The 144,179-nt window shown below is 35.0% G+C and overlaps 4 protein-coding genes and 2 non-coding genes across 7 annotated transcripts; 2 read left to right on the top strand and 4 right to left on the bottom strand.

Moving 5' to 3' along the window:
* Window positions 1–39,114: 39,114 nt before the first annotated feature.
* On the top strand, window positions 39,115–39,219 carry LOC141687966 (small nucleolar RNA R71). The gene has a single exon (XR_012561440.1). It is a non-coding gene; the product is annotated as a small nucleolar RNA R71 (small nucleolar RNA).
* An 18,361-nt stretch (window positions 39,220–57,580) lies between these two features.
* Window positions 57,581–61,356, top strand: LOC141683707 (ethylene receptor 2-like). Its single transcript, XM_074488460.1, has 3 exons — window positions 57,581–58,070; window positions 58,498–60,327; window positions 60,739–61,356. Exons 2-3 carry the CDS (start codon window positions 58,594–58,596, stop codon window positions 61,282–61,284), a joined length of 2,280 nt encoding a protein of 759 aa, XP_074344561.1. The 5' UTR covers window positions 57,581–58,070; window positions 58,498–58,593; the 3' UTR covers window positions 61,285–61,356.
* A 9,822-nt stretch (window positions 61,357–71,178) lies between these two features.
* On the bottom strand, window positions 71,179–71,959 carry LOC141683210 (uncharacterized). Its single transcript, XM_074487905.1, has 2 exons — window positions 71,849–71,959; window positions 71,179–71,767 (listed from the first exon to the last, which is right to left on the bottom strand). Exons 1-2 carry the CDS (start codon window positions 71,870–71,872, stop codon window positions 71,216–71,218), a joined length of 576 nt encoding a protein of 191 aa, XP_074344006.1. The 5' UTR covers window positions 71,873–71,959; the 3' UTR covers window positions 71,179–71,215.
* A 12,091-nt stretch (window positions 71,960–84,050) lies between these two features.
* LOC141687223 (bet1-like SNARE 1-2) lies at window positions 84,051–89,586 on the bottom strand. Of its 2 annotated transcripts, none has more exons than XM_074492426.1 (6): window positions 89,394–89,586; window positions 87,585–87,741; window positions 86,199–86,248; window positions 86,048–86,126; window positions 85,874–85,959; window positions 84,051–84,447 (listed from the first exon to the last, which is right to left on the bottom strand). In XM_074492426.1, exons 1-6 carry the CDS (start codon window positions 89,405–89,407, stop codon window positions 84,420–84,422), a joined length of 414 nt encoding a protein of 137 aa, XP_074348527.1. In that variant the 5' UTR covers window positions 89,408–89,586; the 3' UTR covers window positions 84,051–84,419. The 2 variants fall into 2 exon arrangements, with proteins under 2 accessions (XP_074348527.1, XP_074348528.1); XM_074492427.1 differs by having other exon boundaries at window positions 86,048–86,107; window positions 86,199–86,255; window positions 89,394–89,577.
* Window positions 89,587–91,147: 1,561 nt separating this feature from the next.
* On the bottom strand, window positions 91,148–93,602 carry LOC141684815 (uncharacterized). The gene has a single exon (XM_074489942.1). The coding sequence runs from the start codon at window positions 93,146–93,148 to the stop codon at window positions 91,379–91,381; it is 1,770 nt and encodes a 589-aa protein (XP_074346043.1). The 5' UTR covers window positions 93,149–93,602; the 3' UTR covers window positions 91,148–91,378.
* Window positions 93,603–127,785: 34,183 nt separating this feature from the next.
* On the bottom strand, window positions 127,786–127,891 carry LOC141688109 (small nucleolar RNA R71). Its single transcript, XR_012561573.1, has one exon. It is a non-coding gene; the product is annotated as a small nucleolar RNA R71 (small nucleolar RNA).
* Window positions 127,892–144,179: the final 16,288 nt, after the last annotated feature.

Raw genomic sequence — 144,179 nt, 5'->3', positions numbered from 1 at the left:
GCCTACAGTTCTAGTAGACATAAATAGGGGGAGATTGTTAGGAATATGTGTATTAGTTTGATGATAAGTTAAACAAAACACTTAAGTAGAAATCTAGTATTTGTAGCCTCAACGGATAAGACCATCTTGGCTATCCGTTGAAGGAGTAGCTTTACTTAGCAATAAGTTTAGTATTGTAGCACATTTCATTCTCTGGATTCAAGTTGTAATTCTTAGATGTTGTAGGAAATTATCGGTCATGTTGACTACTAGTGGATATGCAAATAGGAGGGCTAATTGTAAATATTTCATGCCTTGTAATTTTGTATAAGTGAAGAAGTATCAACGGATATTGAAGACCTTCAACGGATAAGAAACAAAGCTTCAACGGATGTCTCTAATGCTTCAACGGATAATATCCATCAACGGATAAGTGCTTCAATGGATAAAGACTTCAACTGATAATGCATCAACGGATAAAGCTTCAACGGATAAAGCCTCAACGGATAAGGCATCAACGGATGAAAGCTTCAACGGATCCTTAGTTCATTAGCAGTTGATAGTGACAACTCACAAGCTGACAGAGGCACATGGGTTGACAGAGACAAACTGAAATGTGGAAGCCTCTAGGAGGAATCAAGAAAATGCAGCATTTCCATTCTGATGCAAACAAGGAAGTATTCAAAGATCTACAGCCAAGCCTAAATTGCATTTGATAGAGAAATGAAGAAGAAACATATGAAGAATCTTTTTAATTGTATTTTACAATTTTGTCTTCACTTGTAAACTTGGTGATATATAAACCAAGTTGCAGCTAGTAATTAGACATGAATTTTCCAGAGCTGTTTAGAAAAATCCAGAGAGAAAATCATCTAGTTTGTACTAGGAAGCAGCTGTGATTTAATTCTTTGAATCATAAATTTTCTGAAATAACACATCTCTGGTGGAACAACAAATCCACCAGAAAAGTTTTTAAGTTCTTTGTGTTCTTTACATTTGTGTTTGAATATATATCTGTCTGTATTAGCTTCAAGCCATTCACACACATTTGCTCACTAAAACACTTAGCCTTAGAAACTACTCAAAACTTGAAAAAAATTTGAGATTTACATTCAACCCCCTTCTGTAAATCTCATTGTTAGTCCACTGGGAATAACAGACATCATCGTCGAAAAGAAGGTTAGGGAATACAACTTAGAGGAAGAAGCCATAATGAATATAGCCGCAAAGGCAGAAATGGTTCTCACAAGTGCACTTGCAGAAAAAGAATATGAAGAGTAAATAATTGCAAGTCGGCACAAGAGATGTGGAACAAATTAATGGTAACCTATGAAGGAACCACTGATATAAAAGATTCTCGAATGGATACATTGATCCAAGAATACGAGAACTTTAAACTCCAAGAAGGAGAAAATATCATCGATATGGAAATAAGATTTACTCATATTAACGATGAGTTATCTCAACTTGGAAAGAATTATACTCAAAATGAAAAGAATAGAAGAGTGCTCAAATCTCTACCTCCTAGTTGGAAGGTTAAAGTCACCACTATAAAAGAGATGCACAACTTAAATAAGTATAAGATTGATAACCTATTCGGAAATCTTCGTGCTTACGAAGAAGATAATGTTCCGGAAAAGGTTGCTCCAAAGGTGGAGGATAAAAAGAAAAATATGGCTCTAAAGGCCATATTAATTGATGAATATGAAAATAACGAAGAGTTAAACGAGGAACTCCAAAATCTCTATGAGATTGAAATTTCTTTACTCACGAGACAACTTCGTCGTGTGCTTCAAAGCAAAGCTCAGAGATACGGAAAAGGCTTTCTAAAATCAAATAATCAACAAAGAGTTTTTAACTCTAACGGAAGGCCAAATTACTCTCAAAATTATTCTTCCAGCTATAAGAGTAATTATTCGTCAACAAGCTACAACAAAGGAAAAGGCAGTCAAAATATAAATAGCTATAGTAATGCCAAAGCTTCTACAAACCATCCTGTTTACACTCCTCCAAAACCTAAAGATCCATCTCCGGAAGAAACACAAGATGTGTGTTTCGAGTGTAAACAACCCGGTCATTATAAAAGAGAATGCCCTAAACTTTCAAAGGGATGAAGTCTCGTGGCTGAAAATGGTTGGGATTTGAGTGAAGATGAAGAAGCTCCGGAAGCTAGTGAAGAAGTGGTAAATCTATGCTTGATGGCTCTCGGAGAAGAAACTACATCTAGGGAAGTCTCCTCTACAAATGAAGAGGTAACATCTAACTACATCTCAATTAAATCATTATTGGATGAATCTAATTTATCGCTTATGGACATGAATAATCATGATTTAATTAGACTTGTGGTAGAATATAAAAGTAAATACAAAGATGTTGATCAAAGGCTTCACTTAGTATGGTCCGAGAAAATGAAAATAGAAGAAATACATCATACTCAAAATAAAGAGTATACTCGGATGATGGACTCAAGAGTCCAAGATGAAAAAGAGATTACATCTCTAAAAGATCAAAACCATCTCATCAAGGTTGAAGTAAATAAACTTCAAGAAAATATAATCAACCTTGAAACAGAGAATATATCATTAATCCTCAAAGAGGAAGAGATGGTACGTGAAAAGGTTCAATTGAATGAAAATATATGTGAACTCCACGTTGATCTATTGAACCAAAAGATTCAAATGGAATCAAGTGTTAAAAATAAAGAAACATCTTCTAAAGACAATCTTGATAAAGAAAATGAGCTAATAAAGATCAACGAGCTTACCATTGAAGCTCAAAATTTTAAAGAAGAAAATTATAAGCTCATAGCTCAAGTTAAGGATCAAGAAATAATCCTTAACAACAAGATTGAAGCCTTACAAAAATATAATGAAAGTCTTGAAAATGTTCTTCAAAGATTTACAAAAGGCAATAAGATGTTGGATCAAATGGTGCATACAAAAACCTCATACAATCATGAGGTTTAGGATATAATAAGAATTCTCCTCCTAAAAATAATATTCGGAGATTTGTATCACCAACTAAGACTTCACCTGAATCACCATCTTATAAATGTTCTTATTGCAATAAAATTGGACATACCATTCAATAATGCAAATTCAAGAATGATGAAATTAAGGGGAAGCATGTATGGATTCGTAAGGAATTATACAAGAAAGATGATAAACGTGTGCCTCACAAAAATATGGAACATAAGGATCCAAGGAAACAAAGGTCTCATCAACCAACTATGTTTCAAAATAGAAACGCACAATATCATATAAATGGTAATGCATTTAGAAGGCAACAAACTCTTAGTAGAAATGCTTATGCTACTTACCATGCTAATAATAGATATAATGTTTATCATGCTCCATCAAGATTTCATGATAGCTCTAGGTATTATCAACCTCAAACTAGGCCTTATGCATCTAGAAATATTTATATGTCTAATGATAATTATACCATGCCTAGATTATTTCATAAATCAAATGTTATATATGATGTACTAACCCCAGGACCCTCAAGACAAAGGGGTACCTATAAATTTAACTAGTCATATATGTAGGTTTGTCTTGCCGCGAAACAAGACATATGGTACCTTGATAGTAGATGTTCAAGACATATGACCGGTAATAAGTCACTCTTGAACAACATTAAAAGGGTTACCGCTGGGAGCGTAACATTTGGTGATAGTAGTAAAGGAAACATTGTCGGCATAGGAGATATCGGAAATGGGAAAGTTAAAATTTCCAACGTCCAATTGGTCACCGGGTTAAGGTACAATCTTCTCTCAATTAGTCAATTATGCGACAATGACTATAAGGTAATTTTCTACACTACTCATTGTTCTATATTAGATAAATTTGGAAAGTTGGTTCTCACTTGCCCTAGAAATAAAAATGTTTATACATGTGACATGAGCAAGCAAGTGAACGTGTGCCTAATCACTATATATGATGATCCATGGCTATGGCATCGAAGATTAGGACATGCCAACATGAAGTTGATAAATAATGTATCAACTAAAGACCATGTTCGAGGTATACCAAAACTAAACTATCATAAAGATCATAATTGTGAAGCTTGTGAAGTTGGTAAACAAATTCGAGCTTCTCACAAAGCAAAGTTTATGGTATCTACCTCGAGACCTCTCGAGCTACTACATATGGTTCTTATTGGTCCGGTTCCAATACAAAGTCTCGGAGGTTGCTCATATACGTTGGTAGTTGTGGATGATTATTCACGACTCACATGGACTGAATTTCTCAAAGCCAAAAGTGATGCTTTTGAATCCTTCCAATCCTTATGTAAAAGGATTCAAATCAACAAAATAAAACCATAGTCTATATAAGGACTGATCATGGTAAAGAATTTAAAAATTCAAGTTTCACCAACTTTTGTGATAAACATGGCATCACACATAATTTTTCCGCTCCATACACTCCTCAATCCAACGGAGTAGTTGAACGGAAAAATAGAACACTCCAAGAAATGGCTAGCACAATGCTAAATGAATATCATCGACCTAAATATTTTTGGGCCGAGGCCATGTCAACCGCTTGCCATATTCTTAATCGGGTTTTGCTACGACCTATAAAACAAAAGACTCCTTACGAGTTATATTTTGGCAAAACTCCAAAACTAAGCTACTTTCGAGTATTCGGAAGCAAGTGCTTCATATTAAATTCAAAAGAGTACCTTACGAAGTTTGATCCTAAATAAAATGAAGGTATATTTCTTGGATACTCGAGCAATAGTAAAGCTTACCGAGTGTTTAACCTCAAATCGCTTGTGGTGGAAGAATCTATGAATGTCGCTTTCGATGAAAGTAAACCACCGGCGAAATATAAAGATCTTGTTGACCAAGAAAATGTTGAACAAGATGATATTGAAAATGTTATTCGATAATTCGAAAATATGGGTCTCGGGACTCCCGTACATAAAAATCCATTAGAATTAGATGAAATGGAAGATGAACTTCCTCAAGAAATTCCCACTATAAAAAGTCATTTATTAGATAATGTGCTTGGAGACTTAAGGAAGGTAGTGCAAAAGCGGTCACACGTTCAAAATGTTGTGAATCATCTTAGTTTTCTATCTCAAATAGAACCTAAGACCGCAAAAGAGGCTTTATTAGACGAGGATTGGATTTCTGCTATACAAGATGAATTGCTCCAATTTACTCGTAGTAAAGTGTGGGAACTTGTCCCTAAGCCTCATGAAACTTCCATAATTGGTACAAAATGGGTATTTCGAAATAAATTAGACAAGAATGGAATGGTAGTTCGAAATAAAGCAAGATTAGTTGCACAAGGATATACCCAAATGAAAGGAATAGACTTTGATGAAACATATGCACTGGTAGCAAGAATTGAATCAATTCGAATGCTATTGGCTTATGCTTGCCATAAAAATTTCAAAGTCTATCAAATGGATGTGAAATATGCATTCCTAAATGGGATCTTGGAAGAGGAAGTATATGTGAAATAACCTCCCAGGTTTGAAGATGCAACACATCCCGAGTATGTCTATAAATTATATAAAGCTCTATATGGCTTAAAACAAGCCCCAAGAGCATGGTACGAAAGGTTGAGCAAGTTACTTCTAGAAAATAAATTTAAGATGGGAACGGCCGATAAAACCTTATTTACGAGGCAAGAAAAAGATGATATATTGCTCGTACAAATATACGTAGATGACATCATATTTGGCTCAACAAATGATGCACTATGTAAAGAATTCTCTGAAAATATGAGTAAAGAATTCGAGATGAGTATGATGGGAGAATTAAACTTCTTTTTGGGATTGCAAATAAGGCAATCTGATGAAGGCATCGATATCTCTCAATCCAAGTATTGTAAAGAGATGTTGAAAAAATTCGAAATGGATAATGCCAAACCCATCTCTACTCCTATGTCTACATCCGATAAATTAACGGAAGATCCAAAAGGAATTCCCGTAGACACAAAAAAATATCGAGGAATGATCGGTAGCTTGCTTTATATAACTACAAGTCGTCCCGATATTCAATATAATGTTTGTAAGTGTGCTAGGTTTCATATAGCACCGAAAGAATATCATTTATCTGCGGTAAAAAGAATATTGAGATATCTTAAAGGAACCACTGATGATGGTCTTTGGTATCCAAAAGGAATACCATTTGACTTAGTATGTTTTTCTGATTCGGACTATGCCGGGCATTTAGTCGACAAAAAAAGTACTAGTGGTACTTGTCAGTTTCTCGGTGGATGTTTAGTTTCTTGGTTTTCAAAGAAACAAAATTTTGTATCCATCTCAACAACCGAGGCTGAATATATAGCAGTTGCAAAGTGTTGTGCTCAAATACTGTGGATGAAGCAAACACTAACTGACTATAATATAAAATTTGATGTGATCTCAATCTTATGTGATAATACGAGTGCTATTGATCTTAGCAAAAATCCCGTATTACATTCAAGATCTAAACATATAGATGTGAGACATCATTTTTTACGTGATCATGTCAATAAAGGCGATATAAAAATGACTCATATTGATACTGAGATCAATCTCGCTAACATATTCACAAAACCATTAAATTCCGAAAGATTCACTAAACTCCGCTTGGATTTAGGAATGTTGGAATCTGTGAAATAATGGTTTATAAAAAGAGAGTTATAAAGAAATCTCAATGATAATGATACTTTCCCGATCAAGTTATTAAGTTTATCTAAAACTCAGATTCATCAATAAAGAAATTCATTTATCGGGTTAAGATAACTTAAATAGCCCAGATTAACCGGGAAAATAAAATTAATCGAATGAATATTTATTATTCCATGAGATTTATAAATATTTAAGAAGTCTCTCTCAAATAAAGTGTTATTATATTTATTTTCAGTTTATATAAATATATATATATACATATATATATATATATCTATTTTTTGATCTTAAATATATATAATTATTTACTTACAGATAAATACATAAATATATGTTATTTTTGGTTTCCAAAAGTGTGTATATATATATATCAAATTTCTATAATATGTAAATAATTCTCTTGAAAAATATTTTGACAAAATATATAAGGATATTAATCCAACTATTTTTGAAAATAAATATATATTTTCTAAATTATTTCTTCACTATTTAGCCCAAACAAAAATTATTCGGCCCAAATCTTTTTATAAGCCCAGTTATAAAACCAAGCCCAAACCATTTGTAGCCCAAATTTATCAAACCCTAGCATCTGGATCGTTGATCATTTGATGATTAAATTTTAGCCATTAATTTACTAAAATATATAAACCTATTTATGTGTCTACAGTGTCATTTGACACGGTTCAGTTGAAACCCTAATCTCTAAACACTCTCTCGTCTCTCTTCTTCTCTCCGCCTCTTTCGAAGAACCCTAGATCTATTTCTTTGTTTTTCTCTTCGATTCTCGATGAAATTCATCAGATATTATACTTATATTTTATTATTCGTAGATAGGAACATACGATTAATGTATAATCATGGTTGGGTTGGTAAAATCAAATCGATTTTCGGTGATAAAAATCGACGATTTGCATATAAATCGAACGAGAATCATCAAATCGAACATTAGATTAAATGATTTTAATACTTTGATGCTCTTATTTGGTTGATGGATTTGAAAAACCCTAACGTTTTATTTAGATTAATGGCAGGAGAAGAGTGATTACTCGATTATCTTCTTGGAAAAGAAGTTACGATGGCTACATGCGACGGAGAAGAGCAAATTGGAAGTTGACTCAGTCCGCAACTTAGTCAACCAGGTAAGACCTATGAGTCAGGCCAGACTCTAGGCTCAGGTGATTTCTTTTATTTATTTCAGTCTTATTCGAGTGAATTTGTGGTAAAGGGAACTTGACTAGAGTTGAATCGAATTTTATCTGATTAATTCGTATCTTTGTGAGATGAATGCTCTGTGATATGTGTTTGATGAAGCTGTGATTTGATTCTATTCTATGGATGATCGAATTAAAAGTATGAAGTTCGGATTATTGTTGAAGAAGTTGTTATCTGTTGATTTGTGACTGTTGGATTCATTGTTATCTGTTGGATTCATGATTATCTGTTACACTTATGATTGAATGTTGGGTTAATAATTACTTATTTCAGTCAAGAAAGTTTGTTGATTAATTTGGATAATATTTCAATGGTTGCTTAAAATGATCACTTGGTTAAGTTAAGAACAATCTTTATCAGTCTTTGAAGTTTAATTGGACTATAAATATATGTGTAAAATGTAAACTTGATGAGAACATGCTTGACTGAGGTTAAAATCTGTGAATCTGTTGTTTTAAAATCTCTGTGAAATTGTTTCAAATAAGGTCTTTTTGGTTGATAAATTATGGAGTTCTGGTATAAAATAACAAATTGTCTTTTGATAAGTTTAAGTCCAGGAAAGTCAGTATCCTAGTTGTTTTGACTTTAAAGTTCCTTAATAACTCATTATACTTCATGATTTCTTATTTAAAGATGGAGTTACCTAGGTATAAATCCTGTTGGATTGAGTTTTTAACACTGCTATTTATATTTATGATTTAATTATCTGATTAGGCTTTGCAAAACAAAAATTATATGAATCTGTGCTCTAATTACCTAATTAATCCTTGCAGAACTATAAGTTTATGTGATTATGATCTAAGTTATTAAAGTATATTACTTAAGTTATTAACACAGCTAATATACATTACTATTCAATGGTACTTCAATTATGATTTGTCTTGGTTAATTAATCAGTTATGTCTTAACAGTTTACTACTAGTACTTTCCTTTAACAAGAAAACAAACTCTTGTCTTCATTATCTGTCAAGAACAATATATAATCAAGAATAAACTTAAAACTAGTCTGTTATTTTTTTTGTGATAAAATCTGTTTGAACTGGACCCTGAATATGCTATCACTTGTTTTCCTGGGTTACTTGGTTGAACTGAACTCTGACATTAATAACTATAATTGTCTTTGATAATATCTTGGTTGTTTAGCATTAGTATGTTCAAACTCTACCAAATTGATCTAAGATTACTGAGATATAAAGTCTGTATAAGTGTGTGTCCAAATGTATTTGCAAGTTGTCCTGATTGATGTCTTAAGCTGAATTCATTGAATCTGGACAAGAAATGTCTTATTACTTCCAATATCTACTTGCCTACTTGAAAGGTGTATTGAGTCTGTGCATCATGCCTATATAATCTGTGTATTTAAGTGCAACATTGTTTACTATTCTATGCATTTCTTTTGCTTATACAGCCATAAGAACTCAAATAAGGTATAATCAAGACTGGTTTGTGTAATCTCAGATTAATAAAAATTAAATAATACACTCACACACCAGCCCTCACAGTAAGACCTGGTAGGGGAGCCTTTAGCATCCCTGTATCTGGATCACTGTTGTGATTAATTACCACTTAGAAAATTTAGGTGACATTTTATTCTAAATTATTGCATTTAAAGTGTTATATCTGATATAAATTATCCGAGTGTTGTATTGCCTTGAATGCTATTTGAATTAAATGAAAACTGATTGTGTATTAATATAGATGCATTGTTATGTGTTAAATGTATCTAACATTCTATTGGTTGCATTTCATTAAGAACAACATGTCTTGAGAAATAAATGTTACATTCCTTTTTTACATTCAAAATTTTCAGAAAATGAATTTCAGTCCAAAAAGTAACAATCTGTCTGCATTAATCTTTTCTCAAATCTGAACATCCTTAAATGCTTTGCTTGTCACTTGCTAGAGTCTATGTGGTAGAGTGAGCTGCTTTTCACCTTTATGTCACACATTCTCCCAAATCTGTGTACTTTTTGTACTTCTAACAGTACTAAAACAGTATTTCCTAATACTAGTTGCTTATGTCATCTCTCAAAATTCATACCCTAGTTGCATTATACACATATTTGGGATCTGAAATTATGTGAACCATGCCTTTGCACATCAACTCCTTGTCAACTGCATTTAGTGAAAATCACTGTTCATGAACAGTGAAAGTTACTTTCCTAAAAATTATATTTCTAACTTAAATTGAATTATGTGCTATGTGCATGGATATATACTTGTTTAAACTTGCTGCATTGATACACAAACACAGTTCACTTTGTATTACTCCAATTCACTTACAACATGAACCCAAATGCTAACCCTTTTTACCCTAAACCCAGACCACTGATTGAGAACCCATATCTTCTTGAAGATATGGAGAAAAATCAGTTTCACCATCACAAAACATCAGCCTTTAAAACTGTTCAATCTTCATATCTTAAACACTATCATAAAAGACATTTTCCAACTAAACAACTCAGAAAGGGATACAAAAATCACACCATTCCTTTCTACCAAAGCAGAAAATTTCAGAACCCTCATTCCCCTAATCCTAGACCAACTAAGCCTTTCCAACCACAAGTCTATACCAGGAAAGCCAATCTCAGACAAGAACCAAACCCTAGCCCAAACATGAACAAACCATGTTGTGTATATGTTATGAACTTGATGATTTCATTAACAAAACACCTTGGTAGATTTTACTTAGTGAAAAATGTAGCACTCGACGGATAAGGATTATAGTCCCGACGGATGACTCAATATAGTCCCGACGGATGATGATTTATTATCCATCGAGTGAGTAGCTTATGTAACAATAAGTCTGTAGCACATTTCTGTATACACATTGTTTAGATTCTGTAAGTAGTACTCAAGTCATGTTGACTTTAACTAGATATGCAGAATCGGTTGATTAATTGTACATAGATGATGTCTTGTAATCCTGCATAAATGAAATGAAGTCAAGTGTCAGATTGCTACCCGACGGATAAACAACAATGCCATTCGACGGATGATCAACTAGACAACCCGACGGACGATCATGAACCCAACGGATAAAGAATTCAAACATCTATTGACAGTGACAACACAGTCACATGCGTCGAGTGTATGCAAATGGAATATGGTAGCCTATTCAACTGGGTTTTCGAGAACAAAGAAGCATTGCCATTTCCATGCTATTATGAAGATATTCAAAGATGCTGGAATAGAGTAATGAAGTAGCATAGTATTAGACTTGATAGTTTTTGTTTTATTATCTTGTCTTATTGCTTTATAATCTTGGTGATATATAAACCAAGAAGCAGCAAATAATATAATAACAAACACTAAGCAACCAAGGAGAGAAACATTTGTAAGCCGAATTTTTAGCATTTCTCTGTATTCTTAGTTGTTCATTTGTAAGCAGCTGTGAGCTAATTGCTATACAGAGTTCTCTTGATATATTATATATCTTTGGTGGATACATTCAAATCCACCAGAAAGTTTTTAAAGACCTGTGTTTTTAATTACTTGTGTTTTGATTCACTTCAAGTTATTATTCCGCACTCTGCAAATCAACTCACACTGATATATATACATATTTAAGTTAGAACAATTTTATTTGTGAAAAAGTTTTAAGAATTCCATTCAACCCCCCTTCTGTAATTCTTGTTGCATTGTTAAGGGACTAACAAACCAAAACCTCCACCACCAAAACTACCTAACCCATCAAACTCCAAAAAGTTTCTTGAACTCATAAAAAATGTCCAACCTGGCACTTGTGTGGATGTTAAAGATGAAGTGGAGTTCATCATTAGAAGGGATAAATGGGATGGTTTAATGTACAATCTAGGAAAACAGTATTTCACTCATCTCATGGGGGAATTTTATTGCAACATGAACATAATTAAAGGGGTAGAGGGCATCTTGCATTTCACTACTATAGTGAATAGGAAAGTTATCTATGTAGATAACAAGAGCATAAATAGAGCACTTCATTTACCTCTTCATCTATGTGAGTTGCCATGTGAGGACATATTATCTCTGTTTGTGTTTAATAAGTCTGAATTTGAACTTATAGTAGGAATGTTTTGTAAGTCTGATGTTCCTGATGGTCTCTGTGATGTCAACTGTGGTATTCACTTTAAACATTTCACTAGCACTTTCCAGAACCTTGCTCTCATTATTAGGTCTAATGTTATGCCTAATCCTAATCAGAGCAAATATTTTGACTTCTTTGATACGAAAATCATGCATCTGCTTGCTAATAACAAAATCAATTTCAGTATCTCCTATGTCATTCTCTTGAACATGATAAATGCTCATCTTGTTGATTATATGCCATATCATATGTTAATTACTTCTCTCTTTTCAATCTGCAACATTCCAATGCCTGAAATCTTTACAAATCTGGCTGATTCACAAATCACCAATGACCATTTTAGGCCACAAGTGCCCCTGATGCACTATGAACCTCAAGAGGTCACTCCTGTTGTCATTCCTCAATTCATCAGAGAGGAAGATGTCTTTCTCTCAAAATTTGAGTCTGTCAAGGCCATGTTTAATGAACTAAAAATGGAACTTAAGAGAGTAAAAACTGAAAAAATTGAGGTTAAGGAAAAGTTAGGAGAACTAAAGGGCATCACTACATCTTGTAAACATAGGATTGCATATTTAGAAAACCTAGATGCATCTACACTAGGAACAAATTGCATATCTGATCAAGAAATTGTCAATTCATATCAAGTCCCTTTGAGTAAGAACACTGCAATAATTCATGAGTTAGAAGAAGTAGGTGTGGGAGCTAGAGGTCAATTGATTGATAATCTGCCTGACTTAATCCATGTCTGTGATGCTGATGGTAATGTTATTGGATGATCTGTGTTGATGTTCTTGCTAATGAGTGCTTATGTACCTTGTCGTGTTGCTGCTTCTGCACCCCTTTTGCTGATCTATTACTGATCTGTTGAATTTCTGTTGGTGTAATTTGAATTAAACCTTTGTATTTCTGATTTGATGTTTGTAACTTGACAATAGCCAGCAAAGTCGATTTGACCAAATAGTATGTATTAGATCTCAGACTTTGTAACTTGAACATTGATTGTATTGGTGGCAGTTTTTGTAAATTGTGATTGAAAATTATGTATGTTAGACTGTTAGTCATTAAGGAAGTGTTTGCATGAATCATGTTACTTTACAGATTGAAACAAAAATAAAATTGGTTTAAATACAATTTGTCTAAAGTTACATGCAATTTGTCAAAACTGAAATGAACTTGCTAAAACTAAAATGACTGATCATTGATATAAAGTACAGTTCAATCAGACAGCTACAAACAGATATAATCAAGATTGGATCTTAAAAATTATATCCTATCTTTTCAGTCAAACCATGCACGCATAAACATTTCTTCTTTTTTTTGCTAAACTACATGGATTATATCTCAAAAGCACTGCCTTGACTGTTTTTCTTTCAATACATACAAAAACAAATCAAACTTACCATGCATATCATTTTGGATTAATTTCTACATGCTCAAAATACATGTATTTGACTAGAACTATTAATCACAATGCCATGTTTTCTAAGATTAATGTTTTTTGATAAAACTCTACATATTCTTTTCGGCATGTACCAAACAAAAGGGGAAGAGAAATTGGACCCTTAAAGTTCAATATTTTTCAAAATTTTTGAAAATTGTTATACAAGGATCTATATGTGCTTATATTTGTCTATGATAAATCTAACAAATCATTTTGCAGGATTTTTAAGAAAGGAGCTTTAAATGTTTTATGTGCAAAATACTTTTCAAAAATCATGCATACACCAAGGGGAAGCACACACTATTAATTTTATGTTTGTTTGGAAAATACCAAAAAGGGGAAGATTAAAAGGATATCTTCGATATATTATTTATTTTGGTATTTGTACGATTAAACATAAAATTAAGAATACGTAGATCCTCTCCATTAGGACATGAATTTAATTGATCCAAATCATAGTCAAAAAGTCAAAACTAGCAAAATCTTGTCTTTTAAACAAGATAAAAGAGATATTCCATTCTTGCAAAATACCAAAACTATATCTTTATGTGATATATCTCTAAGGCAATATGATCAAAGAAGAAATATCAAGATATGATATTTCTTAAGATCTGTGTTGCAACAAGAATATGGCAACAAGCTCCAATAAGTAATATTGCAGAAATACTCTTTAGAGATCTCGTGCTATATCAAAAATATTTAACTCTTCGCTCCAAAATATATCTCTACATATATCAAAAAAGTTTTCATTTAAAATTTATTAATATTCAAGGTTGGAATATTAATATCCAGTTCTGCAACTCATTTATGAATATTTACAGTAACTTTCTCCCGTTTCGTAAAATCGGCATTTCTCGAAGAAAATTATTTAAAAATACTCAAACACATTTCTCATCATTATATATTAGGAAATATATTTTAAGTATTTATACAAGTCAAAAATTTGGTCAAAAGATCCATCTTCTTTATTTCAAGACCAACGATATTTTTATTCGGAAGAAAGGCTGACAGTACAGTTTCATTTTTAGATAAAATACTTCCATATTCTAGAATGACTTGAAATTTGGCATGGATCATTTAAATGTTATTTTCTAAATATGGTAAAAATTTCATAGCATTCAGAGAATTTTTGTCTAGGCACAAAAATCGAGGCAGTTGGTCCCACAGTTGACCACGTTTGACCTAGTTACCATTGGCTAAAGTTGACCAAAACTTTCAGGACATCATTTTATAATATTTAGGTAATTATCATATTTTTTATGATATTTATTTAAGAGTTTTTGGGGTGGTCATAATTAATTGTGCTTAATCCTTAATTAAAGTAATTAAAGAATGATTAAAAGAAAAGGAAAATATATATTTAATATATATATCAGCTGAGATTTGAATGAATACTAGCTTGTTCTTCCTTCTCACTTGCAAAGAAACACAACCTACTTGCCATGTCATCAATCCATGTGATACACTCCATCCACCATTCATTCCTTCTCAAATCTCAACCATTCAATCCACCCAACTTCTCATATAAATAAACCCCCACCCCAAACCATTTTCTTTAAGATAAAGAGCCACAAAGTTTCTGGGATTCTTTTTCAAGAAGTTCTTCTCTTCATCTCTTTCAAATTCTATACACACACTTCTTCTCAAAAACCTTCTCTCTCTTCTATATACTTACATATATACAAGGTTTTTGAAACCCAAGCTTAGCTTCACCCAACCAAGCTTTATCCCACCAAGTGAGCTCATCCACTACCACTTCCCGGCCTCCCAAAGGGCTGCCCAAGTTTGACCAAAGTGCCAAAATCCGGCCGAACCTCCGGCGAATTTTTTCGGCGAACTTTTCGACCGTTTTTCAAAAGTGGTTAGTTTTCCTTTCTTATTTGAGTTCTTTGTATTTAAGCTTTGTACTTAACTTCTCTATTTCATCTTAATCTCTAATACAAGCTCTCTTATAAAGGAAGTTCTCGGGGAGAACTTAGATTCAAACTCGGAATTCGAATAAGTACTTGATCTTCATTAAAATCATTCCAACTAGAAGATCTAAAAAGAAAAGTACTTTATCTCCAAGGGGAGATTATATTTGACACAAGTACGAGTTAGCCAATTATTTCTTGCACTTTAATTGGATCTTGGCTAACACTCATTCGTGCTCATAAAATAATTACGAAGTTTAAGTGTAATCCCTTCTAGCATCTTTAGTGCTCTCCGGGGGATTATTACTTGTCTCATATAAACACTTCGTAATTTGTCAAATGTTAAAACGGATCGTACGAGTTAGACAATTACTTAACGCTCTTTAATTGGATCTTGTCTAACTAATAACGTACATATAAAATATTACGAAGTAAAAGTGTAATCCCTTCTAACATCTTTATTGTTTCGGGGATTATAGCTTGTTTCATATAAACTACTTCGTAATCATCCGTTATTTAAAGAAAAATCAAATCCACGAGTTAGCCAATTACTTTCACGCTCTTTAATTGGATCATGGCTAACACTTATAGTTTATATAAACAATTACGAGACATATCGTATAAGCCCCTTCTAACATCTTTCAGTGTTCCGTGGGGTTATTATTCGATATATATAAATTACTCGTAATTATTCGTCTAAACTTCAAAAGAACGATCTTACGCCAATTACTTGAACTTCTATTATTTGGATCTTGGCTAAGAATCATAAAACTTATACAAGTGCTTGAAGTTAAAAGTATACTTTGACCACATAAGTGTCAAAACATAAGTATACTAAAATCTTTAAGCCTACGAGCGTAAAGGATAAGTTACAATTCTGAGATTGTAATTAAGTATTCATCGATTTATAAATACGTAATCGAAAGAAGAAGAATACTAAATAAGTCATAAGCTATAAGTGCTTTATATAAAAGACTTCTCATATTACTCCACAACTTCATTAAATATATAAAGGAGTAACTATAAAAATACTTGGACTACCATTTATTATCTTAAGTCAAGTATTCTTATTCAGTTTTAGTACTCTTATTTGAATATTATATTATTTGTGAGCTAGTACATTAACATACTAGTTCAAACCATATTTTCTGTACTTGGTTTGTTTCGTGGATTGTCTTGTTAGTTTTGTAGTGAGGTGAAGTGACGTGAGGTGATTCTCGTTCTAAGACCCAAGTCCTAGACGTACTAACGAGGAGTTAGTAGTCTTCGCACCGTGAAGAAGAGGAAAGACCCAAGACCGGATCACTAAGATCCAAGACCGACAAAAGCTAAGGAAGCCAAGTCCACACAAAGGCTCTACAACAACTTTGAAGAAATAGCGGGGAGTTATTGTCTAAGATAAGTTGTGTAGGTAAAATATTTATTTTGAGGTGGTGACTCGTGTGTTATACACCAAGACAAATACTTGTAAAGGGTATAAAGGCTTCTCCGCCTACTAAAGGAGTGAGTTTATTATAAGGGAAAATCCTGAGTCCGGGAGAGGAGCTCGGGGACTGGAGTAGGGGTGAGCGAATCTATTAGAGGTTGCGCCATCGCGAAACGGGATAAAATCACCGTGTGGTATTTTCTTTCCGTGCACTTTATCTTCCGCATATATAAACTGCATAACCACTCGGTAAAGTTTTAAAAAGGGATAAAATATTTTTAAAATGCCACAATAATTTTTAAATTGGTAATTAAGCTATTCAACCCCCCCCCTCTAGCTTAAAATAGCCCTCTTACGGGACCTTACAGGTGTTTTCCAGTTTTTCCTCTGTTTAACCCTGTTATATTATTGTACCTATTTCCAGAACTTGTGTTAATCAGACTTTTTATCGATGTACCTTTGGCTTGTTGAATCAAATATATATCTTGTTTCCAATTGTGCATCCTGGAAATCTTTATAAACTGTTTTGTATACCATGTTTTCATACAACCGTGTTGAATCACCAAGAAGAAGAAATCCAAACCCATGACCCAGAAATGAATCCAGAAACCACCATGATGAGCAGACTTGCTCAGCTTTTGCAACAACCCGTAGCCCCTAAAGTTGGAAATTTCAAACACTTTCAATTTGTTCATCCCCCAGAGTTTTTAGGTTTGCCAGACCCGATAAAACCTCAGTCATGGTTAAGAGAAATGGAGAAAGCGTTCGAGTTAGCAGAAGTTAAGGATAAAAAGAAAGCTCAGTATGCAAGTTATTACCTTAAAGACGAGGCGAGTTTTTGGTGGGAATCTTCTAAGGCTTTGCTTGAAGGAAAGTATTTGTCGTGGGAGAAGTTAACTGAAATGTTTCTGGAGATGTATTTTCCAAGTTATATGCAAGACCGGTTGGAGATGAAATTTTTGGACCTTAGACAAGAAGATATGTCTGTAGCGGAATATGAAGTGAAATTTTCAGAGTTGTCTAGATTTGTACCTGAGTACGTGAATACGGAGACGAAGAAGGCCAAAAGGTTCCAACAGGGACTTAGGCCATGGATTAGAAGTCAAGTGGCGTTGTTGGAGATCAAGAATTATGCCGCCTTGGTGCAGAAGGCAATGATAGTGGAAGGAGGGCGTGAAGCTGCAAAAAGAGAAAATGAAGGTAGGAAAAGGAAGTTTAAGAGCTCGGAGCAAGAGCAAGGAAGTTCAAAGTTCAGAGGAAAGTTTGGTAAAAATGGTGGAGGACAGAACCAAAAGTTTCAAAAGTTTAAACCCGGTAACGGAGCCCAGAAGAACCGTTTTCAGAAGGCAGGACAACCGGGAAAGGATAGTCGACCTCAAATGCAAGAATGTAAAGTTTGTGGGAAGAAACATCCGGGGAGATTTAACAAGTTGGATGTGACCTGTTTCAAGTGTAACCAGAAAGGGCATTACTCATCAGAGTGCCCAAATGGAGCAAAAAAGCCTGATTTAGCTTGTTTCAAATATGGAAAGGTGGGCCATATGGCCAGGAACTGCAAGGAGCCTGTTCAGAAGGCCAATGTTCTTAGGATTGCTGGACCACCGCCTCTCCCAGCACCGACAGCCCAACCCAGAGCTAGAACCTTCAATATGACAATGAAAGATGTGGTGCAAGATGTGGATGTGGTGGTAGGTATGCTCGTTATAAACTCAAAAGAAGTAAAAGTATTGATGGATTCTGGAGCAACTAGATCTTTTAATTCTGAAAGTATTTTTGATAGACTAAAATGTTTTGCGTACCCTATGGAATCTAACTTGATTATAGAGGTAGCAAATCAAGAGAAAGTCATTGTTAATAAGGTTTGTCCCGACTGTGTTGTGGTTATAGAAGGTCGGAACTTTTCTGTTGACTTAATTCCTTTTAAGTTAGGAGAATTCGAAGTTATATTAGGAATGGATTGGTTGTCAAACCACGAGGCGCAAATAGAGTGTAAAAGTAAAAAGGTAAATTTAAGGCGATGAAGTGATATTCAAGGGGAAAAGACAAGAGAAGGAATTTCTAACGGCCATGGAGACGAGGAGATTGTTACGCCAAGAATGCGAAGCTTATTTGGCTCATGTCAAGAACGTGGAGAAAGAATCCGTAAGGATTGAAGATATTCCGGTAGTAAGAGATTTTCCCGATGTATTTCCAGATGAATTACCTGGACTACCTCCGGATAGAGAGATCAAGTTTATGATTGATTTAGCTCCTGGAACGGAACCAGTATCGAAGGCTCCCTATCATATGGCGCCAGTCGAGATGAAGGAATTGGCAACGCAGTTGCAAGAATTATTTGATAAAGGAGTGATTCGCCCGAGTGTATCCCCGTGGGGTGCACCTGTGTTATTCGTAAAGAAGAAAGATGGAAGTATGAGGTTGTGCATTGATTATCGTGAATTGAATAAATTGATGATTAAGAATAAGTACTCTTTACTGCAAATCGATGACTTGTTTGATCAGTTGAAAGGAGCTTTGTGTTTCTCCAAGATTGATTTAAGATCTGGGTATCATCAGCTAAAGATTAAAGCGAAGGATATTCCCAAGACGGCGTTTCGAACAAGATATGGACACTATGAGTTTTTGATAATGGCATTTGGTTTGACGAACGCGCCAGCCGCATTTATGGATCTTATAAACAGAGTATTCAAGCAATATTTGGATAAGTTTGTTATAGTATTTATAGATAATATATTGATTTATTCCAAGACGGAAGAAGAGCATAAGGAGCATTTGAGGATTTCCTTGGAAATTTTGAGAAAAGAAAGGTTGTACGCCAAGTTTTCAAAGTGTGAGTTTTGGTTAAAGGAAGTACAATTTCTTGGTCATGTAGTCAATAAAGAAGGGATCAAAGTAGGTCCAGCCAAGATAGAAGTTGTGATGAACTGGGAAAGACCCAAGACTCCTACAGAGGTCAGAAGTTTTCTGGGATTAGCCGGATACTATAGAAGGTTTGTGCAAGATTTCTCTAAGATTGTTGTTCCATTGACTAAGTTGACAAGAAAGAACGAGAAATTTGTGTGGACGGATAAGTATGAGGAAAGCTTTCAAGAATTGAAGAAGAGAATGGTAACTGCCCCAGTGTTGGTGTTACCAGATGAGAAAGGAGAATTTGTGATCTTTAGCGATGCTTTGTATAAAGGACTTGGATGTGTATTAATGCAACACGGGAAAGTAATAGCGTATGCGTCAAGTCAAATAAAGCCGCATGAACAGAAGTATCCCACACATGATTTGGAATTGGCAGCAATTGTGTTTGCCCTTAAAATTTGGAGGCATTATTTGTACGGTGAAAAGTGTGAGATCTATACAGATCATAAGAGTTTAAAGTATATCTTCACTCAAAAGGAATTGAATATGAGGCAAAGAAGATGGTTAGAATTGATCAAAGATTATGACTGTGCAATAAATAATCATCCTAGAAAGGCAAATATGGTAGCAGATGCTTTAAGTTGCAAGGAAAGATTGAATATGTTAACTTCGTCGGAGGAATTGATCAGGGATTTTGAAAAGATGGAAATAGAGGTGCAAACTCCAGAATTGGAAGTGAAGCAATGTATGCGATATCATTTCAACCTGAAATTTTGGAAAAGATTCGATGTTGTCAAGAGCAAGTGATGAACTGTGAGAAAGATAAGTTATCAGGAGAGGAAATCAAAGCTCAAAAGGATGGAAAAGGAATATATTGTGTTAACTCATGTATCTGGATACCTAACATTGAGGAACTAAAGCACGAGATTTTGCATGAAGTGCATAACTCGAGATTCTCAATTCACCCTGGAAGTACGAAAATATACAAGGATTTAAAAGAGAATTATTGGTGGCCAAACATAAAAAAGGAGATCGCGGAATGGATAAATAAGTGTTATACATGTCAAAGAGTAAAAGCGGAACATTCGAGACCAAGTGGATTGCTTTAACCACTGGACATACCAGAATGGAAATGGTAACATATCACGATGGATTTTATGGTAGGATTACCAAAGACCAAGTCTAATCATGATGGGATTTGGATAGTAATCGATCGATTGATGAAATCAGCGCATTTCTTGCCGATAAATGAAAGGTTTTCGTTAGAAAAGTTGGTCAAATTGTATTTGAACGAGATTGTGATGCGTCATGGAGTTCCAGTATCTATCGTGTCTGATAGAGACCCGAGGTTTAACTCCAGATTTTGGCGACAATTTCTTGATCATTTGGGAATTAAGCTGAAAATGAGTATGGCATATCATCTGCAGACTGACGGACAAAGTGAAAGGATAATTCAAATGATCGAGGATATATTGCGAACATGTGCAATAGATTTCAAAGGAAATTGGGACGATCATTTGCCATTGATTGAGTTTTCCTACAACAACAGTTATCACGCAAGTATTGGCATGCCGCCTTATGAACCGTTGTACGAAAGAAAGTGTAGATCCCCTACATATTGGGATGAACTTGGTGAGCGCAAGTTAATTGGCCCAGAGCTAGTTCAACAAACGAAAGAAAAAGTGGAAATGATTCAAAAAAGATTAATTGATGCTCAAGATCGACAAACGAAGTACGTGAATCGAGAACGAAAAGATGTGCAATTCGAACATGGAGACAAAGTTTTTTTAAAGATATCTCCTTGGAAAGGTTTAACCAGATTTGGAAAGAAAGGAAAGTTGAGTCCTAGGTATATTGGACCATTCGAAATACTATGACAAGTTGGAAATGTGGCTTATGAATTAGCGCTACCTCCGCGAATGCAATATCTTCACAATATATTCCATGTATCTCTTCTAAAGAAGTATAATGCTGATACGAGTCATGTGATCGAATTGGAACCAGTGGAAATTCAACCAGATCTGTCTTATGTGGAACAACCGGTTCGAATCTTAGATCGAAAAGAGAGGACACTTAGAAATTAAGTTGTACCTCTAATTAGAGTGTTGTGGAGAAATCCATTAGTGGAACAGTCAACTTGGGAATTAGAAAGTGAAATGCAAGAAAAGTACCCCCATCTATTTGCTTAGACTAGATTCCGGGGACAGAATCCTTTTAAGGGGGTAGATTGTAACGACTGGGAATTTCGTGATGTAATTAAGTGAATAAAGTATGATTTCAGTGGTGTGATTATAAATTATATGACTAAGTGATGGCTAATTATCTTTATTGTATAATAGTATCTGGGAGTGTAGATAGATACGTTCCAATTTAAAGAGTCAACTAAGGGGTTAAGATGTGTTGTCGGGCCGTCAGGTAGAACGGAACCTGTTTTAAAAAGGGATTAAAGTGTTTAAATGTGAAATATGTGTTGATATGTGAAATGGAATGTTTAAGTGAGAATTATGTTCTAGTGATGTGTCAGTTAGTAAAAATAATTGATTGTAAAGCGTAATTGAAACGCTGAGCGTCGGGCCGTCAAACAGAACGTGACCCGATACGCGAAAAAAGAGAATGTTAATAAAACGGGAAAATTTTGTGAACAAGTATGAGTTGTGATATGTGAATATATGTGTTCGCTTTTCTGTATGCATGATTACGTGATTCGAATGATTTTAAATGATTTTAAGGTATTTATTTGATTTAAAATAAGGTTTATTGAACCTTTAAATATTTTTATAAAATTATTCGAGAATGGTCAAGGAGTGAAATTAATTTTGTTATCTTCAAAATAGTCCAAAAGACTTTCTAAAAATGATAGACGAATTTATTTCGTGATCGTTGCTCTTTAAAATGATTTTATGGAGTTAAAATGCTATTTTCAGCATAATCTTATAAAATCCATATTAAATCAACCGTTCGCTAAAAACTTATTCTGAAAATATGGTTTGAAAGCTAATTTCGAGATCTATGCTCTAAAATTTTTATTCGTTTCATTCTCATCTTTTCTGAAAGAGCTATTTCTTGAATCTATCCATTTTTAGATTGAAAATAAGAGAAAAGAGAAAAAAAAAGAAAATTTAAAAGTATGGTACAATGACCATACTACTTTTCCTAGCTAATATATATACTCCCTTCCCTCCCCCTTTTTCTTTCTCTTCACCCATTCTCTCTCTCTTTTTCTCTCTCACTCTCGAAGCTCTCTCTCTACCTATCTCTCGGTATATAGTCTCTCTCCCTCTCTATTTCTTTGAAATCCCACATGAAACCTCATCCTTGTTCCATATATGAGCATCGATTCACTTGCATTTGTGTATTTGTACTTGCATGCGAGTGTGTGTGTGTGTGTTTGGGTTCGGTTTTGCCGAGTTCTTGCTTTATAAACTCGAGATGATGTGATTTTATGATGATTATGTCTTGCATGTATTTGTTGCTGTGATTTTTGGAAAGAAATTGGAGGTTCAAGGTTGGAAACCCCCGAATGGGGGCACCACCGTGAAACCATCACCACCGGTGATGAACTCCGGTGAACCGGTGGTTAGTCATGATGTGTAAATTGAACTCTACTAATCATAAAACTTATTTTCGGTGTTTGCATGTGTTGTTTCTTTACAAAGTCGAATGGCTTTTGATTTTGAGAAGATTAAGTTGATTTTGATGGTTGTGGATGTTTATTCTATGATAATATTGAGAAATTAGAATAAATAGTGATTCAAGGATTTGGAACAATGTTTGCATGTGTTGATTTCCTAAAAACCTGAATGGGTCCTTGATTTTGAGAAAATAAATTTGATTGTTTGATGAAAATGACTTGTTAATGTATATTCTTAGAAGTAATTGAGAAATTTGATTAGTTGATGATTTAAAGAATCGAAATAAAAGTTGCATGTGTTGTTTTCCTTAAAAACCGAGTGGTTCTTGTTTATTAAGTTGATATTTATGATGAAAATGATTTGCTGTTGATTGATTGTAGAGATTCTTGAATAGGTAGATTGAGATGTGGTTTAAGAACTCCAAATGATGCATGCATGTCCTGATTGTTGGAAATATCGGGTGTTGTTGATTAACCTTAAGGGATTAAAGTTGATTTATGTGTTGAAATGCATTATAAATGTGATTTTGATTTGGTTCCAGTAGGTGCATGTCAAGATAAAGTATTGCATGTAAGTGTTTAGGCTAAAAGATTATATAAAGGAATGAGTAGTGAATTGATCTCAAGTTTTTATGCAATTGTGATGCATGTGTGATAATGTTTGATTTTCTGATTGTGTTTTTGTGGTTATAGCCGAATGGAATATAGATAAAAAAAAGTGATTAATTTGATGCTAAGTGAATGCATGTGTAATTTCTAAGAGATATGTGATTTGTTTGATTGTTTTGGTTCGAATTAAGTGTTAAAAAAGGAAGGATTAAGTCATCTAGTTACAAGGGTATATAATTGATATGATAACTCAAGTATAGAGTTGAAAATGCAAGGATTAAATGTTATATGACGTATCTGCATCGTAATGTGTGATTCGAAGTCTATTTAGTTAAAGTATACGAGTTATGGTATAGACGTGTTGTGTGTTTATAATTGAGTATATAAATACTCTTAGGGTATTGCGATTAAGGAAATATTAAGCGTTCTGGGACCGTCAAGTGGGAACCTAATTAAGGTTTTGGTTTTTGGATTGCAGATTTGGAGCGTGAGGGCATTCAGGCTAGTAGTTCAACCTTTGTGAAACAGGAAAGTGAATTCAGGCAAGTAACTCTACTTACTTGTGCAATTGTTATAGAGAGGATATTGTTCATGCCATGTAGAGTATTGAACTATTATAGTGATATACCCCTGTTATTGATTCTTGAGATGCCCTGTCATTGCCCTTGTGAACCTTTTTATTGATAAGATTATTGTTCATACCTTTTTAAGTAACCTTTTCTTATCTTGATCACTTGTTAATACCATGAACTATTGTAAACCCTATAAGAACCTTTGCGAACCCCTTATGTAATAATCCTTTATTCCTTTGTTTACCTTATTCCCTAATGATCCTTGAAATGGTTTTGATTCCCTAACTTGAGTACCTTGTTATCATTTGATCTAGATCCCTAGAATTGACTTTGCTTATCCTTGATTCATTTCCTTATCTTTGAATTCTTGAAATTTGAACTTAAGAATGAGTTTCGACTTGAAAGAGTCTGAATGATTTCATATTCTTGGTAATGATAAAATGAAATTAGTAAAACCTTTTTTTTCCAACACAAGGTTTTCCAAACGAATTCCTGATGGATTGGATTGAGACGTAAGAGACTAGTGGGACTAGTCCAGCTATATTAAGAGGCCTTTCATAGCCCGAAAGATAGAAATTTGCCACTTAGAAATGTTAAAGTAGAATGCCCTGAAAACAGAAATGGTATATTGTGGATTCATATCGTAGAACTGTTATATAGTTACTTGCTGAGTTTTATACTCATATGTTTTGCTTTGATCTAACCATGGCATGTAAGCAAGAGGATATCCAGGCTTAGGCGCACTGCTCGTAAGAGCATACCTGGTGGTCCCTACCGTGTTGAGGGCTTCCGGTTTCCTGAGCAGGTAGTACAGGTTTTGAGTGAGCAAGCGCTTAGCCGAAAGGTTGTTAAGATACAATGGGTTATCTGTCGATTCCAAGTCGGGATCGACTATGTAAATTGGGTTTAATTTTTGGTTGTAAATTATATTCTATGGTTGGTAGTATAATCTTGTCTCATACTTTATCCTGTTTGATCTTATTAGTAGCTAATCGGGGTTTATGCTTATTTAATGCTTAGTTTAAAGGTGTGTGGGTCCTCATTTCCTAACCCCAAGATTGAGGGCATCACATGTAGTTTACATTGCAATTTGCACCTGGATAAAATATCTCCAACAATTTGTGATTTTAAACAAAAATAAGCTCAATAGTACCATTTTCAGCATGTTCTATAATGAAATGGTACATTACTTCTATTTGCTTAGTTCTAGAGTTATTAACAAGATTATCAACAGTAGATATGGAATTAGTATTTTCACAAATAATAAAAATTTTATGTAACATTAGGCCATAGTCCATTAACTGATTTCTAATCCAAAGCACTTGAACACAACAACTTCCAGCAGCTATGTATTCATCTTCAGTTGTGGAAGTTGACACAGATTGTTATTTCTTACTGTACCAAGATACAAGTCTTTGACCAAAGAATTGACAGTTTCCACTTGTACTCTTTCTGTCTGCCCTGCAACGAGCAAAATCTGCATCTATGTATCCAACAGCTTCAAAACTAGTTCCCTTAGGATACCATAATCCCAAGTTTGTTATTCCCTTCAAATATCTGAAAATCCTCTTGACAACCATCGAATGTGATTCTTTAGGATTTTCTTAAAATTTAGCACACAGACATGTTGCAAACATGATGTCTAGTCTACTAGTAGTTAAATATAGCAAAGATCCAATCATGCCTCTATAACATGAAATATCTCCACTTTTCCTTTCTTATCTTCATCCAACTTGGTAGATGTAAATATAGGTGTTGATGCAGGTGAGCAGTCAACCATTCCAAATTACTTCAACGGATCTTTGACATACTTGGTTTGACTGATAAAGATGCCATCATTTCTTTGACTAACTTGCAGGTCAAGGAAATAACTCAGCTTTCCCATCATGCTCATCACATATTCACTTTGCATGAGTCTTGAGAATCTTTTACATAGCTTTTTATTGGTAGAACCAAAAATGGTATCATCCACATAAATTTGAACTAGCATAATGTTATCACCGTGGTGCTTGTAGAATAGAGTTTTATCAATTGTCTCTCTAGTGAATCCATGTTTGGGTAGAAATTCTGACAGTGTATTATACCATGCTCTAGGTGCTTGCTTCAATCAATAAAGAGCCTTTAACAATTTATAAACAAAGTTTGGAAATTTTGGATCTTCAAAGCCAGGTGGTTGTTGCACATAGACTTCTTCTTCTAATTCACCATTAAGGAATGTACTTTTCACATCCATTTGATACACCTTGAAATTTGATTGTGCAGCAAATGCAAGAATTTTTTTTATTGTTTCAAGTCTTGTAACTGGAGAAAAAGTTTTATCATAGTCAATTTCTTCTTCTTGTGAGTAGCCTTTGGCAACCGGTCTTTCTTTGTTCTTTGTCACAATTCCATTTTCATATATTTTGTTCATATACACTGTTAGGATGAAAACACGCGCTAATATTCACGCAAGTATACGCGATCGCAAGTAATATAGAATTATTTCTAGTTCGTTCCCACAGAGACTGGTTTAGGTTAATTTCAATCAATGTACTTATGCAATAATGGTATGGTTATTATTCAATGCTAAGACGGTCATAAATTGATATTGTTTATAACTACGATTAAATAAGAGATTATACTAAAGAACATTAACTAAAAGATTAAGAAGGATTGTTTTACTATATGACACAAACATGGGATTCTAACTTCATTACTACTTCATTCAATAGCCTTTTTGTTCTTAACCTTAGCATGCAATGGTGATGACACTAATCAGATAACACGAAACTAGTAAATGCCAACTTTCATTGTACGATTACCCTACTATTAGACATCCACAAAAGAGATAGAAGCTGGATAGACACCAATTATATTGAGACCCTATATGTCTATAGAATTTAACAACATAATGGTTTAATGCACAAGTTATCTATCATGATTATATAGGGCAAGTAAGATGATTAAAATTACCTACGAATCATGCATATCAAATACATGAACCTATGCTAGCATGGCAAGTTCTAAACCCCTAAATTCATTTTTGCTTCATTAGAGATTAACACGTTATCTTATAAGTTCGCAACGCTCATAAGACGAATAAGTACAACCAATATTAGGATATCATACAATCACCACACACTAAGTTACCAAAACATATTAACTAAAGAAATCCATAAGTAAATCCGCTAGAACCCCACGATAACGATTAGCCCATAATCGGACTCATCATCAACGTGGGTTCCGATAAAAGCATGGTATAATAAACGTAGTCTTTATACTGAATAAATAAAACCAAGTACGAAATAAGAGTATAGGTTCACAAGCAAGAAAACTAGCATCCAAAGTTAAAACTTAAAACAAAGAATCACAAGAATAAACTAGATCCTCTTCGCCTTGGTTGAATTGTGCTATATGGTCTTCTTACGCATTCTCCTTAAGATCGGGTACGTCTTGTTACCAAAAACGATCATAAGTTATGTTTGTATAGTAGCACATGCAGAGTAGAAGCCCAACAATCAGAATCACAAGAGAATCGGGATTTTTTCATCCCGACCTGGCGCGGCCGCGCAGTTCATCAGCGCGGGCGCACTTCATCAGCGCGGGCGCGCTGCAAATATGTATCTCGGCGCGGCCGCACGCTAATACAACGCAGGCGCGCTGACCTTCTGGAAAAACTTCTACTTTTTATTATCTTGCTGGTTTGAGTTGGTCTTTTCATGAGCAATCTTCTTGACACCATCCTAACACCAAATTAGTATCAAATCAATACAAATTCACCTAAGTTCCTGATATAAGCCTGAAATGCAAAAAAAACTACAAAACACATAAATAACACAAATAACTTGAGTACAAAATGCCAATCCAAGCCTTTATAGAGCATTCTAAGTGAACATAAATGCCACCTAACATGCCCCCAAACTTGAACCGATGCTTGTTCTCAAGCATAAACAGACTCAAAGAACAAGAAATAAAAATGCATGAATGCAAACTATATGAATGCAACGATCCCCATAGAATAACTTAACCAACTGACAAGCAATATCTTAACAAATGTAGTTATTCGCACAAAGATCAATCAAATCCCACAAATTAACTCACAAACCAGAAGCGTGCGTGTGTGTAAATGCTTACAGATATACTATCGCAACTAGATCAATAATCATGACTCACTACTCATCAAGACAATCACAAGGTTATAAATAGAATAAAAAGCTAAACTCAAAATGATTTACAACACTTCAATTCTTATATCGGAGTTATGCATGGATTCATGCTTTTATTGCTAACACATAAACAACACAAATATACTTATTTGACTGTGCAATGAGTGAGGTCCACAAAAGATTATACAATAATACCCATGTAGCGAGCGTTAGATTAGCGGATCCCAGACTATAAAAACCTTGGGTCACTAGGCACAAAGTCCCATAAGAACTTAATAACTCGAGTATTAAAGAGCCCACTCGTGATCAATTATGCATAACACATATTTTTTTTCTTTTTTTCTTTTTTTCTTTTTTTCTTCTATTTTTCTTTTTTTTTCTTTTTCACAAATTTCTGAACAAGTGCATTTCACTCCATCTCGTTCAACCCTAGATTACTCATATAAAATGAGCCGGCTACTAGCCATTTGACACCTAGCCATAACAACTAGCAATGAAATCCCAATTTTTACTATAATTTTTAAATATCCATATTATAATACCATTAAGAGAATATCATATATTCTAAATGTAAACAAGTGATTAAACCTCGACAAACAAATAAACCATGATCATGAACCAGCACGCAAGCAACCTATAATGTAATAACCCCAATTTTTGGAAATTTTTGAATCCCTTATGAATAGTGTTTTTGCTGAATGAGAAAACTTTTCATGCCACACTATGTAGGGGTTCTGATATGGATATTCTGAGATTTTATTAGTACTTTATATGGGATATAAGTGTATGTAAAGATCGTTAGAATCCAAATTCGAACACTTTGGTTTTTCCCGGAAATCCACTAGATACAGAGAGAATTGAGTATAAGGTAACAGGATAAAAAGGATTTAAATTAAAGGATTATAATAGAGGATCATAAAAAGGAATATAATGTATTGAGAAAGGTTAAGGGAACCTAAGTAATAAGATCCCGGGTATGATCCTTCAAACGATAAACGAGAACGAAAGTTAAGCGAACCGTATAATAGATCAGCGGTCATTAGGCAAACAATTAGGAAGTTAATCAAAGGGATTAGAGAGAGTGATGTCACCCAACCAATGAGAAGAGGACAAGGAGGGAAAGATGACATCACCACATGACATGGGCATGACATGGGAAGGAAGGAGATGTGGTGGCTTTTTAACCACACAAAATCAATGGCAACTAGGTAATTTACTAAAACAAACACAAAATCAAACCAACCAAGCCAAGCAAATCATTTTTCATCAAAATCAAAAAAGAAACCAAGGCATTGTTCTTCATGCTCTCGGCTTTTTGACATTTTAAAGGCAAGGAAATTCAAAATCAAAGATCCAAGCTTCCTAAATTGGTGAGTTAATTCCCTAATCATCTTTATGCTTAGTTAGGGCTATATCATGAGTTTAAGCCATCAATTCCTTCTCAATCTTCTTCATTTAATCAAAGAAGAAGACAATGAATAGTGTTTTCAAGTTTTTAACTTGAAATTTTCTTGATTTCCTTGAAGATCCAAGCATTCCTAAGACTTCTCAAAGCTTCTTAAGGCTTCCTAGCTCCTCCCACCACTTCAAGGAAGGTATATCATCTCCAAACCCTAGATTCCTATGTTTAATAAGATGATTTTGATTATTATGGTGATATTGTAGCTTAATGTTTGTGGTTTAGAGTTTGGGTTGAAGTGGTATTGAAATGGAATGGTAAATCTTGTTGTTTTGATTAAAAGAACTTAAGTATAGTTAAAGTTAAGCTTAGGCATAAGTATAAATGTTGGAATTGAATTGATTGGGGCTGTTATGATGTGATAAGGATGGATGTTGGTTGTGTGTTTGATTTGAGGTTGAATTGTGGTTGGTTTTGAATGGTTTAAAATTGGGAAATCACGTAAACATAGCCGTCGTAACGTCCGATTTTCTTTAGACTGTTTTTGTGCATAACATTAGGACCCGAGAACCCCCTGCTATATTATGACCATTGCCATGTTTAGATAGCTCATGTTACGAGCTTCGTTTTGATATGTAGTTCGTTCGATTCTGATGCACGGTTTAGGAGAAACGACCGTTTCAAGTAATGGCGTTTCGCGAACGAAACTTTTCCCCTCGCCTTACTTTGAAACATAGGTTAAAGACCAAAAAGGGTTAATTAATGTATGAAACATTTATGGTAAGTGTGTTAGGTAGTTGGTAAGACACTCGCGAAGGAATCGCCTTAAAACTCGTAAAGGTTAAATTATTAAAAATGGTGGAGCCGAGGGTACTCGAGTGACTTAAGAGAATCAATAAGCGCAAAACAAGCGTTAGAGTCTAAGTTAGTTAAAGTATAGATTTACAAGTGACTTTGGTTTAATTCCAACTTACTTGTTGTTTATAGGTTACCAAACTCGTCCCGAGCCTTTTATCACCCCAAGTCGCTCAGGCAAGTTTTCTACCCGTTATACTGTTGTGGTGATGTATATGTGTATATGCATTATCTTGTGATAGTGCATGATTGTTATTAGCAAATCTTGCGATATATTGGAGCATGATGATATGGTATATATGCATGTCTGTTTCGTAATCTGTTTATCTATCTGTTGATTTCAATGCTTATAGTTGCATAATACCTATGCTAGAAATAAGCAAGTAGTTGCGTATACCCTTAGTATAGGGGATAAAAGGTGAACATATTTCTAAACCGGGAGTCGATGTTCCCGAGTATATTATATATATATATATATATGGATATAGTTTTTAAAACTATTGATCGAATAAGGTTTATTCGATACCTTTATTTTACTTAATTGAATATTAATTTGAGTATTCATACGAGGGCTTATGACTCAGTTTATTTTATTATATGAATATTATTTGAATATTCATTCGAGGGCTTATGACTCAGTTTATATTATTATTGAATATTACTTGGATATTCAATTGAGGATGTATGACTCCTTATTTTATGAATATTATTTATAGTATTCATTCGAGGTATTATGACTCCGCTTATTACTTAATAATATTCTTTATTGTATTAAAGAATAAGGTGTCGATAATCAAACTTATTTTTTATTATTCAAATAAAGATATTACTTTCGTATAAGTATATCTTTGATTATTTGCTATTCATTCAAGTATAAGTTTTCCAACTTCTACCTCAATTATTCTTATGGGAATATTATTTAAATAATAATATTCAGACATTTTCTAAATATACTGGGGACTGATTTACTTCATTAAATCAGCTTTACTCCAAACACTCTTTAAAGTGTTTTCGAGTCTTCAAAATGATTTTTAAAAGTTAGAGCGGATCCCAAAACTCATTTTTATATTTAAGATCTTCCTTTAAAAAGGGGATTTAAATACTCGCTCAAAACCGGAGGGATCCGGCTCTATGGTGTATTTTATATTCGCAACAAGGTTGCAGTTTTGGTAAACGAATTGATTACTTACCCAACGTTCGGGAAGTAAGTCCATCTATTGAGTCGGCATAAGCAACATGGGCTCAGTGGGCGTCCATGATAGTGTAAGTGGCTCAGTGGGAGTCCATCAAATGCAAAAGTGGCTGAGTGACAGTCCAGCATAAGGTCCTATTGTGACCAGGGTGATGACCAGTGGGGAATTCGTCCATCTACTAGTAGAAAAGGTTACTTATTGGTATCTTTGCCTGATCAGCAAGATATCAGGTTTATGCCAAAATTCTTTTCCTTTCCCAAAATTTATTGGATGTTTCAAACTCTGTTCATACTTTACATGACAGAGGTTTTCAGGAAATATATAAAGAAGATGTATATGTGGATATATATATATATATCAGAATTTAATGAAGTATATCATAACTTCATTTCCTTTAATAATATTTCAAAGATTTAATCTATTCAAATCTTGTCTTGTAGTCTCATCTATGTGATGAACTGGTAAAAGCTCATTATATACTTTGAACAGTGGTAGTTCAAGTAGCTTTATAAATGGTATAAGTGTAGTGAAGTATTTGGTAACTTCATCTTTTAAACTTATATCTAGTTAATAATTGTCTTATGTATGACAAAGATTTTCAGAAAAACGTTGAGACAAGGTTAGATATATTAGATCACCTTGCAACGATATTTTTATACAGTTATAAACTGGAACTTGGTGTATATTATGCATGGAAGAGGACTTCCCATATTTTGAAAAGTATATATGTATATATATATATACTGAATATTTTGCAACTTCATCGCATTAAGATATCAACTTGGTTCATTTCTTTTAACCAAGACTTTCATGAGTACTATGAGAAGGCTCATATATTGTTAATCATTATACATATTATTTTGGTGGGCTTGCTGCTCACCCTTTCTTTCTTCTTTCATCACACAACATCAGATAGATAAGATGAACAGGACCAAGCTCCCAATTCGCAAGCAGATAGGAAACGTTCCGCAGCTTTCTGGAAGCGTTGAGGCCGCTGTAGCTGAGGTAGAAATTACCAATAGGCTAAGTTTTCAACTAATAATGTACCAGACTTATGTATATTATGAATTGTAATAATGGCAAAGAAATGTAAATTTATTCAGAAAACCTTTTTAGGTGTATTGACATATAATTGTGGAATAAAACGAGTTGTGATTATTTTTGGATATTCATCTCTGAGACTATAACTTGTGGTGTGTGTGTTTATTGTGGGGTCACAGTACAGAGTAGTTGATTGTGTATTAAGATTGGGTGTTATTAAGGGAAATGGATCTCATGACAACCCGGATCCCCGACCCCGAATTTGGGGGTGTTACATATAAGACTTAGTGAAATTAAAATTGCTTCTAGCATGCAAATCAACTCGATAAGACTTAACATCACTAAATATGACATGTTCATGCACGATACAGGGAAAGTGGCATACTCGTTCGTGCCATTCTTGAACTTCCAGTGAGTCTCAGGAACACACAGCGTCGTAACGATCAAATCCAGATTAAAATCATCCCCCGTCTTCTCGTTCCAGTTCTCCTGCTCTGGCCTCCTCTTGGGTTGCTCAATTACCCTACGAATAGCCTCAGCACTATACTCCACAGTCAATCCCCTAACCACCGTGAAACCATTCTTCTCAGCCTTTACATTCGCGTAGAACTCGCGAACCATACTCATAGGCACCGCAGCTGGATCCTCACAAAAAGCTATCCACCCTATCTCCACAATCATCTCCAGCAACTTATCATCCATCCCTGATGGCAGAAAATCACGCTCCTTGGCTATAGGCTTTGAAAGCAGCCTTGTATACTCCGCCTCAGCCTCGGGAGTAGAAAACCTAGGCCTCACACCACCCACACTCGAAGAATTAGTGGTGCTACAGCTAACTTGGGTTCGTTATCTTTTGGGTGCCGTTGAGATTGAATAAGAGAGAATAAGAGATGTGTGTCAGAGAGAATTGTGTATGAGAATTTGAGAAGTGATGGAGAAGTTTGTGTATAAGTGTGTGTATATATAGGAGATTAGGAGTAGAATTGGTTATGGAAAAAAGTGGGAATTGATTATGGGAATAATGGGGTGATAAAAATTGAATTGGAGAGGGAAATATGGGATATGGAAGTGTAAAATTCGGGTTTGAATTGATATTATAATGAAGTCTCCGATTTTCTCTTAATTTCTTTTCTTTTTTCGGCTGCAGGGGGCCAGCGCGGATGCCCTGCCTGGTAGCGCGGGCGCGCCGTGCTTCTAGAAATCCAGTGCGGCCGCCCCGCATACCAGCCGGGCGCGTGCACTTACTGGAAAAATAGCGCGACTGCCCCGCTTCTCAACGCGGGTGCGCCGTGCTACTGTAGTTGAACTTGATTTTTATTCTTTTTCTGATTTTTTTTTTGTGTTTTTCTCCTTGTTTTCTTCTTCCTCTACCTCCTAATGTACAACAAACTTGGTTTGCCTCCCAAGAAGCGCTTGCTTTACGTCGTTAGCTTGACATAGAAACTCCTGATCAAGTAGAAAATAAAACGGCACTAACCACCTCGCGGCTTACCGTATCTCAATAGTAATGCTTCAACCTCTGTTCATTTACTTTGAACGCTTGGCCAGGATCATTTTCAAAAATCTCCACCGCTCCATGTGGAAATACAGTTTTGATAATAAACGGCCTTGACCACCTTGACTTCAATTTTCTTGGAAAAAGACGGAGACGAGAGTTAAACAAAATAACTTGTTGCCCCGACACAAATAATTTGAGCACTAGACCCCTATCGTGCCACCTCTTGACTTTCTCCTTATACATTTTATTGTTCTCATATGCTTGAAGTCGAAAATCGTCGAGTTCATTCAATTGAAGCATTCCCTTCTTACCAGCTGCATCCATGTCCAGGTTTAGCTTCTTCAAAGCCCAATACGCTTTATGCTCGAGCTCCACAGGCAAATGACATCCTTTCCCACAAACCAACTGAAACGGCGACATGCCAAGCAGAGTCTTATATGTTGTTCTATACGCCCAAACAGCTTCATCAAGCTTCAAAGACCAATCCTTCCTTGATGGAGACACAACTTTCTCTAGAATTCGCTTTATCTCCCTATTGGATACCTCAGCTTGACCATTAGTCTGAGGGTGGTAGGTTGTAGCAATATGATGATTCACATTATATCTCTGCATCATAGCAGTAAACTTGCGATTGCAAAAATGCGATCCCTCATCACTAATAATGACTCTTGGAGTCCCAAACCTTGTGAATATCTGCTTATGAAGAAAATTCAACACTACCTTCGCATCATTTATCGATAAAATCTTGACTTCCACCCATTTCGAGACATAATCAAGTGCCAACAAGATATACTGATTGTTGCAAGATGAGACAAATGGCCCCATGAAGTCAATTCCCCAAACATCGAAGACTTCAACCTCGAGAAGCACATTAAGAGGCATCTCATCCATCTTGGACATATTTCAAACACGCTGGCAGCGATCACACTTCAAAATAAATTTATGCACATCCTTAAACAATGTAGGCTAGAAAAATCTTGCTTGAAGGATACGAGCTGTCATTTTCTCTCCACCATAGTGACCTCCATAAGAAGTTGAATGGCAATCTCGTAAGATCCCCCCCCCCCCGTTTCGCTGTACATAATACATCTCCTGATGATTTGGTCAGTTCCTTGCCTAAATAGATATGGCTCATCCCACATGTACCACTTTACTTCATGAAGAAACTTCTTCCTTTGAGCGTAAGACAAATCTGGAGGCATGATATTGCTCACAAGGTAGTTCACAATGTCCGCGAACCACGGTTCTTCTTCTTGCACCCCAAACAACTGCTCATCGGGAAAAGACTCATTGATCAACGTCTTATCCTGTGAAATAGAAATTGGATCCTCTAATTGAGAGAGATGATCAACAATTTGATTCTCAATACCTTTTATGTCCTTGATCTCTAACTCAAATTTCTGAAGTAAAAGAACCCATCTAATCAATATAGGCTTCGAGTCCTTCTTCGAGACAAGATAGCGAATAGCAGCGTGATCAGTGAAAACTGTCACCTTCATCCCAAGCAAATAAGATCGGAACTTCTCAAAACCGTAGATGATGGCTAAGAGTTCTTTCTCAGTAGTAGTATAATTCAGTTGAGCACCATTGAGGGTCTTACTAGCATAGTAGACCACATGAAATATGTTGTTCTTTCTCTACCCAAGAACTGCTCCAACTGCAAAGTCACTTGCATCGCACATCATCTCAAAAGGTCCATCCCAATCAGGTGCAGTTATGACAGGTGCCGTTATCAAACACTTCTTCAAGAACTCAAAAGCAGCTAGGCACTCGTCATCAAAATTGAACGTGACATCTTTCTCTAGAAGATTGCACAAAGGTTTAGAGATTTTTGAGAAGTCCTTGATGAATCGCCTGTAGAAACCCGCATGACCAAGAAAACTGTAAACTCCCTTAACAGAAATTGGTGGAGGAAGATTTTCGATAACCCCTACCTTGGCTTTATCCACCTCAAGACCTTTACTAGAGACCTTGTGCCCAAGAATAATGCCATGTCGCACCATAAAATGACATTTCTCCCAGTTGAGAACCAAATTGGTCTTAACACACCTTTTAAGAACGTTGCCAAGATTCTTCAAGCATTCATCAAAAGAATCACCAAACACAGAGAAATCATCCATGAACACCTCCACATTTTGACCAATCATGCCAGAGAAGATAGCCATCATGCATCTCTGAAATGTGGCAGGTGCACTACACAACCCAAAAAAAACTCTTCTGAGGGCAAAAGTACCAAATGGGAAAGTGAAAGTAGTTTTTTCCTGATCTTCCGGAGCAATGCAAATTTGATTATAACCCGAATTGCCATCCAGAAGACAATAGTACTCATGCTCAGCCAACCTGTCAAATATCTTATCAATAAAAGGAATAAGGAAGTGATTTTTTCTCGTGGCTTTGTTTAGATTTCTGTAGTCCATATAAACTCTCCACCCCGTGACTGTTCGAGTAGGATAAGCTCATTCTTCTCATTAGAAACAACGGTCATGCCTCCTTTCTTTGACACACACTGAACTGGACTCACCCAAGAACTGTCATAAATGGGATAGATGATTTCTGTATCAAGCCATTTGAGAATTTCCTTCTTCACAACTTCTTTTATGATCGGATTAAGCCTTCTTTATTGCTCAACAGTAGGCTTGCTACCTTCCTCTAGCAGAATTTTATGCATACAATAAGAAGGGTTGGTTCCCTTGATATCTGCTATAGTCCATCCAATTGTCGACTTGAACTCTCTCAGAATTCTTAAGACTTTTCCTCATCACTACCTGAAAGGTCAGATGCAATAATAATAGGAAAAGTAGATGCATCACCTAAAAAAGCATACCTTAAGTGTTCAGGCAATAGTTTGAGCTCAAGAGTAGGAACTTCCTCAATAGATGGCTTGAGGCGCTTTGGAGATTTATTCAACTCTTCCATTTCAAGAGATTCAAATGGCATATCTAGCCTTCGCTTCCAAGGAGAAGCATTCAGATATAGCAACTGCTCATCACCTTCATCATCTTCACTATCTGGATTTCCCAACAAGGCATTTTATAAGGCATTAGACCTTATCAATTGATCTAGTTCTGCAGTAACCACAGAATCGACCAACTCCACTTTTAAGCACTCCTCGTTTTCAGACGTGAATTTCATGGCATTAATAACATTGAACGTGACATCCTGATCCAGCACTCGCATAGTAAGCTCACCCTTCTGTACATCAATCAAGGTTCGGCCCGTAGCCAAGAATGGTCTTCCCAAGATTATGAGAATCTTTTTATTCTCCTCGAAATCAAGAATTACAAAATCCGCAGGAAAGATGATTTTATCAACCTTGACCAGGACATCCTCCATAATGCCTCGTGGATATGTAATAGAACGATCGGCCAACTGCAAGGTCATATAAGTAGGCTTTGGATCAGGTAAGTCCAACTTCTTGAAGATTGACAAGGGCATCATATTGATGCTTGCTCCCAAGTCACATAAGCATTTGTCAAATGACACTTTTCTAATGGTACAAGGAATAGTGAAGCTTCCAGGATTTTTAAGCTTCGGAGGCAACTTATGTTGCAGCATAGCGCTGCATTCCTCCGTAAGAGAAACGGTCTCTAAGTCATCAAGTTTCACCTTCCTGGAGAGAATACCTTTTAGGCATCTATTCAAGAGCTTCAGCAAAAGGTATATTGATATGAAGTTTCTTGAACACCTCCAGAAACTTCTCAAATTGCTTATCCAGCTTTTTCTTCTGCAGCCTCTTAGGAAAAGGAGGTGGAGGATAGATCTATTTCTCCCCTGTATTACCCTCAGGAGACGTGTGTTCCACAGTAGACTTGGTTCCACTTCTGCTTCCTTTTGCACTCCTTCCTCAGCCACAGCTTCTTCTTCCAAAACTTTAGAAATTTCAGGATTTGCAACTTTCCCAGACCTCGATGTAATTGCCTTCACCTGCTTATTTGATTCCCTCTTTCCTGGCACTTCACTGTCACTAGGGAGTGTACCAGGTTGACGATTCAGCAAGGCATTGATAATTTGCCCAATTTGATTTTCCAAGGTCTTGATGAAAACCTCTTGGCTTTTGCACATGAGCCTCAACTCTTCTAATTTAGATTTTTCATTAGACTATTGCAGCTGGAGTTCTTGTGTTGGTGCATATTGCGGTTGCTGAAAACCAGGAGGGTTGTATTGCTTCGCAGCATACTGCTGTTAAGGCTGCTGAACCGCATTTTGAGTGTTACTCCAGCTGAAGTTAGGATGATTGCAGTTGTTGGAATGATAGGTGGCTGGAAAAGGCTGCTGCGACCTCTGGAAGTTGCTCACGAACTGGGCTGATTCACTAGAAATAGCACACTGGTCAGTCGCATACGCACCAGCACAAAGCTCACAGACACTAGTGATCTGATTAACTCCATAATTAGCCAAAGAATCCACCTTCATCGTCAAAGCCTTTAGCTGAGCAGCTATAACAGTAGCTGCATCCACTTCCAGAATTCCTGCTACCTTGCCCTGAGGTAGTCTCTGAGTAGGATTCTGGTATTCATTAGCAGCCATCAGTTCAATCAATTCATAAGCTTCATCGTAGCTTTTAGCTCACAAGGCTCCTCCTGATGCTGCATCAAGCATGGGTCTAGAAGTAGCACCCAATCCATTATAAAATCAGTTAATGATCATCCAGTCAGGCATCCCATGATGAGGACACTTTCTAAGCATCTCCTTGTAATGATCCAAAGCCTTACATAAAGATTCTCCAGATTGCTGAGCAAATTGAGTAAGTGTGTTTCAGATTACAGCAGTCTTCGCCATAGGAAAGAATTTAGTAAGGAAATTTTGAGCAAGATCCTTCTATTTGGTAACGGACCCTGGTAATATAGAATATAACCAGCACTTATCTTTATCCCGCAGAGAGAATGTCAAAAGCCTCAACTTAATAACATCTTCTGAAACTCCATTGAATATGAAAGTGTCGCAGATCTCGATGAAATCTCTGATGTGCATGTTGGGGTCTTCTGTCGAATAACCCCCAAACTGAACTGAGTTCTGTATCATCTGAATCGTGCTCGACTTCATCTCAAAAGTATTAGTCGAGATGGCTGGTCGGACAATGCTAGACTGAATATTACTAATCTTCGGTTGAGAGTAATCCATCAAAGCCTTCAGATTCACTTCTGGTTTTCCCATTGCAATAAGAGCCTCTTCTTCAACTTTCTTCTCGACAAGAACTTCCTCGAAAACTTCCTTAGCAACTACAACTTCTTCCTCAGCTTGATCCAGGGTTCTCTTACGAGACCGAGAACGCGTATGCATACACGCTCGCTAGAGTACCTGAAATATGACAAGGAAATAAGTAAGTAACAATGTCCGAGTCAATGAAATTTAACGACCACTGATGACAAACATATAAACTAAAAATTAACACCGACTCCCCGGAAGCGGTGCCAAAAACTTGTTAGGACGAAGACACGCGTTAATATTCACGCAAGTATACGCTTTTGTAAGTAATATAGAATTATTTCTAGTTCGTTCCCACAAAGACTGGTTTAGGTTAATTTCAATCAATGTACTTATGCAACAATGGTAAGGTTATTATTCAATGCTAAGACGATCACAAATTGAGATTGTTTATAACTACGATTAACTAAGAGATTATACTAAAGAATATTAACTAAAAGATTAAGAAGGATTGTTTTACTATATGACACAAACATGGGATTCTAACTTCATTACTACTTCATTCAATAGCCTTTTTGTTCTTAACCTTAGCATTCAATGGTGATGACAGTAATCAGATAACACGAAACTAGTAAACACCAACTTCCATTGTACGATTACCCTACTATCATACATCCATAAAAGAGATAGAAGCTGAATAGACACCAATTATATTGAGACCCTATATGTCTATAGAATTTAACAACATAACGGTTTAATGCACAAGTTATCTATCATGATTACATAGGGCAAGTAAGATGGTTAAAATTACCTACGAATCATGCATATCAAATACATGAACCTATGCTAGCATGGAAAGTTCTAAACCCCTAAATTCACTTTCGCTTCATTAGATATTAACACGCTATCTTATAAGTTCATGACGCTCATAAGACGAATAAGCACAACCAATACTAGGATATTATACAATCACCACACACTAAGGTATTAAAACATATTAACTAAAGAAATCCATAAGTAAATCCGCTAGAACCCCACGATAACGATTAATCCATAATCGGACTCGTCGTCAACGTGGGTTTCGATGAAAGCATGGTATAATAAACGTAGTCTTTATACTGAATAAATAAAACCAAGTATGAAACAAGAGTATAGGTTCACAAGCAAGAAAACTAGCATCCAAAGTTACAACTTTATATAAAGAATCACAAGAATACACTAGATCCTCTTCGCCTTGGTTGAATTATGATATACGGTCTTCTTACGCCTTCTCCTTAAGCTATGGTACATCTTGTTATCAAAAACGATCATAAGTTATGTTTATATAGCAACCCATGCAGAGTAGAAGCCTAACAATCAGAATCACAAGAGAATCATGATTTTTTCATCCCGACCTGGCACGGCCTGGAATCCTGATATAAGCCTGGAATGCAAAAATACTACAAAATATATCAAAAACATAAATAACTTGAGTACAAAATGCCAATCCAAGCCTTTATAGAGCATTCTAAGTGAACATAAATGCCACTTAACATACACCCATTCTATTCCAATGATACTCATGTTCTTTGGTGCATGAACCAATTCCCAAACTTTATTTTTTTCATATTAATTTAGCTCTTCTTTCATAGCAGTTATCCAGTCAGGATCAAGTAGAGCTTCCTCAGTTCTTTTAGGCTCAATTTGAGAAAGAAAGCATGCATGCAAGCATTCATTTATAGTGGCACTCCTAGTCCTTACTCCAGCGTTTGGATCACCAAATATAGCATCTCTTGTGTGACTCCTATCCGATTTTCTGGTGTGATCTTGTTGACTAGAGTTCTCGGTATTTTTTTCATTGTTGGCATGACTTGAAGAACTATCATATCTTTTCCCCCCTATGTTTGTGCCACCAAATTCAGGTGTGTTTCTATTTTAAAATGAGTTCTCATTTTCATAGTTCACTGGTTCACTTGATTCTGGATCCATTCTATTATTTGTGTTGATCTCAGCTTCATCTTTAGAATCACTGTCAATATTTAGATTTTCAAATTTTAGGGCTTTAACTTTATTTTCATCAAGACACTCTAAGGCTGGACACTTGTAATCATCAAAGGTCACATTTGTTCTTTCCATTATTTTTTTTGCTCTAACACATAAACTCTGTTGGCAGTTCTTTCCAATGAATCCCAAAAAATAGCTTCAAATACTTTAGAGTCAAATTTTCCAACATATTTAGAGTTGTCTTTGAGCACAAAACATTTTCTTCCAAACACATACAGATGCTTTACAGTAGGCTTTCTTTTTGACAAAATTGAGTAGCGTGACTTCGCAAGGTTTTTGCTGATTAGATATATGTTTTGAGTGTAGCATGCGTTGTTGACAACTTCTTCCCAAAAAACTTGTTGGCAAATTGGCATCTTGCAGCATTTTTCTTGCAGCTCAACTAGAGTTCTATTTTTCCTTTCAACCACACCATTATGCTGAGGTGTTCTTGCAGCTGAGAACTCTTGAACAATGCCCTTATCTTTGCAGAATTCACTTAAAGCTGTATTCTTGAATTTTGTGCCATTATCACTTCTCAATCTTTTAACACAATTTTGATCCTCAGCCTCCTTCTCAACTTTCTTTATGTGTTCAATGATGATGTGTGGAGTTTCATCCTTTGAATGGATAAATTCCACCCAAGTGTATCTTGAGTAGTCATCCACCAGTGTATCTTGAGTAGTCATCCACCATCACCAATGCATATTTCTTTCTGGATATAGATAAGACATTAACTGGTCCAAACAGGTTCATGTGAATAAGATGCAATGGAGCACTTATTTAATTTACAATCTTGCTCTTGTGACTAGACCTCTTGATTTTGCCTTTTTGACAAGCTTTACAAACTTCACATTGAGTAAATTCCAGAGTTGACATGTCTCTCACTAATTCTTTTTTTACCAAGGTATTGATTGCTTTGTAATTCAGGGGAGAAAGTTTCTTGTGCCAAAGTTTGCTTTGCTCACTGGATGCCTTGGTGTAGAAGCAACATATTCCATCCTTGTTTGCTGAGTTTAAATCTGCAATAAACAGGCTACCTTTCATTGCTCTGTTTAGAGCAACTTCGCCAGTTTTCTTGCTAGTGATTGAACAATCTTCTTTGTCAAATATTACTTTGAAACCTTTATTTATAAACTGGATGACACTGAGAATATTTAGTTCAAGACCATCAACTAGTGCTACACCATCCCATTATGAATCCTTTGATGTTGTCTCCAAAGCTCACCAATGGGCCAGCCATCCCTCAAACTGTGATAGCAGGGCTCTATCACCTGTCATATGCCTGGAACATCCACTGTTAATGATCCATATGACTTTATTCTTCTTGCCCTGCACACAATGAGGATTAAGTGTGTTTAGCAACCCAAACAGTATTGGGTACTTTCTTTTTTTTCAGAGAAGTTACAGAAGTAGAATTTGAACATTCAAAAAGAACAGCATTCATAGTTTGATCAGCATTATCCTTTTTAATCTCATATCCAAGATTGACTTCTTTAAGATCTTTTCTCAACTTATGACAACTTGTCCTAACCTTCATATTGCAAGGAATGCAATCAAACTTATCACAAAAGGAATAGGGATCTTCAGCCAGTGTCTTATTGTACTTGCATACTCCAAATTTTGGCTCACTAACATCCTTTTTACAAAGGTGAGTTAGGTGATTTGTTGAGCCACATTTATGACATTGCTTCCTTGGAGCATCTACAACATAGGCATAATTTTTGCTCTTATTTACACTTATTTTTTCATTTCTGTTCTTTTTCTTTTTTCCAGTATTTTCAATTTTGGTCTCCTTTTTTGGTGTCTTTGCAGTTTGGCTTACTACATGCTTCTTTTCACATTTGGTGATAGGAGTGGTTTCTGCATTTTTCTTCATTTTGTCTTCATCTGCAATTTCCTGCTTGATGACCAACTCCGCTTCACTAGAAATTCACTTCACAAGCTTTGAACAAAGGTGCATTTGCATTCTTCAGCATCACAGGAATATCATGGTTCATAGTGTCATTTCCTTTGTCAGCTTGAGAATTCAAGGCCTCATAGTCCAAACCAATAGTTATGTTAACACATGGTTTATTTTTCCCATGATACTAACCAACCAACTGAAAAGCATTCTTGAATAATTTAAGTTTCAAATCATTTTTCTCAATTATTTCTCTCAACACTGCCTCTACTTCTCCAGCACACTTAAGCTTGTTCTTGAGATACTCATTTTCTTATTTAAATGTTTCGAGACCAACAAGCTTCATTTCTAGCTCTTGTTTCTCAATTTCAAGATTCTCATTAATTTTTGACAGCCTACTCACTTTCTCAGTAGCTGCCATCATGCTTGTGTGGATATGAAACATCTCAACACTCATTTTCTCAACAGTTTCTTTATATTGAGTGGCATTTAATTCAATTATGGTTAGAATAGGTACATCTGATTTGGATGCAGATGATTCTCCTTACTCTAGAGCTATGAGGGCATAATTTTCATATTCTTCACAGTCATCTTCATCATCTGTATCATCCCAACTTTTGCCCTCTACAATATAAGCATTTCCTTGTTGCTTTCTCAAGAGTGCTTCATACTTTGCTTCCAATTCCAAATAAGCTTTATCTTTCTTCACTTTCTTTGGCTTTCTCACTCAGTGGAAAAGTGACCTAGTTCATCACAGTTATAACACCTTATCGTTGATCTGTCAATAGACCCTGACTTGTAGCCACTTTTACCAGCTGAATTGAACTGAGTTTTTCCTTTCCAATTGTTGTTATTGGATGTCTGACTCTTGCTCTTGAAGTACTTTAGATTCTTAACCCTGATGTTAGAGAATTTCCTTGCAAGATAAGCCAATGACTGGTCCATCTCATCCAGTTCATCAAGGGTGTAGAATTCATCCTCTTCCACTTGCTTTTGTGGCTCCTTGTTTTTCTGCTCAACAGCTTGAACAACTGGAGTCTAAGCTCCTAGTTCATCTTCAGATATTTTGTTGTCATTGGCCACCAAAGCACTTAATTCATCAGCAGCATACCCTTGAATGGCTTTCAATGACTTCCTCTGTAACATCTCTAGCTCATAGGTCTTCAAAATACCTTACAAGACTTCCAAAGTTATTCTGATTAAATCTCTTCCTTCTCTAATAGAAGATATCTTTTGTTCCAGGTGATCAGGAAGGGTGAGCAATAATTTAAGGTTGACCTCTTCAGCTTTATAATAATTATCATGAAGCTGCAAATTATTTATCAACTTACTGAACCTTTCAAAAACTTCAGTTATGTCTTCCTTTGGTTTATCCATATAACTCTCATATTGTGAAACCACGATCCTTCTTTGATTAGATCTAACCTCTTCTGTTCCCTCATATAGTATTTTTATTTTCTCTCAGATCTATTTAGATGACTAACAATTAATAATGTTATTGTGTATTACATTATCAAGAGACTTAATCAGTATGAGCTTTAAGCTGCTATCCAGTGAAACCTTTTTTTTAGGCTCTGTGTAGGTTGAGGGATCTTTAGGTGAAAAATTTACAGGTATGACTATGTCTCCATCTGTAGATTCCGGAACCCTTTCCATAGGAATGAAGGGTCCATTTTTGAGAATCTGAATGTACATAGGGTTGGCATCCTTATGAACAACATTATTTTCTTCTTTCATAATGTGTAGTTGATCTTTTCAAAGACATGTATCTTGATACTGCTTATTTTCTGAGCACTCATTCTTCTAAGATCTTTATCCGTTTACTTTCAGATTTTGCTCTGACACCACTTGTTAGATATTGAGTGCAATGAAATATAACACAGAGGGGTGGGTGAATGTGTTTCTTTGGATTTTAATTCTTTTTTAAAAGTCTGTGGTTTAAATTGACAAAGCAAATATGAACTTGTAGAGATAAATTATTTGACAGTAAACACATAAAATAAAATATCAAAAACTCGCTTGATTGTATTAATCACGTTTGTTTTGCTACAAATATGTGTTCTTGAAAATAAGAACTCACCTACAAATATTGAGAGAGAATACAAGATTTTTCTAGATCTATTTTTGTTGCATCTAAACTAGGGACCCGTGCATGCTTTATAGACCAGTAGCACGGATTTATAAAACCTGCACTAAAATGTACTAACACAGTTTCCAAAGCTATCTTGTTTATTTCCTATTATGGTGTTAGCAAATCTGTGCAGAATCTTGTAGGTATGTGACCATCCTTTGTCCAATGAATCTTGTCCTTTGAACTTGTATTCTTCAAGCTGCTTTTGCAGTCTTTCCAATTCAGTGAATGAATTGTTTGTTGACTGATAATATTGAATCTTGAAATTTTCTGTATTCAGAATTATGAGATGGCTTATCGAGATCTCTTTTGTTCTGTAGAGATGTCACATATCGATAAGTATAATGACTTATCGATATCTTGAGTTCTCTATATGTGTCTTTGAATTTTCGAGTTCTCCAGTTCTCTATATGTAGAATGACTTATCGACATCTCCAGTTCTCTACATAAGTTTTTGACTTGTCGACATCTTGAGTTCTCTACATGAAGATTTTGACTTGTCGATATCTCTAGATATCTACATGAAAAAATTACTTACCGATATCTCTAGTTCTCTACATATACATTTTGACTTGTCGATATCTGAGATCTCTACATGCAGGTTGACTTATCGGTATCTCTTGGGACTTCTCTACAAGTCATTTCAGACTTCTCGATATTCCATGATCTGTGACTTGTCATTATCTGAATTAGAACATTTTTCTTAGAACAATATTATTCAAATCCAAGCTGCTACACTTCTCTCCGGGGCATAATCATGATTTGATATTCTTCCAAAGTTTATTCTTTAGCTTGAAAGTTGTTCATAGAAAAATCCTCCGGTATAATCTACTTAACATTTTTACAGACTCAAGCAATAGAATTACAAAATACAAATATAGATTATCATACAACTTATCTTTAGGGTTGTCAATATGACTTGGTCTTGTTATGTACAGGCATGTCTTGTACAACATGGATATTAACATATATAATGATATTATATTATTGGATATTTTTATAATTATAAAGTTTATGTATTGGATATTTTCCTTTATTATATTTGATTGTTGGCTATATAAGCCCCTCTTATATAGTAATTGAGAACAAGTCATATTATAATAAAACTCTAACTTCCCACTTCTCTCTTTCCTCTATACTTTATCAATGATTGGATTTCTGCAAAACAACACCGGATGGAGGTTTGAGTCCCACGGCGCTTCCAGTGTGAGAGTAAGAACTCATTTTTAGATGATGAAGGTCGAAATATAAGGTGGTTGTGTGTGTATGGATATGTATAGAAAAGAGAGATTAACCCCCAAACATCTCCTCCTTGGACTATTTATAGCCCATGGGTAGGGTTTGGGGGTTGGTACATTTCAATTATAGTCGTCCGTTCCTGGGTGCGGAGGACATCTGGCTAGAATGGATGTCTTACACGTGTCTAGCTGGGGATTGCTGAGGAATATTCCAAGGATCCTTTGACACATGCCTTGATTATTCCCATGATTGATCATTGATAGTTGTCAATATCACGTTTCTGGGATCGTGCCTCATGTGTTGTGCTTTAGCTGGGCCTTCTAGGACAAGAGGATGTTTGGTCCCAGGGAATGCATGGGTCGGGCCCCTTGGGTCCTGGACTGTGCTGGGGCTGGACCTAACCAGGCCTGGACCAGTATTTCAGTGAGCTAGACATAACCGGTCCTGAGCCACGTGGCCTAGAACCTGAGTGGTCTAGACCCGGGTTCGACAAGGGCTTTATATCCTATTATTTGGCCCAACCCCCATATACAAATTTTCTGGATGAGGGAGTAGATTAAGAAATCTTTAAGAGGAAAATTTTGAACTTTCTTGCCCCTCGGTTCGGGTCTTGTTGATTTCAGGAGAGTCGGACCAAATTAGTTGGCTTAGAAAAAAAACTGAGGTTTCTTGTTCCCAGGGTCTGGATCTTGTTGATTTCAGGAGAGCTGGGCTAAAAGAGTTGGTGTTGAAGAAAATATTGAGCTTTCTTACCCCTCGGTCCGGGTCTTGTTGATTTCAGGAGAGCCGGACTAAAGGAATTGGCGTTGAAAAAAATATTGAGCTTTCTTGCCCCCCAGTTCGGGTCTTGTTAATTTCAGAAGAGCCAGATTACAGTTTGTGGCCGTTTTTCCCTCCTCCATTTGAACTTTACAGTTGAATCTTTCCGAAAAATGTGCCATAATAATGACAATTATTAATTACTGTTTATATATATAATTATATATATATTAAAAATTAATGACCCGAATCTGGCCACGTGGCTGGGGATATTCGTATTTCACCCTTGATATAAAAAGGGTTTTAACCTATACTTTCTTTTCATTCTAGCACGATTGTATCTCTTTCTTTCATTTTCCGATTTCCAAAGCGAATGAGTTTGTAGATTGAGTATCGGCGTCCGTTGCTCTTCCGGTGTCGTTGCTTCTTTCTTGTCTCTTCCATTTTCGCCATACTTGTAAGCATTTCCCTCTTTTTATTTTAATTGAAGTAGAGTTTGTGACTTTATTCAATTATTTCCTTGCTGTTGTTCTTCCATATCCCTTCATTGCTTTTGATATATTTTTGCATGTATAAGCTTTTATTTCGTAGAATTGTGAGGTGTAAGCTTGTATTGTTTTGGGGCTTCAAATTAGCGATTTGATGTTTATTTTGGTATTTGTGTTTCTGGGTTCTTGGCGTTCTTAGAAATATATGTATATATGGGTTGTATTTGTATGTTTTGGTGTTCGATTTGTATTGTAGCATGTTTTTGTGTTTGGGGCATTTGCTAGGAACCGGATCTCTTGGTCCGGACTCTCTGAATGACATTTTATTCTAACACTTGTTGTGTGTCTTTAAGTTGAGTTTGGGTTTGAGTGTTTGAGTGTTTGAGCTGGACTTGTGCATAGGGCATAGGCCGAGTCCGGGTTAATCTGTTTTGGGTATATGGTCTCGTTGATTGTCTGCTTAGGGTTTTATTCCGTGTTCAAGTTTAATGGTTTATATTTGGTTTGGTATTTTGTTGACCCAGACTAGTGCTAAGTAATTGTTAAAATTGAACATAGGATAGTCCGGACCATTCTAGCTTAAAATAAAAAAATTGGTAGGGATATAGACTAACCAGGATTTCTATTTTTAGGTTTATGGTCCGGATTAAGGCTCGCGCCAAGGTTTATTTCTCTTGTTATCCCCGAGTCTTCTGATTTTGAAAGTGGTCCGGCTGCGTTGGCCTTTAACACAACACGGGTTGAGACGGGGAAGAAGGCCTCGACTTCGAAGTCCAATGTTATAAGTTAGCTCCAGATTAAACAGCTATCTCCTAGAAAAATCCCTTGCACGTCGGAGGTATACTGGATAGACGTCCCGGATTACTTCGTAACGAAAAGTGAAGAAGTTGATAATGACTGGTATTATAGGAGTTCTAGTTCAGGTTACACCAAACAACTGGATAATCATCATGGGCGGTATGATGAGGCGGAGCTTGACCGAAAGTTTGTCGGGATGATCGTTGCTAGGGAGCCATATGCCTTAAAGGATGAATATGTGACTTTGGATCATGCTGCTTCGGACAAGACGGTCGGGCAGCTTTCCGGTTAGATTCTTGGAGAGAGTGGATGTGGCCCCTTCCTGGGGAGAGAATTATAATAGGCCGACAAATGTTTTGTTCTTTTCTGGCTTGAACATCTGAGGTCTGGGTGGAATCCTCGTTGCCACCTGTTCATAAAGCATTTGTGTAAATATATTTATAAATTGACGGCCATGCAAATAACACCTAATGGGATTAATTGGATATATTGGTTCCTGACTTGCTGCAACCGATTCGGAGTTCGGCCCACTTTTAAACTATGGCATCAACTCTTCTGTTTAGTCAAATCTAGCCAAAAAACACTTTGTGAGATACGTTTCCGGGCTGCCGAGTGCGGGAATGGTTCGGGCTTTAGGTCTGTTATTCAGCAAGCTTCTTTTAAGCATTGGAATGGAGAAATGATATTGTTGAAAGGGTTAGATCTTTTTTAGATGCCTTATATCATGATGGAATGTATTCAGACAAGATTTAAGCGGACGGCTTTGGAGGGTGAAGCCCTTCAATTATTTTCAATTTTTGTGAGTGTCTCGGGTTTCAGCTAACCTGGGACACCTTTATGAACCATAAGAAGATGCATGAACTTGGTTGTAAGTATAAGACCTCTTTTCCGGCTTCTGCCTTTTTGTTCCCGCTTATTATTTCCGGATATATACCTTTTTCTGTTCTTTTGACTTGGTTTTTCTGCCTGGACCTGTAAAAATTGTTAAAATAAAGAATATAAAAGTTTAAATATTTTACGCTGTTGACGGGATTCGAACCCTAAACCTATGAAAGCAGTTTAAATATTAATATAATATTATTTTATTATTACATCCAAAGGTTCCCATCTATCTAGCTTTAAATCTGATGTTGTTATTTGCCGTACCAAACAACTGTACCGAACAATCGACCAACGACTACCAAATAGAGGATGTTATACTTATAATAATAGTACTGTATATAAAGTTTAAATATAATACGATGTTGACGAGATTTGAACCCTGGACCTATGAGAGCAGTTTAAATATTAATATAATATTATTTTATTATTGCATCCAACGATTTCCATCTATCTGTCTATAGATCTGATGATTATTATTTGTCGTACCAAACAACTGTACTGAATAACCGACCAACAACTACCAAATAGAGGGTGTTATACTTACAATAGTATGGTATAAATATTAATATAATATTATTTTATTATTACATCCAACGGTTCCCATCTATTTGGCTCTAGATCTGATGGTTGTTATTTGTCGTACCAAACAACTATACCGAACAATTGACCAACAACTACCAAATAGAGGGTGTTCTGTTTATAATAATAGTATTGTATATAAAGTTTAAATAAAATACGATGTTGACGGGATTCGAACCATGAACCTATGAGAGCATTTTAAATACTAATATAATATTATTTTGTTATTGCATCCAACGGATCCCATCTATCTGTCTTTAGATCTAATGGTTGTTATTTGTCGTACCAAATAACTGTACCGAACAATCGATCAACAACTATCAAATAAAGAGCGTTTTATAATAGTATATATACTATATAAAGTTTAAATATAATATACTGTTGACGGGATTCGAACCCTAAACCTATGAGAGCAGTTTAAATATTAATATAATATTATTTTATTATTGCATCCAACGATTCCCATCTATCAGGCTTTAGATCTGACAATTGTTATTTGCCGTACCAAACAATTGTATCGAACAATCGACCAACAACTACCAAATAGAGTGTGTTGTGATTATAATTCTATAATATAGATAGATTTGTTTAAAGAAATTCTTGGGGTGAGTCAGAATCGAATCTAAGATCTGGAACGACGGAGAATAAAACCTAAACCATTTGTGTTCATTATAGGTAGATTTAGAAACCATCAAATATATATTATTTAGAAACCATCAAACATATTTAATTAAAATTACGATCAAATATATATTACTATACGGTCTTTCTAATGTGTGCCCAAGGACACAAAATAAGCACTAAATTTTATGAGTTTGGTGCATTTTTATTAGCGGAGTTGTTGTAAATGCAAGGTAGTCCATCAATATTTATGAGGACCAATCAAAATACACCAAACTCATAAAAGTTAGTGCTTATTGTGTGCTCTTGGGCACACATTAGAAAACCCGAATACTATATTTTATTACTCCCTTCATCCTATAATTAACCATTTGTTTGACTTTTTACGGTCAAATTGTTGACTACCAATCAATTTAGAATTAATGTGGATACTGCATTTTTTCAGGAAGCTGGGACTTTTTCTCTAGGATTGGTGTTGCGTGACTGCAAGGGTCAGTTTAGAGAAAGGAGAGTAGGCAGATTTCTTTACCCGGACTCAGTTTTTGCAGCAAAGGCCAGAGGTGTATGTGAAGCCATTGAGTGGGCTATTGATAAACATATGCAAGAGGTTACTATCAAAACTGATTCACTGTTAACATCCCAAGCTATGCATAAGAATTCCTCAAATGTCTTGGAAGTTGGTGATGTGCTACAGAGGTTCTAAGTTGTTGGAAGAGCATCTGGGTTTCTCAATTGTGTTTGTTCGAAGGCAGAGTTGTGTTTGTTCGAAGGCAATCAAACAAGGTTGCACATGAGATTGCAAAATTACCTTATTTAGTGAATTGCTACAATTCTTTTACGTCTCCTCTAGATGTAGATGTGTTGTTGGGGACTATTTTATATGATGTTTTTATTTGAATAAAATTTATTTCTTTCAAAAAAATCAATATACTTGTATATAGGAGAAAATGGAGACTTTTAGTTATAATCTCAAAATATATTATTTTATTTTTCTAATTTTCTCATTTTTTTAAAGTTAATAAATATTAAAAGTTACAATTACCCTATATTCTGCTAAATATATTATTATCATTCGTAATATTCTTCTAAAATTTCTACAACATCTTCCATTAAAGTTTTTGAAATCAACTTACTTACCATCATGATATTCTCCTAAAATTTCTACTTTTATTTGTAAATTAACTAATCACTGTGATATTCTACTAAATTTCTTTTTTAATATCATTTATTCTTCCTCTCCTAAAATCAAGTTTATATATTATATTTTCCTAAAAAAAATCTTTTAATTTATAGTTTATGAAATATTACAAAGATAAGTATCTATAAATATTTATCTCGTAATATTCTCAGAAGATTCTATAACATCTTTCATTAGGATTTTTGAAACTAGTTTATCAACAAAATATTTTCGTATTTTTTTTCTTTCTCTTTAAATCAACTTAATATCTTGATATTCTCGTAAATTTCTTTATCTATTACCATTTCACCTCTTTCTCCTAATATAACTTATTATATTATATTTTCCTAAAATCATTCTTTTAATTTTTAGTCAATGAGATATTACAAAGATAAGTATTTATAAATATATTTTTTTCAATATTTTTTAAAACTATCATATCATTATATTAATATATATCTTTATACATATAAAACACCCCCCGAACTCGAGAATCGTCTAAAAATTATTTATCTATTTTTCTAGAGCTCCACTATTTTAATTCAATAAAATTAAATTTTCTTATATGCATTCGAATTAACAGGGAATGTAATAAATATTTGGAAGTCAATCCTATTTAGAATTTATTTATTCGAATTAAAGGGAAGATAATAAATATTTAAAAGTCAATCATATTTAGAATTTGTTTATTCGGTTAATAGCGAAGATAATAACTATTTAGAAATCAATCTAATTTAGAACTTATTTAAACAAATTTTATCTTTTTCTCAACTAACTTAAATCTTCTTTATTAAAACCATTATTGTGTTGTATAATCACCTTTTTCAATTTTTCATGAATCGTCTCAATATATAAATATTTAGTGGTGCTAAAGTTTTACAAATAATTATTCTTATTCAATTAACATAACATGCGTCCTATCCATTGGCAACAAAATTTGGGATACTTAATTTTATTATTTTTAATCGGATTGGAATCCGAAATTTCATATTCCTGGAATCATAAATTAAATTTCTAATGGGTAACAATCCAAGAAAACGTGATCCAATCGATATTAATATAGTAAATTTCATATTCATAGATATTTTGGATACATGAAGTTTAATCGGATTGAAATTAAAAATTGGTACCGGCCTAAGAAACTCCATAAAAGTCAATATTAATACTCATAACTTAATAATGTATACGAAATATATAATTATGAAATTCATTCGAATTAAAATTTACAACGGATATTGACTCAAGAAAATATTATACAATTCGATATATGAATTCATATGTGTGTGTCTTTTCATATTGGTATTACAAATTTCATATTCTTGGAATCAAATGGAATTGAAATTTATAACAAATATCGGCTCGACAAGAGGTGATATAAATATGTATTAATATTTGAAGTTTTATATCGTATCCGAAGTTTGGAATTATTGAAAACCATTCGGATTGGAATTTACAACATGTGTCGCCCGAAGAAAATATGATATAAATCGTAGTAATTAAATAATATTTAAATCGTATTTTTTTGTCTAATATGTATAAATTAATATTTTTTCCTAATTTTTTTATTAATTAATCTATATTATATTATTTAAGAAAATAAATTATAAGGTCGCTGCAAAGCGCGGCTTAGTCGACTAGTACTTATATAAAGGAGAATACGTGACGCCTCTCAAATCGTCTCATTCTATTTTTCTCATTTTTTTAATTTTTGAGTTAAAAATATCAAAAACTACAATTATCTTATATTTTCTTAAATAAATTATCACCATTCATAATATTCTCCTATAATTTCTACCACATCTTTCATTAACATTTTTGAAAACAACTTAACAACATAATATTCATCTAAGTCTACTTTCACTTTACATATTCTCCTAAAGTTTCTACAACATCCTCTATTAAAATTTTTGAAATTAACTTACCATTATAATACTCTACTAAAATGTCTTGTCTATTTTCTTAGATAACATTTCTTCTCATTCTCCTCAAATCAACTTACGATATTATATTTTTCTAAAAAAAATATTTTAGTTTTTAGCCTATAAAATATTATAAAAATAATTATCTCTTAATATTTATCATCATTCTTAATATTTTCATAAGTTTTCTACAACATCTATCTAAGATTTTTAAAATCATTATCATCATAATATTCCCCCAAAATTTCTTATTTCTCTTTAAATCAACTTACTATTGTGATATCAAACTAATTTTTTTTAATATCATTTCTCCTATTTTTAATAAAATCAACTTAATCTATTGTATTTTTCTTATAATTTTTCTTTTATTTTTTCACCAATAAAAATTGCAAAGAAAAGCATCTAAAATTATGTTTTCATAATATTTTTTAAAATTATTATATCATCATATTATATTATACTTATATCTTCATACATATAAAGGAAAACCCCCGGGAGCTCCAAAATCGTTTGAAAAATATTTATCTATTTTTCCAGAGCTCCACTATTTTAAATTCAATTAAATTAAATTTCCTTTTATACATTCGAATTAATAGGGAATGTAATAAATATTTAGGAGTCAATCCTATTTAGAATTTATTTCTTTGAATTAAAGGGGAAGATAATAAATATTTAGAAGTCAATCCTATTTAGAATTTGTTTATTCAAATTAACAGAAAAGATAATAAATATTTAGAAGTCAATCTTATTTAGAATTTATCTAAAAAAATTATCTTTTACTCAACTAACTTAAACCATAATTTCCTATTTAAATTTTAAGTTCAAACCTTATATTTTTTTAATTTTGCGTTGATGTGGATATTTATTTAATAAATATTAAAATTTTATTTCAATCATATTTCAGTTTTGAAAAATAAATTCAAGACCAATTATATCTCCCTTTTCCATTCTAATTTTAGGTGTATTCAAATTTGGTAAAAGTAATAGAATTATATTTAAACAACCCCAGTAGAATTCTTAGATAAACAACTCCATGATTATTATATAGGATATGATACGTAACAGACAAATTTATATATATTGGATAATATATCCTGTGAATCTTTCTACTGTGTTTGATTGGTTATAATTCTAATGTTTTTATATAAGTTATTTATACAGTTATCATATATCTGGAAATTCATATTTTATATTGTATTAATGTTTTTTATTTATAAGAGTTTGCATTTGTTTATTATTTCAATATTTAAATATATTTTTTTTAAATTATAATAATTTTTTATTAGTATTGTATTTGACGGGAGAACAGTTCAAACTAAATTTTACCTAAATTATAATAATTTTTTTATTAGTATTGTGTTTGATGGGAGGCGGATCAAACTAATTTTTATATAAATTATAATATATTTTTTTATTAGTATTATATTTGACGGGTAGGCGGCTCAAATTTAAATCTTATCTAAATTTTAATAAATTTTTATTAGTATTGTGTTTGACGGAAAGACGGCTCAAACTAATTTATCTCAATCATAATAAATTTTATTAATATTGTGTTTGATGGGAGAACGGCTCAAATTAATTTTTATCTAAATTATAATATTAGCTCATATTAGAATTTATCTAATTAGTCTTTTTTTATTACAACAGGCGTCAGGCGCATCAGGCTAACAAAGCATCATATACTACAATTATTATCGACTTAAGAAAAAATGATATAAAGTGGTATCATGAAATATATGCACGCAATTTTGTATTATTATATATATTATAACGGTTGTCGGCCTAACAAATCGGGACACAAAATGACCAATAATATGAATAATTAATTTTTTATTTATTAAAGTTCATGTTTTTCTTAAATAATCTTCATATGAATTTTTTAAAAAATATTTTTTTAGGGCCGCTGCGCAGCGCGGCTTTGTCGACTAGTAGTTATATATAATAGAAGACGAGGGTGGTGTGGTGGTGCCTCTCATATCATTTCAATCTATTTTTGTAATTTTCTAAAAAAAATATATTATTAAATTTAAAAAAAAAATTCATTATTAACTAATATATAATGTAATTATATGATACTAGATTTGTGAATAATAAGAGAAGGGCTTATCGGAATAAACTTGTTTAACGAGAGAATGAATTTTAAATTTTTTTAATTTATTATATTTATTTATTATTCATTATTTCATAATGACCCAAATCAAATAAGAAATACAAAAAAATATGATTTTTAAAAGGTCGTTTCGAAGCACGATTTAGTAAACTAGTTATTTATATAAAGTAGAAGACATGGACGGTAAAGTGACGTCTCTCATTTCATTTTGAGAGATCACGTGATTTTCTCAAATTTTAATATTATTAAATAAAAAAAATATTACTTTTATTATTGACTAATAAATAATATAATTTTATGATATTAGATATGTGAATAATGAGAAAGCGACTCAATGGAGTTAACATGTTTAACGAGAAAGACTTTTTAAACTTTTTGATTCATTATATTTATTTATTATTCATAATTTTAAAATGACCAATATCAGATAAGATATATAAAAAAAAATGAACATTACCTTAGAAAACCGCTGCATAACGCGACTTGATAAACTACTTGTACATATAATTTTCTTATAATTTTAAAAATCTAAAAAATATATTATAAGTACATTAAATATACTTTCCAAAGACTTAATTTTATATGATTATTTTTAGAGAATAAGGATCCTATAAGGTTAACTTTAATATAATTTTCCTAATATTAGTACAAATGCATGTAAACAAGTAATCGTAATCATTTATTATAAAATATTTACTAACTATATATATTACATGTCTTTAAATTAGGAAAATAAGTAATTTGGTAACAAAATATGAAATACTCAAGTCAACATATCTTAGAAAATTTTCCTAAATTTAACTTTAACGTACTTATTAATTTATTTTTAACTATATTATATATGTAATTTTTGATCAAAATTCAGTCAATAAAATCTTTAAAAGTAATATATAAACCAAAAATTATGTGACGGTTTAAATTTATTTTTCTGCTAATAAAATTTAATATAAAAAATATAAATTGAAGAAATCCGCATAAAAATTCAGTACAATCCGACACCACCTAAACCAACTTATAAAATAAAGTCCAACTTTAAAGTTTGGATAAATCTGGGTCCAATAGTGTTTTTGTGCATGACCTGGGCAAATGAAAATTGAATGAAAAAATCAAAGCAAACGCAACCCAGTTGTATAAAGCCAAAAATAAAAACGCATGAGGAGAGAGAAACTGAATGACCGAGGGAGGTTGAAGAAGACGTTTTGTACCAAAAGTGCGTCCAAGTTCTCTTCATGTAATTATGTAGGTCCTACAACATCAACAATATAATATTAATAAACATTAAAAAAACATTTTTTTAAAATAAATTAAAAAAGAAACACATTGAAAGAGTTACATTAATTACAAGAGTTTTCATAATCTTCTTCTCCTGTACTAAAACCACCACCAGTTTACAAATACCACTTTTTTCTATTCTCCCACCTTATTAAACAGGTGTGCTCAAACCCCTCCTTTAAAACACCCCTAACTTTCTTTTCACCTCATTTTTAATATATATACTTACATGTTTATATTAGCAGGCCAAGAAAAAGTGAAATGGAGATGGAAGAAGAACTGAGAAAAAACTTGAGGCTTTTCATGTAATTTAATTTGTTAGACTCTTGTTGCTTCAAGAATGAAAAAAATTGAATCTTTTAGTAAAGGGTCATTTTATTTTTGATTTTTGGATTGAGTGGTGTGATTTAGGTGGTTTTTAAGGCTTGAATTGGGGAAGAACTTGAAAAATGGTGAAGGGTCTTTGAGCAAAGATTTTTTCTGTGTGTGTATATTTATGTACACAGGTTGCATTTGAATGATATATAGGATCTGAAGATTGAGGATTGATCTGGGTAACTCTTTTCAGGTACCTATTGTATTTTTTTTTTCCCCACATTACTGTTATTGATTTAATTCTTTTTTTTGTATGTTGAGCTAATTTTTTGTTTTTTGGTATATTTTCATTTCCTCTTTTTATATGTGGTGTTTTTTTGGAAGCTTAGATTACTTTTGGGTTGGTGATTAGATTAAGAATTGAAATGATGCATTTTTTTTGTATTTCTGTTGATGATTGTTGGTGGAGTTGGATTAATTTTGGCTATGATAGATAGTTATACTTAGCTTTAAAAGAAAAGAAACTTTGATTTTTAAGTTTTTATTAATATTTTCTTTGGTTCTTCCAAGATGATTATGCTATTACCCATAGAAAGTTGTAGTATGCTTTGTAGATAAGAGATTAGAGATATTGTTATGTCTAGGGATGGGCTTCTGATCAGTTGAATATCTTTTTGCAGGTAATAAATGCCAAAAGCAAGTGCAGTGACTATGTGTTAATTGGGATTTTTGTGATAAACCCGTCTTGGCATTATAAGTAATTGGAGAGTCTGGCAATGTCAAAATCATTAGTAATTCAGTTATTGATCTTGTGGGTTCTTTTCTCTAGTTCGGTAGCGAGCAATGACTTTTCTGGTTGTAATTGCGACGAGGATGAGGGATTTTGGACTGTAGAAGGTATTACGATATGCCAAAAAGTGAGTGATTTCTTGATTGCTGTGGCATATTTTTCCATCCCGATCGAACTCCTCTATTTTATTAGTTGTTCAAACGTTCCATTTAAATGGGTTATCGTAGAATTCATTGCTTTCATTGTTCTATGCGGGATGACACATTTGCTTAATGGCTGGACTTATGGCCCACATACGTTTCAACTGATGCTTGCTTTGACTATTTTCAAATTGCTCACTGCATTAGTCTCTTTTGCAACTGCCATAACTCTAATTACCCTTATCCCGTTGTTGCTGAAAGTAAAAGTTAGAGAGTTCATGTTGATAAAGAAGACTTGGGATCTTGGTCGAGAAGTTGGAATTATAAAGCAACAGAAAGAAGCAGGTTGGCATGTTCGTATGCTCACCCAAGAGATACGAAAGTCACTTGATCGCCACACTATACTATATACAACTTTAGATAAGTTGTCCGAGACACTAGATTTGCAAAATTGTGTAATTTGGATGCCTAATGAGACTAGAACCGAGATGAACCTTACACATGAATTGAAAGGGGGCAATATTTCTGGAATATATAATCTTTCCATCCCAATCAGTGATCCTGATGTTAGGAAGATCAAGGAGAATGACGGTGTTAAGATACTTGACCCTCAATCAGCACTTGCAGTTAGAAGTAGTCGAGGAACTGCTGAACCAGGAACTGTGGCTGCTATTAGGATGCCAATGTTAAGAGTTTCCGACTTCAAAGGTGGAACCCCCGAAATAATTCAAGCATGTTATGCAATACTTGTTTTGGTTCTTCCGAGCGGACAACTTAGGTCTTGGGGCAATCAGGAAATAGAGATATTAAATGTAGTTGCTGATCAAGTTGCTGTAGCACTTTCCCATGCCGCGGTGTTAGAAGAGTCGCAACTAGTGAGAGAGAAATTAGGCGAGCAAAACCGGGCCTTGCAACAGGCACAACAAGATGCTATGATGGCTACCCAGGCAAGGAACGCCTTTCAGACAGTAATGAGTAACGGACTAAGAAGACCCATGCACTCAGTTATGGGTTTGCTTTCTATTTTGCAAGATGAAAATTTAAGCAGTGAGCAAAAGACCGTGGTTCACACAATGGCTACAACAAGTAATGTTCTCTCTGTCTTGATAAATGATGTTATGGATACATCACCAAAAGACAATGCTAAGTTTCCCTTTGAGATGAGGTATTTCAGCCTACATTCCATGATAAAAGAAGCAGGTTGCCTAGCCAAGTGCTTGTGTGCATACAGAGGTCATTGTTTTTCTATTGAAGTTGAGAGATCACTTCCAGATTATGTGATGGGTGATGAGAGGAGAGTTTTCCAGGTGATTTTACACATGGTTGGAAATCTTTTAAAAGGTACCAACAGACAAGGGAGTCTGACCATAAGGGTATTCTCAGAAAGGGGAAGCCAGGGAAGGAATGATCAGCGATGGGGAACCTGGAGAACAAATTCATTTGATGGGCATGTTTATGTCAAATTTGAGATTGGAATCAATAGTAACGGTGCATTAATGAATAGTTCTGGTGATGAAAGATTTTGGAGCAAGAAAATTGAGGATGGCTTGAGCTTTGGAATCTGCAGGAAACTAGTCCAGGTTTATTATGCCTTTTGTTTTAGTTATTTTATTAAAATTGAATGAATTTGTTTGAAAAGGGAAAATATAGAGCTGAAAGAGGCCTTGACAATTATGTCTTAATTAGTTAACTTATATGTTATTAAGCTCATTGTTCAAAATAAATTAAATGAAAGAAATGTAATACACAGTGAAACTACATTCATGTATGGTACAAGGTAGTCGACTGTTATGCTATAACTAGATGTTAGTACTTCAAGACCAGCTTCATAATCTCCCTTCTCCCTTGAATATGAATGATTCTTGCATCTATAGGCTATAAGTAGTGCTTGTATTATTTAGCAAAAAAAAGTAGTGCTTGTATTATTTATTATATTTTTCACTTTGTTTATTGTATCTGACTATTTTTATTTTTAAAAATTTTCATTGAAGATGATGCAAGGAAATATTTGGGTAGTTCCAAATCCAGTCGGTTTTGATCAAAGCATGGCTCTTGTTCTTCAATTTCAACTCAGGCCATCAATTGTAGTGGGTGTTTCAGAAAGTGGCGAGACATCGTCTGAGCTCCAAAATCCGAATTCTCTATTTAGTGGGCGTCAGGTCCTATTGGCTGATCACGATGACATAAACCTGGCCGTAACTAGAAAGCTGCTTGAGAAGCTGGGATGTGTAGTTTCCATTGTCTCATCCGGGTCTGCATGCCTTGGTGCATTGGGTCCGTCTGCATCACCTTTTCAAATTGTTTTAATAGATCTTCATATGCCTGACCTCGACGGATATGAAATTGCTATGAGAATCCGGAAGTTTAGAAGTCGAAATTGGCCGCTCATCATTGCCTTGTCGGCAAGTGATAACGAAGACGTGTGGGAAAAATGTTTACAAGTAGGAATTAATGGACTTGTTCAAAAACCGGTTCTTCTAGCTGGTATTGCAGATGAACTTCGTAGAGTTTTGTTAAAAACAAACAGGGTTGCTTAATATTTGATCATAGAGAGCATAAAAATATGCATCTGGAATAACATATAATGTGAAATCTTTTTAGTAGATGTATATTCAAGTTAAAATAGAAACTATAGTTTTATTTACTTCTCAAGTAATGATTCCTTAAGTTTAAATAGTGTAGCGAAATAAATTGTGTGATTGTCTCAATGATTTTAGAAGAATTGATTTTTTAATAGGTTTAATAGCCTCTTCTTCGTACTTGTACGATTTTAGAAGAATTAATTTCTCAAAAGTTTAACACGGAATAATAAATTTGAGTCCAAAAATTGGTTTGTGAAAAGCATGCACATGATGTAGAGGGGGACAACCCCATTGACAATAAGATAATGAGATTTGAATGCACGTATTTGACAGTTTGGCCTAAATCTAAAGTTTGAACCGAATGAAATGCAGTGCTATATACGATAATAGAGTAAAGAAAGGTCAAGTAGATTATATTCCAGGTTGGTCTTCTTTGTGATAATAATATAACTTTGATAAAATGATACAAGAATCCATGTTTGAATTCAAGATTCCTTCATTTGTTGATTCACCTTTTAAGTGCGTCCGAATCCTTTGTCGTCATCAAGATTCATTATAGAGTTCCATTCAAAAATATATATATATAGCACACCTGCAATTATCTTTCCATCAATTTTTCCCAAAGAGCTGGCATAGGTAGTTTTTTCTTTTCAATATTCTTTTGCTCTAAAAATAACTAAAGTGCTCCGGAATTAATATTTTTCTTGCAGAAATTTTGATAGAATGAATTATTTTGTCATAGGTTGATGGAAATGGATTTTTTTGTTAAGTAACTTGTATTTGTCAGTTATTTCCAAAATTTGGATATATGATAATGGTGTTTACAAATATAAAAGTTTATTATGTTTCCAAAATTTGTTAATGTGGAAAGTCACTAAATGATTGTTATTTTTATAATAACAAGAAACTACATGTAAAAGGTTTTTAATTAGTAATTTTGTTTTGTTTTTCAAAATAAATTCTCTTAATATTTTTAAAATAATCTCTCATTCTCTAGGTAGAAAAAATGACACACTATGCATGTAATGTAATGTGAGTCATTGTCAACAACAATTATGATGGATATATATTCTCATCCAAGTCCATTTACATCACTGTCAATATTGGTGAGATCCCACATTTGTCACTGTCTTCCTTGAACAATTTTATAGTACACAATTCACCCACCATATATAATAATTAAATCCATTTTTGTTCACGACATTTATGGAACCCTGCTACCCCCTTACCTTATTCAAGCACGGGTTTCACAAATATTCAACCACCAATATTGGAATCCAAATTTATGGACAAGTTTGTGTAGATGATTGTTAAAATTGTTATTCGGGTAGAGTGTTTATTAAATGTGAAGGAAAATTAAGAATATAATGATACAATATTAATATTAGATCTTGTAAATGCGTTTCTCTGAGTCGTACAGCTTAATATGATATAAGTTTGACTTTCGATCATCTCAATATTTTTTAGTATAAATATATGGTAAACCCTAAAATTTATAAATTTTGAGAGTTTATTACTGTTAAGAAATATAGGTGAATTAAAAATAAGTCAAAATTATATTTTTAAAAAATATATACTTATCATGTGCCAATAGAAAAACTGTCACTTATATATCTATCTCAAGTGAAGTTGATTATCCAATAAGTAGGGTTGCACAAAGGTCAGAAACCGGACCGGACTGACCTGAATCAGATCAAAAATCGGAATTTTTCAGAATTAAGGACCGATGACCGGACCGGCTCTATCCGGATTTGAGACCGGACCGGAAAAACCCGGATTGGACCGGGACCGGACCGGTTTGGACCTGTTTAATTAATATTTATATAAAAAAATTATATATATAATTTTTTTATTTTTTCCCAAATTTTTATACATTTAAAATTTTGTTACTTGGTACATCAATAAAAATTTAAAAGTAAGTACATATTTTATTATTTTAAAAGTAAATATAAAATCTTAAGAGTATAAATATCAATATTTTATTACATGAAATACGAAATTTAGTAATTTAAAGTGTAGTATCGATTTATTTTATTATATGAATTTATTATCTATTAACCTGGATTAATAAAATATGATATAAGTGAATATTTAATATTTATATATGATCTTATAAGACATAAACTAAAGGTAAAACAATTATATATATGAATTCAGGTCCATTCAGATCTGGACCAGATTTTTTCAGATCCTGGACCGGACCGGACCGCAAACCGGATTTTTTCAATTATAAGGACCGGGGACCGAACCAGGTATGTCTGGTCCGGTCCAGTAGACCCGGTCTATATATGATTTTATAAGACATAAACTAAAGGTAAAAAATTATATATATGAATTCAGGTCCATTCAGGTCTGAATCGGATTTTTTTAGATTTTGGACCGGACCGGACCGGATCAAAAACCAATTTTTTTCAATTATAAGGACCACCGAATATATCCGATTCGGTCCAAGTCTTGGTCCGGTAGACCCGGTCTGGTCCGGGTTACAGTTCCAGACCAGAATTCTATGCCGACCTACCGATAAGCACATGCATTCTGAATATGAAGCTGCACAAATATCTATAGTTCGATTTGTTCAATTTAGCCATTTGGAGTATTCTGCCCAAGTAAATCTACATATACCAATAATTAAATTTAAGTTGCATCGTTAAGATGAGATATGTAAACCACTAAACCCCCCTAGATCTTCGCATTATTATTTCTAACTCATACAACAACCTGTAATCCTCGTGTGCTGGGGTGGGGGGGTTAGCTGTAACCCGCTTGCAGTGCGTCCGTTTTAAATGTTGTATGTATTGGATCATCCATAGATTTTGTACTTTGGATCTATAGATACACCGATCTATCACCTGCTCACATATTTTGTCAGTGAATCTTAAAAATATATCAAGTAATTCGACAGTTCATTCATTGTGCTAAGATGTCGTTCACGAAATGCCCACATATTATAGTCAAAGAAATCGAGTAGTAACTTATGAATTTATTCAAAGTACGATGAGATAACTCGTATAGTAAAGGGAGCAATTGAATTGATGATGAAAATGAGTTTTAAAATGGGAATGAAGGGTACTAGAGTGGAGGTTAATAATAAAAATGAAATAATATTTTTAATAAACAGGATATAAGCCTCATTTGGTATTGCTGTTGCACACAGGTACAACAATTTGGTATTGTTTTTGGTCTAAAAACTGTTATCAAAAAATGTCTTTTGGAAAAGTTTTTGCAGGAAGTATCTTTCAGTTTCACCATCAAACCTTCTAAAAAAACATTATTGATAGGGATAAATAAGTCCTGATTTTATAATTAATGGGCTGCTAGGCCCAATAATAAGATGTATAATATTCAGACCAGAAAGGTTAAGCCTGATGAACCAGATCAGACCCGGTGGAATAAAAAAGGCCCAAAAGCCCTGATTATTAATTAATTTCGTAATTAATTAATAAGGGAAAAATCAGCTACTGAGAAGAGTCCCGATAAGGATATAAATCCTTATAGATTAGCCTCAAGGGGACCTAAAAGGATAAGGAATCAGCTTCCTACTTCCTAGGACTCCTAAGTCTATCCTAATTCAGAGGCTTGTCCACCAAGTCTCCTACACCAAGTCCAATTCAAGGACTCCCAACATCTATATAAGGGGCCTCACCCCACAAATCAGAACTACGTTTTTTGACTTAATCCTTGGCAATCAGCAAGGTACGTAGGCATCTTGTTAAGGCAGATTGAGTCACGAAACACAAGAGCAGTCAAATCGAGCCTCAAAGCTCACGTTCCTTAGTATTAAATACAGCAATTATATATATTAGTTTTTAATCCATAACATTTGGCGCCGTCTGTGGGAAAAACAACAACCATGGCGAGAACACGGAGAACAATTGGAGCTCTAGAGGAAGGAACACCATCAGAGACAACCCAGGTGATTTCATCAACCGTGGAGGTTCCTCCCCATTCAACTTATGCATCTACTCAGGGGGAAGCCCAGACAGGGGCAACTCAACCTCAGCCACAAGGGACAACTCCCCCGACTATTCAAGGTACGAATCCTCAAGTTCAACAAGTACATATACCTGTGAATTCTCGACCCGTCGGGTATGAATATTCAACTGTTGTTACTACTAACCCCCCTTATGGGATGCCCCTTCACCCTGAGGTTGGAGGAAGCGGATATGCTGGGCAAAGTGAAGCACGAGGGCGGTCGCCCCCCTATATACGAGGTTTGGGTCCTATTCCTGAGGATCGGGAATTTTCTGGTCCTTACACTGAGAGAGACTCCGAATCTTCGGATGATGAAGTGGCCCCGAGAAGGAGGCGTCCTGGAAAAGAGCCAATGGCCGATGGAAGGCAACGCCCCCAAAGCACCCCAGGGGCGAATCCCCAAGAAGTGCAGGAAAGGATCAGGGCTCATGAGGCTGAAATCCAAAGGCTGAGGCGTGATTTGGAGGCTCACCAGGCCACCAGACCCCAGATACCTCCTAGGGGGAGGAATCCTCCTCCTGTCATAGACCTGGATGGTCCGATAAGAAGAAGGGCTGTTGTCCCAAGAACTGATCCAAGCAATCTCCTTCCCCTTGGAGATCCTGATGATCCAACTCCACCCTTCACAGAAGAGATAATGAATGCCCATATCTCGAGGAAATTTAAGATGCCCACTATCAAAGCCTATGATGGCACGGGAGATCCCGCTAATCATGTTAGGACATTCTCTAATGCACTGCTGCTGCAACCCGTGAATGATGCTATAAAGTGTCGGGCCTTCCCTCAAACCCTGTCGGGTATGGCTCAAAGATGGTACAGTCGCCTGCCCCCAAATTCTATTGGATCGTTCAGAGAATTAAGTCAGGCTTTTATTAAGCAATTCATCAGTGGAAGAGTCCATGAGAAAAGTTCAGCATCTCTTATGAGTCTTGTGCAGGGAGCTAAGGAATCCTTAAGAGATTACCTGAATCGTTTTACAAAGGAGGCTTTAAAAGTCCCAGACCTTGATGATAAGGTAGCCATGATAGCACTGCAACAAGGAACTAGGGATGAGTTTTTCAAGATGTCTTTGGCCAAACGACCCCCTGAGAGCATGTTGTAGCTCCAAGAGAGGGCAGGGAAGTATATCAAGGTTGAAGAAAGTATGAGGAAGACCGTAGTAAGTAATGAGCCCACTGGAGGCAAGAAACGAAAAACTGATTTGGAGTATATCGCTAAGGACAAATATCCTAGAACCGAACAAAACCCTGATTCAACCCCCAAGAAGGGAGGACCTGGGCAAAAGTTCACTGAATACGCTAAGCTGAATGCTCCCAGAAGTCAGATTTTGATGGAGATTGAGAAAGACAGAGATATTCGCTGGCCTAAGCCCTTGAAGGCTGATCCCGCCAAGCTAGATAAGGGCAAGTATTGCAGATTTCACAAAGATGTTGGCCATGACACCGATGAGTGTAGGCAGTTGAAAGATGAAATTGAGTTTCTGATTCGAAAAGGAAGATTGAACAAGTATACTGGAGATGGAGGAGACAGAAATAATAATGGAAGGAAGAACTTTAAAGATCGTAGGAGGGACCAAGATGATCAGGGGCGGAATTCCCAACCTAGAGGACCAGTTATAAATGCCATTTATGGAGGGCCGAGACCTCGAGGGCCTGTGATAAACAGGATCTTTGGAGGTCCAACTGCTGCTGGATTGTCCAAAAATTCCAGAAAGGCATATACTAGAGAGGTTATGCATATTGTTGGAGAAGCCCCGAAGAGGGCCAGGACAGAAGTAACATTGGCTTTTGATGATTCCGACCTAGAGGGTGTGAAGTTTCCCCATGACGACCCGCTGGTCATAACGCCGATAATAGGAAATAGCCCGGTTAAGAGGGTCCTTGTGGATAATGGTGCTTCTGTGGATATCTTGCTCCACGACACCTTTCTAAGGATGGGGTATAACGACTCCCAGTTGACACCAACCGACATGCCGATATACGGATTTGCTGGAGTAGAATGTCCTGTGGAAGGGATAATTAAATTGCCAACCACCATAGGTACGGAGCCAAGGCAAGCAACGCAGATGCTGGATTTCGTGGTGGTAAAGGCTAGTTCAACTTATAATGCTATCATGGGGAGAACAGGGATACATGCCTTCAAGGCAGTCCCCTCTTCCTATCATTCAGTCATGAAGTTTCCCACCCAAAACGGGATTGGAGAAGAGAGAGGAGATCAAAAAATGGCTAGAAGCTGTTATGTGGCCTCTTTGAGGGCAGATGGAGTCGGGGGGCAGGTTCTTCCTATTGAAGATATGGATGTTCGAGAAAATGATGAGAATAGAGGAAGGCCAGCAGAAGAATTGGTTTCGGTTCCTTTAGATCCCAAGAATCCTGAGAGGATGACTTTCATTGGAGCCACATTAGAGGAGCCCCTTAGAGGGAAATTAGCGAAATTTTTGCAAGAAAATAGTGATGTGTTTGCATGGTCAGCAGCTGATATGCCAGGCATAGACCCGGAGTTAATTACTCACAAGCTAAACGTGGATCCAAGCCGGAAGACAGTGAAACAAAAGAAAAGAAATTTTGCCCCGGAAAGACAAGAGGCTATAAAGCAGGAAGTGGAAAAGCTCTTAGAGGCTGGTTTCATTGAGGAGATTCAATTTCCGGAGTGGTTAGCAAACCCTGTAATGGTGAAGAAGGCTAATGGAAAGTAGAGGATGTGTATAGACTTCACCGATCTGAATGATGCATGCCCCAAAGACTGTTTTCCGCTGCCTAGAATTGATACCTTGATTGATGCCACCGCTGGACATGAGATGCTGAGTTTCATGGATGGGTTTAGCGGATACAACCAGATCAAAATGCATAAGGATGACATTCCAAAGGTATCATTTATCACTGACTTTGGTGTTTATTGTTATCTTGTTATGGCGTTTGGTCTCAAGAATGCAGGAGCCACCTATCAAAGGTTGGTGAATAGAATTTTTAAGGATCTTATTGGTAAGACTATGGAAGTCTATGTTGATGACATGTTAGTCAAGAGTCTAGTAAAGACTGATCATATAGCCCATTTAAGGGAAGCTTTTGAGGTCCTGAGGTACCACAAGATGATGTTGAATCCTACGAAGTGTGCTTTCGGAGTAGGATCTGGAAAATTCTTGGGATTGATGGTCTCAAAGAGGGGAATTGAGGCTAACCCGGATAAGATAAAGGCAATCCTGGACATGGAACCACCAAAAACTGTTAAGGATGTTCAGAAGCTTACAGGAAGGGTTGCTGCATTAGGTCGATTCATCTCCAAGTCAGGAGACAAGTGCTTGTCATTTTTCAAGTCACTAAAGAACATCAAAGACTTCGTATGGAGTGAGGAAAATCAGAAGGCATTTGAAGAGTTAAAGAAGTATATGGGCCAGGCCCCGTTGTTGGCCAAGCCAGTTCTGAATGAAGTTTTATTCTTGTACTTGGCTGTTTCAGAGAGCGCCTTGAGCGCGGTGTTGGTTAAGGAGGAACTGAAAGTCCAGAAACCCGTATACTATGTCAGCAAAATTTTGCATGGTGCTGAGTTGAATTATTCAGCCATTGAGAAATTCGCTTTAGCCTTGGTAATGGCTTCAAGAAAGCTGCGTCCTTATTTTCAAGCTCACCAAATTGAAGTGCTAACAAATCAGCCACTGAGAAATATCATTCACAGTCCCAAGGCAAGTGGGAGACTGATTAAGTGGGCAATAGAGTTAGGAGAGTTCGATCTCAAGTATAAGCCACGTACGGCCATAAAAGCCCAGGCACTAGCTGACTTCGTGGTGGAATGTACCATACCCAACCAAGAAGTCGGGGGGCAGGAAGATACCATACCTCAAGACAAGAGAGTCGACAATGGGGACAGGGAGAAGAATGACAAGGAGAAAGAATATTGGGTTCTCTATTTTGATGGAGCATCAAAAACAAATTCCAGTGGAGCAGGGTTGGTTTTGCAAAGCCCTGATGGGTTCTTAATTGAGTATGCTATGAAGTTAGATTTTCCAACCACAAACAATGAGGCAGAGTATGAAGCCCTGATAGCTGGCCTTGGTCTAGCTGGGACACTTAGAGTCAAAAATTTAAAGGTCCGTGGAGACTCGAAGCTGATCATATCCCAGGTAAAGGGAGAATTTGAGGCAAGGGATGATACGATGGCTAAGTATGTCCGCCTAGTAAGGGCTATGATGATCCAATTTAATGAATGCCATGTTGAACACATTCCAAGGGAAGAAAATGTTAAGGCAGATGCGCTATCAAAGTTCGCTTCGTCTGAGATTGAAGAAAGTTCAGGAAGTGTGTACTTCCGTGTTTTGAAGACACGGAGCATAGATGTTAAGCTAGTGGCTCCCATAGGTTGGGGACGTCATGGATTGATCCCATCAAGGCTCACATTCAGACTGGTTGGTTGCCAAGTGATGCAACTGAAGCACGGAAGTTAACTGTTCGGGCACTAAGATACTCTTTGATAGATGGGATTCTTTACAAAAGATCTTTCGTGGTTCCCTACTTGAGGTGTCTCAGGCCCGATGAGGCACGCTTGGCTCTTGAAGAAGTGCATGAAGGTATTTGTGGACAACACTTGGGGGGCAGGGCCTTGGCTCATAAGATAACTCGTTTAGGCTTCTATTGGCCAGAAATGATGGCTGATGCCAAAGAATATGTAAAGAAGTGTGACCGCTGTCAGAAGCATGCACCAATTGTTAGACAACCCCCTGAGATGCTGACCTCTATCAACTCGCCTATTCCCTTTGCCATGTGGGGGATGGATATTCTAGGGCCTTTTCCTATGGCCACGACACAAAGGAAATTTCTGATTGTAGCCATTGATTATTTCACCAAGTGGATCGAAGCCAAACCCTTGGCCAAAATCACTACTAAGCAGGTTGCACAATTCCTGTGGGAAAACATTATGTGCCGATATGGAATTCCCCGTATCCTTGTCACTGACAATGGAACACAATTCAATAATGAGGAATTCAAGAAGTATTGTGAAGAAAATGAAATTGAGTTACGATTCACCTCTGTGGCTCACCCGCAAGCCAATGGACAAGCAAAGGTAGCAAATCGGATAATCCTGGATGGACTAAAGAAGAGGATCGAGAAGTCAAGAAATAATTGGGTAGATGAGATACTTCCAATATTATGGGCCTACAGGACTACTTGTAGAGTCACGACAGATGCAACTCCTTTCATGTTGGCATATGGGGCGGAAGCAGTAGTTCCCGTGGAGATATCACATTCCTCTCCAAGGATTCAGGCTTTCGATGAGAAAGAAAATGAGGAAGGGCAGAGATTAGCCCTGGATTTAATTGATGAAGTGCGAGATAAAGCACATGCAAAGATAGTAGAATATCAGAAAAAAGCTTCATTCTACTACAACCTAAGGGTTAAAGAAAGGTTTCTTAAACAAGGCGATCTAATCTTGAGGAAGATAGAAGCATCTGGTGTAGGACAAAAAGGGAAGCTTGCCCCGAATTGGGAAGGGCCGTACAGAGTCAAGAGTGTTCAAGGTAGAGGAACCTACAAGCTAGAGACTATGGATGGTTTTGAAGTCCCGAGAACTTGGCATGCACAAAACCTGAAGGTTTACTATGTGTAGGGAAGCCGGATACGATTCTCACTCGTCAGGATGGCGAGTAGGTTGAAAAGCACCTTGAAGCTTTGCTTGCTTAGGATTTATATGTTTTAGTTTTATTACGAAGTTTATTAAGACTTGTGTAAGGGACGAATCCCAGACAATTTTATGAAATTCATGAGTTCTTCAAAGTATGTTTGTGGCCTAACAAATAAAAATCAAATGCATGGATGCAAGCATAAAAGGTGATAAATGAAATAGATCTGATAGATGTTACAAAAGTTTGATAAATAAAGTCTCGAAAATAAAAAAAAACAAGCCACGCAGGGCTGAAAAAGCTCTAAGGAGCTGAAGTACCCTCGGCATCCATATCATCGTCCTCTCCACTCTCGCTGGATGTCTCTGTCGTCTCGGAGGAGGAGGAAGAGCTGTCGTCCTCAGCAGGTCTGGAAGAAGACTCGGGAGGAGGAAGGAGTGGATCCTGAGGAACATGGTCCGAGACAACTACTCGAGTACGAAACCTCTGTAGCAAAGCCTCGTCATCAGGGCAGATATAGTCCGCCGGGTTAATATCAGGACAAGCCTCGTTCACGGTCCCAAGGGCCGTGTCCCAACCAGTCCTAAAAAACCCAGGAAAGACTGAATCATCCCTAATCCTCATGGATTGGGCAAACTCCTCCGAGTCCAGATAGTTGTCTATAGCTTTATCCTTCTCCGCCCGAAGTACCACCAGCTCGGCGTTAGACTCTCCGAGTTCTTCCTCCTTGCGCTTGAGCTTCTTCTCCAGGGTAGCGTACTTCTTCTGTTGCCTCCTGAGGGCATTATCGGCCTTATCAGAAGCCCGCTTCCATGATTCGGCTTGCCTCACAGCGCCTTGAAAATAGGCGTTAGACTGAAACAAAGCAATTAACAAAGTATAAGGCAAGAAAATGCTACAAGAACGAAAAATAAGTTCAAAAAAGAGAAGGCATACCGAAGCCAGAGACTGAGCTCCCATGAGCTTGATCCTCTCAAGATCAGGGGTGGCCACCACATCAGTAAAATCCTTGGGGGTCACGCTATGGTAAGACCAATCCCAAGCATGTTTCGTGGAACCAACTACGGTGTCCCCTCGGCGGAATCCCCAGAGAGGCTGAAAGGTGCCTGTGGCAGCAGCAGTAGGGGCAGCAGCAGTGATAGGAGTACCATGGCCTCCAGCTCCTTCAGTTGAGGCCTCCCCTATAGGCTCTTTGTGCTTCTTCAAAAAGATAGGCTCCGTGGCCTTTCCCCGGGTGTCTAGGCCTGCGAGCCGAGCTTTCTTCATCCTAGCTGTTTCCTCAACCAAAGGAACATTGTCCTCGTTAATCTCCTTAGCAGCTGAAACAAAGCAAAGGACAAAATAAGTGAAGTTAATAATGCATGAAATGAAGTAAAATTGAGAAGGAAAGAAAAATACCCTGTTGAGAAACAGAGGATAGTCCCACATGAATCAGGGAAAACTCCTCTAAGAGAGTCCAGCTGGTGGTCGAGCCATCATCCTGAGTAAGCCCATTATAAATAATAGTTTCTTCAGGAGTTAAGTGAATGGATTTGAGGCTACCATCACTGACCTTCCCAAAAGAAGATCGAAAAAGTGTGCCCCAGTCACCATTCTCCCAACGTAACCCGACGAAACTATTCCTCCAATTTTGATTATTATCAGGAATAGAGGCATTGTTAAAGATATGTTTGCTTTTGGGCCTTTGCTTGACATAGACCCAGCCGCAGATATTGGAAGAACTATTGTAACACTGAAAGACTTTCCTAAAAACAGCTACAGAAAGAGGAAAGCCCTCCCTAAGACAGCAGACCATAAAACATAGAATGTTCCTCCAGGCGTTTGGAGGAAGCTGACACGGGTTGATTTGTAAATCAGCCAAAAGATGAGGAATAAAGGGGTGAAAAGGAAACCTAAGCCCAGCATTAAGGGCATCTGTGTAAATAAAAAGAGTATCGGGTCTCCAGTGGCAAGTACGATCACCACCAGAGACTGGAACTAATCTAAGAGGAGGAAGGACGTTATAACGAGCATTTAGTTTATTGAAGTCTATGTTGTGCCAAGTATTACAATGATTAAAAGAGTCGAGATGTGCAGTGGAGGGATATTCATCCCCCCTAGTGTTAATCATATCAATTAAAGACATATATGAAGAGCGGATCTCGATATCCTTACCTCGTTTTGAAGCCGAGGCTATCTTGGCCGCCCTCTCGGAACTCTTGTCAGCCATTTTAGTAAAGACTGGAAAAGACTTGGAAGGCTAAAGGAGGGGATTTGAGAGAGGAGGAGTTTAGAAATTTCTAGGATGATTGAAGAAATGAGATGAGAAGGTGTGAGGATTCCACTCTCCCATCCCACTCTTATATAGTCACAAAGAAGGCTAGTTGGGCCTAGAAAAGCCCATTTGGGCCCAATAAAAGAATGTTCTGGAAGGATCCAGAAACGAAATTTAAATTAAATAGATATTTACGGAAATTTCTGGAAGAATCCAAAGAGAGCCATAGAAGTTCTGGAAAGTCAGAAATTTGAGCCAAAACCCGGCTAAAAGCATTGGGCCTGAATTTGAGCCCAAAATGTCAGCCCAAATTAAATTGAAAAGCCCAGAACTAGGGCCCAATTAAAAGGCCTGTGGAAAAGATGGTCAATAAGAAACGAGCCCAGAAAAGGGCCTATATAATTAAAAGTGGGAGGCCCAGGATAAGGCCCACTATATTTAAAAAAAAAAAAAAAAAAAAGAAGAAGAAGAAAAGGTTTATTTCGATCAGGATTTAGACCTATTCGACCAGGAAGTGTACAGAAATCCAGAACGAAACTCTTGAGATCGAAATTGCCTCGATCAGGGCTTAGAAGAAGGGTTAATTCGGTCAGAAAACAAGAATCCTGACCGAAAGGGGAGAAAATCCTATTCGAATGAGTTGAGATTGAAATTCTGTCGATCAGGGCTGAAGAAAAGGTTTATTTCAATCAGGATTTGGACCTATTCGACCAGGAAGTGTACAGAAATTCAGATCGAAACTCTTGAGATCGAAATTGCTTCGATCAGGGCTTAGAAGGAGGGTTAATTCGGTCAGAAAACAAGAATCCTGACCGAAAGGGGAGAAAATCCTATTCGAAAAAAAAAAAAGGGGGGGGGGGTGAAAATCCTGGCCGAAATTCGACCAGGACCTCTGCTCGAATATTCCTGCTCGAAAATCCTTCGACCAGGGCTGATAGAAGGTTAATTCGACCAGGATCCTGGTCGAATGGATTCCTGGTCGAAAATTGCATAAAAAAAAAAATCCAGAAAAATAAGGAAATTCCTTAAAATAATTTCTGAAAAATGTTAATATTTTCAGAAATAAGGAATAAATCCAGAAAATTAAAGGATAAATCCCAGAAATTAAGGGAAAAATCCAGAAATTAAGGATAAATCCCAGAAAATTAGGGAAAAATCCAGAAATTAGGGAAAAATCCCAGAAATTAGGGAAAAAATCCAGAAATTAAGGATAAATCCCAGAAAATTAGGGAAAAATCCAGAAATTAGGGAAAAATCCCAGAAATTGGGGAAAAAATCCAGAAATTAAGGGTAAATCCAGAAATTAGGGAAAAATCCCAGAAATTAAGGATAAATCCCAGAAAATTAGGGAAAAATCCAGAAATTAGGGAAAAATCCCAGAAATTGGGGAAAAAATCCAGAAATTAAGGATAAATCCAGAAATTAGGGAAAAATCCCAGAAATTAGGGAAAAAATCCAGAAATTAAGGATAAATCCCAGAAAATTAGGGAAAAATCCAGAAATTAGGGAAAAATACCAGAAAATTAAGGGAAAAATCCCAGAAAATTAGGAAAAATCCCAGAAAATTGGGGAAAAATTCCTAGAAATTAAGGAAGATTCATTGTAAATGTGTAGGTCGCTCCACACTTTACGCATAACGAAACCCTATAAGGGAACGAATAGATTTAACTTCCGCGAAACCTAATCAATGTTTCCCAAAAGTTGGGGGGCAAATGATAGGGATAAATAAGTCCTGATTTTATAATTAATGGGCTGCTAGGCCCAATAATAAGATGTATAATATTCAGACCAGAAAGGTTAAGCCTGATGAACCAGATCAGGCCTGATGGAATAAAAAAGGCCCAAAAGCCCTGATTATTAATTAATTTCGTAATTAATTAATAAGGGAAAAATCAGCTATTGAGAAGAGTCCCGATAAGGATATAAATCCTTATAGATTAGCCTCAAGGGGACCTAAAAGGATAAGGAATCAGCTTCCTACTTCCTAGGACTCCTAAGTCTATCCTAATTCAGAGGCTTGTCCACCAAGTCTCCTACACCAAGTCCAATTCAAGGACTCCCAACATCTATATAAGGGGCCTCACCCCACAAATCAGAACTACGTTTTTTGACTTGATCCTTGGCAATCAGCAAGGTACGTAGGCATCTTGTTAAGGCAGATTGAGTCACGAAACACAAGAGCAGTCAAATCGAGCCTCAAAGCTCACGTTCCTTAGTATTAAATACAGCAATTATATATATTAGTTTTTAATCCATAACAATTATTTTTATATATTATATCTTAAAATATGCATAAATAAAAAATTACCAAAAAATCATTTATTTTCCTCACATAATTTTCACAGCACAATACTCCCAAATGGAGTCATAGTTCAACAATCTAATGGAAATGAGGTTCTCATTTCAAAACCATCAAATTATCATCGAAACACTCAAATATGGAATTAAAGTTTCGATTCCTGTTAACCGATCCTATTAACCACGAACCAAACATCCCCGGAAACTTATCATTCCATATTATTAATTCTTGATTCTTGATTCTTGATTCGATTCTTACTCAACTCGAAGCCTCATATGTCCACTACAATAGTATTTTCTATATTTATGATTTATACAATCAACCCAAAACACGGAAATTTATTAAGTTTGATTTCTAAAATATACTGCCGCCGTGCCGTACCCTTTTATATGTTCATTTTGCAGAGATAAGACATAATTAAAAATTGTTAATTGGATAAAAAAATTCTTTGAATACCCCAATTAATATATTGAAAATTGAAAATTCAAGAACTATAAATTACATAGACACTTTTGAAAAATTACCTCTAAATTTATTTTAACACTATCAGGCTCTGTTCACTTCACTTGAATGGAATGGTTTTGGGTTGAATAGAATGGTCATTCCGGGCTGAATAAAAAATTGGTCTGTTTGGTTGGGCCAGCAGAATGGAATCACTTATCCTAGTCCATTCTGTTTGGGCTAAAATATAACAAATTCATTCCTTTTAAAATATGCGGGACAGACTCATTCCTTTCTCGGGGCAAGCAAATTGGATTTCTGCAATCGATCTCTCGCTCTCTCTTGTTTCGCTCGCTCTCTCTCTCTCAATCTCTCTCGCTCTCTCGGTAAGATATCTCTCTCCCCTACCTCTGTCTCTCTCCCCTCTCTCTCTCTCTATCTCTCTCGCTCTCTCTCTCTCTCCCTCCTCTCTCTGTCCCCCCTCTCTCACTCTCTCTCTCTCCCCCTCCCTCCGTCACTCCCCCCGCTCTCTCTCCTCCCTCCTCTCCCCCTCCTTCCGTCACTCCCCTCGCTCTCTCTCCTCCCTCCTCACCCCCTTTCTCTCCTGTGTGTCTCTCTTGTGTGTGTATTAAATTAGATAATTTGTGATTTTTAATTATTGCATACTTAATTACCTTTTCTGTTCCTGCGATTTTTGAATTTAATTTGTGATTTTTGATTATTTCATTTATAATACGATGTTCACAGGAGTACCTTTGAGAATATTGCATACCCAATTTATTATTGATGTTCCTGATGTATCTAAATCTGTGATTTTTGATTTAAGTCTCCAAATTGGTGTTTATATATTTCAAATTCAACTTGTTTGCTCATCTCAAACTGTTTTATTTTATGTATTGATGTGCTGTTTCTTTACTGGCCTTTTTGCTGTTTTGTTTTAATATAGTTATGGCCCGACTTTCGTTGACTATGATTCAACATATTCGGAAGAAGAAAGCTATTTTAGTATATACACTATGGATGCGAATGGTTTTATCATTTAATGATGTTTTCCAACTTATGTATCTCTCTCAATTGACGAGAAGAACTTTGAGAGAACGATACACGATTTTTAAGATGGAGCGAAATCAATATATACATAGGCTGATTCACGAGGGTCCTTCTAGTTGTGTAGAAAATCTTCGAATGGATAAAAGATCGTTTTATAAGTTGTTTTTTATGTTGGAGTCAAGGGGTTATGTGCAAGAAAGTAGACACGTTAACGTGGTAGAAAAAGTTGTTATGTTTCTTAATATTCTAGGACACCACACAAAAATGAGAATTGTTCACACAGATTTTCAAAGATCAAAGCAGTCAATCACTAGGTATTTTCATGCGGTGCTAAATGGGGTCTTGAGATTGCAAGGAGATTATTTTAAAAAACCCGAGCCAATTCAAAGCAACTCAACCGATAAAACGTGGAAACATTTTAAGGTATATGTCAAATACGCTATATTTTACATTATTTACATAAGCTCTATGACAATGTGCAACTTAATTATGTATATTTATTTATAGAATTGTTTGGGAGCTTTGGACGGGACACACATTAAGATGACTATACCCGTAGAAGATAGGCCAAAGTACAGAAATAGGAGAGGTGAAATTACGACAAATGTTCTTGGAGCTTGTTCACCTAATCTACAATTTCAGTATGTATTGACGGGTTGGGAAGGATCAGCCGCAGATGGTAGGGTCTTAAGAGATGCTATATATAGACATCGATTGATTGTCCCGACCGGTAATTAATTATATTTTTATTGTTACACATAAAATAAAATAAAATACAACAATACATGACATACTTTATTTTGTAATGAAGGTACTTATTATCTAGTAGATGCTGGTTATACTAATGGGGAAGGTTTTTTGGCACCTTTTAGAGGAGAAATGTATCATTTGAATGATTGGGATGACGATAATCAACCGACATCTGCCCGTGAATATTTTAATATGATGCACTCGTCAGCTATGAATGTAATTGAGAGATGTTTTGGCATCCTAAAGAAGAGATGGACGATTCTTAGAAGTCCATCATTCTATCCCGTGAAGACACAAAATAGGATTGTCTTAGCTTCTTGTATTCTTCACAATTACATTCGTACTGAATCAGAATTTGATCAAGCTGAAATTGAGTTTGATCAGCATAGGCCCGATGACCCCAATGATCAAAATGAGCATGAGGCGGACGAAGATCACATCACAACTATTGGCACTTCAGATGTGTGGACTGCATTTAGAAACAACCTAGCTGACTCGATGTTTAATAATTGGAATCAGTAGATTATTTTCACTGTTATTAGACTCTGACTCGATGTTATGTTTCCTGGAAGTAAGCTGTAGCTTATTGATATTTATCTTGTAATTGAACGGTAGTTTGACTAGTTAATGAATGTACTAGAATTAAGATGAACACTGGTCTAGAGCTACAGTTCTGCATAATTTAATCATTACTTGATATATAATTACTTGTGTCTTCTGTCTTCATTGTTTACAGATGGCATCGGATACTAATACTACCATGGAAAAAGAGGATAATATTGTGGAAAGAGGTGCAGGCAGAAATAAAAGGAAGTGGAGTGAACTAGAAGATGAAAAATTGGTCGAGGCTCTTTTAGAACTTGTGAATAATGGAGCATTCAAAGCTGACAATGGTTTCAAGCCAGGATTTTTGGGGTTTTTAGAGAATTCACTGAACGTCAAACTGCCAAATTCAGGCCTAAAGGGGAAGCCGCACATTGAGTCTCGACTAAAAACTCTTAAGAAGGATTATACTATGGTTTACGACTTAAGGTATGGAAGCACTTCTGGTTTTGGTTGGAATTCCGAGAATCAACTAGTCACAGCATCAAGAGATGTATGGGCCGAATATGCCAAGGTATGTGTTTCTGCAGTATCTTTCGATTAAATTAATAGATTGCTGCCTATGTAATAGTTCAAAATCAATGTACACATATTTCATGGTTCAAATCCTACATATATCATAATATATTCATTTGCCATGTCCTTTATGTCCTTTAAAACATCGATCAAATGTGTTTTATCAATTACATGTGCCATGTCCAGAACCTCAGGGATGAACAAATATATTTTCTATATCATTGATCTGGAGTGATAGAGACTCTGAAACAGATGTATCAGATGTAGAAGAGGGAAAATGATCATTAAAATCAAACAAGTGATTTAAGAAATAAGAATCTGAAGAAGTAGAAGTATGAGTAGTGTTTAGATTTTAGAAAAGGAAAAATTGACTGATGAAATACCATATGTCTAGACACAAATATTTGTTTAGTAGTCAAATTAAGCAACTTATAACCTTTCTCACCATGTGGATATCCCAGAAAAACACATCTGATAGTTCTTGGTGCAAATTTATCAGACTCATGAATAGAAGAATAACACAAATACCCAAAGTTGTTGTTAAGAACCAGATTAGAGATAGCCATACCTGCCATACAAACTTCTGGACTTTTAAAAGGAGGATTAATACCAAGAAACATAGTCATCATCTTATTTAATTGAGTTATTTGCTGCTGCATTTGTGCCATTGACTCTGTAGAACCATGATTTTCCTGAGTTATTTAGAAGTTGTATCATACATGCTTGATCATGGGTTGTAGTAGCAAGAGCAGTAGATACACTGGTTGGTATATGTAGTAGTTTTAGAAGAAGGGAGTGAAGGTTAGTCTTAATAATGGACCTTTTCCTTTTCTCTTGCATTTGATGATGTGCCTTGTTTCAAATAGGTCTGCTATCTTTTTTATGTGCCTGTTAATCAACAATTCTCGCAAGAAATGAGAATAGTGTTGTCTGCTTGAAACATCTGGTCTTTATCCTCGGAAGCACAAGTATTAGAAGATATATAGTAGTTGTTTTAAATTTAAAACAACTAATTAACATCTAAAGTTGATAACATTTAGGAAATATTAAGGAGGGTAGTTCTGCAGAAAAAGCAAAATAAAAAATGTCAACAAATCAAAGTGATAATCTCAGTTGGTTAAATGTCGTGCAAACAAATAATGCGAGAGTAATATCATCTCTCTGTTTTGTGAAACACATTCGTTGTGTCAGTAAACTTAATATGCATTATTTTATTTGCAGTCTCATGTTGGGGCTTTGAAATGGAGGACCACACCATTTCCATATTTTGATGATCTTACAATTGTCTTCGGCAAAGATAGGGCAACTGGCCATAATGCTGAAAGTGCAATGGAGGCGGAAGAAAATGTTAATTTAGAAGAAGCTGATGTCGCTCAAGGAGGGAATGATGAGTCAAGTATGCAAGCATCTGATGAGTCTAGTTCTAAAAGGAGTTCGAAGAGAAAGAAGGTTGATGTTGAGCAAATGGCTGAAGTGATGTATAATGCTTCTAAAATGATAGCAGCTGAGTTTGCAAATTCAACTAAGGTGATGGCAGCTGAATTTGCGAGTTCCACCAAGTTATTAGTTGCTGCAGAGACAGATAGGTTGGAGAAAAAGGAAAAGCTTATGGATGAGTTGTCAAATATCTCTGATATTGATGTTGTACAAAGGTTCAAGGCTGCAAAGAAAATAGCAGATAGTGAGAATTTGATGGTATTATTTTTTGGAGCATCAGATATAGAGAAGAAAGATCTTGTTGATGCTATATTTGCCGGTGAAATATAATCGTTATTGCAGGTATATAGTTTAATTTTTTTTTTAATATTTTTTCTAGACATCATTTCCTTCCTGATATTCTTTTTATTTGGGCAGGCTTTGTTTGTGAAATTTGGGAGTATGTCATGCAAGAAGTCAGGGACAAGAAGAGTCAGGGCCTTCCTTTTGTATTAAAGCAAATCTATACCTATTTTACTAGTACTTTATTTTATGACTTACCAATTATGTGACTCAATTGAAGTGTTATTTTGTTGTTTTTACTCGTATGAATGATATCAATTTTTAATTTGGTACTCGACATTTTATGTTATGTATAGATAATTGTACTTATTTTACGGTTAAAATATTATTTTGTTCGAAAAGTTTCAAATATCATTTGTTCAAAATTAAAATTAATATCAAGTTTTATAGAAAGATCAAAGTAAAATTATTAATTTTATAATACTTAAAATAAATTTGACTTAAAAATAAATTAATAATATTTATTCCATTATAATCAAAGTTAAAATAAACGATCAAATACAAGAGATTCAAAAATATGTTGATCAATTTCACTCCATTCCGTCGTTAAAAATGGACAAGTGAACAAGAGAATGGAATGTTCATTCATTTCCTTCTCCATTCCATTCCTTTGTCATTCCATTCCTTCTTCCATTCCATTCCTCCCCATTCCATTCATGCGAAGTGAACACAACCTCAATGTACACATAAACAGGGACACAAATTATTTTGAAAATAAACATGTTAAGGGGACGGTGAGAAATGAAAATAAACATGTGAAATGAGAAGAGGGTGTAGTAACCATTATTTAAGTAGTTATATATCCAGGGTGATCGTCATATATGTGCAAATTCAGTATCTTTTGTGAGTAACATAACAGGATCTATGAATACCTAATCAAGTAAACGAATTTTATCAAACAAAAAGGCAAGTAAAAGAATAATTTAAATTTATTTATATTACAAGTAGGACAAGTTGGGGCACGTTTATTAAAATAATATTGATACTATCATCAAATGAAAATATAGGAAGTCAAGATATAAATAAGATGAAATGTCACGTCCATCGCTCTCATTATCATCATTGATCAAATACATTCATGCATGAGTATTATGATTGTCTTTAAGTTCAATTCACCGATAAGTCGTTTCACCTTTGCTTTTTGTCTTTAAATTCAATTCACCAACAAGTCGTTTCACCTTTGCTTTTGAAAAATGGGAAAGTCAAGAGCAACTCCGATGGAGTGTTTGCGTGTTCCTTAAAAATAATATAAATAAATAAAATCCTAATTATTTATGATATTTTAGGGTAGGATAATTCCAACAACGATCCCTATTTTGATTCCTTAATATTAAAATAATAATAAATATAGATCCTATTCATATTTTTTAAAGAAGGAAAAAAAAAAGATGTAAGAGCAAGTCCAACGGCTCCCTTAAATATGCTCTTAACTCCAAATATAAGAAATATGACAAAAAAATGCACTCCAACTAGGCCTGTCAATGGAGCGAAAATCCGATCCGACCCGATCCGATCCGAGGCCATTTTAGTGGATATGGATCGACCTATTAAAAATCCGATCCGAGATCCGATCCGATAAGAAAAATCCGATTATAAATGGAACGGATATGGATTTAGGTCGATTCGATCCGTTGATAACCCGATCCGGTTTATATATATATAATGTAATAAAAATATTTTTTAATAATTCTAATTTTAAGCGTATTATCCTCGAGTGAAGTCCCATTATCTATATTTCGTTCGGTTCAGTCTCAGTCTCTGTAGTCTAGTCCATTTCTATAACTCTCGTTCTTTTACCTTTAAAGCCGCATAACCCAAATCTCAATTCATATAACACTTTTATTTCTAAGTCAAGTACCGTTATTCTCGAGTCAAATCCCATTATCCTCGAGTCAAGTCCCATTATTTATATTTCGTTCGGTTCGATCTCCATAGTCTAGTCCATTTCTATAACCCTAGTTTTTTTACCTTTTAGAGCCACATAACCAAACTCTCAATTCATATAAAACTTTCATTTTGCAAAATCAATTTTTTTCATTATTAGAATTAAAATACTGTACAACCCAATAGTATGTTTGTTTCAAAAAGCGAATTTTAGTTCGCAATTTATCTTTGGACTTCGTTAATTCTACTTTTATTTTAATATTTTTCGAAATTGTTAATTTCAAAAAGATTTTGTAATAATTGAAGTTAAAAAATAAATATACATAAATGGAGCGGATAGATCCGGATATGGATCGGCCTATAAAAAATCCGGAGCCGATCCGATCCGAATCCGAAAAAATAAATGGATATGGATATGGATATGGATTTAGGCCGATCCGATCCATTGACAGGCCTAACTCCAACAGTGTCTTAGTGATTTATTATATCACTAAAACACCTCTTTCATGTCTTATCTTTAAGGAACCATAAGTCATCCCTTATTTCATTTTTATCAATAAAAAATTGATTTCTCTCTCTTATTTTTAGTTTTTTTCTCTCTCTTCCTTTCATATCTCATTCAAATTTATTATTATTATAATAATAAGGAATGAAAATAAGAATCATCGTTGGAATTCAAATTCAAAATCATGTCTTAAATCACTAAGAGTTAATATTTTATAATATTTATAAGAAACTTGTTAAGATACTGTCGGACTTGCTCTAAGAGAAGGAGGGTGAAAAAGGAAGGAAATGCATATTTAATTAATGAAAATAAGATAAGGAATGGTCATGCATTACTCATCTTTAAGAAAGCAAAAGTGAATCTTAAATTTTTAGGGAATTACTATAATTCTGTTGGAGTGCCAATTTTAATTTAATCCTTAAAATTTTAGATAAATATTCATTATAAATAAGTAAGCGGTCTGAACAATCGGAATTTCGTAGTTGCTCTCAAAAACTAACTTACAGCTAAGAAACTATGATTATTACTGCTTCGAGTATTTCAAACTTGGCTTGCTTTGACCTGACCTGGCCTGATATATCTAGTTAATTTGTTTTAATACATATATGTCTAATTTAAACACAGACAATCTTATTAAAACCAACTTATGTACATTACAGATTAAAATAAAAGTAAATGTGGCCTGCCAAATATTATTTCCCATTTAACAGTTAGGATAAATAAAGAAACTAATCACTTTCTTACTACTCCCCTGTTTTTTTTTATTTGTCGCTTTGACTTTTACACGTATTTTAATGTGGTTTGACCGGTTAGTTAGAAATATGATTTTAAAAATTTTCTTTTTGTAAATTAAAATATAAGTTGTCTAGTTCATGGACAGCAATATGAAACTAATTCATGGAAAGACTTTTTTATATATATAAATTTCTTCAAAATTCAGACTGTTCTAAGATTCATATTGCTTTTACAGCAACTGCAGGATAAACAACTCATGAAAAGTATTATAGTTTTTAGTTTTATACAGGGAAATACTTTTCATGCAACATAAATGGTAAAATTTAAAGAAAGTAATTGATCACTTCTTCTGATCAATTGGAACTTATTGCAGGCTGAATACCCTATATCCCATAATACACTTACATTCCTCCCAATAACTGTAGCAAACCCAGTATAGCTTACAAAAATTACATCCAGTGAATAACCAATACTATCAAGCCTCTAACAATCCACAAAAGTTTAATGATGTAGTTAATAAGATTGCATCTTTCAAACTTTAAGGGAAACCTGTGTAACATGTACTGGAGAACTTTGCCAGCATTCATAAGTTGGAATTTTGTGTTTACCTGTAAGACATAACCTTTATAGTGTATTGTAACTGGTTCATACTGCATTAATTTGAATTCGGCAGGTAGGCTGTAAATGTACTCTAGCCATATGTGAAGTACATGAGGATCCTGAACATGAAACGCGTTTAAAAAGATTAGCATTAATACTCTAGAATGAATAAAGCAGACAAAGAAACTTTATCTTTATAGACACAGGGCGAGCATTTTACACGTTTACCCTTTTAATTCATTTCACAAAAATGACAACTAAACCGAAGGTAGATAACTATAATCCAAATGTTAATGACATTGACTTGGCCTTTCTCCTTTTGTTGTTTCCAACTCTTTCTTCCTCTTCCCCGGTTAAAATCTTTTTTCCATTCTCCTCTCATTTCTAATATGAGAGCAGACCTAATCCATCTCATACTAACAAATGGATGAGATATCATCTCCGTGTCACAATAGCAATGCTCAAGTAAAACGCAGGGCACTAGAAAAGGTAGAATTTTTTTTTTAACTGTATACGCTTTTTTTTTATAATGCTGTTTTGAATTGACATTCATATATTAGATGCAGAAGCAGAACTGCAGTGGTTATAAAATATAATCAGAATATTTCAAGTAATCTACCCTCGCTAGAAAATGCAGTTGTGGTTATATATGTGTGTGTATATATAAATAATTGTGCTTTGAACTGCCATTTATATATATGATGCAGAACTGCTGTGGTTATAAAATATATATAATGAGAATAGTTTCAAATAATCCATCCTCGCAGGAAAGACTAATAGTTTTATTATTCACCTATCATAAATTTAACTCATAGACGTTAATAATACCCAAATTTTCATAGATGTTACCTTCCATAAGATACATCTGCATTTATATTTATTACACGTTTATTTGTTTAAATTATTCAAAATATAATAAAATTAAACAGAAAGTAGAGAAATGCAATTCATAATTTAATGACTTCGACTTAGCCTTTCTCGTCTTGTTGTTTCCAACTCTTTCTCCATCTTCCCCACATCTAATATGATATCAGACCAAGCTAGTCCATCTCAGAAGTAAGATATCATCTACACGTCGCAATGTTCAAGTAAATGGTGGAGTACTAGAAAAGGTCAAATTTAATTTCATTTTAATTGTATAAGAAAATTGTTTTTTTTTCAACATTGCTGCTTTGAACTGACATTTATATATTTGATGCAGAACTTCTATGGTTAAGCATTTCAATTTTCAAGTAATCTGTCCACACTAGGAAGACAGAGAGTTTTACTAACCTATCATAAATTATACTTGTAGAGATCTGTTATAATAGTTAATATAACCTGCCATAGATGTTCTTGTTGTATTAAACAAGCCAATGGTAAAATGAGTTAAATTGACTTGTTAATGTAAAGTTGAGATCCTAATTTCAACTGGGAAGGGTACATACAAGAATGAAGAACAGAATCGAAAGTGTCACTTAGATTATAAAACAGTGTATATCTGAAAGAATAGTCGTATAATACATAGAAGGAACCACAAAACAAGCAAAAAAAAACAGTGCATACCTGAAAGAATAGTATAATAAAATGAAAGAAACCACAAAACAAGCCACAAGTCCACATGTTTTTCGACTTGATCTCTTCTCAAATACCTATGCGGAAGTCAGAGGTAAATATGGTAAGCGCAGATAAAGAAAAGAATAATTATAAAAAGATAGAGATCAAACCCTATTTACTTACCATCTTGAACCTATCCATTGTACCTGACATAATTCCCCTTGATGCATCCATTTCATTTCCCTGGTTATAAACAGCACAGCTTCACAATCAAATAACTAATAATTCAAATTTAATGCACTAAGTGAAAATTTTGTGCATGTAAGACCCATACTGTTCGGTCCAGCATACGATTATGACTTTCCACCTCATTGTGTATGTCACCTGTCAACTGGCAGATGTTAAAATATAAGTAACTCTTTTAAGCTAAAGTACCAAAAGTGTTGTTTCAAATGCAGTTCTTTAACATAAACACAAATTGCTTTAATTCATGTGCACGCCTACACACAGCACACATGTAAAAACATACACAAACAGCCACACGGTCGGGCGAATAGAAGAAAGGAAAAAAAACAACCAAAAATGCTATATTTGATCGCGGAATCAGAAAAACAACAAAGTGGTGCCACTTTATTAGAAAACTTTTACAGTTCTATTAGCATTAAATCTACTTGTTTCTTTTCAACTTCTATCATATATAAGAAAAAATTGTCGAATTATTTCATCTTCCTATTTCAGGACAATCCAGTAATAACATGACCTAAAGAGCGAACTGTGTTTTCAAATCAGTTCACGTTTTTTACTTTCTTTGTCTAGGTAGATATGGCCACATGGTAGGCCAATAATCATTTCAAGGTCAGGTTTTCAACATAAAATCCCCTTGAATAGCTAAAACTGATTACTGGTGGATCCGTTACATTTTGAAAACAAGAACTAGCTGTGCAAGAAGCATAAACGCCCTTCCTTGTATGAACCACATACCAAGGAAATCCAATCACGCAACCATATCATCACAAGAAACCATACAAACAGAAGCTTTATCATTAACAGTTAAGAGCAACTCCAACCCAACACTATAACGCTATTATAGTGGAAGTTATAGTGCAAAACCTACTCCAATGCAACACTATAATGGTGTCAAAGTTACACCAAATAAATAGTGTGACACCAAATTTGGTGTCAAAAGTACATTTGGTGTAATTTTTACATCAAATTTGACATAATTCATAATTCCTACTATACCCTTGTCTTTGTTTGACACTACTTTAGTGTCAAAGTAACACTATTTTGATGTCATGGATTGGAGATGGTCTAAGAAGTAAGAGTTCTAACACTAGTTTATTTGCAGCTAAAAGCATAAACCACATATTGGACATGAGGGAAGTCCAAAGTAGAGAAGAATATGCAGTACTTATCATAAAATATAACAATCTTATACTATATTTATTTCATTAAATAAATGTTCCCCGGACAATTTGTTCTCTATGCTCTTAATTTATACTATGTCGACTCCGTAAGTTATATTTCATGTGCTAAATTACAAATCACTCGGTTCGTTTCCATTAAAAAAGTAATACCTATGGAGATGGGAGGATTGAATAATCCCCTCAAATCCATGAAATTGTTTCAAAGTATTAAGTACAATTGTGTGAGTGCAATCTGTAACTAGTCCAGGGATTGTAGTCAACTTAAACAAACATAGCCTGACTGAACAACTCACCCTCTTTAAAAACACGACTCTGTCTTGCAAGCTGTTGATGGCTTTGTCATTGGCGTGCTCATCAATATCATGAGAGTAGGAGGAAGAGGCCTTGAGACCACCCTCCTCAAGGCTATCATAGTCATCAAAGAGAGAAGATCTAGAAGCACGATGTTCCCTATATAGAAAGATAAATTAGAAGTTAAAAAAGTCGAACTAGCAACAACAATGTTGCAGTCACAGTCTTTTCTTGTAAATAAGTTATGTTATGCACAAACAAAAGAAGAATTGAAATAAGATTAGTCTCCTCATTATTTGAATGCATAGTGTTTTGTACGGAAGATTTAGAATGTTAGATCCCTTAAAGTAGTTAATAGAAGATGTCACATTGCCAGAATAGTTAAATGGATTGAAGTTCTAAAGTAGGAATTTTATTAATGAAAGTGATTTGAAATATTATATGCAAGGAAAATTAGGCCAGCAGTGAAGAGAACACCTAGTACTACCCTGAGAGATAACAAACGATATTAAAGAAAAGATAAATTATCAAGAAATTAAAAGAAAGACGGGACACATTTTTTATCAAAAATTTGGTAGCCATTTTTGCTATTGCTAGTGTCTACTGTCTACTCGTTAACCAAGTTTGAATAATACCTGTGATGCAAACCACAAAAGATAAATTAATTAATTTAGCAAAAAAAAAAAAAAAAAAAAAAAGATAAATTAATTAAATAATAGTAAATATATAAGGAGGGTTGTCGAGCCATTATAACAAGACTTAATTTAGCCTGTAACTTAACTATAACTCTCGGAGAACTTAGCAAATGGCGAAACTTCTGTTGTATCTTACTCTCTTTTTTCATTTTTTTCTCCTTCCTTCTATTGGTGTTTATTATTTCACCTTTTGCTCTTTTTTAAGCCTTCCTCAAATTCCTCTACTTTTGTCTCATTCTAGGCAATAACCCATTTACAATTGAATATTGTGTAATGTAAAATGGAGTATACTATGTGTTGATAACTGTATAACTGTTAGGACAACTTACAATTCTGTCTGGAATTTTTTATAACAATAAAAATATATAATATCTTTGTAAGTATACCATATAAATAGATGGTTATAAGCCAATTTAATCGCAGAATATGATATATTCTACATTAATGAAAATCTTTTAACAATGACTTTATATGTCTGGGATACTGGGTTAAAAACAACTAGGCTGGGCAAAATTCACGCAACACATGTCTATATAATCAGATATGACCTAAAAGCGAGCATCTGCCTCAATATATATAGCCAAACTGTGAAAGTCATTGGCAATTGCCAATATGGGCGCTTCATCACCATGAAATCGTGGCTCTCCTTACCCATAAATAACATTCCGGCACCACGGTGTCTTAACAACATTAATTACATAAACGCATATCTAAGCTTATCAATTCAGCAGCTACTCCAAAACTAGACACCCACAAAATAAACTCACTTGCTATTCATACCATCTTTTACCACTATAGTGAACAACAAACAGAATAACAAATGCGCAAAACTGAAAAATAAATCATGATGAAACAGATAATCGACCTCTCGAAAAAGACAACATCAAGTAGCTTTTACAGTTTATGCTTTCCAAATTGCGATAACCAAATTCAATTGGTTGAATCGATAAAAAGAATATGGGGATTAAATTGCAAGTAAACACGAAAACAGTGAGATTAGGATACAAAAACAGAATTTAAAATAATTAAAGAGGATCAAGTTATAAAAATTAAAGATAATCAAACATTGATATAATGTATTGTATGTAAATAAAATGAGGGAGTTGAGGAGCAAACCTTCTGTAGCTCATGGTTAGCAAACTTGGGTATGTATGTAGTGCTACAAAAACAAATTATTAATTAACAGGATATAAAGGACATTTACATCACAAATTAATTTAAATTGTAAAATCAAATAAAACAGAATTGAGGATTATAGGAGGTTCTGGAACATGAAATACGTCGAGATGTGTGACTCATTAATTATTATGATTTGTACTGGTCTGGGCCTAATTTTTTTTTTTATATTGAGAGCAGATCTACGAAATGTACTGCTCCATTTATTTACATTTAAATTTAAATCATTAAACTAAAGAAAGAAAAAGTCAATTGTATTAGTATAATTTTTCTCATCCACTGCCGTGACTTTTTTTTATGTATTTTTTTTTCTTTTAGGAAGGAGCTACTCCTGCTGAACAATATTTTTAGCTATGTTTCTTTATGACTGTAAATTGGAAAAATGGCTCAACTATTCTACTTTCGAACTATAAATTGTAAATTAAATTCAAAACATGATTTTGTATAAATTTCTTGAAATATCATCATAAAATTGACGAAATAAACGTCACAACTTTCAGTATCAATGAGACTGAGCTGTGAGCATAAACGATCATAGGTAAGATACCCCTTTCCGAAGAATCTTCATTTTACTGATTTATTGTATATTTTTGTAAATAATAATTCGGATAGTATATTTTAGCAGCTCAAAACATAATTATATGCAGTGGAAAAGTGGAGAAGCCGTGCCTAATATTTGTAGGCATGCACCGTGGTAATGTGAGCGTGAAAATTACTCTGACAACATAACCATGCTGCTGAATCTTGTGAAATTATTACTATCACACCACTATCACTATATTATTATCCCTGAACATAAGCATTCTGGTCCATGCATGATAATACATTCACCATGTGTGGGGATACAATTCTTCCTTCCTAATACAAGAGGAACAGTTCACAACCTTTTTGTACTTCATCTTGCATTAGAGGTGCCAGACAAGCATCCAGAGCGTTTGTTTCATGGTTAATCAACCGGTTTCTGAAAATCGGAATCTCTATCCCATGTGCCATCCCCATGTGTTAGTATTTGAATTAAGCAAATTTGTGACTCGAAATGAGATTCATTCCCCATTAGATGGTTAAATTACACCCTCGTCTTAATCGTTAGGATAACATATCATTTTCATACCGTTTGTTCTCACTTACATCAACGCCAAACACACCCTAACGTGTGATATCTCAGATTTTTTAGTACACAGGAGTCGGCATGATTTAGAAAAGGATTTCGCATGAATTTTCATATGTGCAGACAGCAGAAAATAATCTTAAAAACATTCCAAGCTTTTTTTCTTCGGTTCTTCCTATAGTTCAACTAAAAGGTTAATGTCAGCAATGTAATCAAATTGTTCTTATGATAGGAGTAAATATTGTGGAAGAAGGTATAGAATTCAAAATTGTTACAGAGAGCAATCAGATTGCATGCAAGTATACAGGTATTTAAAATTGTTTTTTGCCCCTAAGTTCAGAACATACCTCCTTTATCTTGCACCAGCCTATGCAACCATAGGATTGACAGCAGCACCGGTCCACAAACTGTCATCCGGTACAATTAACATAAAATACACAATAATAGTAATAAACCACTTATCCAAGTAAATCTGAAATCTCCTCTGAAATTTATTGTTGAATTTTTTCTTGTCGCGGAGGAAATCAGTTCTTAGTAACCAGAAATTGGCTCATTGATAGGTTAGGAGGCGTCAAATAAGAGGCAGTATAAACAAGATAGAAAAAATATAGCAATATCCATAAGCATTGAATACATTTACATTCTGTAAGATCCGAAGATAATTTGTTTCCGTACAATGGAATTATGTACAAAGTACATTGATTTACTCCATTTTACGAAAACAAATGTCTTCAATATCATTAGTTAAATATATTGACTTAAATTAAAAAAAAAAACCACACCGTTATCTTCATATACGCGAATCGGATTCAAACACCTACAGAGAGCCTCCCTGTTGCGACCGCCAGTCCATGCCATCATCAAAATCAAAACTACTTGCACAATCCAGTAATGCATTTTGTTGATGCTCATAGCGACAAATATAATTCAATCCAACTAGAAGCTCACATATAGCCGCCTCGGTCTTTTCCCTATCTGCAAAATACAGTGTCTGTAGCAGGAGAACGTTAGTTCGCGTAACGATTTGCTGCTGCTCAAAATTTCGCTCACTTTGCCACCTCATCATGTTATGTGCCATAGGAGCCAGCCACTTTAGTATTTGATCAAGCCTCTCTTTCCAACTATGAGCAAGGGGGGCATCAAATATTGCCAAATCTTTGATGTAGGACTTGAGACTGATCTTCAACAACGTTTTTAAGCTTGTCGGTAACATATAGTAAAGATCATCTCTAGCTTCCTCTCCAACCAAGTGCGGATACCGAAGTAGCTTCTCTATAATGATTATGACATTTGCATAGTGTAAGGCGAGCGCTGAACCACCAACAGTACTAGGAGGAGCATAAGTCATCAACCAACTCTTGGGTCCAGATTTTGGACTATTTGTAGCACTACCTTGCATAGATCGACTGAAGCAATCTGATTGACTCAAATTACCTCTCTTCACTCCACCAGCAACACTACAACAACCAGAAACTTGACTATTTCTATCATCATGGCCAAAAGAATCATCATCATCGTCATCCACTTTAGATGCAGAACTGCTCAAACTAAGGCACTCCATGAGAAGTCTTCCTGGACCCACACCACATGCAAAATGATTATCAGTGCGCACCAGTGCCATACCACCACGCTGCGATGCAACCTGCTCCGCTTTATCTGACAAACCTTTCTCGATTAAGCCAGAGTGAGTATAGCTATAATTCTTACTAAGCCCTCCCCTAACTGAATTAGAATTCCCAAATTTTGAATCAATTTGACCTGATTTCAGCCCATATTCTTCCTTTAAATTACTAAAACTTCCATTCGAACGGAACTGTGGCCCCGAAATGGCACCGCTGACAAATTCTTTTCTAGTAACAGGTTTGCCAAAAACATGACATATTCGCACATAAAGTGTACAAACCGTTCTTGCCAACAACTCCACAACCTTGTCATAAGTCTGATTCCAAAGTGAAACATCCTTAAGATGTGCCACATCTTGCTTCTGCCACACCAATTTCTGTTCAAAAGCCCTACGACTTTCTTCATGTTGAGTCTGCTGAAACTTCTTCGTTGCCTGTTCCAACTCACTCAAAACCTCCATTTCACCATAAAGATTCGCAGTCGAGTTCACATACTTCTCCATTTTCTTAATCATCCCCTCCATATCCTTCACCAAAAACCCCAACTCTCTCACCTCAATCACTCCCCCAACAATATCCCCATAGACATGCTCAAACCCTTGCAATGCAGGCAAAGAGCATTTCTTCCCCAACCTCGAAACAACCGCAGCCACACGATTCAACTCATCAAGCTTTTCAGCCAAAGCAAGTTCCAATAAATAACCCTCATCAGCAGAAATCAAGGCCTTAATGCCATCACAACTAAAGATCTCACCTTTCAGCTTAACAATTTCATTATCAACAAGATACTTATGCAAAATAACAGTTTTCGACATAACATTAGCAACTTCAAAAGAAAGAATTCCAATAGTTTCTTTAACTTCGTGCTTCTTATTACCTTTTTTTGGAGCTTCAAGTAGAAGGGCATGCTTGAGATTAGCACTAACTTGATTCCCCATCTTCAATATCCAAGTCTCCGCCACCATTTTAATCAAAAATCACAAAACTAAAACAATAGATCTGAAACAAAATTCAAGAAAACTCAAAACCCCGGATCTAAATAATGCATAATAAGCAAGAATATTCAAATGGGTCAGCAAGAAAATGAAAAAGACTCAATCTTTATACACATTTGTACTAATTACAGCTAAAAATAATCTTGAAAAAATCAGACCCAAAATAAAAGGGTAGAAATGTGTATGAGAAACGTGTTGAAGACTAAAAGGGGTTGACTGGAATGCATTTGAGAAGGCGTGGATGAAGGTGTAATTGATTGAATTTGAACAAGATTTTCAATTATATGAGTTTGTTCTTGAGTGAGATATATAGAGGGAGGTGTATGTATAGATTATGTTTTGTAAATTTGAAAAAGGGTAAAGTAAGTTTGAAAGGAAAGGGCCAAAGAGTTTGGGAGAGTTACGTATGCACAACTGAATCCTCTTACTATAACCTACCCAAATTCTTGTTTGTGTTTGTAATTTTGTCTTGGTTGATAGTATTGTTTTGTGTAAAATAATTTTATTTGTACAATTGTACATGTAAGTCAATCTAACCTTAGACCTTAGTCTGTGACGCATGACGTCAGTCTTTAATTTTGAATCTACACCTACTCCATATAACAAACAGTACTAGAAATTGTAAAATGTAAAGCCAGTTGTATATGTCCTAAAATAGTAAAGTATAAATCACTATTTATATTAAAATATCGGTGTTTTAAAATACTTAAATCGATATTAGTGAATAAAGTCATTTTTCAATTATTAATCGGATAATTGGAACACTAATGAAACAACTCAATTTAATAAATAATTAATAAATAGTTGCATTTTAACCTTGATTAAGTTGTAATTAGATTTTTCTAAAATTATCACGTATCATTAGTTCAATATTAATATTTAAGCGCAAAATTTACAAAAAAACTTATTTTATATGTTCATACTCATTATTTAAGTACCCCACAAGTAGCCGGCGTAATCGAGTCAGATATAGTCAACAATAAATCAATATATGATTAATAACTAATATTTTAAATTTTTTTGATAGATTCAGCCGCTTAATTTCATTTCGATCAATTTTTGATTTATTTCTAATATAATTAATTTCTAACTCAATTTTTGAATTCGTATCAACCCATCAATTAATGACTTTATTTGTCGATTTGTCAAACGGTAAAAACTATATAAAATAGCAAAGTTATGTGTTTTTTAATAATTAATTAAGATGAGTAAGAATAAAATTAATTAGAATGATAAGAAATTATATGAGGTATCTCATCACATTTAAAAAAGGTAAGTGAGTTAAAAGGACTAATGACAAATGTTGAGGTTCTTTTTTATACACTTTATTTTATGAATATTAATGTTGTTTTATAAATTGGACCACATGCAAAGATTTAAGAGGGATGTAGATTACTCTCTTTTTTTTCTTTAATTTTGGAATAGTTATGAACCAAAGTTTGGTTGGAAATTGTAAAAGTAACACTAGTCTCAAATATGGTCCCAGTCCCGGTCCCAGACCCCGGGCCCGGGAGGATATTTTAGCATTTTAACACTAAACTAAAGCTGCATTTTAACACTAAACTAAAGCTGTGCCCATCGCTCTCACTTTTGATCAAGGTCGCATATTTAACTGACTGGATAAATATTTATCTCTATCTATATTAAAATAAAGAGCATATTATATATTTTATAGTGTGGTCAATTTTCGTAATTATGTATTTTCTAGGATAAAAATAAAATCTTTTTTAGAATATGATGCTTTCGAGATCATGAAATTTATTTGAGATACACAATCAAATTATCTTAAATCTGGCAATTTTTTGTACATATTAAATTAAATAATTATCCACTTTTTATATTTGATATACATTTAATTATTCTCTTTAGTTAACACAAATTCATGTGACTACTTATAACATGTTTCATATTTTTATTGATTTTTTTTAATATCACCTCATATAAGTTTAGTAAGATAATATTAGTAACTTTATTCTCTCCTGTTTATCTTTTAATTTTTCCGGAGTACTTGTTTATCATTCCAAATTATCATTTAAATGAAATGATGAATGGAATGAGCATGCACTTTGGACAGCAGGAGTGATGAATTGATAATGATATTTTGGTTTAGTTGGTGCTAGATTGTTAGTTGGGGAATTAGTCCTTTTGAGGTTGACCATCTGTTCCCTCACAAAAGTCACCACTTACTTTAACAACTATTTTACTATTCATTCTGGGGGACGACTTATCTTCAATTATTGTTTTGTTGACCGTCGACTGCAAAACAAGTCTAACCGCTCCCTTACAACAAGCCCGAGAGATGTCTTAAAACAAGTCCTAAATCAAAATTTAGGATGATTGACAAAAAAACTCCAACAATGTCCTAAACATGACTTAAAATACTAGGATATCTTTCAATGCCTTATTTTTAGGGCACCACAATACATGCCCTATTTCATTTATACTAATAAAAAATTTGTTTATCTCTTTTTTTACACATCTCTCTCCACTCATGTTTACTCTTCCCTCCAATTTTAATTCAAATAAATTATTATTTTAATAATAAGTCATGACTATAAGGCAAATTGTTGGAACTGATATATCAAATTAATGTTAAATTACTAGTACAACATTATTTATTATATTTACAAGACATATATTAGAATATTGTTGGATTTGCTCTTATGTAAGCTCTTAACTATTTTGATAAAAAATGGCATTTTAACAGTATCTTTTCGGTGTTTCTTTAAATCATTAAAACATGATCTTCATTTTTTATTTTTAAAAAACTTCTAGTGCTCCCTTATAACAGTTTTAGCAATAAAAAATTCACTTCTCTTTCTTTCTTTTTTTTTACTTTTCTTTTTCTCTTTTTCCACTTTTTATCCATATTTTTTCAAAATTATTAATATAATAATAATAAGGAATGAAGATAATGATCATTGTTGGAGTTAAAATTTAAAATTATATCTTAAATCACTAAAATTTAATATTTTATAATATTTATAAGAAACTAACTAGAACACTGTCGGACTTGCTCTTACAGTACTTCTTTTTAATACCAAGCCAAAGTGGGTTTGACCTAATAATTTATTTTTGTGGTCGGCAGTTTTTTTATATAATTAAAATTATTTGATATGCCACTGTATATTACTATTTCCTCCGTCCCATGATTTTTTGTTTTTTTAAATTTTTGCGATAAATTTGACTGCATATTATATATATAATTTGCTTATAATTTAAAATTTCTAAACTGTATGATAAAAAATGCTAAAAATACTTTCTAATTTTATAATTTTTGTGATTGTTCTTAATTATATTATCTATGTAATTTGTGGTCAAAATTGGATTAATATAACTAGGGGTGAGCATCGGTCGGTTTGGGCGGTTTGGAGGGTCCAAACCGAAATTAACGGTTTCCCTAAAATCCAATTCGAAACCAAACCATTATCTGAAAAAACCAAACCAATCCGTTTAAAACGGTTCGGTTCGGTTTGGTTTCGGTTTAAACCGTTTTTCCTATAAAATAAAATTAGAAATTAAATTAAACTTGAATTTGTAAATAAGAATCGAAATTTTGTATCATATTATAGAAATATATTTTCTATTATAATCATATTCAAAAAAAATATATAAAAATAATGACTTTGAAAAATAACAAAAGGCAAGAAGACGAAAAAGATGCGACCAATTCTTATGCTTTTATTGAATAAAAATAGTGAAATTTAACACATACATAAATATTTATATCTTAGAATAAAATATACTATGATTAGTTATTTTATATATTTTAGTTTACACATATATTGATACATTATAATTTATTATTAATTGCACTTTACTAATATATGTATATTAATGTTTTAATTTAGGTATTCGATTCAGTTCAGTTATATCGGTCGGTTTGGAGGTGTAAACCGAAACCAAACCGAAAAAAAATCGGTTTTTAAAATGCCAATCCGTAACCGAACCAAACCGTTAGTAAACCGTAAAATTCGGTTTGGATTGGGCGGTTTCGGTCGATTTGGCTAATTTATGCTCAGCCCAAAATATAACTGTGAAAATCAATTTAATAAAAAATTACCGGACACACAAAGTATTTGGAATTCAAGATACAAAGAGGGACCGTAAGGTAATCAAATAGACCTTACTAAGTAATTAATTATACCATAGGAAAACAAGCCAATATAGTCCAAAGAAAAAGAAATAATAGATTTTTTAAAAATTATGTTTTTAATTATTTTTTTGTAAATATACGACTCAGATACAAACTCAAATGCAATACGATATAACCTCGAGTGCAATCACAAAAATTTCATCACTATTTTAAATAAGATGCATATGTGATTGTTTTTGTTGCAAATCGTTTTTTTATAATTATTTCTTAACGATGGTTAAATGACAAACAAACTTAGAAATAATATTATTTTTGGTAATTTTCCAAGAAATAATGCATAGCTTAACAAACGTCTTTGGATTTGGATTTTGGCATATAAAATTCGTAATTGCCAGCACCATTTCTAGCATTTGCAATTGTCTGCACAATTTGCCAGATGTTTTTATTTTGGTACACGTTCCCTTATCCTTAGCATTCAAAGCTAACCTCGCCATAGAAAGGAGTCTCGTCCCAAACTGAGCCGGATGTGGCCTTCATAACATGTCGAGATGAAGCTGTTCCTGCAACCTATCAAATCTTTCACAGAATAAGTACATTGTGTTACAAACAAAAAGATACATTGCTCGTGTCTAGAACCACCATTTCGATCTAAGAGTGCATTAAAAAGTTTGATAGTATCAGAGACCCATCTACCCTAGGCCCATTATGTCGGTATAGGCCTATAAAGGCTGAAAGCATTGATGGGCCGATGAGAGTTAGCACATTACAATGGTTGTTGGACCAGACGAAAAGAAAGGAAGGACGTGGTCATCCAAGCCACAAAATCCACCTCTCTGATTAGGCAGAACCGCCCGAAGACCCCGGGGCCGCAACGTTAACTTGGTTATAGATTTTTATATACACGAGAATTCTATTCAATTAACACACAACATCACAGACTCAAACTATCTGGTATTATATTTACTCTATGAAACCAGTTAACTTATTCTCACACCGAAGGTGAATCGAGTGACAATCCCTCGCATTCTTCTCTTTGCAGGCTGAAGATCGAAGACGAAGTCTTGTAGGCCGAAAACTGGTTCCACCATTTGGCGTCGTTTCTGGAAAATACGAGATTAAGTTATGAGATCTGAGAAGATGACAAACAATCAACAGGGCCCTCCCGGGTTCGTTGATCCAAAAATTAATCCCCCGAAACAATCTCTGGTGACCCCTCGGAATTTGGAAGCCGATTTCAATGAAGAAGCAAACATCATTTCAAGCCCCGAGGAGCAGGCGATGCTGAAAAAATGGCGGGATGAGAGGATAGCCAAGGAGAAGGGGAAATCGAAAGAAACAGAAGAAGCGGAGCAAGAAAAGACCAGAAAGTGTGAAGCTGATGCCTTGAAGCTTAAAGCTATCAAACTGAAGAGCTAGAATTGGAGGAAAAGGCGTTACGTGTGTCGTTGGAAGAAACTGAAGGGGCCAAGAACTCTAGGAAAGAGAAAAGAGTCCATGTTGAGGAAGATGAGTCCACAGACTCTGACCATAGAAGGAGGAGGACGAATGTCGTATTGACTTTGGACTTCAAATAGGAAGAGAAGGAAGATGTCTCCCGAACCAGGCTTTCCAGACTGAAGAAAGTCATGTTTAGAGACAGAAAGTTCAGCCGTGAACTGGTGGTCATGTTCAATTCACTCTTATGATCAACTGAAAGCGAAGTTCATAAGGCACTACTCGCATATGTGCCGAAGAGAGAAGGATATCGAGACCTTCATACATTACAGGCAAATGACCAATGAGTCCCTGGCGATTACCTAGCCCGGTTTAAGGAGGAAGTTGGCATGGTCACCAATTTAAACAAGAAAAAATCTATGGGATATTTGACTATCGGTTTGGGCCCAATTAAAGGTAAAAAGCTTATTTCATCTTTTTACGATTATCCGCCAAAATCCTTGAATGATATATATGTAAGGGGCGAGAACATCTGAAGGAATATGGAGATTCTGGAGGGGTATAAAGAGCCTCAAAGAGAGGATCGTGGTCGACATTCAAGACGCTACGAGTATTATCGAGGGTCCGATAAAGACCAAAAGTGTAATATCCCATATTTTCAAATCTTATTATTATAATTATTTGGAATTATTTATGTGATTTTATGTGAATTTTGGTGAATTATCTGATAAGTGGAATTGATGTTTGGGTGTTTAGATGTGATATTATTTGAATATTTGAATTATTATATGTCCAGAATAAAATATAGATAATTGTGATATTTTTCTGGTAATTTTTGGACTGTTAGATGATTTTATATTAATTTATGAATTATTAATTATTTTCTGAGTAATTACCAAAATTATTTTATAAAGCCGGGAATCATCCGACTTCAACCGTTTTTGCGTTTTTACAACCCGAAACTCTTCCGAAAACTCCTTCCTAACCTAATCGGGTAATTCCGGACATTTTCCGTGTTTTGACTTTTTCGATTCGGATTACGGTTTAACCCGTGCGCGGCCCGGCGCAAGATTTTCGATACGATAGTTATTTCGGTAATCAATAAAACCCGTATTTTCGAGAGACGGGATATTTTTATATTATTCTCGTATATAATATTTTATAAAAAGCTCGGTTTTGATAATTATCTAATTTTGGTATTGAATCGGATCGTTATTGCAGTTACTTAGCGGCTAAGCAACTAATTTAACGATCCAAAATGATCCAAAACGATCCAGAACGATCCAATATTCCATAAATATAAATAGCCTATTTCTTATTTCGTTTATTCCGTTTATTCATTTGCAACCAGTTAAAACACCGTAAATACAGAGAAAAACCCGAGAAAACCGATACGTTCCCGAGAATCAAACACAAGAACGAGGGCGTTATCGAACTCCGATTCGGGCGTGCAGCATATCAAAACGAAGCTCTCGGAATCCTCTATCTGAATCAATCATCAGTTTCCTTCCAGAAATCACAGTAATTTTCTTATTTAATTATTTATATTCGAATTATTTGATAATTAAATTACGAATTTTTGTTCTTGATGTTGTTGATGTGATTTGATGATTCCATGTTGTAGAGCATGTTTTTCTGGTCAATTTGGTATATTATATGTCAAAAATAGAGTTCAATATCATATAGAAATTAAGGTTTGATTTTCTGAAAATTATTTGAATATGTGTTCTTGATGTTCTTGAGAAATTCTGAAAATCAAAGTCAATTTTGAAGGCGTTATTGAACACCAAATTACAAGTATTTGTAACCGTTGTGAAGCACTTGATGAGAGCTATCTGTTCGTACCTGTATCATCAACAGAAGTTGATCATTTAGTAATTTCGATTTTTTCAATATTACTAGTTAAATTCGGTTTTTGATTTTGAATACTTGTTTGATGATTATGATAACTGAATATGATTGTACGTATTCTGAGGATTAGTTTCATATATAGATTGTTAAATTTGGTTTAGTATTTAGTAAAAACGAGATTTTCGCCGGAAAACCGACTTGAATCCGTAAGTTTTGATCGGAAAATGATATTGATGGATCGTTGATAGTTGCCGTTGGTTTAGATGAGTTTTTGGGATCGCAGAGGTCGTTTTGGCATCAAAACCCGGCTGAACCTGTACGATTTAGCTATGTTTTTGCTCGCCGGAACTCGGCCGGAAATCTGGAAAATTTCCAGAAAACCGGCGAGCTGCCGACCATGTTCTTCACTCTGGCCACCGTTTGATTCAGTGGGGAAGGTGACCCCAAATCCAAAACCTGTTTCTGCCTTTTCTGATTTAAAATTTTTATTTTTCAAAAATTCCTTTTTCTATTTTCTAAAAATCCTTTATTTTATTTTCCAAAACCATTTACTAATTATTTGAATTCTGAAAATTTATATTAATTCAAAAATAAATCCAAATTATTTAATTAATTAATTTTAGTTGATAATTAATTATTCGATTAGTCAATTAATTTAAATGTTAATTGGTTAATTAATTTAATTAGTTATTAATTAATTTTAATTGATTATTTAATTAGATTTAATTATTTAAAATTGATTTAAAAATTCTGAAAAAATAGTTCGAGCTTTAAAATATTATTTTAAATTATTTTTCAAGCTCGATAATTCTTATAAAATTATTTTAGGGTGTTCGAACCCTATTATTTTATTATTAAATGATTCGGAGATCGTTTTTATTCCGAAAAATGTTCAAAAATTCATAATAAATCAACCGTTCGTCCGTTTAATACGAAACGAACGCGTACAGACTCAGAAAAATATTCCGCTTTCATTAAAAATACTTTCGAGACCCAAATCCTTTTTGTTTCGAAAGGTCGTTTGTTTTACAAGTTATTCTGAGTCGATTATTGATCGAAAAATCATATTTTTGACCTGATTTCAGTTTTAAACATATCGAGTCGACCCTTTTGACGAACTGAGTCATATGTGATGTGAATTAAGTGATACATGAGTTATGTGCTTATGTGCTATGTGAATTATGTGTGTGTGTGGATTAAGAGTCCTGTGTTTGTCTGTTATATTTATATGTGGGCTATCGTATGGGTAGACGATAGGGTTTTGACGCGCCGTTCGTCAAGTAATTATCATTTAGACAATTAAAGCTATATCTTTTAATTATAGATGTGGATCTCTCGAGTTGATCAAGACAAGACGTTGGATAAAGAATGAAATGGAATGGTATTGGATATCTGGCTTCTAGCAATTGCATGAGCAGTATATCAGTAAAGTGTTGAAAAGAAGGACGGTGATGTTTTGAGACAGAATGTCAGAATAGATGTGGTTTTGCGAGTGTGACTAACTACTAAATCCCAAAGGCAAGCACCCTAACCTCACTTATCATTCAAGTGACATTTATTTCGATTCATATTATGCAAGTATCCCTATCATCACTTATTGTTCAAGTGATATTTATTTTGAATCGTATCATGCTAGTATTGCTTTCCCTATTCTCAGTTTAGAATCGATAGATGTTTTACATATCGCTGAATTAAATAATTCTGTTTATGCAAATACTCATCTGCTATTATGTTTAGAATAGTCAAGTGATTTTACTTATCCAATTATCGGATTTTTAAATGTTTTGGATTTTGAGAAAGTGATTTGGTTGCGAATATTTCTGCCCAAGAATTGGGAGAATAAAATTATTTCGGGTGTCGATTATTATGACCCCATTTCAATAAAAGGTTTTAAGATTGGATCATAATTGCGTAAGTGACCGGGACGGACGGTCCAGCGGAGGGCTATTCTCAAGTGCCATATGAAATATTATGACACCATTTTGCCACAGGCTAGTTATGCCTTTTTGTTTGAGTACTCGTGTTTTTGGGGTCACGTTTCTATGAATCATGACCTTGTGCTATCACACGGGCTGATCAGCATGTGATAGTACGTCCGTCGGAGAATGATCCTAATCTAAATTGTCATATCATTTTTTATATTCATAGAATAAATGATTTATTGACTGATTCTGTTTTGGATTAAAAGTACTGATTCTGTTTTGGATTAAAAGTGAACTGTGGCTTTGATTCAGTTTCTGATTTTGTGGATACTTACATTGTTGTTAAATATCAAAGGTGGTATTAGTATAGATGATTGATGTTGACTTCAGTATGGGTATTGTGAGCATCAAAGTTCGTATTGATATCTAATTTGATATGACAACAAAATAAGTATTAATCTCAAGAGTTCGGTTTTGAGTAAAGTTTATGATTCAATCCATAATCATTGTTTCATGTTATTGTGGTTTACGATATTTCCGTAAACACTGTTTTACGAGTTTTTATTCTCGTTATGATTCAAAGTATTGCTGAAGCACGTCGCTGGAAAATATAAAAAGGGTTTTTGAATACAATTAAGGAATCAATTCTGGGATTCCTCAACTAAAATTTTATGATTCAGCAATTATGATTTCTAAATGATCTGCACTGATGCAGATGTTAGTTTTTTATCAAAATGACCCGATATTTACTATAATGAACTTGCTGAGCATTTCTTTCACTCATACTTGCCTGTTTTTAAATTTAACCTCCAGTGAGGATTAGCTTGCTGTTTAGCCGTGTAATTCGAGGAAGCAAGAAGAAGCTCTTGGAAGGTGGTTGGTCCAGGGTTTGCGGACTAGTGTAAGTTTTATTATGTAAAGTTGTTTATATTATATTATATTATAGTTTTGTATTTTATTTGGGCCTAGTATACTTCATTTCGAAGTTATACTAGTGGGTTTAGTTTTGAGTTGGAATTTATTGAAAAGAGATTTAAAAGAAAGTGAAAAATTTATTTGTGGAATTTGGAATTCTTGTTTCTAGAACTGTAACCTTAAAAGATCTTGGATTAGTTGGGGTCATAAATGATAAATATCTTCCGCTGGCATTTATTATTTGATTTAACAGGTTAATTTTGGATTGAAGTTTTATAGTGACGACCAAATCCTCTGACCCCGGATTTGGGGGCGTTACAGGTTGGTATCAGAGCTGAGGTTATAGTAAACTAGAAACGAGAGTGTGTAGGAGTGTGTATAGCTATGTGAGGACGTTTGAGCTCATATCGAGTTCCTGTTGGACTATCGGATATAGTGCCAACGAGTAAGTTAAGATAGGCGCATTCGTTCGAGATGGTTGTTTTGGGCTGAATGGAACTCCGGGAAGCTGCAAACTTCTATGGTAGAATCTTCTGAGGCTACTACAATTCGACGACGATGGAGATTATCGATATCTTTGGAACGTTAAGGAGCGTCTAGAATCAGAGGGCGAGTCAACTGAAGAGTTCAAATTGAAGATAAATATTAAGACTTTGGCAATACCTTCTATTTCTATAATTCCTTTTGACATCTCTCAAAAAGAAGTAATTGTTAGAGGAGATATTCCCTAACACTCATTTTCAATCATAATTGTGTTTTAAATGTGCCGGAGTCTGTCATGAAGCCTATTTTTCAGGTTTTGATAGCTCTGCCAAGTTATGATAATTTAACTTCCACTTTTCTTATTTGGTGGATGGTTTCTTGGTGATGTGACACCACTTGCTCATTTGGTGCCATAATTTTTTTTCTCTGGATTTCATTCCTTCAGAAATATCAGCTTTGAAATCTTTTCAGTTTTATTCATTTGATTTTGAATTCCTTTGATATTCTTTTATTCTGACTGAGATGAACAACCTTAAATATAAGGGACACAAGGTATACCTGTCTGTGTGATAGGAGTTGGATGGGACGCCATCACTTGTGTGTATTGTGAATACATGAAGGTTAATAACCTTTAGTAGTGTCTTAAGTTGGGCACGCAATACCAAGTTCATTTGATCATATTGATCTCTCAGTTATTCTTTTATTTCAACAATACTTTTTCTCAAATTCATATTTTGGTTCCATTATGGTATCAAATTCTTTTCTTTTTGAAATTTCATGATTTTTATCATCTCAAATATTCGAAGGTATGCCAATCAAGTTAAGTTGAGTATCCTGGTCAAGTCAAAGTAAGGCGGTGTGACGGAAAGTTGGTTAGAAAACCCTTAGTGCTTTCTTCTGCTGATTCCGAGGACGGAATCCTTATAAGGTGGGTAGATTGTAATATCCCATATTTTCAAATCTTATTATTATAATTATTTGGAATTATTTATGTGATTTTATGTGAATTTTGGTGAATTATCTGATAAGTGGAATTGATGTTTGGGTGTTTAGATGTGATATTATTTGAATATTTGAATTATTATATGTCCAGAATAAAATATAGATAATTGTGATATTTTTCTGGTAATTTTTGGACTGTTAGATGATTTTATATTAATTTATGAATTATTAATTATTTTCTGAGTAATTACCAAAATTATTTTATAAAGCCGGGAATCATCCGACTTCAACCGTTTTTGCGTTTTTACAACCCGAAACTCTTCCGAAAACTCCTTCCTAACCTAATCGGGTAATTCCGGACATTTTCCGTGTTTTGACTTTTTCGATTCGGATTACGGTTTAACCCGTGCGCGGCCCGGCGCAAGATTTTCGATACGATAGTTATTTCGGTAATCAATAAAACCCGTATTTTCGAGAGACGGGATATTTTTATATTATTCTCGTATATAATATTTTATAAAAAGCTCGGTTTTGATAATTATCTAATTTTGGTATTGAATCGGATCGTTATTGCAGTTACTTAGCGGCTAAGCAACTAATTTAACGATCCAAAATGATCCAAAACGATCCAGAACGATCCAATATTCCATAAATATAAATAGCCTATTTCTTATTTCGTTTATTCCGTTTATTCATTTGCAACCAGTTAAAACACCGTAAATACAGAGAAAAACCCGAGAAAACCGATACGTTCCCGAGAATCAAACACAAGAACGAGGGCGTTATCGAACTCCGATTCGGGCGTGCAGCATATCAAAACGAAGCTCTCGGAATCCTCTATCTGAATCAATCATCAGTTTCCTTCCAGAAATCACAGTAATTTTCTTATTTAATTATTTATATTCGAATTATTTGATAATTAAATTACGAATTTTTGTTCTTGATGTTGTTGATGTGATTTGATGATTCCATGTTGTAGAGCATGTTTTTCTGGTCAATTTGGTATATTATATGTCAAAAATAGAGTTCAATATCATATAGAAATTAAGGTTTGATTTTCTGAAAATTATTTGAATATGTGTTCTTGATGTTCTTGAGAAATTCTGAAAATCAAAGTCAATTTTGAAGGCGTTATTGAACACCAAATTACAAGTATTTGTAACCGTTGTGAAGCACTTGATGAGAGCTATCTGTTCGTACCTGTATCATCAACAGAAGTTGATCATTTAGTAATTTCGATTTTTTCAATATTACTAGTTAAATTCGGTTTTTGATTTTGAATACTTGTTTGATGATTATGATAACTGAATATATTTGTACGTATTCTGAGGATTAGTTTCATATATAGATTGTTAAATTTGGTTTAGTATTTAGTAAAAACGAGATTTTCGCCGGAAAACCGACTTGAATCCGTAAGTTTTGATCGGAAAATGATATTGATGGATCGTTGATAGTTGCCGTTGGTTTAGATGAGTTTTTGGGATCGCAGAGGTCGTTTTGGCATCAAACCCCGGCTGAACCTGTACGATTTAGCTATGTTTTTGCTCGCCGGAACTCGGCCGGAAATCTGGAAAATTTCCAGAAAACCGGCGAGCTGCCGACCATGTTCTTCACTCTGGCCACCGTTTGATTCAGTGGGGAAGGTGACCCCAAATCCAAAACCTGTTTCTGCCTTTTCTGATTTAAAATTTTTATTTTTCAAAAATTCCTTTTTCTATTTTCTAAAAATCCTTTATTTTATTTTCCAAAACCATTTACTAATTATTTGAATTCTGAAAATTTATATTAATTCAAAAATAAATCCAAATTATTTAATTAATTAATTTTAGTTGATAATTAATTATTCGATTAGTCAATTAATTTAAATGTTAATTGGTTAATTAATTTAATTAGTTATTAATTAATTTTAATTGATTATTTAATTAGATTTAATTATTTAAAATTGATTTAAAAATTCTGAAAAAATAGTTCGAGCTTTAAAATATTATTTTAAATTATTTTTCAAGCTCGATAATTCTTATAAAATTATTTTAGGGTGTTCGAACCCTATTATTTTATTATTAAATGATTCGGAGATCGTTTTTATTCCGAAAAATGTTCAAAAATTCATAATAAATCAACCGTTCGTCCGTTTAATACGAAACGAACGCGTACAGACTCAGAAAAATATTCCGCTTTCATTAAAAATACTTTCGAGACCCAAATCCTTTTTGTTTCGAAAGGTCGTTTGTTTTACAAGTTATTCTGAGTCGATTATTGATCGAAAAATCATATTTTTGACCTGATTTCAGTTTTAAACATATCGAGTCGACCCTTTTGACGAACTGAGTCATATGTGATGTGAATTAAGTGATACATGAGTTATGTGCTTATGTGCTATGTGAATTATGTATGTGTGTGGATTAAGAGTCTTGTGTTTGTCTGTTATATTTATATGTGGGCTATCGTATGGGTAGACGATAGAGTTTTGACGCGCCGTTCGTCAAGTAATTATCATTTAGACAATTAAAGCTATATCTTTTAATTATAGATGTGGATCTCTCGAGTTGATCAAGACAAGACGTTGGATAAAGAATGAAATGGAATGGTATTGGATATCTGGCTTCTAGCAATTGCATGAGCAGTATATCAGTAAAGTGTTGAAAAGAAGGACGGTGATGTTTTGAGACAGAATGTTAGAATAGATGTGGTTTTGCGAGTGTGACTAACTACTAAATCCCAAAGGCAAGCACCCTAACCTCACTTATCATTCAAGTGACATTTATTTCGATTCATATTATGCAAGTATCCCTATCATCACTTATTGTTCAAGTGATATTTATTTTGAATCGTATCATGCTAGTATTGCTTTCCCTATTCTCAGTTTAGAATCGATAGATGTTTTACATATCGCTGAATTAAATAATTCTGTTTATGCAAATACTCATCTGCTATTATGTTTAGAATAGTCAAGTGATTTTACTTATCCAATTATCGGATTTTTAAATGTTTTGGATTTTGAGAAAGTGATTTGGTTGCGAATATTTCTGCCCAAGAATTGGGAGAATAAAATTATTTCGGGTGTCGATTATTATGACCCCATTTCAATAAAAGGTTTTAAGATTGGATCATAATTGCGTAAGTGACCGGGACGGACGGTCCAGCGGAGGGCTATTCTCAAGTGCCATATGAAATATTATGACACCATTTTGCCACAGGCTAGTTATGCCTTTTTGTTTGAGTACTCGTGTTTTTGGGGTCACGTTTCTATGAATCATGACCTTGTGCTATCACACGGGCTGATCAGCATGTGATAGTACGTCCGTCGGAGAATGATCCTAATCTAAATTGTCATATCATTTTTTATATTCATAGAATAAATGATTTATTGACTGATTCTGTTTTGGATTAAAAGTACTGATTCTGTTTTGGATTAAAAGTGAACTGTGGCTTTGATTCAGTTTCTGATTTTGTGGATACTTACATTGTTGTTAAATATCAAAGGTGGTATTAGTATAGATGATTGATGTTGACTTCAGTATGGGTATTGTGAGCATCAAAGTTCGTATTGATATCTAATTTGATATGACAACAAAATAAGTATTAATCTCAAGAGTTCGGTTTTGAGTAAAGTTTATGATTCAATCCATAATCATTGTTTCATGTTATTGTGGTTTACGATATTTCCGTAAATACTGTTTTACGAGTTTTTATTCTCGTTATGATTCAAAGTATTGCTGAAGCACGTCGCTGGAAAATATAAAAAGGGTTTTTGAATACAATTAAGGAATCAATTCTGGGATTCCTCAACTAAAATTTTATGATTCAGCAATTATGATTTCTAAATGATCTGCACTGATGCAGATGTTAGTTTTTTATCAAAATGACCCGATATTTACTATAATGAACTTGCTGAGCATTTCTTTCACTCATACTTGCCTGTTTTTAAATTTAACCTCCAGTGAGGATTAGCTTGCTGTTTAGCCGTGTAATTCGAGGAAGCAAGAAGAAGCTCTTGGAAGGTGGTTGGTCCAGGGTTTGCGGACTAGTGTAAGTTTTATTATGTAAAGTTGTTTATATTATATTATATTATAGTTTTGTATTTTATTTGGGCCTAGTATACTTCATTTCGAAGTTATACTAGTGGGTTTAGTTTTGAGTTGGAATTTATTGAAAAGAGATTTAAAAGAAAGTGAAAAATTTATTTGTGGAATTTGGAATTCTTGTTTCTAGAACTGTAACCTTAAAAGATCTTGGATTAGTTGGGGTCATAAATGATAAATATCTTCCGCTGGCATTTATTATTTGATTTAACAGGTTAATTTTGGATTGAAGTTTTATAGTGACGACCAAATCCTCTGACCCCGGATTTGGGGGCGTTACAGGTTGGTATCAGAGCTGAGGTTATAGTAAACTAGAAACGAGAGTGTGTAGGAGTGTGTATAGCTATGTGAGGACGTTTGAGCTCATATCGAGTTCCTGTTGGACTATCGGATATAGTGCCAACGAGTAAGTTAAGATAGGCGCATTCGTTCGAGATGGTTGTTTTGGGCTGAATGGAACTCCGGGAAGCTGCAAACTTCTATGGTAGAATCTTCTGAGGCTACTACAATTCGACGACGATGGAGATTATCGATATCTTTGGAACGTTAAGGAGCGTCTAGAATCAGAGGGCGAGTCAACTGAAGAGTTCAAATTGAAGATAAATATTAAGACTTTGGCAATACCTTCTATTTCTATAATTCCTTTTGACATCTCTCAAAAAGAAGTAATTGTTAGAGGAGATATTCCCTAACACTCATTTTCAATCATAATTGTGTTTTAAATGTGCCGGAGTCTGTCATGAAGCCTATTTTTCAGGTTTTGATAGCTCTGCCAAGTTATGATAATTTAACTTCCACTTTTCTTATTTGGTGGATGGTTTCTTGGTGATGTGACACCACTTGCTCATTTGGTGCCATAATTTTTTTTCTCTGGATTTCATTCCTTCAGAAATATCAGCTTTGAAATCTTTTCAGTTTTATTCATTTGATTTTGAATTCCTTTGATATTCTTTTATTCTGACTGAGATGAACAACCTTAAATATAAGGGACACAAGGTATACCTGTCTGTGTGATAGGAGTTGGATGGGACGCCATCACTTGTGTGTATTGTGAATACATGAAGGTTAATAACCTTTAGTAGTGTCTTAAGTTGGGCACGCAATACCAAGTTCATTTGATCATATTGATCTCTCAGTTATTCTTTTATTTCAACAATACTTTTTCTCAAATTCATATTTTGGTTCCATTATGGTATCAAATTCTTTTCTTTTTGAAATTTCATGATTTTTATCATCTCAAATATTCGAAGGTATGCCAATCAAGTTAAGTTGAGTATCCTGGTCAAGTCAAAGTAAGGCGGTGTGACGGAAAGTTGGTTAGAAAACCCTTAGTGCTTTCTTCTGCTGATTCCGAGGACGGAATCCTTATAAGGTGGGTAGATTGTAATATCCCATATTTTCAAATCTTATTATTATAATTATTTGGAATTATTTATGTGATTTTATGTGAATTTTGGTGAATTATCTGATAAGTGGAATTGATGTTTGGGTGTTTAGATGTGATATTATTTGAATATTTGAATTATTATATGTCCAGAATAAAATATAGATAATTGTGATATTTTTCTGGTAATTTTTGGACTGTTAGATGATTTTATATTAATTTATGAATTATTAATTATTTTCTGAGTAATTACCAAAATTATTTTATAAAGCCGGGAATCATCCGACTTCAACCGTTTTTGCGTTTTTACAACCCGAAACTCTTCCGAAAACTCCTTCCTAACCTAATCGGGTAATTCCGGACATTTTCCGTGTTTTGACTTTTTCGATTCGGATTACGGTTTAACCCGTGCGCGGCCCGGCGCAAGATTTTCGATACGATAGTTATTTCGGTAATCAATAAAACCCGTATTTTTGAGAGACGGGATATTTTTATATTATTCTCGTATATAATATTTTATAAAAAGCTCGGTTTTGATAATTATCTAATTTTGGTATTGAATCGGATCGTTATTGCAGTTACTTAGCGGCTAAGCAACTAATTTAACGATCCAAAATGATCCAAAACGATCCAGAACGATCCAATATTCCATAAATATAAATAGCCTATTTCTTATTTCGTTTATTCCGTTTATTCATTTGCAACCAGTTAAAACACCGTAAATACAGAGAAAAACCCGAGAAAACCGATACGTTCCCGAGAATCAAACACAAGAACGAGGGCGTTATCGAACTCCGATTCGGGCGTGCAGTATATCAAAACGAAGCTCTCGGAATCCTCTATCTGAATCAATCATCAGTTTCCTTCCAGAAATCACAGTAATTTTCTTATTTAATTATTTATATTCGAATTATTTGATAATTAAATTACGAATTTTTGTTCTTGATGTTGTTGATGTGATTTGATGATTCCATGTTGTAGAGCATGTTTTTCTGGTCAATTTGGTATATTATATGTCAAAAATAGAGTTCAATATCATATAGAAATTAAGGTTTGATTTTCTGAAAATTATTTGAATATGTGTTCTTGATGTTCTTGAGAAATTCTGAAAATCAAAGTCAATTTTGAAGGCGTTATTGAACACCAAATTACAAGTATTTGTAACCGTTGTGAAGCACTTGATGAGAGCTATCTGTTCGTACCTGTATCATCAACAGAAGTTGATCATTTAGTAATTTCGATTTTTTCAATATTACTAGTTAAATTCGGTTTTTGATTTTGAATACTTGTTTGATGATTATGATAACTGAATATGATTGTACGTATTCTGAGGATTAGTTTCATATATAGATTGTTAAATTTGGTTTAGTATTTAGTAAAAACGAGATTTTCGCCGGAAAACCGACTTGAATCCGTAAGTTTTGATCGGAAAATGATATTGATGGATCGTTGATAGTTGCCGTTGGTTTAGATGAGTTTTTGGGATCGCAGAGGTCGTTTTGGCATCAAAACCCGGCTGAACCTGTACGATTTAGCTATGTTTTTGCTCGCCGGAACTCGGCCGGAAATCTGGAAAATTTCCAGAAAACCGGCGAGCTGCCGACCATGTTCTTCACTCTGGCCACCGTTTGATTCAGTGGGGAAGGTGACCCCAAATCCAAAACCTGTTTCTGCCTTTTCTGATTTAAAATTTTTATTTTTCAAAAATTCCTTTTTCTATTTTCTAAAAATCCTTTATTTTATTTTCCAAAACCATTTACTAATTATTTGAATTCTGAAAATTTATATTAATTCAAAAATAAATCCAAATTATTTAATTAATTAATTTTAGTTGATAATTAATTATTCGATTAGTCAATTAATTTAAATGTTAATTGGTTAATTAATTTAATTAGTTATTAATTAATTTTAATTGATTATTTAATTAGATTTAATTATTTAAAATTGATTTAAAAATTCTGAAAAAATAGTTCGAGCTTTAAAATATTATTTTAAATTATTTTTCAAGCTCGATAATTCTTATAAAATTATTTTAGGGTGTTCGAACCCTATTATTTTATTATTAAATGATTCGGAGATCGTTTTTATTCCGAAAAATGTTCAAAAATTCATAATAAATCAACCGTTCGTCCGTTTAATACGAAACGAACGCGTACAGACTCAGAAAAATATTCCGCTTTCATTAAAAATACTTTCGAGACCCAAATCCTTTTTGTTTCGAAAGGTCGTTTGTTTTACAAGTTATTCTGAGTCGATTATTGATCGAAAAATCATATTTTTGACCTGATTTCAGTTTTAAACATATCGAGTCGACCCTTTTGACGAACTGAGTCATATGTGATGTGAATTAAGTGATACATGAGTTATGTGCTTATGTGCTATGTGAATTATGTGTGTGTGTGGATTAAGAGTCCTGTGTTTGTCTGTTATATTTATATGTGGGCTATCGTATGGGTAGACGATAGGGTTTTGACGCGCCGTTCGTCAAGTAATTATCATTTAGACAATTAAAACTATATCTTTTAATTATAGATGTGGATCTCTCGAGTTGATCAAGACAAGACGTTGGATAAAGAATGAAATGGAATGGTATTGGATATCTGGCTTCTAGCAATTGCATGAGCAGTATATCAGTAAAGTGTTGAAAAGAAGGACGGTGATGTTTTGAGACAGAATGTCAGAATAGATGTGGTTTTGCGAGTGTGACTAACTACTAAATCCCAAAGGCAAGCACCCTAACCTCACTTATCATTCAAGTGACATTTATTTCGATTCATATTATGCAAGTATCCCTATCATCACTTATTGTTCAAGTGATATTTATTTTGAATCGTATCATGCTAGTATTGCTTTCCCTATTCTCAGTTTAGAATCGATAGATGTTTTACATATCGCTGAATTAAATAATTCTGTTTATGCAAATACTCATCTGCTATTATGTTTAGAATAGTCAAGTGATTTTACTTATCCAATTATCGGATTTTTAAATGTTTTGGATTTTGAGAAAGTGATTTGGTTGCGAATATTTCTGCCCAAGAATTGGGAGAATAAAATTATTTCGGGTGTCGATTATTATGACCCCATTTCAATAAAAGGTTTTAAGATTGGATCATAATTGCGTAAGTGACCGGGACGGACGGTCCAGCGGAGGGCTATTTTCAAGTGCCATATGAAATATTATGACACCATTTTGCCACAGGCTAGTTATGCCTTTTTGTTTGAGTACTCGTGTTTTTGGGGTCACGTTTCTATGAATCATGACCTTGTGCTATCACACGGGCTGATCAGCATGTGATAGTACGTCCGTCGGAGAATGATCCTAATCTAAATTGTCATATCATTTTTTATATTCATAGAATAAATGATTTATTGACTGATTCTGTTTTGGATTAAAAGTACTGATTCTGTTTTGGATTAAAAGTGAACTGTGGCTTTGATTCAGTTTCTGATTTTGTGGATACTTACATTGTTGTTAAATATCAAAGGTGGTATTAGTATAGATGATTGATGTTGACTTCAGTATGGGTATTGTGAGCATCAAAGTTCGTATTGATATCTAATTTGATATGACAACAAAATAAGTATTAATCTCAAGAGTTCGGTTTTGAGTAAAGTTTATGATTCAATCCATAATCATTGTTTCATGTTATTGTGGTTTACGATATTTCCGTAAACACTGTTTTACGAGTTTTTATTCTCGTTATGATTCAAAGTATTGCTGAAGCACGTCGCTGGAAAATATAAAAAGGGTTTTTGAATACAATTAAGGAATCAATTCTGGGATTCCTCAACTAAAATTTTATGATTCAGCAATTATGATTTCTAAATGATCTGCACTGATGCAGATGTTAGTTTTTTATCAAAATGACCCGATATTTACTATAATGAACTTGCTGAGCATTTCTTTCACTCATACTTGCCTGTTTTTAAATTTAACCTCCAGTGAGGATTAGCTTGCTGTTTAGCCGTGTAATTCGAGGAAGCAAGAAGAAGCTCTTGGAAGGTGGTTGGTCCAGGGTTTGCGGACTAGTGTAAGTTTTATTATGTAAAGTTGTTTATATTATATTATATTATAGTTTTGTATTTTATTTGGGCCTAGTATACTTCATTTCGAAGTTATACTAGTGGGTTTAGTTTTGAGTTGGAATTTATTGAAAAGAGATTTAAAAGAAAGTGAAAAATTTATTTGTGGAATTTGGAATTCTTGTTTCTAGAACTGTAACCTTAAAAGATCTTGGATTAGTTGGGGTCATAAATGATAAATATCTTCCGCTGGCATTTATTATTTGATTTAACAGGTTAATTTTGGATTGAAGTTTTATAGTGACGACCAAATCCTCTGACCCCGGATTTGGGGGCGTTACAGGTTGGTATCAGAGCTGAGGTTATAGTAAACTAGAAACGAGAGTGTGTAGGAGTGTGTATAGCTATGTGAGGACGTTTGAGCTCATATCGAGTTCCTGTTGGACTATCGGATATAGTGCCAACGAGTAAGTTAAGATAGGCGCATTCGTTCGAGATGGTTGTTTTGGGCTGAATGGAACTCCGGGAAGCTGCAAACTTCTATGGTAGAATCTTCTGAGGCTACTACAATTCGACGACGATGGAGATTATCGATATCTTTGGAACGTTAAGGAGCGTCTAGAATCAGAGGGCGAGTCAACTGAAGAGTTCAAATTGAAGATAAATATTAAGACTTTGGCAATACCTTCTATTTCTATAATTCCTTTTGACATCTCTCAAAAAGAAGTAATTGTTAGAGGAGATATTCCCTAACACTCATTTTCAATCATAATTGTGTTTTAAATGTGCCGGAGTCTGTCATGAAGCCTATTTTTCAGGTTTTGATAGCTCTGCCAAGTTATGATAATTTAACTTCCACTTTTCTTATTTGGTGGATGGTTTCTTGGTGATGTGACACCACTTGCTCATTTGGTGCCATAATTTTTTTTCTCTGGATTTCATTCCTTCAGAAATATCAGCTTTGAAATCTTTTCAGTTTTATTCATTTGATTTTGAATTCCTTTGATATTCTTTTATTCTGACTGAGATGAACAACCTTAAATATAAGGGACACAAGGTATACCTGTCTGTGTGATAGGAGTTGGATGGGACGCCATCACTTGTGTGTATTGTGAATACATGAAGGTTAATAACCTTTAGTAGTGTCTTAAGTTGGGCACGCAATACCAAGTTCATTTGATCATATTGATCTCTCAGTTATTCTTTTATTTCAACAATACTTTTTCTCAAATTCATATTTTGGTTCCATTATGGTATCAAATTCTTTTCTTTTTGAAATTTCATGATTTTTATCATCTCAAATATTCGAAGGTATGCCAATCAAGTTAAGTTGAGTATCCTGGTCAAGTCAAAGTAAGGCGGTGTGACGGAAAGTTGGTTAGAAAACCCTTAGTGCTTTCTTCTGCTGATTCCGAGGACGGAATCCTTATAAGGTGGGTAGATTGTAATATCCCATATTTTCAAATCTTATTATTATAATTATTTGGAATTATTTATGTGATTTTATGTGAATTTTGGTGAATTATCTGATAAGTGGAATTGATGTTTGAGTGTTTAGATGTGATATTATTTGAATATTTGAATTATTATATGTCCAGAATAAAATATAGATAATTGTGATATTTTTCTGGTAATTTTTGGACTGTTAGATGATTTTATATTAATTTATGAATTATTAATTATTTTCTGAGTAATTACCAAAATTATTTTATAAAGCCGGGAATCATCCGACTTCAACCGTTTTTGCGTTTTTACAACCCGAAACTCTTCCGAAAACTCCTTCCTAACCTAATCGGGTAATTCCGGACATTTTCCGTGTTTTGACTTTTTCGATTCGGATTACGGTTTAACCCGTGCGCGGCCCGGCGCAAGATTTTCGATACGATAGTTATTTCGGTAATCAATAAAACCCGTATTTTCGAGAGACGGGATATTTTTATATTATTCTCGTATATAATATTTTATAAAAAGCTCGGTTTTGATAATTATCTAATTTTGGTATTGAATCGGATCGTTATTGCAGTTACTTAGCGGCTAAGCAACTAATTTAACGATCCAAAATGATCCAAAACGATCCAGAACGATCCAATATTCCATAAATATAAATAGCCTATTTCTTATTTCGTTTATTCCGTTTATTCATTTGCAACCAGTTAAAACACCGTAAATACAGAGAAAAACCCGAGAAAACCGATACGTTCCCGAGAATCAAACACAAGAACGAGGGCGTTATCGAACTCCGATTCGGGCGTGCAGCATATCAAAACGAAGCTCTCGGAATCCTCTATCTGAATCAATCATCAGTTTCCTTCCAGAAATCACAGTAATTTTCTTATTTAATTATTTATATTCGAATTATTTGATAATTAAATTACGAATTTTTGTTCTTGATGTTGTTGATGTGATTTGATGATTCCATGTTGTAGAGCATGTTTTTCTGGTCAATTTGGTATATTATATGTCAAAAATAGAGTTCAATATCATATAGAAATTAAGGTTTGATTTTCTGAAAATTATTTGAATATGTGTTCTTGATGTTCTTGAGAAATTCTGAAAATCAAAGTCAATTTTGAAGGCGTTATTGAACACCAAATTACAAGTATTTGTAACCGTTGTGAAGCACTTGATGAGAGCTATCTGTTCGTACCTGTATCATCAACAGAAGTTGATCATTTAGTAATTTCGATTTTTTCAATATTACTAGTTAAATTCGGTTTTTGATTTTGAATACTTGTTTGATGATTATGATAACTGAATATGATTGTACGTATTCTGAGGATTAGTTTCATATATAGATTGTTAAATTTGGTTTAGTATTTAGTAAAAACGAGATTTTCGCCGGAAAACCGACTTGAATCCGTAAGTTTTGATCGGAAAATGATATTGATGGATCGTTGATAGTTGCCGTTGGTTTAGATGAGTTTTTGGGATCGCAGAGGTCGTTTTGGCATCAAAACCCGGCTGAACCTGTACGATTTAGCTATGTTTTTGCTCGCCGGAACTCGGCCGGAAATCTGGAAAATTTCCAGAAAACCGGCGAGCTGCCGACCATGTTCTTCACTCTGGCCACCGTTTGATTCAGTGGGGAAGGTGACCCCAAATCCAAAACCTGTTTCTGCCTTTTCTGATTTAAAATTTTTATTTTTCAAAAATTCCTTTTTCTATTTTCTAAAAATCCTTTATTTTATTTTCCAAAACCATTTACTAATTATTTGAATTCTGAAAATTTATATTAATTCAAAAATAAATCCAAATTATTTAATTAATTAATTTTAGTTGATAATTAATTATTCGATTAGTCAATTAATTTAAATGTTAATTGGTTAATTAATTTAATTAGTTATTAATTAATTTTAATTGATTATTTAATTAGATTTAATTATTTAAAATTGATTTAAAAATTCTGAAAAAATAGTTCGAGCTTTAAAATATTATTTTAAATTATTTTTCAAGCTCGATAATTCTTATAAAATTATTTTAGGGTGTTCGAACCCTATTATTTTATTATTAAATGATTCGGAGATCGTTTTTATTCCGAAAAATGTTCAAAAATTCATAATAAATCAACCGTTCGTCCGTTTAATACGAAACGAACGCGTACAGACTCAGAAAAATATTCCGCTTTCATTAAAAATACTTTCGAGACCCAAATCCTTTTTGTTTCGAAAGGTCGTTTGTTTTACAAGTTATTCTGAGTCGATTATTGATCGAAAAATCATATTTTTGACCTGATTTCAGTTTTAAACATATCGAGTCGACCCTTTTGACGAACTGAGTCATATGTGATGTGAATTAAGTGATACATGAGTTATGTGCTTATGTGCTATGTGAATTATGTGTGTGTGTGGATTAAGAGTCCTGTGTTTGTCTGTTATATTTATATGTGGGCTATCGTATGGGTAGACGATAGGGTTTTGACGCGCCGTTCGTCAAGTAATTATCATTTAGACAATTAAAGCTATATCTTTTAATTATAGATGTGGATCTCTCGAGTTGATCAAGACAAGACGTTGGATAAAGAATGAAATGGAATGGTATTGGATATCTGGCTTCTAGCAATTGCATGAGCAGTATATCAGTAAAGTGTTGAAAAGAAGGACGGTGATGTTTTGAGACAGAATGTCAGAATAGATGTGGTTTTGCGAGTGTGACTAACTACTAAATCCCAAAGGCAAGCACCCTAACCTCACTTATCATTCAAGTGACATTTATTTCGATTCATATTATGCAAGTATCCCTATCATCACTTATTGTTCAAGTGATATTTATTTTGAATCGTATCATGCTAGTATTGCTTTCCCTATTCTCAGTTTAGAATCGATAGATGTTTTACATATCGCTGAATTAAATAATTCTGTTTATGCAAATACTCATCTGCTATTATGTTTAGAATAGTCAAGTGATTTTACTTATCCAATTATCGGATTTTTAAATGTTTTGGATTTTGAGAAAGTGATTTGGTTGCGAATATTTCTGCCCAAGAATTGGGAGAATAAAATTATTTCGGGTGTCGATTATTATGACCCCATTTCAATAAAAGGTTTTAAGATTGGATCATAATTGCGTAAGTGACCGGGACGGACGGTCCAGCGGAGGGCTATTCTCAAGTGCCATATGAAATATTATGACACCATTTTGCCACAGGCTAGTTATGCCTTTTTGTTTGAGTACTCGTGTTTTTGGGGTCACGTTTCTATGAATCATGACCTTGTGCTATCACACGGGCTGATCAGCATGTGATAGTACGTCCGTCGGAGAATGATCCTAATCTAAATTGTCATATCATTTTTTATATTCATAGAATAAATGATTTATTGACTGATTCTGTTTTGGATTAAAAGTACTGATTCTGTTTTGGATTAAAAGTGAACTGTGGCTTTGATTCAGTTTCTGATTTTGTGGATACTTACATTGTTGTTAAATATCAAAGGTGGTATTAGTATAGATGATTGATGTTGACTTCAGTATGGGTATTGTGAGCATCAAAGTTCGTATTGATATCTAATTTGATATGACAACAAAATAAGTATTAATCTCAAGAGTTCGGTTTTGAGTAAAGTTTATGATTCAATCCATAATCATTGTTTCATGTTATTGTGGTTTACGATATTTCCGTAAACACTGTTTTACGAGTTTTTATTCTCGTTATGATTCAAAGTATTGCTGAAGCACGTCGCTGGAAAATATAAAAAGGGTTTTTGAATACAATTAAGGAATCAATTCTGGGATTCCTCAACTAAAATTTTATGATTCAGCAATTATGATTTCTAAATGATCTGCACTGATGCAGATGTTAGTTTTTTATCAAAATGACCCGATATTTACTATAATGAACTTGCTGAGTATTTCTTTCACTCATACTTGCCTGTTTTTAAATTTAACCTCCAGTGAGGATTAGCTTGCTGTTTAGCCGTGTAATTCGAGGAAGCAAGAAGAAGCTCTTGGAAGGTGGTTGGTCCAGGGTTTGCGGACTAGTGTAAGTTTTATTATGTAAAGTTGTTTATATTATATTATATTATAGTTTTGTATTTTATTTGGGCCTAGTATACTTCATTTCGAAGTTATACTAGTGGGTTTAGTTTTGAGTTGGAATTTATTGAAAAGAGATTTAAAAGAAAGTGAAAAATTTATTTGTGGAATTTGGAATTCTTGTTTCTAGAACTGTAACCTTAAAAGATCTTGGATTAGTTGGGGTCATAAATGATAAATATCTTCCGCTGGCATTTATTATTTGATTTAACAGGTTAATTTTGGATTGAAGTTTTATAGTGACGACCAAATCCTCTGACCCCGGATTTGGGGGCGTTACAAAAAGGATGACCGCAAGGCTAATGATAAGGAGGCATTCAAATAGAGGTTTGGAGAGGCGAAATGATAGAGAATCAACCGCATTTACGCCATTTAACATGCCGATCTCCAAAATTCTAATGAAATTAAGGGCAAACCTGGCTTCGTTCATCCAACCAAGATGAAGATGGCCAATCACAAGAAGAACGCCGACAAGTATTGTGACTACCATCAGGACAATGGGCATAATCTTGATGAGTGTTTCCATTTGAAGTGGCTAATTGAGAAGATGATTAAGGCCGGAGAACTGAATGAGTTTGTAAGAGATTTGAGAGACAAGTTGTGGCCGAACGAAACAAAGAATAGAGAACCTGAAGAGAGATATTGGGGAGAGGTGAAAACCATTTCCTCGGACTAGACAACAAAAATGCCAGAACAAGGTATGTTCGTCAAGTTTATAACCTATACCAATTCAATCCTATGCCACTTTTCTTCACCGAAGAGGATTACGAGGATGTGATATACCCTCATGAAGATACGTTGATAATCCACCCTGTCGTTGGGGAGAAAAAGATATGGAAGGTGTTGGTAGATGGAGGTAGTTCGACAAACATCCTATTCCATCGGATATATATAGTGATGAACCTCACTGTTAGATATTGAATGCTATGAAATATAACACAGAGGGAGGGGTGAATGTGTTTCTTGAATTTTTCTTGGTTTTAAGCTTAATGGATAATGGTTTGAGCAAAATAGTTTAAGAAATGTAGATATTATGTTTAACTGAATTCACACAAACACAATATATCAAAAACTCACTTAATTATATTAATCAAGTTTGTCTTGCTACAAATCAATATTCTTAAGAAAATAAGAACTCATCTTTTTTCTTGAGAGAATATAAGGAAATCTAGATCTGTTTGTTACTTGTAAACTGACCCGTGCATGCTTTATAGACTAGCAGCACGAGTTTACAAAACTTTCACTAAAATGTACTAAACCAATTTCTATTGCAATCTTGTCTATTTCCTTTTCCGGTGGTAAGAAATCTGTGCAAAATCTCGCAGGTCTGTGACCACCCTTTGTCTAGTTAATCTTGGCCCTTGATCTTGTCTTCTTCAAGATTCTTTGTAGACTTTCCAATTCAGCGAATAAATTATTTGTTGACTGATAATCTTGAATCTTGAACTTGTCTGTATTCTGAATTTGAGATAGTATGTCGAGATCTCCAGTTGTTCTATAGAGAAGTGATATATCGATAAGTATAATGACTTATCGATATCTCTGAGTTCTCTATAGGTATATTTGAATTGTCGAGGTCTCTAGTTCTTTACATGTGAAATGACTTGTCGATATGTCTGAGATCTCTACATGTAGAAATGACTTGACGATATCTCTGAGATCTCTGTATGAGAAAGTGACTTGTTGATATCTCCAATTCTCTACATCTTCATTTGACTTGTCGATATCTCTGAGATCTCTACATGCAGAAATGACTTGTCGATATCTCTGAGATTTATATACACAATTTAACTTATCGATATCTCTAAGATCTCTATGTGAGAAATTGACTTGTCGATATTTTCAGTTCTCTACATATTCATTTGACTTGTCGATATCTCTGAGATCTCTATATGCAGAAATGACTTGTCGATATCTCCAATTCTCTACATCTTCATTTGACTTGTCGATATCTCTGAGACTTCTCTATAAGCCATTTTGGACTTCTCTACAAGTCACTTTGGACTTCTCGAATGAATTCTCGATATAACATGATATGTGATTTGTTGATATCATGACTTATAACTTTTTTCATAGAACAGCTTTATTCAAATCCAAGCTTCTACATCTTTTCTCTGAGGCATGATCATGACTTGATCTTCTTCCAGAGTTTATTCCTTAGCTTGAAACTATTCACAGAAAAATCCTTCAGTCTAATATACTAACCATTTTTTATAAACTCAAGAAATACAATATATATAATACAAAATTGATTTTCAAACAACTTAATCTTAGGGCTGTCAATGTGACTTAGTCTTGTTATTATACAAGTATGTCTTGCACAACTATCTCCCCCAGTTTGTGAGAAGATTACTTATCACAAATTCATGTCTGATAACAAGACTAAACCCAAGCTAAAATCAAATACATAAAAATTGACAGATTGACAAATACAAACTTTTATACATTGAGCAATTACATCAGTTCAAAATTACATCCATCAAGTGAATTTCTGATAACCAGCTTTTTTCCTAATGAGGTCCTTAAGATCTACTAGCACTTAAAATTCTTCAATAATTTATGCCCCTCTTAAGGTGTCCACCAGTTTGAGTCATTCATCCAATGAGTAATTGTTGAGATATTTAACCCTGAATCTGGAAAATCTGCCAACCTTTATATTCAGAAAATGTCCATCTTTTAAGATTCTACTCAACCCCTTTGCCTTAAGCTCATTTGATCTTTGTTCAAACATTTAAATCTCCTTGGCATGCTGCCTTTCCCTTTATTACCCCTTCATCCTTTATCCTTGCATGCTTTTCATTCCTTTCTTTCAGCCTTTCAGATATCAGAACCTTCCACGTTCTTGTACTAGTATCCTTATCCTTCATCAATCTTATCATCCTCTTCAATTCTTTGGTTGAAAATGTTTCCATTACTTCTCTGCTAAGTACAATGAACGAGCCATCCAAGTAGTAGATTCTGACTTCTCCCAAAGAGACAACCTAAACTTTGACTATTTCCTTAGAAAGTTGTTGGTGATAGTTATCATCTGTTATGCTCCTATTTAGAGGTAAAAAATCAGCTTGATTAAAGCAATTCCATATAGCACCAGCATTAGCTTGTATTTTTCTTTAGTTTTCTCCCAACAGTCTTGAAGTGAGTCTTGATTGGAGGCTTGAATAAAGGTAGGTTTGAGATTTTCTTTAAAGTGACATGGCTGGAAGTGATTGGTATTTTGAGTAAAGAATTTGCAGTTTGCTTGTACAGGTATATAGGCTTTAAGGTTGCATGTTGTTGAGTGTTTAATTTGGTAGGTTTGAGTTTGATTTGGTAGGTTTGAGTGATTTGGATTCCTTGGACTTTTTGATATTTTGTTCCTTCCTCTCCATTTTTCTTTTCCTCTTACTGTCATCCCTTCCCTTCTTCTCTTCTTTTTCTTTCTTCTTCTCATCCCCTTTGCTGCCAGTTGCTTTACTTGAATGACTTGGATTTGAGCCAGAAGGTTTTTGATCATTTTTCTTCTGCTCATCATCATCCAAGTCATATTGAGTGTTGATTTGAGTTTTGTGCAACATGGTTTCGGTATTTCTCATATATCTGCTTAGAATTTTGGTAATTTCTTTATATTCAACAGTCTTTATCTTCTTAGTCTCCAGGCCAGTCTCCAATATCATGGTCAATCTTAAATTACCCATAACACAGTATTTGGGAATCATGAATTGTTTATATTTTCTGGTTGAAGATCAGATGTAGGATACCCCTTACTTGTTTGAAGATAAGCTTTAGGAAATGTAGCAATTTGTTCCTTTTTAAGTTCTCCAAGTAATTGAGTGTCCTATGGAATCACCCTGTTGACTTTCTCAATGATGATTTCCAGCCTAGATGTTCTCTTGGATTGGAGATTTTGGAGAGACACCAACAAACATCTATCTACACCACAATAATTAACATAGGCAACTATTCTCTTTTCTCTAAAGTTTCCAACTTACACTGTCACCCCTCTCAGAATGTTTATATTTTTTACCAAAGCCCTTTTGTATGTGATGTAGTTGTTGTTCAGAGAAACTTTCAGTTCTGTGAGCAATTCATTGAACTCCTTGTCAAGGCAAGGTCCTTCTGCAGCCAACTGGAGTCTGTCTTTACCAACATCATTAGCACTTGGAGTGATTTGGCTTTGGCTTATTGATATTGGCTTGGTCACCATCTCCCCCTTAGTCTGGTTAGCAGTCAAATTGATTGAAGGTAGAGGGAGTTGGGATCTTACTGATTGAGTAGTTTCCGGCAGAGGCACATTTAAGGCTCCCATGATAGCACCCAAAGAAATTGAGTTCTGCATTTGAAGATGTTTATGAGAGTCTACCAAGGACTTAGTGACCTGTTATTGAGATTGCACGAAAATAGCGAGAGCACTAACTTGAGCTATGAGAGAATCATTGGAGGCTTGAAGAGTGGAGTCTTGTTATTGTAGAGACTGGATTTGCAGATTTGTTGAGGTGGAGATAGAGGGCAAAGGTTGAGAGCTGGTTGAGAGAGAAGCACCAAAAGTGGCTTGAATAGACTTTTTAATTCCCTCCATCAACAAGGCTGAAGGTTCATATATGGATTTGTGAATCCGTGATAAGTGGATTTTATATCTACTTGGAACGCTTCATTACAGGCTTAAGTTGGTGTATTGGACTCAAATTATTGGTATTTTTGATGTGTTTATGTGTTATTGCATTACAGCCATTAGTTAGACGAATAAATGAGCTTTTCATCAAAATATGATGATAAGAGATCAGATTTTGAATTCAAGACCATTTTCAAGTTGTATAAAATCTCGTTAGCTTCGCGTGGACTGTTGAATCATCAAATTCTGACGAGCGAAACTCAAATTACAGCCAAAACAAGAAAATGAAGAAAAATTCAGAAGAGTCGCGCGCCCGCGCCAGATGTGGGGCGGCCGGCCGGTTTGTCAAAGAGAGCGCGCGCCCGCGCGGGAAGCGGGGCGGCCGCGCGGGGTGCCTGGCCCAGAATCCTGATTTGAGTCTGTTTTGGTGATTTCGCGATCCCAGGTCGTCCAGAAGCCTATATATACCAATAAAAATTCATTTTTAATAAGAAGGAGCGAAGGGAGAATATTGAGAATACCTAGAGAGCACAAGACGGCTACGGAGAAAAAGACTTTTTTATTCTTCAATATAGTTGATACTTTGGATGCTTGTTTTTGATTTTTATTTAAACCCTAATACTCTTATATTATTTATTATCATGTTTTCATTGGAACCCATCGTGACGATGAGTTCGATTATGAACTAATCATTGTCATATGGTTCTAACGTATTTATTTATGGATTTCAATAGTTAATTGTTCTAAATCTTTAGTGTGTGGTGATTTATGATTTCCTAGTTTGGTTGTGCTTATTCATTTTTGATGCGCAACTAACATCTAAGATTATTTGTTAATCTCTATTGATGCGACCGTGAATATAGAGGTTTAGAACTTGCCATGCTAGCATAGGTTTATGTATGAATTGACATGCATAATTCGTGGGTAATTTTAACCATCTTATCTACCATATAATCACGATAGATAACTTGTTCTTCAACTGTTATGTTTTCAAATCTTATAGACATATAGGGTCCAAGCATAATTGGTGTTTGCTGTCTTCTATCTTAATTATGGATGCTTAGTAGTAGGGTATACGTATAACGAAAGTTAGCGTATACTAATTTCGTGTTATCTGATTAGTTGTCGTCACCATCACATGCTAGGGTTAAAGAACATAACTTTGAATGAAGTATTTAATGAAGTTAGAATCCCATGTTTATTCTCATATAAGTAATTCAATCGTAATTCTCTAAGTTAATGTTATTTAGTATAATCTCTTAGTTAAATCAAAACTCAATTTGTTATTTGTCTTAGCAGTGAACGATACTCGTACATTGTTGCATAGGTGCATAATCTGAACTTAACCTAAACTAGTCCCTGTGAGAACGAACTTGACTTATATCTTATACTACTTTTGATCACGTGTGCTTGCGTGTATTTTCGCGTTTGAATTATAGCGAATAAGTTTTTGGCGCCGCTGCCGGGGACTAAGTGTTAATTTTTAGTTTATGTGCTTGTTAGTCGCTAAACACGCGCTAATAATACATGCAAGTATACGAGTTCACAATTAGTATAGAATGTTTTCTAGTTCGTTCCCACAGAGACTGTACTGGTTAACTAATTAATTCACGCACTTAAGCAACAATGTATGGTTATTATTCAATGCTAAGACGATAACAAATTGAGGTTGTTTATAACTAAAAATTAAACTAACAAATATAACTAAGAGAATAAGATTGATTCAATTAATATATATGACAAACATGGGATTCTAACTTCATTAAATAATTCATTCAATAGCCTTATTGTTCTCAACCTTAGCATGCAATGGTGATGACACTAATCAGACAACACGAAACTGATAAACGTCAACTTTCGTTGCACGAGTACCATACTACCAGACATCCACAAAAGAGATAGAAGCTGAATAGACACCAATTATATTAAGACCCTATATGTCTATAGAATTTGACAACATAATGGTTTAAGCGTAAGTTATCTATCTTGATTACACAGGGCAAGTAAGATGGTTAAAATTACCTACGAATTATGCATGATAAATACATGAACCTATGCTAGCATGGAAAGTTCTAAATCCTTAAATTCACCGTCGCTTCATTAAGAATTAACACACTATTTTGTAAGTTCGCGACGCTCATAAGACGAATACGCACAACCAATATTAGGATATCATACAATCACCACATACTAAGGCATCGAAACAATTTAACTAAATAAATCCATAAATAAATCCGTTAGAACCCCACGATAATGATTAGCCCATAATCGGACTCATCATCAACGTGGGTTCCAATAAAAACATGGTATAACAAACGTAGTCTTTATAACGAATAAATAAAACCAAGTACAAAACAAGAGTAAGGTTCACAAATAATAAAACTAGCATCCAAATACAACTTAAAATAAAGATTCACAAGTAAACAAGATCTTCTTCGTCTTCGTTGAATCGTGCTAAAACAGTCTTCTTACGGCTCTCCTTGATTCATCTCTGACTTGTTCTCTTATTAAAAACGACCTAGAGTTATTTATATAGTAGCCCTGATCAGCATAGAACTCCAGATTCGAGTCGTTCTTCGCGAGCTTTTATTCCAACACCACCTTGACACCAAATTAGCACCAAAATAATGCTAATTCACCTGATTACCTAGATAATGCATGAAATACAAAAACACTCGAAAACACGTTAAAATACTTAACAAATTGAGTACAAATGCATCAATTCAAGCTTATTAGAGCATTAAAAAGTGTCATGAATGCCACTCAACAGTGATTGACATCAGTGGTCATTAAAGTTCACTGACTCGGGTTCCTTTACTTTCACGGTTTACTTGTTTGTATTTCAGGTACTCGAGAGAGCATGTATGCGAACACGTTCTCAATCTCTTAAGGAAACTATTGAAGAAGTGAAAGAAGAATTTCTTGAAGAAGTTGAAGAAGTAGTTGAAGAAGAAGAAGTGATCATTACAATGGGAGAACTAGTAGTAGCAAAGAAAGCATTTATGGATTATTCTCAACCAAATTCAATGACATTTAATCTAGCATTGTCAGGCCATCTATCGCAGCTAATACCTTTGAGATCAAGCCCGGCCTAATTCAGATGGTGCAGAATTCAGTCCAGTTTGGGGGTTCTCCAACTGAAAATCCCAATATGCACATTAGGGATTTTATCGAGATCTGTGACACCTTCAAGTTCAATAATGTGTCTGAAGATGCTGTGAAATTGAGACTTTTCGCATTATCTCTAAGGGATAAGGCTAAGGGTTGGTTACACTCTCTACCAGCTGGTTCGATTGCTACTTAGGAAGATCTTGCTCAAATGTTTCTCACTAAATTCTTCCCTATGGCAAAGATAGCCGCAATCAGGAATGCTCTTACTCAGTTTGCGCAGCAATCAGGGGAATTCTGTGTGAAGCTTGGGAGCATTATAAGGAGATGTTTGGAAAGTGTCTGCATTATGAAATGCCCGACTGGATGGTGATAAATTACTTCTATAATAGGTTGGGAGCACTATCAAGACCTATGCTCGATGCAACATCAGGTGGAGCTCTATGGGCTAAAAGCAATGAGGAAGCTTATGAGCTGATCGAGATGATGGCTGTGAATGAATATCAGATCCAACCTAGAGAATGCCACAGGGCAAGATAGCAGGAGTTCTTGAGGTGGATACATCTACGACTATCACTGCTCAGCTAAAGGCGATAGCTATGAAAATCGATTCTCTGGCCAACTATAGAGTTAATCAGATAGCCAGTGTTCGTGAGATGTGTGCAGGTGCGCATGCGACGGAGCATTGTGCTATATCTTGTGAATCAGCTCAGTTTGTGAGGAACTTTCAGAGGCTGCAGCAGCCCATTCCTGCCATGTACCATCCTAACAACCATAATCATCCGAACTTCAGTTGGAGCAACAATCAGAATGTAATATAACAGCCATACCAATAGTTTGGAAACAAGCAATTCAATCCTCCTAGTTTCCAGCAACAGTTTGCACCAAGACATCAGTTTCAGCCACAAGGGATGCAACAACAATCTCATGGAGGTCCAGGTCCATCTGTTAATGAAAGATCTGAATTAGAGGAGTTGAGGCTTATGTGCAAAATCCAAGCGGTTTCAATCAAGACTCTGGAGAACCAAATAGGGCAAATTGCTAATGCACTGTTGAGTCGACCTCAAGGAACTCTTCCTAGTGATACAGAAGCTAATCCAGGTAAGATGGAAGTCAAAGAACAGATTAATGCAATCACCTGGAGGTCTAGAAAGGTCACAAACCCTCAAAATCATCAAGACGAAGATCCTAAAAAAAATCCAGAATGCAGGTGCACCCACGCCCATATCAAGCGCGCCCGCACCCTTTCCAATTTTAGAAAGGGAAAAAATTGCTGATACAGTTGTGAAAAAGGATGGCGAAGCGGAAACGAAGAAAAATTCTGCTAAAAACACTACTCCTGTGCAGAATACATGGGAGAAAAAAGGCTATCCGCCTCCCCGATTTCCTAAAAGGCTTCAAAAGTATAAGTTCGACAAGCAGTTTGCCAAGTTTTTGGAGGTTTTCAAGAAATTGCACATCAACATATCTTTTGCAGAAGCTCTAGAACAGATGTCGAGCTATGCTAAGTTCATGAAGGGTATTCTATCTCGGAAGTTGAAGCTTGAGGAGTTGGAAACCGTTGCTCTAACGAAAGAGTGCAGTGTTGTGCTGTAACAGAAATTTTCCAACTTAAAGATCCTGGAAGCTTCACTATTCCTTGCTTTATTAGAAACTTATCTTTCGACAAGTATTTATGTGACTTGGGAGCTAGCATCAATCTGATGCCCTTATCTGTCTTCAAGAAACTTGGTTTTCCTGAGCCAAAACTGACAAGCATGTCCTGATAGTTGGCTGATCAGACCATCACTTATCCACGAGGTATAGTGGAGGATGTCTTGGTCAAGATGGACAAACTCATCTTTCCTGCTGATTTTATAATTCTGGATTTCGAGGAAGATGAGAAGATTCCCATCATCTTGGGAAGACCATTCTTGGCTACAGGCCGAACTATGATCGATGTACAAAAAGGAGAGCTTACGATGAAGGTTCAAGATCAGAAGGTCACTTTTAATGTGTTCAAGGCAATAAAGTTACCCATGGATAAAAAGGAGTGCTTTAAAGTAGAGCGGGTCGACTCTGTCATGAATTCGGAGTTTGAGCAATTGCCAAAGTCAGATACCTTAGAGAGAGCCTTCACATGGGAATCTGATAGTGAAGATGAAGAAGGGGCAGAACAACTGCAGTATTTGAATGCTTCTCCATGGAAAAGGGGGATGGATCTGCCATTCCAGTCTCTTGGATTAATAGAGCTGAAAGATTCTGAGGAGAATTTTGAACCATCTATTGAAGAAGCTCCCACATTTGAGCTCAACCCACTGCCAGATCACTTGAGTTATGCATTCTTAGGTGCACCCCATGACAAGGGCTTGGGATATATTTTTGATGATGTAGAGGGAGGCCGAACGGATCTTTCCGTGCCTACAGAGTGTTCATCGCATGCGCAACAGGCAGTTGATAGGACTGGTGGTGGTGATGAGCAGTACAGGCGATTGACTAGGCGTATGGAGGCCATGCACGACATTCACAGTCGTTTTTCTGCATATTTGATATAGGCTTTGGGCACTGTTTTCCGGGCCACTGGTGTCGAGGTCGATTGGCCTATATTTGGAGCTGTTCCTATTTACCCGCCACCTGATACTCCACCCGAGGAGGGTGATCTTTCTGATGACTAGGTATGCCTGAAATCCTTATTATTACCTTCAATGAGGATATTGAAAATTTTAAGTTTGGGGGTGATAATGTAAGGATTAGTTTGTGTTGTGTCCATATAGATTCATATTGCATGTTTAGTGTATTTCATTCATATTTTTGCATGATTGTTCATTTAGGTCATTTTTGTTTGCATTTTTGTTCGTGTTATAATGTGAGTCCATTTAGTTGCATTTGCATGCATATAACATGATCCCTTAGGTTGAGCTATTTCTGATTGATTGGTTGATGTTGATTTGAGTGTAGTGATGTCGAATAGAGGTATGTTTTAAGTTTTAATGAATTGATTTGCATGCCCAGAAAAAAAATTCACAAGTCTTATATGTTACTTTTGATCTAGAACATGATCATACTTGTTTATTTGTTGACATTTAATCACTTGGTTATATTTAGAATTTTTAGTATCCTCGTAATGACAAAAGAACGTTGATTTTGAAAACTGAAGAAAAACTTGGATTTCATTGCTTATTGTGAATAAGGCTAGACATCAAATGACTAGTAGCCGACTCATAATTTATGAGTAGTCTAGGGTTGAATGAGATGGAGCGAAACGCACTCATTCAGAAATTGTTGAAAAAAAAGAAAAAAAAGAAAAAAAAGAAAAAAGAAAAGAAAAAAAAGTATGTGTTTATGCATAATTGATCAAGAGTGAGCTCTTTAATAATCGAGTTATTAAGTTCTAGGGGACTTTGTGCCTAGTGACCTAAAACTTTGATAGTCTGGGATCCGCTAACCTAATGCTCGCTGTATAGGTATTATTGTATAAGTCTTTTGGGACCTCATTCATTGCACGATCAAATAAGCATCTTTGTTATGTGTTCAATAAGAGCGTGCATCCTTGTATAACTCTAGTAGGAAGGAGGTGTTATGAGTCATTATGCGTTTAATGTATATTCTGTTTATAAACTCGTGATTGTTTTGATGATAGATAAGTTATGATTATTGATTTAGTATCGAAATTATATCTGTTAAGCATCCCACACATGCACGTTTCTGCTTTGTGAGTTAGTTTATGGGATTTGTTCGAACTCTGTTTAGAGTTATTGCATTCTTAGAGGCGTTGGCTTATTCATTTGGTTATGGTTATTATGAGGGGATCGCTTACATTATCATTTAGTTGCATTCATGCATTCACGTAGTTGCATTCATGCATTAGTTTTATTTTGTAGTTTTTGAGTCTGTTTATACTTGAAGACAAGCATCGATTCAAGTATGGGGGTGTGATAAGTGGATTTTATATCTACTTGGAACACTTTATTACAGGCTTAAGTTGATGTTTTGGACTCAAGTTATTGGTATTTTTGATGTGTTTTATGTTATTGCATTACAGGCATTAGTTGGATGAATAAATGAGCTTTTCAAGGAAATATACTGATAAGATATCAGATTTTGAAGTCAAAACCATTCTCAAGTTGTAGAGAATCTCGTTAGCTTCGCGTGGACTGTTGAATCATCAAATTCTGACGAGCGGAAATCAAATTACAGCCAAAACAAGAAAATGAAGAAAAATTCAGAAGAGTCGCGCGCCCGCGCCAGAGGTGGGGCGGCCATGCCGGTTTGTCAGAGAGAGCGCGCGCCCGCGCGGGAAGCGGGGCGGCCGCGCGGGGTGCCTGGCCCAGAATCCTAATTTGAGTCTGTTTTGGTGATTTCGCGATCCCAGGTCGTCCATAAGCCTATATATACCAATAAAAATTCATTTTTAATAAGAAGGAGCGAAGGGAGAATATTGAGAAGACCTAGAGAGCACAAGACGGCTACGGAGAAAAAGATTTTTTTATTCTTCAATATAGTTGATACTTTGGATGCTTGTTTTCGATTTATCTTTAAACCCTAATACTCTTATATTGTTTATTATCATGTTTTCATTGGAACTATCACGCCCCCAACTTAAACAATAAATTAAATATAACTATTACAATATTTTTAAAAGAAGAATACACAACCAACTCCAAGATCTTACAGTTTAGGGTTTGGAACAGCCCAACACTACCTACTATTACATCTGATTTTAAATACCGAGTCCTCACACAAACTATTATTACTTATTCTACCTGAGCTCGAACATAAGCATCAGCATCACAGGTCTTACGGGCAGTCTGCTTGAATCTAACCATAGCTGCTAGCTGTAATATCAGGGTAAAGTAAGAAGTGAGCCAAATGCTCAACAAATGCTAACAGTACGATACAAAACATAAATCGAGATATAAATTAAAGAATGTCAATGGGAAGACATAATCTGAGATAACGAGAGATAAAACATTGGGTAATGGCATCATTTTTACTTGTATCAAAACAAATTTCAAAAAATCATGTCTTAATCAAAATCATTTTAGGACGCTACGGATTACAGCCGGTGATCAGCCGCGAAGTAATCCCGAACCTCGCTGGGTTCTAAAACATTAATGGGAATCCCTAGGCAACTTTTAAGCCTAATATAAGTGTGGAAAGGACTCGCGTCTCAGTCCAGATCCACCATTCAAAGAAAACATTTATCCCCCTTTGGGACTGAAAACCCACATTTTATTCATTTCAAAAAAAAACTGATGTCGAATTAAGACAAAATCTCTTTTTACAGTAAACATCTTTATCAAGGGATTATATATCAACTCGAAATACGGGAAATATGGTATTAAATCTCAGGGCCACGATTCACAAAACTATACTCTATTAAAGTAACTGAATGGTTTTCATATATCAAAGTTTGGACAAGGGAATTTAGTGAGGCTATTGGATATCATAAAGGGAAATGCCAAATTGGGCTTAAAGCAATGGTTTCTCATCAAGGTTCAAGTGCTGGATCTTCAAGGATGTAAGCTTCATGAATACTAAGGGTGTTAAGGTATGAAGAAATGATTTTTAGCTCATGATATATCAGAATTGACAAGCTTTAGGATAAGAAAGAGGGGTATCAATCAATTAGGGACAACTTTGATAAATATCTGGCTTTCAGGTATCAAGGTAAGTATCTATATGGGTTCAAGTATCAGGATGAGATATCAATACGTAGGAATCATCAGCATGTTAATCAAGAGAATCAACTAAGAGTGGTAACTACCCTTTCCTTTATCATAGCATTCAAATTAGTTTAGTATACTATCATGAATAAGACTTTTGAACTACTTGCAATACGTACTCGAGGGTTCATAGCATTTCTATATGATTCAAAGATAAATGTAAGATACGCTTGATTTAATATATCAAATGACAGGGATAGTTGTAGCAATGTATGAATTATTAGCAGTAGATACGAAGGTCAAGTTGAATCACTTGCCTTGAGAAAGGCTGGTCTGGTCTGACTGGTAGGAGCAACTGGAGCTTCACTCGACCTTTATGGAAAGTTTTCCCTCGTCTCGAGATACTACATAAATAATAATCCCCATTATAATATATTCTCACTAACTTAACCTATTTACAACCCGAAATTAAACACGGATGACACTTAGGCCTATATGCACCTAATTTTATATTCACTTTTAAATTACGAAAGTACACACATAGCCACATAATCATATATCATATATTAATACCAATAACACCATATATACCATAATGCAACACTAGGCTTGGATGATCTCGACTCACAACTTAAGTCACTTGGTCGCTAAACTAGACAATGTCTTCTAATTTTGGCTTCCTAACTCGATGTGCCTTTCCTAAACTATCCAAAACCTATTGACCCTCACTTGTGCCTTTTGCTCTACTGACCTTATACTATCTTAAAACTATGGTGGTCGACCTAATACTCACTTCTAAGTGTTCTAAAACTATGTGATAAGTGAAAGTGCTCACTGGTGCAAATTTCAGAATGACAACTATGGTTTCTTGAGTGCATTAGACACTCTTAAACTACAAGTTTTCCTTCAAAACTTTTACACAAGACTCTCCTGACCTAAGGGCATCTCACAAACTTGATGTGGCTCAAGGGCCTGGATTGGGCCTTCTTGGGCCTAAGCTAAAAGTCCAAGGTTCCCCTGTTTTTCTGGGCAGAAAATGCCCTGACTTGAATTAACTTGTGACACATGCTTCTAACTCATATCCTATGAACTATGGTTGAAAAAACTTCTCTGACACTCCCTCTAACTAAGGCCCAACAGGGCCTAATGAGGGCCTACCCATGACATGGTCAAATCTCCCTATTTCTAAGTTGCAACAAAACTGTCCCCTACTGGAAAGATTTTGTTATTCTACTTGTGCACCTAACCAAATGACATGCAAACCTCCAACCAACACCTAAAACCTTTTATATACTCCCAATACTAACTTCTGGTGGCTTGGGCCTCAAAATAAACATCAATGACATGATCAAAACTCACTCTAAACCTCAGGGTTCTAAACTGATTTTCTGCAGAAACTATAACTCTCCTTTCTCCAAGGTTTTGACTTGACAAACTCAACTACCAACATCCCAATACTCAAACCAAGACTTAAACACGGTAATCTACTGAACTAACTCCCTTATTCTCAAAATAACCTTGGGTGAGATCATCCTTACCTAAAGTACAATTATGGTAAAATAAAAGAAACTACACTTCACAAATCACAAATCTTCATGCTTTTGAAACAACAAGATATGCATTTTTATAAAAGATAACCATGAATTATTACCATGAAACAAGAAGCATAAATCAATATTAACACATTATTCCTACTGAAATTAAGGCTTACTAACAAAATCTTTCCAAATGATCAAAATCTCACAACATTCTAAGAGAAATCCACATGCATGCATGTCTTCGGATTTTGCAAACCAAAACAACACATTTTCTACATATATTCTATCATAAAATTGACATGCAAGCCTAGAATAAGCTATACCTAGATGATCACTTAGCATGAAGAGTTTTATCAAATTTTCACCACAAAATTCAAGTCATTATCACATAAACATGCAAAAATTGATTTAAGCAACAAGAATAGTCTTAAGGACCATTCATTCGGCTCCCATATGGTCATGGCCGAATGAAATGGATGGGAATGGCCATTTAATCATCAAGAGTTTCCCTCTCAAGACTTGACACTTCTCCATTCCTTGTAGTCCTCTCAAAACAACCCTAAACTCACAAGAATCAAGGTTGCACTTTGAGTTTCAACTAGAACCTTAACATGCAACTTCAAAACTTAAACTTTCTATTCAAAACTCTTTGAAATATGAATGATCATGGTATGAGAAATAACATTTACTTGTATAAAGAGTAGAAGCTTGGTTGAGGAATGAAGAAAAATGGGGAGGGGTGGTTCTCGGCTAAACCCGAGAGTGAGGGGGGAAAGGAGGGCCGAGAGGAGGGAGAAGGGAGGGAGGAGAGAGTGAGGTGTGGGTGGAGTATGAAAATGATCATGACACTTTGCTTGTTTTATGGTATTTGATTTGACAAAATTTGAGTGGAAAGGAGAATTGACAAGACTATCCCTCCACTTATACTTGGTTCATTTTGCATGCAAGGGTGAAGAAGGAAATTGGCTAGAAAAATAAGAGTTAGTGGGGTTGGAATTGTCCTCTTTGTCCTTGAAAAGAATGAGAGGGTGGTTTGCATGCAAAGGCTTTCTTGTAATTTGCTAAATATGACAACTAAAATTTATAATGATTTATTTTTATAAAATAAAACACAAGTTCAAAAATTATAAAATTTATACCATAAAATAACTTGGATTTTTAGAGACTTTATAAAATCATTTTCAAAATTTGTGAACAAAATACCTTTTAAAAGAAAAATTTTTCAAGGCTTAGAATATTCCTTATAAATCAAAAATAAAGAAATTAAATAAACTCTTGCGTTGAAAAATCATATACTACATAAAGCAAATTTATAATGCAGAAATTTTCACTCACACAAACATACAATCATTGAATATATTTCATTCGGCTTTAATATTATACCAAATCCACAAATAATATTACACGAAAATACCGGTTGTAACATCCTCTCCCCCTTAAGGGATTCTGTCCCCAGAATCTAAGAGAACAGATGAGGATACCGGGAACGCATAACAGACTCTAACTCCCAAGTCAATTCTTCGACCTTAGGGTTCCTCCAAAGCACTTTTACTAACTTTACTGACTTATTTCTAAGGCTTTTCTCTTGCCAGTTGAGTATTTTAACCGGTTGCTCCACAAATGACAGGTCTGCCTGAATTTCTACAGGTTCATATTCTATCACATGGCTAGCGTCAGGATTGTACTTCTTAAGCAACGACACATGGAACACATTATGTACATGCTGATACTGAGGTGGTAAGGCCAACTCGTAGGCCACCTTTCCCACTTGACTCAAAATCTCAAAAGGACCTATGTATCTAGGTGCTAACTTCCCTTTCTTGCCAAATCTCATCAACCCTTTTCTAGGTGACACCTTCAGCAACACAGCTTCGCCAATTTGGAATTGAATATCCTTACGCGCTGGATCCGCATACTTCCTCTGTCTATCTTGAGCAGCAAGCAACCTTTTCTGAATTAACTTGACCGAGTCATGCAACTGTTGTACCAATTCCGAGCCGAGAATTCTTCCTTCTCCTACTTCATCCCAACTTGTTGGTGATCTACATTTTCGCCCGTATAAAGCTTCGTATGGTGGCATGCCGATACTGGAATGATAGCTGTTGTTGTAAGAGAATTCAATCAACGGCAAATGGTCATCCCAACTTCCTGCAAAATCGATTGCACAACTGCGCAACATGTCTTCAATTGTTTGAATTATCCTTTCACTCTGGCCATCAGTCTGCGGGTGGTACGCCGTGCTCATATTCAACTTCGTGCCAAGACATTCCTGAAATTGCTTCCAGAATCTCGAGTTAAATCGGGGATCTCTGTCTGAAACTATTGATACGGGTACTCCATGCCTCAGTACGATTTCGCGCACATACAGATGAACCAACTTGTCCAGTGACGACTTCTCGTTTATTGGAAGGAAATGCGCCGACTTCGTAAGACGATCAATTATAACCCATATTGCGTCATGCCCGGATTTCGTTCGCGGTAGTCCTACTATAAAGTCCATAGCGATATTTTCCCATTTCTATTCTGGAATCTTCAGGGGCTGAATTAATCCGCTTGGTCGTTGATGTTCTGCCTTCACCTTCTGACAAGTATAGCACTTCGCAACCCATTCTGCCACGTCTCGCTTCATATTTGGCCACCCAAAGTTCTTCTTTAAGTCTCGATACATCTTGGTGCTTCCCGGGTGGATTGAAAATTTCGAATTGTGGGCTTCATGGAGGATCTCATTCTTTAATTCAGGTATATGAGGAATCCATATTCTGGATGAAAACCTTAGTATCCCTTGCTCATCCCTTTGAGTATTAATCTCCTCTCCAGATAACTGATTCTTCTCTTTCTCCATTACTTCTTCTTGACATTTCTTTATCTTTTCTACTAGTGTTGGCTGAAAGGTCATTGCACGACAAACTTCCTCAACTTTTCCGCAAGCACAAAGTTCCAGTTCAAATCTCTCGATTTCTTCAGATAACTCTTTTGATGTTATCATCATATTCAGTCTCTCCTTCCTACTCAGAGCATCGGCCACTACATTCGCCTTTCCAGGATGGTAATTTATCGAACAATTATAGTCCTTGATCAATTCCATCCATCTCCTCTGCCTCATATTGAGCTCTTTCTGAGTAAAAATGTACTTTAAACTCTTGTGATCCGTGTAGATTTCACACTTCTCTCCGTAGAGGTAATGTCTCCAAATCTTAAGTGCGAACACTATGGCGGCTAGTTCCAAGTCATGGGTTGGGTACTTTAACTCATGCGATTTCAACTGTCTTGACGCATAAGCGATCACTTTACTGTGTTGCATCAACACACAACCCAAACCCTCATGTTCTTCTTCCGACTTAGAATAAATAAGGATGTCATCAATGAATACCACGACAAATTTGTCCAAATACTTCTTAAATACTCGATTCATCAGATCCATAAATGCGGCCGGAGCATTGGTCAGTCCAAACGGCATTACTAGGAATTCATAATGCCCATATCTGGTCCTGAATGCGGTCTTGGGAATATCTTCTTCTTTGATCTTTAATTGATGGTATCCCGATCTCAAGTCAATCTTCGAAAAGCATTTTGCTCCCTTCAACTGGTCAAAAAGGTCATCTATTCTTGGTAGCGGGTAGCGGTTCTTGATCGTTACCTTATTCAACTCCCGATAATCTATGCATAGTCGCATACTCCCATCTTTCTTCTTTACAAACAGAACAGGTGCTCCCCATGGAAACGTACTTGGTCGTATCACTCCTTTATCCAACAATTCTTGCAGCTGGCTCGCCAACTCTTTCATTTCTGCTGGTGCCATCCTATATGGGGCCTTTGAAACTGGTTCCGTACCTGGAGCAAGGTTGATCTCGAACTCGATTTGTCGATCTGGTGGTAAGCCTGGTAGTTCGTTGGGAAACACATTCGGGAACTCGTTAACTACAGGGATATCTTCCATGCTGGGGCTGCCTTTTTCCGAATCTACTACATAAGCTAGGAACGACTCACAACCTTTTCTAAGTAGCTTCTTAGCCTGAATAATTGTAAGAAATAGTTGCTCTTGCCTCTGCCCCTTAAATACTACCTTCTCTCCACTCTGTCTTTAAATACACTTTCTTGGTCTTACAATTAATCTGAGCGCTATTCTCTCCTAACCAATCCATTCCTAAAATTATATCAAACTCTCCCAACTTGAAGAGTATCAAGTCGGCTGAAAACTTATACCCCGAAATATCAATCTCACACTTTGGACAAAATTGATTCACAGGAATCTTCTCTTGGTTCGCAATTACCACATTTACTACCTCACTCATAATCATTTTCTCACATTGAAGCTTATCAACAAAAGATTCTGATATGAAAGATCTTGTTGCTCCCGAATCAATCAATACTTTAGCTTTGACATTATTGAGTAAAAGTGTACCTGCTATCACCTCAGAATACTGAACAACATCCTTCATCTTCAGATCAAATGTCCTTGCTGTTGCTTGCGGGGTTGGTGCGGGTGGTGGAGGTAATGCCAACCTCAGCTGGCACGCTTGCACTGGTACTTGCCACGTTCATTAAAGCTTTGACTGGTCTGGTTGCCTTGCACTCCCTAGCTATGTGTCCAGTCTTCCCACACTTATAACACGTAACTCCTGGCTTCGGCATCTTGCACTCATTCGCCAAATGTCTCTTCTGATTGCACCTGTAGCATGTCATGCTCAGCTTATTACACACTCCGGGATGCCTTCTTCCGCAGTGCTTGCATTCCGGTCTCTGGAACCTGTTTTCTCCAACTTGCCCTTGGCTTGCCTGATTGTTCCCCTTCGATTCCTGCCTTTTACCCAAATTTCCTTTCTTTTGAAAATTTCCGCCCTTCTGGAATCCGATCCTCTTTACATTCCGATCTTGTGAACTTCCCACTTCAGACTTTTCTCCATAAAATGGAACCTTCCTCTTCTTGTTATCCCTCTCTTTCCTTGACTGCATCCCATTATTCTTAATCAGAGCAGCTTTCTGTACTACTCCCGCATAAGTTTTAAGCTCAAATATAGCCACTCTATCTCTGATCCAAGGCTCCAATCCTTGTTGAAATTTCTTTGCTTTTTCCTCCTCAGTGCTGGTATACTTCATCACAAACCTTGACAATTCAGTAAACTTCTTCTCATACTCCAGTACAGTCATGTTCCCTTGCTTCAACTCAAGAAATTTTAGCTCCATCTGATTATGCATGTACTTAGGGTAATACTTGTCCAGAAATAACTTCTTAAATCTCTCCCAAGAAACCTGCTGAGTGACTTCCATAGCTTTTACTGATTCCCACCAATAGATGACTTCTTCCTTCAAGAAGTAAGTAGCATACGACGTCTTCTGATCGTCTCCTAACTGTACCAACTCAAAAGCCCTTTCCATCTCCTTGATCCATGTGTTAGCTATCACTGGATCAGTGGTATCATGAAATGCAGGTGGATTCACATTCTGAAAAGCCTTGAAAGTGACAATTTGTCTAGGTGGTACTGGTGGTTCAGGTGGTTGGTGTGGCTCACGGTTATCTTGGTTTTCAATTCGTTGTTGAAGAGTTAGTTGTTGTTGAGCTATAACATTGGTCTGCTGTTGCAAGGTTTCCAATAATCGAAGAATGTTTGGGTCTGTGGTGGATGTGGTTGTTGGGTTCTTCTTTTTGGGAGGCATGATCCTGAAATAAGAGTTGTGTCAAAACATATATGAATGATAAAATGATTCGAGGGTATCGCATGGCATTCTCATTTACATATGGGGTCAAGTTTCCAAATTAAGCAGATATGATGATAAAAACGTAAAATAACAGTTGAGAGCAAATGGAACAATAGCACATAATTATTGAAATTTTAAAGGTCACAATACATAGGATTAGGATAAGGTCTGATTCTAGGAATAACAGGCTTATTTAAAGGAAACAACAGAAACAACTGGGGATTCCACAGAGTCTGATAGTACAACAACATGAAAGGTAAATGGAAAGAACTAAGGCTCCACTCCATCTGAACGGGGCTTGGTAGTCTTTTCCTCTCGAAGCGTCTTCACAATGCTTTGGAGCTCATCCGCCACCATCTGAATGACATACTGGCTGGTGCGGTCCCGGTACGCTGGCATCTCCTCAAGCTTAGTGTTGACGTACTGAACCAAGGTCTCAAGTCTAGCAGTCATCTGCTCCTTGGGCTTCCCTTCGTAGTTTCGGCTATCCGGATACACGTTCTTCAGTCGGTCTATCAGTCGGTCGTACTTGCCCTGAAGCATGTCGAACTCGTGCCTCAACTCAGCATACACTGTGAAAGCAATAGTGTCGTCCGACCCAGAGGATGACGAGGAATGCGCCCTTTGTTGACAACCAATAAGAGGAGTATTAATAATAAATTTACTTATCCTACTCTCTCGCATATTATCTATAACCTACACACATATCCTATAACCTATTTGGGCTGTCCAGGGACTCTAAACCGTAGCTCTGATACCAAAACCTGTCACGCCCTCAACTTAAACAGCAAATTAAATTTAACTATTACAACATTTTTAAAAGAAGAATACACAACTAACTCCAAGATCTTACAGTTTAGGGTTTGGAACAGCCCAACACTACCTACTATTACATCTGATTTTAAATACCGAGTCCTCACACAAACTATTATTACTTATTCTACCTGAGCTCGAACATAAGCATCAGCATCACAGGTCTTACGGGCAGTCTGCTTGAATCTAACCATAGCTGCTAGCTGTAATATCAGGGTAAAGTAAGAAGTGAGCCAAATACTCAACAAATGCTAACAGTACGATACAAAACATAAATCGAGATATAAATTAAAGAATGTCAATGGGAAGACATAATCTGAGATAACGAGAGATAAAACATTGGGTAATGGCATCATTTTTACTTGTATCAAAACAAATTTCAAAAAATCATGTCTTAATCAAAATCATTTTAGGACGATACGGATTACAGCCGGTGATCAGCCGCGAAGTAATCCCGAACCTCGCTGGGTTCTAAAACATTAATGGGAATCCCTAGGCAACTTTTAAGCCTAATATAAGTGTGGAAAGGACTCGCGTCTCAGTCCAGATCCACCATTCAAAGAAAACATTTATCCCCCTTTGGGACTGAAAACCCACATTTTATTCATTTCAAAAAAAAACTGATGTCGAATTAAGACAAAATCTCTTTTTACAGTAAACATCTTTATCAAGGGATTATATATCAACTCGAAATACGGGAAATATGGTATTAAATCTCAGGGCCACGATTCACAAAACTATACTCTATTAAAGTAACTGAATGGTTTTCATATATCAAAGTTTGGACAAGGGAATTTAGTGAGGCTATTGGATATCATGAAGGGAAATGCCAAATTGGGCTTAAAGCAATGGTTTCTCATCAAGGTTCAAGTGCTGGATCTTCAAGGATGTAAGCTTCATGAATACTAAGGGTGTTAAGGTATGAAGAAATGATTTTTAGCTCAGGATATATCAGAATTAACAAGCTTTAGGATAAGAAAGAGGGGTATCAATCAATTAGGGACAACTTTGATAAATATCTGGCTTTCAAGTATCAAGGTAAGGTTCTATATGGGTTCAAGTATCAGGATGAGATATCAATACTTAGGAATCATCAGCATGTTAATCAAGAGAATCAACTAAGAGTGGTAACTACCCTTTCCTTTATCATAGCATTCAAAGTAGTTTAGTATACTATCATGAATAAGACTTTTGAACTACTTGCAATACGTACTCGAGGGTTCATAGCATTTCTATATGATTCAAAGATAAACGTAAGATACGCTTGATTTAATATATCAAATGACAGGGATAGTTGTAGCAATGTATGAATTATTAGCAGTAGATACGAAGGTCAAGTTGAATCACTTGCCTTGAGAAAGGCTGGTCTGGTCTGACTGGTAGGAGCAACTGGAGCTTCACTCGACCTTTATGGAAAGTTTTCCCTCGTCTCGAGATCCTACATAAATAATAATCCCCATTATAATATATTCTCACTAACTTAACCTATTTACAACCCGAAATTAAACACGGATGACACTTAGGCCTATATGCACCTAATTTTATATTCACTTTTAAATTACGAAAGTACACACATAGCCACATAATCACAAATCATATATTAATACCAATAACACCATATATAACATAATGCAACACTAGGCTTGGATGATCTCGACTCAAAACTTAAGTCACTTGGTCGCTAAACTAGACAAGGTCTTCTAATTTTGGCTTCCTAACTCGATGTGCCTTTCCTAAACTATCCAAAACCTATTGACCCTCACTTGTGCCTTTTGCTCTACTGACCTTATACTATCTTACAACTATGGTGGTCGACCTAATACTCATTTCTAAGTGTTCTAAAACTATGTGATAAGTGAAAGTGCTCACTGGTGCAAATTTCAGAATGACAACTATGGTTTCTTGAGTGCATTAGAGACTCTTAAACTATAAGTTTTCCTTCAAAACTTTTACACAAGACTCTCCTGACCTAAGGGCATCTCACAAACTTGATGTGGCTCAAGGGCCCGGCTTGGGCCTTCTTGGGCCTAAGCTAAAAGTCCAAGGTTCCCTTGTTTTTCTGGGCAGAAAATGCCCTGACTTGAATTAACTTGTGACACATGGTTCTAACTCATATCCAATGAACTATGGTTGGAAAAACTTCTCTGACACTCCCTCTAACTAAGGCCCAATAGGGCCTAATGAGGGCCTACCCATGATATGGTCAAATCTCCCTATTTCTAAGTTGCAACAAAACTGTTCCCTACTGGACAGATTTTGTTATTTTTACTTGTGCACCTAACCAAATGTCATGCAAACCTCAAACCAACACCTAAAACCTGTAATAACCCCAATTTTTTTGGAAATTTTTGAAACCCTTATGAATAGTGATTTTGCAGATTATGCTGAATGAGAAAACTTTTCATGCCACACTATGTAGGGGTTCTGGTATGGATATTCTGAGATTTTATTAGTACTTTATATGGGATATAAGTGTATGTAAAGATCGTCAGAATCCAAATTCCGAACACTTTGATTTTTCCGGAAATCCACTAGATACGGAAAGAATTGAGTATAAGGTAACAAGATAAAAAGGATTTAAATTAAAGGATTATAAGAGAGGATCATAAAAGGAATATAATATATTGAGAAAGGTTAAAGGAACCTAAGTAATAAGATCCCGGGTATGATCCCTCAAACGATAAACGAAAACGAAAGTTAAGCGAACCGTATAACAGATCAGCGGTTATTAGGCAAACAATTAGGAAGTTAATCAAAGGGATTAGAGAGGATGATGTCACCCAACCAATGAGAAGAGGACAAGGAGGGGAAGATGACATCATAGCATGACATAAGCATGACATGGGAAGGAAGGAGATGTGGTTGAAGTAGAACCACACAAAGTTAAGGCTAAAAAGGTAATTAACCAAAACAAAAACAAAATTTCATCCACCAAGCCAATCACTTCATTT

The sequence above is a fragment of the Apium graveolens genome, chromosome 9 (genome assembly GCF_009905375.1).
Source record: "Apium graveolens cultivar Ventura chromosome 9, ASM990537v1, whole genome shotgun sequence".
NCBI classification, from domain to species: domain Eukaryota; kingdom Viridiplantae; phylum Streptophyta; class Magnoliopsida; order Apiales; family Apiaceae; genus Apium; species Apium graveolens.
Note: the sequence above shows the minus strand (reverse complement) of the source record. Positions and strands in the feature narration are given on the sequence as shown.

Bases quoted from the DNA above. Each gene is read 5' to 3' on its own strand.
- LOC141683707 (XM_074488460.1), top strand. From the start codon at position 58,594: ATGTCAAAATCATTAGTAATTCAGTTATTGATCTTGTGGGTTCTTTTC. The intron at 60,328-60,738 runs GTTTATTATGCC...TTTTCATTGAAG, and splicing joins TCTGCAGGAAACTAGTCCAG to ATGATGCAAGGAAATATTTG.
- LOC141683210 (XM_074487905.1), bottom strand. From the start codon at position 71,872: ATGGGAGCTCAGTCTCTGGCTTCG. The intron at 71,768-71,848 runs GTATGCCTTCTC...GCTTTGTTTCAG, and splicing joins GAGCTCAGTCTCTGGCTTCG to TCTAACGCCTATTTTCAAGG.
- LOC141687223 (XM_074492426.1), bottom strand. The intron at 85,960-86,047 runs GTAAGTAAATAG...ACTTCCGCATAG, and splicing joins CAATGGATAGGTTCAAGATG to GTATTTGAGAAGAGATCAAG. The intron at 84,448-85,873 runs GTATGCACTGTT...TTTCATGTTCAG, and splicing joins TTATTATACTATTCTTTCAG to GATCCTCATGTACTTCACAT.
- LOC141684815 (XM_074489942.1), bottom strand. From the start codon at position 93,148: ATGGTGGCGGAGACTTGGATATTGAAGATGGGGAATCAAGTTAGTGCT.